Below are 124348 nucleotides of genomic sequence, written 5' to 3'. Positions count from 1 at the left end.
TTCCAACTCAATTCTCGCATATGTCGGTTTGACCAGTCCATTTCTCGATCAGACTGAATCTCCCATTCCATTTCCTGTCTAACCAGCTTCATCCTATCCATTTCCTTGTCAGTCAGGGTTGTCACAGGTCGTCCATGATTGTTTAAAGTCAGTCCATGCTTTATAAAGGCCACATCAAGGCCCATAGCCTTTTCTCGGCCCAGTACCTCATGGATCAAGCCTTTTTGCTTTCCATAAAGCTCATCAGGTCGTGTCATGATCCATTTCCTAGCTCCTTCTTTCCTTGACTTCATGTTCTTTAGTATGGAGCTGATCAGGGTCACACCATCCTCTCTCCCTTCAAAAGGATTTGTCCTCAAATCCGAGACTTGTAAGATGATAGAAACATGATCATCTCCTGGATTAAATACCCAGGACTGCAATCCTTTTCCACGCTTCAGAGAGCTCTTGGAACCTTGCTCAATCATCTCTAAGCCCCTCACGTGCCTTAGTATGTAGCAAACAAAACTTTCCTTTCCATTTAACTCATAACCAGCTGCTGCTGCAAAAGCTTCCCTCCATTTACTCCATAAGCACGCCTCAACCATGGCTGTCTCAGCATGTGTTCTATGCTCTCCTGGATAGAATGAGAGCATTAGATCTCTAAAAACAAGCAGAAACCTTGCTGATTGATCTGGTGGCCGAACTAGCTCCTTGTGGCTGTCTAGGAGAATATCTATGATTTCTCTCAGTACACCTTGCCCAATGCTCATTATAACTTGGTTCTCATGCTGCATAGGGTCTGGTGGTCGTGTGTAATGATCCCCATATTCATTCTCAAGCTTTGGCATCTTTTTAACCACAGCAAGTTTCTGTTTTGTTGATCTCAGCTGGTTCTGATCAGTTATGGGACTGATCAAGGGCGTGTTACCTCCTGTTTCTCCTCTATTTTTACTGCAGATACTCAAGATCACACCATCCTCTCTCCCTTCAAAAATATTTGACCTCAAATCTTGTTTTTCAGGAGTGAAGAAACCTTGCAGATCAAGCTTGTATGTAAATGTTTTCTGCACCAGATTGTTGTTACTTCTTATACTAACACTGAAGCTTCCTCCTGGTTCAAAAACAACTTGTTGCAGGCCCTTAACAACTCTCAGATGTTCCACTAAGCTGAGCTGAAGACATACCAAAGGTCTGGTTAGTAACTCACAAGCTAAAGACTTAAAGTTATCACCTTGCTCAACAGTAGGAAGCACCAATTCAAGAGCTTTAGATGACCCTCCAGGAACTTTTTCTTCTTGTTTTATTTGATCAGGCACGTGGCCACACTCAGCTTCTGCAACTTCTGCCTCCTCCTCGAGTTTTAAACAAAGAGTTGTTGGTTCTGGTTCAGTTTTATGACTCTCCTCAATCTGTATTATTGGAGAAGCTAATATAGAAGCTTGCAGCTTTTCCTCCTCTTGTTTCAATGATAGAACAGGAACCACATATCTTCTCTCAGCCGGTTTTAATGGCAATTCAGACCAATAGGCAGGCTGATCTAAAGTAGTAAGCTTTGTTGCTGCTTCTGATTTTAGTTTTGGAAGTTTCCACTGCGAGACAAACCTCTTCTTCATCAAGGTCTTCATCTCCACCCATGAAATAATTTGTGGTTTTTTTTCAAATCTCCTAGCCTGAGAAACTCTCTGCCACCATGAGAATGCACTTCCACAGAGTCCATTGACTGCTAGACATACCTTTTTCTTTTCAGTGTAGTATTGGAGTCCAAAGGGAAACTCCATCTTCTTTTCCCAATCAAGGTATGCCTCTGTATCAATCTTTCCACAGAAGAATGGAATAGTAAGCTCTTGTTCATATCCAGACATAGAATACAGCTTGTTAACTGATAGGTTTCGTGCTCCCTTGTTAAAACTTCAAACCCTAACCCTCAAGAGGCTCTGATACCACTTGGTGTAGCCCTGGATAGGCTGTCTAGTCCCTGAATCACTTGAAGGGGCGTGGGTGAAAGGATCAAGAGATTGTAGGTCTCTTGGATGGCGGATGGACTTCACCTTCGAGCTATGGATTGCTCAGAGGTTGTTTATACTACTCCTGAGACACAGGGGCGTCCTGCTTGATGTCTAGGATGGATCACAGAAGATTAACTCTCCCTTAGTGTGATATAAACGTTCACCACTTGTGAACAAAGGAGACAGTGTCGTCTCAAGACTGGTTTGCACCAAAAAGAAGTTTATTGATAAAAAGAATGATTCAAAGTTGACCAGAACACGTCCTTTATCAGGTTCATAACTGACCAGAACAAGCTGAAAAGAGATAAACAGGAACTGGTGGTGGTTAAAGAGAAGCCAGAACTACATCAAGGCCCATAGCCTTTTCTCGGCCCAGTACCTCATGGATCAAGCCTTTTTTCTTTCCATAAAGCTCATCAGGTCGTGTCATGATCCATTTCCTAGCTCCTTCTTTCCTTGACTTCATGTTTTTTAGTATGGAGCTGATCAGGGTCACACCATCCTCTCTCCCTTCAAAAGGATTTGTCCTCAAATCCGAGACTTGTAAGATGATAGAAACATGATCATCTCCTGGATCAAATACCCAGGACTGCAATCCTTTTCCACGCTTCAGAGAGCTCTTGGAACCTTGCTCAATCATCTCTAAGCCCCTCACGTGCCTTAGTATGTAGCAAACAAAACTTTCCTTTCCATTTAACTCATAACCAGCTGCTGCTGCAAAAGCTTCCCTCCATTTACTCCATAAGCACGCCTCAACCATGGCTGTCTCAGCATGTGTTCTATGCTCTCCTGGATAGAATGAGAGCATTAGATCTCTAAAAACAAGCAGAAACCTTGCTGATTGATCTGGTGGCCGAACTAGCTCCTTGTGGCTGCCTAGGAGAATATCTATGATTTCTCTCAGTACACCTTGCCCAATGCTCATTATAACTTGGTTCTCATGCTGCATAGGGTCTGGTGGTCGTGTGTAATGATCTCCATATTCATTCTCAAGCTTTGGCATCTTTTTAACCACATCAAGTTTCTGTTTTGTTGATCTCAGCTGGTTCTGATCAGTTATGGGACTGATCAAGGGCGTGTTACCTCCTGTTTCTCCTCTATTTTTACTGCAGATACTCAAGATCACACCATTCTCGATCACGTTGAGGAGTCCTGACTTGACCTCAAAGTTGTTGGCTGCCACAGCCGGTGCTCGGATTCCCAATCTATGACCATGAATGTTGGGCCGGTCATAAGTACCAATGGGTCAAGCTGCCCGCGGTTGGTGTTCTGCCCCTTGCGGTTGATCTTCCATATCAATATCGAATCTCTGCAAGTGGGCTTGTTGTTCTTCTTCTCTTCTAGCTCTAGCACACTCCCTCTCGAAAGCTCTGATGTCTGATACTATTGGAACTAGGTTTGATGGACCCCTGCTCCTCAAGTTCATACACTTGAAAGTGAAAGGTAGGTGAAGAAGAAGAATCAGTAACAAAACAAAATTAAAATGACTTAGTCTCAAGCAAGTGACTAAATCTCAATGTTTAAATCTACTCAGAATTTGGCAACGGCGCCAATTTGATGTTAGGAGTTTTGAAGGCTCCTAAGGCAAATGTTGTAGTATAGTGTCGAACCAGTTCTGAGGGATATCAAAGCACTGAGAATGCAAGTACTCACTTATTCTAAGTGCAACCAATGATTTAGATGGTTTTTAAACAAATGATTAATGATAAATGAAATGATTTTCTTTACTAAGAGAACAGAGAACTCATGGGCATAGGGATTAGACCTTGGGTGATCAAGTTTCGAACTAAGGATGACAAACGATCAATCAAACTATCAACCTTAAGCCTAGACATAATTCTAAGCAAGCTCTATGTCTAGATAAATGCTCATTTGCTAACATATCTCAAACATCAAATGTCTTTGGTTGAATAATATGAAAGCAATCATTACTAACAGGTCTATTGGCTATCTTAACACCTTTAACAACAAATGTCTTTGGCAAAGTATGTTAAAAGCTTATGAGAGTTGTCTCAGGCATTTCATCAAACACCTTGTGGGTGGGAAATGTCTAAAGATCAACTTTTGAGTGGCCAACTCATAAGATGCATTATGAATACTCTACTGGCAAGGAACAAGAATGATCTATACTAAAACATCATAGAACTAACCTAATCACCCTTGATCTCCCTAACGCATGAATTCAAAAGGTGATTACTCACTAATCTCCATGATTCCTCTTAAACCCATGGTGGATTTCAGATTAATCATGTAGAGAAATAGATAAGAAATCAACAAGAACACAAGATGAAAGCAATGAAATTTGAATCAAAAGAAGTTTTACTAGTTGTTCTCCGGAAAAAGAGATTCAGATCCGGTGGCTTACAAAAGTACTTAAAACATAGGTTTTCAGAAGTAAAAAATGTGCATAATAAAATGACCAAAAGGCCCTTGAGTAGAAATGAATTCGAGTAATCAGACGTCGCGCAGCGACCTCCAGTAGTCGCTCCGAGAGGTCGCTCCAGGCTTCGGGAGCGACCTGGAGGGTTCGCTGCGAGACGTTGCTCTGGGTCGCTCTTCGCAAGCGACCTCGCTGCGTCGCTCCGGTCACGTCGCTCCGGGTGATGGAGACGCGAGCGACCTCGCTGCGTCGCTCCGGTCAAGTCGCTCCGGGTGATGGAGACGCGAGCGACCTCGCTGCGTCGCTCCGGTCAAGTCGCTCCGGGTGATGGAGACGCGAGCGACCTCGCTGCGTCGCTCCGGTCAAGTCGCTCTGAAAGGGTGTCACAGCGACTTCACGGTGTCGCTCAGGTGAGGTCGCTCCCATGCACTGCTCGTCCAATGATCACCTTTTTCACCTCTTTTGAGCTCCAAATGCACCCAAATGTCTCCAAGAACTCCATGTGGTACTCCAATACCTGATAAGGACTCATGTATGCAAAATGCAACCTAAACATGGCTAAATCCTAGTCTATATGATCAAAATGCACATGAGTGAATGGATAAGACAATGAAAATATGCAAGATATCATCAACTATTACACATAAACAAATATTATTAAGTACGCATTTTTTAAAAGGGGTTTTATATTTTAATTAGGTTATTGTAGTACTTTTTCTTTTCGTGAATTTATTCATGATGAGATTTTGATATTTTAAACTAAGATAATTTATGTTCTATACATAATTATATTTTTTTACATAACTATAAAATCTCGGACTTGATTTTTCATATTTTATTAGTTAATTGTGTTACATATAATAGAAATACTTACTTCAAACTAAAAATATAAAAAAAATCAAATTTAAAAATTAGTTAAGTTAAGTTAAAAATGATAAATTTAACAAATTTAAATATATTATCCGCGCGTAGCGCGACGAAAGGATGTAGTATTAGTAATACTATTAAATCGTACACTAAACATGTAATTTTTTTTATTATTAATTTGATCCCACACACAATATATATACAAAGATCCAATCTTTTTTTTATAACCACATAACTGATCAAACATACACTCAATAAAATAAATATATAACATGATCCAGTAATGCAATACATGAATTGTATAGAAAAACTGAAGTAATGTAAATGCAATTTTTAAGTTGTGTTTCAAAATGTTTATATATATATATATAAAAATGTAAACATGTCTAAGATGACAGCTTTTACTGATGTAAAATGTACAATGTAATTTTTTTATCTAATCAACCTAATTTAAACACTTAAAACTGAATCAACACCCGCGCGGGTGCACGGGTCAAGCTCTAGTCTAAACTATTAAGGCATAAGTACAAATAGTAATTACTCATTATAGTTGCACAAAAATTACATCCCTATGCCACTGCCATCTAAACTACGTCGTTAAAATTACATCCCAAAAATTACATGTATTGGGGATTATAATCCTATAGGTGCTAAACAGTTGTTTGCATGATATTATAGAGCTCAACTTCTTGAATAACAAACTGATCATCGTTCGCTTTCTAAGCTTGTCTATTAACCGAATCGGGAAACATCGATCGATTATTCTAGAAGAATATCGACCGATGTACTCTTTTCGTCGTCGATCGATTATTCTATAGGAATATCGATCGACGCGATTCAAGCTAAGCTTTATGCACGAGTTGAATGATGCTCACTAGGCTTTCTAGATCAGCTGTTAGCCTTACTCTAGCAATCCTAGCTCAATAGGACGAGTTCGGGGTGAGATTCAAGTTATCACTTGTCTCTACAACTCCTAGATCATGGTTTCTAGATTGATAGTCTTAAAAAACAAGCATTAACGATAATCCTATTGATGAATATCACAACTAGCAATCATATAGTTGGAGATAATCCCTCTAACCTATTTGAACCACGATATGAGATTCACTGGTTACAAAGTATTTTTGCCAATAGAATTGGTGCAGCAAGAGGAGAAAAAGAAGAGATTTTGTCAATGAAATTGGTGAAGTGCTAGAATTTTGTTGCTGAAATTTATTTGTTTTAGGGTCAATATTCTTGTATATTCTAACTTTCCTTATTTCACAACTTTGATTCATGTGTGTTTTTTTTTTTTAAAATAGATCCTTCCTAAAAATTAGTTATCATTTATTCATTGTTAATAATATGCTTAATAATATGTCACACCTAAATTAACCATTCACTCCTACAAAACCGGGTTGCTTAACAAACCAATATTTGATTCATTATTAAATGTAAATTCAATTTATACATAGTGAGGATGTAAACCATTATTATATTAGTACCACATGATTTAAATATGTTATCACTGAAATTGTTTTTAAGAAAATTAAACTATTTCATGTGAACTATAAAATATTATTGTGTTTTAAAATGTTATATTAAATTAGTAATATGGTAAACATTACAATTAATTATGAAAAACAAAAAATTATGTGGATAAAAATAAAATAATCATCTGCACGGTTGTGCGGGTCAAAATCTAGTTATTTGATTAAAACAATATTATGCACAAGTGGGTAGTTTAGGAATTACGAAATTACTTAGATGATAAGTATGTTATCATGACTTATTCAAATAATTTTTGTAAAAAGATAGGTTATTGTAGGTAATTTTCTCTAAATTATATTATAAAATAATAAAGTATTTATTTTTAAAAAAAAAAAAATTCCTAGTTTTCAAACTTCAATAGTAAAATAAGGCGATAAGTTTATATATCCCGCCCAGCTCATGAGATAGGTCCATAAGTTTTGTGCCAAATAAAATAGATCAAAAATTGCGGGAAACCCTAAAAGGATCAAATTCTGAAAAGTCGGTAGAGATCTCTCTCTCTCTCGCTCAAATTTGCAGGAAAGGATCAAATTCGTTGCGATATGGCAGGAGGAGGTGGGTAGTGTTGGATTCGATTATTTCTGATTATTAAAGCGATAGTAACGGTTGTTTTGGTAGGTGGTGCGTGGCATCAACCGCCGTCGACGGGAGTGTGGTGGGACCTCAACACGTGTCCGGTTCCCGCTGATTTTGACCCACTTTGTGTCCATCGGTGTATAAAATCTGCGTTGCACAAGCAGATTCGTTTTCCGACTACAGTGTCCATTTATGCCATTGGCAACCTAGAATACATATCTAGTGACCTCTTGGAAAAGATCTCTTCCTCTGGAATCGTTCTTATTCACGCCCCTTGCGGTAAAATAAAATAAATCCATCCTCTTTCTCGATTTTTATTTTGTCTCTCATCCGTACGTAACGTAAATTTCTAGGTGGGAACAGCTTAATTCGTTTTCTGTACGAATGGTCTGATGCGGTGCAGGATGAACAACAACGTCCGGGTTCTGGTTACATAATGTTGATATCCGGTGATAGTACGATGGTTAATCGTTGTCGTCTTCAGAAATTTTCTAAATTCAGCAAGTTTTGTGCATATCCAGAAGATGTTGGGCTAGTAACAACCCTTGACAATCAGGGTGAGAAAGTGTTTGTCAAAGAGTTTGTCTGGGAAACTTTATTGACTGCCAACGCATCACCATGTGCCGCCATGGATGAACCTCCTGCATTTGCGAAATATGCGATGTTGTTTACAAAACATGTAACGATTTCATCACCCATCTCAAGAGTGAAAAACACAGAGAGACGGTTAGTTAGCATCCTCCCCAGCTTTTAGGTATCATTATTACATTTTTTGTAAAATTTTCATGTACCTCTGTGTGTGTGTGTATGCAGTTGTTTGGAATTGTGCCCTTGGACTACGGTAAGCCTAGATATTTTTGCCCAGTTTGCAATTACCCCGCCTACGACGAATTCAACATGTCCCTCCATAACGAAAGCAAAGATCATAATCACAAGGTAAGCAGCATTGCCTCTCTTAGCTCATACATTCTAACAACTCTGTCCCACTTAAAAAAATTTTTGATCCCATTTGGTTTGTTTTCAAGCTGGCTGATAAAGAGCAGGATTGCGAGAGCAGGAAGAGAAATCCACAAGTGGATCTCTTTAACGAGATAAGCAAGAAGCAATCTCTTTAACGAGCCTAAGGAATAAGACTTAGTTGCCTAAGAGTGCGTGTGCATCGGTCTTTGTGTTAAAGAGTTTACTAAATAATACTTGTATTTATTATTATGGTGAATGCTTTGTTCTTCTACCTCTATGATATTTATTTCTTTTCAACTAGTACTCTTATAGGTTAAAATGAAAATCTTAATCTCGTTGCTTTATATGCAAAACCACACTCCCTTTTGAAATGGGTGAAATTAAGTATAGCTTGAGAGAGTAGCCTTTACTTAGTAAACTGTAAGGGGCTATGCAAGGATTCACATTTGAGGAGAGGGTGAATGTCCACAACGTTGCTTACCTACAGGAGTTAGTGGACAACAAGATGTGTTTAAGCTACAGCCAAGGCTCTACAACGTATTCTCTGAGGGATGGCTCGAAGGGGCACACAGTCCTTAAACCTGGCTCTAATGCCAACAAGAACTAGAAAGCTGAATCAGATGCTGCTGCTGCTGCTTGGGGCTCTAATGCCAAGAAGAACCCTGGAGCTGACGCTGCTGCTTGGGGTTCCAAGGACGAAATGAACAAAGAAGAAACAGCTCTTGTTGCATTGGGTTCTTGGGGGGGGAGGGGGGGGGGGGGAAAGGAGCTTAGAAACTGAACCATGTAGTGCTGCATGGGGCAAAAAGAGCTTGGAAACTGAACCACGCGCTGGTGTTTGGGGTTCTCGAAACAAAAAGAGCTTGGAAACTGAGTCAGATCCTGTTGCTTGGGGCTCAATAGCCAAACAAAATTCTGAAACTGAAGCAGGTGCTTCTACTTGGGTTACTAGGGACAAAGGGAACTCAAAAACTGAATCAGATCCAGCTTCTTGGGGTACTCAGGCCAGTGGGGAATTCCAACCAAGAAGTATCCATCTGCTAGCAGCTCACAGGGAGGCTGGTCCAATGGTGGTGGTGGTGGTGCAGACGGGAAGAGGAACCGTCCTCCTAGGACCCCTGGATCCGAGAATAATTTTGCTCGCATTACAGGACATCGCGTGGACATGTTCACCTCTGAGGAACAAGAGCTTCTCTCAGATGTTGAGCCAGTCATGAGGAGACTCAGGAATATAATGCATCACTCCGGGTACGCCTTTCTTATCTAAGCTCAATCTATGCAGTTAAATATTCCATATATGTGTTAAGCTTCATCTTTGTAAGTGTGTTCTTTTTATGAAGGTACACTGATGGAGAACCAATCTCGGATGATGACAAGACATATGTCCTGGAGCAGATTTTTAACTTCCATCCAGAGAAAGAGTCCAAGCTTGGTTCCGGTCTTGATTTCATCACGGTATATAGCATTCTTCTTTTACTAGTTGAGCGTCTCTTCTAAAAGCTTACTTAGGTCTGATGTGAAAGAAAAAAACTCTTGGTGGAACAATGTATGTAGGTTGATAAGCACACAACGTTCAAGGTGCTTCTTCGTTGTGTCCACTGATGGGGTCAAACAAGACCTTTCATACAGGAAGTGCATCAACAACTATCTGGTGGAGAAATACCCCAACCTAGCTGAAGAGTTCATCGCCAAGTACTACAAGAAGAGGGATAATGCAAACAGAGTCAGGAACAGCAAGACAACAACAAACCACCTGGAAACTCCTCCACTGGTGAAAAAGAGCCGGTTAGTAATGGAGGTGAAGACTCTGAGACACAAGTTGTTGGTAATGGAGGTGGAGATTCTGAGACACAGGCTCAACCTATTGGTGACGGAGGTGAAGACACCGAGACACAGCCTTAGGCTTAGGCTTAATCTATTGGTAGGAAAGGTACAAAGACTCTCAGACTTAAAACATTATCCATGTCGGTTATTTTTCATTAAAAACTGATATGAACTGCAAGACAATGTCTAAATTGCACTTCTCTAGTTGCAGATCTTGTCTGAAAACGAGGTTTAGGTTTCAGAGACTGGTTTAATTTTGGAGTGTAGTGATGCCTTGACACACAAACTATTTATTAAATAAATGCATTCACCTTCTCTGATTATTCGACTTCAAAACCATATTAAACCAAACCAATCCAATCCTAAACCCGGAACACTCACTCCCTGGCCCAATAACAAATTAATGACGTGGCAAAGCCCATTAAGAAGATTTTACAAAAAAGACACAGATTCGTCTTTCTTAATTCTTACTGTTTGGTCTGAAACACAAAAGTTGTTTTCCTGTTCTTGGAGATGTCTGTCTTTGATGATTCGTTCGTTATACTCGGAGATGATGCATCTGAGTCTGCTCCAGTCTCAGCCTACGACGGCTCCGTCCACGTAGATGACTCCACCGATGACGTTTTCGCGGCGCCGTCTTCTGACTACGGCAACGAAGACGGCGTCTTCGGATCCAGCGGTGGTCACGACGGTCCCATCTTGCCACCGCCTTCGGAGATGGAGTCTGATGAGGGAACTGCCCTCAGAGAATGGAGAAGGTTAGATCTGCTCGTTGTTCTCCTCAAAGTTTATATCTTTTGGTTGCTTGTGATCATATGTATAGATCTAATCTCTATGTGTTGTGTGGTGAGTGATGTATCTTGCTATTGGCTATTGTTATGTGTAGACAGAATGCAATTCAACTTGAGGAGAAGGAGAAGAGAGAAAAGGAGTTGCGGAACCAAATAATTGAGGAAGCTAACCAGTTCAAAGAGGAGTTCCGTAAGAAGAGGGAGTTAGCTTGTGAAAACAACAAAGCAGCCAACAGGGAGAAAGAAAAGGTGTCTTCTTTACCCACTTAAGAAGAGTAGTTTGATCATATGTTTCTCAACCTGTGCTGTTATCATGTGGGTTTTGCTAGAATTGTCTCTAAAAAATATATTACTAGGCAACCGTTAGAGACTAACTCAAAAGCCTATTGCTCACATTATATAATCTCTTTTGAACACTTAAGCTGTATGTGGAGACCCAAGAGAAGTTGTACGCGGAAGCCAGCAAGAACTACTGGAAGGCAATAGCGGAGCTAGTTCCTAAAGAGGTTCCAACTATAGAGAAAAGAAGAGGGAAGAAGAAAGAGGACGATCCCAAGAAGCCTACAATCTCTGTGATTCAAGGTCCTAAGCCTGGCAAGCCAACGGATCTCTCGAGAATGAGACAGATATTACTGAAGCTCAAACAGAACCCGCCTACTCACCTGAAACTCGCTCCTCAACCTTCATCAGAGGCTGCTGCTCCTCCAAAGAATGTTCCTGAAACCAAGCCCACCGAGCCTGTTGCTGCTGCTTGATAAAACCCTCTTTCATTTATTGTGTGTTATATACAGCTGAGAGATATTGTAAGTGCACTTGTGTGTTATTATTAGCATAGTTATGTTATGTTGGATGATACTTGATTACATTCATGTTTGAACTCAAATCAGAAATCATTAAAAAGTGGTTAAATTATCTCAGATAACAATACCATAAGAGGCGACTTCAGGTTAGAAAGTACTGACGCTACATCACATATCGTGTGAAAGACAACTCACAATAATAATAATAATAAAGACAAAGAGGATCTCAAATGTCAACGGTTTAACAAATTTCTTCATTTCTTTCATCTATCTCCCTTGTAAGCTAGCAGGAGGAGACCTGCAACCTCTCTCGCTACCAGCGTCATCTTCCTTCTCGCTAGCTGCTTCTAAGCAAACGCCATTGTTGTTGTAGACACTGATCTCTGAGCTTGCGTTGCTGCTTGTCGCTAGTGGAGAGTCTGAAACATTCATCGGTCTGCCACGAGTATGTCCAGATCTCACACTGTACATTGATGATGCTGGAATGTTTGTCATTAAAGGTCTCAGATTCCCTGGTATGGTCCTCCGTATATCCTGTTGATTCATCAAATGTCTTATTAGTACTATCCTGGGAGAGAGAGAGAAAGAGATGATGAGATGACGCACCATGTGTCTTATGGCCATGTCAAGAGACTTCTTGGAGAGTGTTCTTCCAAATCCAGCACTATCCGGCGACGAGGACTTTGCAGACAAGTTACCATGAGGAGAGCCCTTTTCATCTGATCTAGGAGGAGCCAGCTTCCGCATGTTTATGACTCTCTCCACCATCTTTGCTCCCATCAGCACAGGACTAACATTATCATTAGCTTTTGAATATCCACGGTTAACCGCAGGAACCGAGCTGCCGCTAGCGTGCATCGGCGCTCTTCCTCTTGACGGTGAACATGACTGCCTCCTCGCTCTTCCTCCTCCCGCTGGCTCAACTGAATTAGAGCGAGGGCTTGGAGCTCCTGGCCTGCCTCTTGTCGCCGAGAGTGGCCTTTCCGGTAATGTTGTTCTTAGATTCGGAGGAGTCTCTAGTGAGAAGCCAGGCATGTCTGATGGCTTCCATGGCCTTGACCTCACTGTGGGAGAAGGAGCACGTGATGCAGCAGCGGGAGTGGTTTTAGATGGTGTTGGCTTTGCAGCTGGAGAAGAAGGTTTGATTTGAGATGGCTTTGATGTAGTAGTGGTTGCAGCACTCGGAGGACGGCGAGTTGGTGTGGATGATCTTGATATGGTTTTAGGAGGAGGGAGTGTGGGTCTTGAAGAAGTTGGTGTTGAAGATCTAGCGGTGGATCTTGAGAGAGGTGTGGTGGATCTTGAAGGACCTGCAGATCTTGTGGTGGCGGTGCTAGTGGTGGATCTAGTTGTTGAACCAGCAGGCCTAGTAGTTGGTTTAGATGCACTAGGTGTGAGCCTAGATGAACTTGTTGACCTACTCATAGGAGGCGTAGGCTTAGTGGATCTGGAGTTAGTCAGAGAAGGTCGAGTAGTTGAGGAGACGGTGGTGGTTCGTGAGGTTGGTGTGGAAGGCCTTGAGGAGGATTTTGAGTTAGTTGTTGTAAGTGTTGATGATCTTCCAGTGGGTGTGGCGGGTCTTGATCCAGGTCCTCCAGCTGATGCGGGTCTTGAACCAGGTCCTCCAGATGATGAAGGTCTCCGAGTTGTTCCATTAGAAGAGGAAGTTGGTGGTTGTCTAGATGTTAGATGGTTCCTTGCAGCAGGCTCTGATGATGAATTCGCCAGCTATTGACAAATTACAAATCACAGATTACCATCATGAAGTAATGTTTCCAAAACATATAACACTAACACAGTAAGCAATAACACTTTTACCCTAGAAGTCAATGCAGCAGGGCGACCCTTTGAATCACCATTCTGATTCATCATAGTCCTATGTGATTCCATCTCCAGCGAGGGAAATAGAGGAGTACCTGGAGGTGTCAGAAGCCTATGAAAGACAAAGAGAGAAGTTAGGGATAAATGTTTAGAAGAGATAAAAGAGACGCTACACTAACACTTCCACATCTTTTCTCAATGTCACTAACAAAAAAATAAAACATGAATAGAGCAAAGTTTTCAGATTGGTAAGCATTTAGTTACCAAGACAGACACACCTCACAGACAAACAGTTTCATACTCAACGCCAAAACTAAGTCCACTGGATTCAACATATGCCTTGTATAGAAAAAAACTTGAGGTTACAATGCATACAGCAACTAATAACAATACTACTGCAGCTATATCACTTACAAACCTCACATTTAAAATACTTATCATACCAATCACAAAGATTACTTAAACCCGCTTGCATTTTAAGATGGCTTAAAGACATTCAAATAACCACATGTGAATGCGTTAGCAGACTCAAATAAAGAACCAAAACGTCACAGATTTAAAGAGTGTTACCATTCATAGTCATTTTTGTCGCCTTCAGAGTTGAGAAAATCATCAGGAGGACCTGTCTTCCGTGCTGGAGCAGCACCGCTTGAGATGTTAAACACCGGTGAAGTCCCAGGCTTTGAACCTACACACAACACCAAAACCATCAATAACTAAATCAACCTAACCCAGAAGACATCATCAATCAGGGTTGTCTTGTCTTGTCGCCACAAATTAGAAAGCGTTATAATATTTACCTAATGGAGACTCAAACTCATCAGGGTTGTTGTTGAGAAGGAGACTATCCTGCTCCTTCTCACGCCGTCTCATCTCAAGAAACAAAGAGAGCTCTTCGTCTTTCTCAGCCATCATAGAAGCCCTAAGCTGTTGCCTCTGCCTCGCTGCTGAATCCAGCAACCGTGACGACTCTTGTGCCCTAAAACTTCGATTCATCTCTCTCTCTAATGAACCAAACTTACAAATCAAGAGATGACTAAAAAAAAACTTAACTTAACTTCCAATCTACTCCCTCCACAACAGGACAGACAAACAATGTCCTAACCTTAAGTTAAAACTATTGTAAAGCTACGAACTTTAAATTAGTAATAAAATTAGGAAAAATCGAAACTTTTCACGAGCTTTGAGACGCTAATTTGCAGCACATTTTCACTAATTGTTCCCGCTTGAAAGTAAAACAGAAGAAAGGTAGGGCAAAAAGCGAACTTTTTTAGAAAGAAGACACGACCGCCATTGTAGAGGAACGAAAGCTCGAGAGACCCTAGTGGAGAGAAACAAAACCCAGAAGCGGAAACAGCCTTAGCAAGAGAGAGAGAGTAATAAAAATGGAAGCTTTATGGGAGATCGATAGAGAAAGAGAGATTGTGAATTGGGAGAGAGAAGAGAGTGGCATGAAGTGTAAATATCGATCTGGAAAATGGGTTAAATGGTAAAATTACAGAAGTTTTTTAAAAATGTTTTTCTTTGGGGTTTGTGATTTTTTTATTTTGTTTTATTATTTGTGTTTTTGAGGGGACGTGACATCTCTCTCAATTGTATCTATCGCTTCAAGCCTAAGGATTCTTCTCATCTGCCCTCTCTGCATCATCTTCTCTTTTGTATTACTCAAATGATTTTATAAGATTAACTGAAAGGAATGTTATTATTCAGTCTCTGAAACATGTTTTCTATGTGGAATAATCACCTTATGATTGTACAACTAGTGGACATCGTTCTATCAAATCTCTTTGTGACTATTGTTGTTGTACTGATGGATCTCTTTGGTATTATTGTACTATAGTCAGTTTCGTTGAACCACATATAGAAATAGTGTTTTTGGAATACTTGACTCCACATATGATTATGATTAGGTCCTTAATCTATCACTAATTAGGTACTACATACTAAATTTTTAATAGTCATTTATTAGTTGGTTAGTGATAAACTGAAAACAAAACACTCCAAACGTATACTTCTAAAATCTTTTGAATGGGTTAATGTTTAATTGGTTCTCAACCAACTCGTGTACATACTTTGAGTTATCTTGTTGTTTAGAAAACAATATTTGAACTACCTAAAAGGCTGAAACTGATAATGGAGATACAAAAAATTTGATTAACAAGATAAACCAAAGAACGCCTATAGGAGTTTGATTAGTAGACTAAAAACTAACGTTCATTGACATAAAACTATTGGGTATGGGTTTGGATTGGGTTTAGATACATTATTAGTGGAGTATCTCGAGACTATTAGACCACAAACCTAACTTAAGAATCAAAGGTCGGTTTACAAAAAAAAAGATTACAAGGTTCATACGAGTTTCTTAATCTCTGATGAAAGAAACAAAATTCAATGGTTGGTCCGGTGAGTGTCTCAGTCCAAGATATGTAAAGCAAGTCCACTCTTTGTTCAAAGAAAAAGTCCACTCTATCTAAAGCCCATCAGATCCACATACTTTTTCTCTATTAAAGTTTAGTTTGTATATAGTTCATCTTTTTTGGAACATCAAACTTTTGTTATCTTTTAATCAGATTAATAAGTAAGATTGTAATACATCATTGTTCATTAATATTGGGTTCAGTTTCCCAAAACCATGCTCTTATAGTCTTCAAATCACTGCATCGCTAGTGTATCTGAAATGAGACTGAATGGTCTATTTGTTTCATGCAGTATTTGTTTGCTCATTATTGTCATCTGAATATCATCACAACGTGGATACTTCTACAACACACACCACTTTGAAAAGTCAGTTGTAAACAAATTGTTTTAAATGAACACTTTACATGTCGTATCAAAATTGCATCACCAATAGGTTACGAACTTATTTCAAGTTGCAACTATCTAACAACAACCTTCATTAATATCAAAGATCATAAGAAGAGGCTCAAAATATAACAAATAAACAAAAGAAAACGTTTTAGTCTAAATATTTATTGTTATTATCAGAGAAATTGCAGTAGAGTAGAGACACGTTGAAAAAGACTCAAAACCATAATTAAAATAACCCAAACAATGGGTTATTTTAATAACCCACGGATTATTCTAACGACAATCATTGCAATAACATAACTTATATAACAGGTTTAGATCATATGTTCCGTGACAAAAAAAAAAATTATATGTTAAACCGACTGATTCGAAAATTTCAAACCGGCCGGTCCAACTAAGAAAGATCAATTTGATCAGGGTTGGTTAATTAGCTCTGGTTCCGGTAGTTCCACCACCGTCGCGTCCGTTCTTTCCACCGTGAAACGCCGAGGAGAAATTGGTGTTGAGGTCAGAATACATCGAAGCAACCTTAGAGATGTTTCCATTGAGTTCTTGGATCAAAGCAACGTTCTTGGACATGTTATCTGCCATTCTTGACTGGTGATTGTCGTTGACTTGCTGGATAAGTGATCTGTTTCTGTCCAAAACAGATTGCACTTGTCTGAAATTCCGATCAAGATCCTCCCACATCGCCGGATCTCCTCCTCCCTGCTCCGCCTCTTCCGCCACGTTCCTCCGCCGCTTAGTTTCACCGTTCCTCTTCATTTAAATAGTTTTTATCAACCGAAGATTTTCTTCTTTTTATCTGTTGTGTGTGTTTTTGTATGATTGGTTGTATTTTCGTATTCGAGAGAAATTAGATATTTATAGTAACTAAATATCTTCCGGACAAGATGATAAATGGACACGGAGGCAGTACTTCTGTCCCGTAACCAGGCGAATAACCAGAGCGTGTCTCTCAAATGACGTATATTACTACTGAAGAACAGGCGCGTGGGGAATCTGGAAAAATGTAAGTTGAAGGTGTGCAGTGATTGGTTAGGAGGAATAAAGAACAGAGCTTTTTCTGCACTTTTCTGAATATTTTACAAATAAAATTGGGAGAGAGAGAGATAAGGATCTATGATTCTCGAAATATCTCAAGATATATATATATATATTTTTTTTGGTAAAATCTCAAGATATTTATTGAAAAGTGCATAGTTTTATATGAATAGAATAATGGAAAAGGTATGTGGTGTATGATTGCCACGGTCAAAGAACCAAATTCGCATACGCATCATCTCATTACAAAATTGCCTTCGAGCTGGTCAGAGCGTTTTGTAAAAAACACAATGCAATAAAAGACTACAATATCGTTTTGAAAGTGTCAATAAGAACTCAATAAGTTATAATCATCAAGTTATATCTTTCTTTTGCCATTGGTCAATGACCGCACGCTTCAACCATTAGTAAAACTATACGTTGAATCAATCACTATATAGTTTATTATGATAAAAGCTAGTATAATACTCATGGAACCTGTGTACAGTATAATAGAACATTGGTCCTGCGCACTGTAAATCAAATTTCAAAAGCACTACTTAGTAGTTAGTATATGCTGTCGGAATTTCCAAAAAGTGCAATAAAGTTAGTGTTCTTTTTGTAATGGAAGACCAACATTGGGAGGAGAATCGAGATTCTCTTATCGTGAAAAGGATTACTAAAATATGAATTTCATTTGAGAGCCATTCAAGAACACGAATGGCCACATGATTAGCTTTCAGTTTCAGGCCATGTTTGTCTATTCATTGCTACAATTACGACCAAGGCAAACACTATAACGGAGGCTGCTGAAATTAATGGACGCCGGTGATGGTGCTAGTCAAGATGTATACTCTTCGTAAACTTGGGATTGAAGCAACAATATATATATACACTTTTTGGTCTCTGAATTTAATGATTATCCGATAAATTGCAATTTGATTCATCAGTTCCACCAAAATGTAATTTGTTCTGTAACGCAATAAGCAAAAGAGAAGCTAATTTTCTTTGTTGTCACATCATGTTTTGAGATATTTTATCACTAAACACACTTGTATGATGAAGTTGATGAAATGATTCTAAATAATATTTTCTCCTTTTCATAATAGATAAAGTTTTGGTTCTTTGTACACATATTAAGAAATTATTTTTTTCTAAACAAAAAATCATTAAAATACTATAATTTATAACTAATTTATTTAATTCTAAACAAAAATAATAAAACTATAATTGGCTACACAGTTTTTGATAAAGTTAAAGTTACCTAAATATGTGAAAATATCATCTATTGTGAAATAAAAACAATCACCTAAAACATCATCTATATTGAAATGGAGGGAGTAAGACAACGGGAACAACACACAAACTGCTCGAATCATGAAAGGGCATAAAGCAATATAGAGGAGTTTTTTTGGGACCTCAATGTTAATAAGATTCCTTGCGTTTTCTACCGAGTATTGAAGCTCTCTGGAAACGAGGACCTCCAGTTCTCCATTTCGTGAAGGCTGTCATAGACAAGTGAGCTGCTTCGTACACTGCAAAATAGCACAAACAATGGAGGTTTCACTTGAAAAAATGGTAACTTAAGTATATAAAATACAAAGAGTTTAAACGGGTTCAAGTACAATTTGTTTCTTCTTTGGTTAAGAGTGGCAAGAACCTGGAAGCTGTTATATGAGCTGCAGTGTATACTTTTGTCAGCCTCTCCTTGTATCTGATTTTAAACGCAGCCGATAGCAAGATTCCTATCGTTCTATCTGCAACTATGTTCCCAGATCGAAGAGAAAAACAAACTTCGAAATCAAGTACATGTAGACTAAACCAGTCTTATTGCTGACAAAGATTTGAAAATCACTTTTGTTATTTTGGCCTCCTCTCTCAACGAAGCGTTCAACATCCCGACCGCACACTCCACCTCCTCTCTTGTTCGTACTTCTGGCCTACTCTGCGTCGGGATGTTGAACGCTTCGTTGAGAGATGTGTAGTGTGTCAACGTTCTAAGGGACATGCAACGAATGCAAGTTTGTATCTCCCACTGCCGGTGCCTACTCAACCATCGACGAACATCAGTATGGACTTTGTGATGAGACTTCCTCGTGCACAGAAGGGATTCGACTCCATATTTGTGGTTGTGGATCAATTCTCCAAAATGGTTCACTTTATCCTGTAAAAAAAACAACTGATGCCATTCAAGTAGCGTCCATGTTCTTTAGGGAGGTTTATCGTCTCCATGGCTTACCTACATCAATTGTTTCTGATCGTGATTCCGTTTCTTAAGACATTTTTGGCGTTCTCTTTGGAAGATGTTGGGTACTACTCTTTACATGAGCTCCGCCTATCATCCTCAAACGGACGGACAAACAGAAGTTACTAATCGTTTTTTGGGAAATTTGCTTTGTTGCCTTGTTGGAGACTCAATCAGATCGTGGGACTCCAAGTTACCTCAAACTGAGTTCGCCCATAGACAGTGAAATGAACTGTGGATTCATAGACAGTGGAATGAATCGTGCACAGTGAATCATTGACAGGGGAATGAATTGGACAGTAAATCGTGAAGCATAGAGAGTAAAATTAATCATGGACAGATATATTAATCAGGGACTGTGAATAGTGGACAGTTAAGCTACGGGCAGTGAATCGTGGGCAGTGAATCGTGGGCAATGAACTTAATCGTGAACAGCTAACCGTGGACAACAAACCGTGGACAACTAATCGTGGACAATGAATCATAATTCATTCATTACCCACAAACTTTAAGAAAGAAACAAAAAAAAATTATATTTTCTTGCAGTAAAGACAAGTTACGGATTTGCCACCAAATTTTTGTGTAGTGTTAGTGGAGTTTGTTTCATGAAAATGATCTTGTTAAGAACAAAGCTAATGAAAATTCAGATTAACAATACGTCTTTTTGGAAGGGATGTGACATTTCCAAGTAGAACATGGAGAATAGAGGTTTTATCCATTCTGAATTTGGTATGTCCTGCTTTTGAGTCTTCGCTGCTTTCATGACATCCTTGGTCACTCTACCTTGCTAGAACAAATATAACATGTGTCGAGTTAACTTAAGGGCAAGATGTAAGTGTACCGACTGACATATTAGAGAGAAGAGTCAAACTCACTTTTAAGGTTTGGCATCAAACCATTTGTATCTCGGTTCCTCGACACAGAGTCGGGCTTGACCCCATGCTTGTGAAACATTTTGAATGGGACCCCATTTTTTTAAAAAAATATTTTTTTGTATATACTAAATATATAAATGTTTAATGTAAAATAAAAAAATGATTAAAAAAACAGATTTTAAAAATTATAATTATATAAAAAAAAATTATAATAGACTAAAATGTTCTTTTAAAATTTTCAGTAAACAAAAAATACTTTATCTTAAAAAATAATTTTAAATTAATTTTTTTTCAAAAACATATCTTTAAAAAAATAAAAATTAAATAATTTTTTTTGTTTGGGATAGGGCTCAGGTCCGGCTCTGCCTCAACACCAATGATTCCAAGACATACACATGGTATATGATTATGAAAGTCACAGTAGTAACCAGACCAAACCGTGTCTCTTGTTATTTTTAGTCATACACGTCGCGTGAAGGATTTTTTTGTGGACGTTAAAGAACAGTTGATTGGGAGTAGTTGGCTTCCTCAGTCTTTTGTGGACATCAAAGATTCTCACATATGAATCTTGAGAAGAAATCACATTCGTTGATTCATCACTTCTCTTCAATGGACGTCAACAATTCTTTTCATGATATCAGTCGTATGAAGAGAAATACGTGGTTTGAATTCAATATTAAGTTAAAACACAAAAATAAGGAAGAAAAATCTTCTAAATCATCAATATTTTGAATGTCCTAGTATATCAAAACAAATTTCAAACATTGGCTTCAAGTATTTTTTTTCTTTCTCTTTGTTGTGATAGCAGTTGGGACACCATACCACACGACGGCAGCCCCTGTCAAGAATTGCTGAGCGCAGGCATAACGTGCATCAGCCATGAGCGACCCAATTCTCTCTGGTTTAACATCATCACTCCTCTCTCTCCAGAAACTTTCTAGCATTGCCTTCTCAAACTTGCTAATATCATCACCTGCTACAAACCACAAGGTTGCCACAATGACAGGGGAACCGGCTAGCAGGAAAGATATCGGAACACTTTTTGGTACATATCTGCCTCCTCTATATGGCAAACCGCTGCAGCATCCCATAAGAAAAGCTGCAGAACATTTGTTCATATTCTCTACTTCCCTCATGGGAATATATTGCTCTCCTGCACCACCACCCCCCAAAAACATTGCATGGCTCGAATCAGTAATTTGAACTTTTTTCTTATAGGTGTATTATGTAAGGGAAAGGACCACCATACCAGTACCATGCCCATGATATAGGAAAAGATCACGAGTTCCCAACGCATCCTTTAGCTCCTGAGCAGAAGGAGCACGTGGCTCTAATCCAGCTTCTACCTGTATAAAACAAATATGATCCGTAACAACCAAGACAGACGAATTATATCAGTTTATTTTTTTTATTTTTTTTTTTGAAAAAGGGCATTATATCAGTTTATTTTAATATATGTGTTACCTTGATTTCCTTAATCTCGGACAATCCTTCAAGCACGGTTTGCAATGTTTTGCAATTATTCGGATTTAATAGACAACAAGGATCTAATAGATAACAAGAATCTCGAGGATCAATCACAAGGAAGGGAGAAGGATCTTCTCGGTAACAGCTTTTCTTAAGCACTGCTGATATACTACCCACAGAAGGCATACGGTATACTTCTTGTCTTCTCAATGTTGGAATGTTCTCCCATGGAAGCATCTATTTATTATACAGAATAAGTGTGTTTCAGAGAATACAACATGTTACACATCAATTAATCACAAATAACATTGAAGACAATCAGACAGTACCATATGATATTCTAGAATTTTCTCCTTAATTTTAATACTCGTAAAAGCTAATAAGGGTTTAGAATCAATGAGCAAGATTATATCTTTCTTATGTTGTATTTAAGAAGAAAACTCTATTAATCTAACAATGCACATCCAGAAAATGTGAACAAAAAAAAAAAAGATGAGATTTACCATGCACCAACCTGAATCTCATGATCCAACACAAGTATTATCGGTTCTCTCTTCTCGTTATAATCCTCTAGCTTGATCCCTGAGTCCCGTATCAGTTGTAAGGCTAGCCGGTACCTACTTTGAAGGTCATCAGATATACTGCTTCCATTTTCTTCATCAATATGGTCACTTGGATGACCTCCTATGTAGCAACCATTCTTTGAACAAAGCTGAGATATCCATGCGTCGCCGCCGTCGGCTGTTTCATTTCCAAGGAAAACCTTTAGAAGTGTCTCATTTACTTCCATATTACATTTGGCCCTTAGCTCTTCAACCAGCTTCTTTTGCGTGGACTCATGCAATTTACTATTTGAAGACTCTCCCAAAAGCAGATGCCTCCAGGGACCCAACCAGGTGTCTTCAAGGTTTCTGTATATAATAACAATAATACAACACGCTTCTTTTAAAAATAGAAATATGCTGTAGTCCCGAATTGTGCAACTATAAGTGTGTTCACTATATGCATCACCTCCGCATGGAATGTGTACCTTAGCAATTTATTAAGACGAAGTTCAAGTTCGTCTACCTTCTTCCACCTCAATTTTTCATCCAATGGATAGTAGAAAATTTACCTTCTTCAAGTGAAGAATAAATTGGCAGAAGTACAGCTAAAGGCTGCTGACTCTTTGAGCTCAACCGTGACAAGAGCAGCCACCCACAAACTTGGGGGCTTTTCAATAACTCCTGCAACAATTTACTCAGTGTGCCTCCAAGCACGCTAATGCAGATGGCTGTCGTTTCTGGTAGACCATTGAAAAAGTTTTTTGCAAACTTAACAAGACCGTCGGTGCTTTTGGGAGCAAGCCTGCAGTGTCAGGTAAAAGACAATGGACTCAGTAAGAAAAAAAAAAACAAATAAATCCAACTTAATTTAATCCATGTTTTCTAGCTTTAAGACCTGAGAAAGTCGAATTCTTGAGAAGCCTGCAGATCAGAATGTTTTGGTCAGTGCAACTTAACTTATTAAGCAAAACTAACAAGGGATATACATATTAAGATACAACAAACATAACCAGTAAAACAGATCGTAGGAAATTAGTTTTGTTTACCAACCTCTTTATTTGAGTTGCTTCCTGATTTGATAAATTTTGACAAGAAGTGGTAGTTGATATTAGCACCAAGAGAGGCTTGATGATAATATGTAACCCAATGACTTAAAGAAAGCTCTCCGTCACAGGGGAATGAGAACTCAGACCCTATAGAAGAGACCAAGTATAACACAGCAAGCAACCTTGAAATCTGTTGTACATCAGCCAGTCTCTTTTTAATATATGCTAAATCACTATCAAAACATAAACATAAGAAGAAGAAAAAAGCTTTACCTTTCGACAGAGTATCGGATCCTCTCTGCTAAGTACAAATGCCAACGTTAACAATGAAACCAGCGTCTGATATGGAATATGTGATAAATCACATAAAACAGACCTATAAAAGATAGTGATCAGTGATGTCTGGTGAAATTCTCAAATTGGCATTTTATTAAATTTGTATATTAACCAATATGACGAACCTGGAGTGGTAAGTTTGAAGACTCAACTTGCACAAGTTGTATAATATTCTTGCACGATCAAGACCAAATACATCTCCTTTGATTTCCTTCCCAATAAAATCCAGCAATGGACTGCGAGAAGAAGGTGAGCTGAGGATGGATACGGTACTGTTATATAAAGCAGCGATGCTATGCAAAATTGCCCCATGTGCTTGATGAACCTTTCCAGATTTAGCCAAACATTTTCCTGAAATGAAAATCGCTTTAGCTCTTAGAACAACCCATATTCTAGTTCGAACATTACTCTGTGCATGTAATCCGTTCTTTGTTGGAAAAAATAAATAGCCGAGAAAAGAAAGTTATCAGAAGCAAAACAAAACATACATTTTAAAAGTGTATGAACCAAATTTTAGGCTGAAATTTTTAATTTCTAAGGACATGCATTTTAAAAAGTATAAAAATAGAATATTATAAGGGATAAGGGCATACCAAGGCTGACAAGAACCGTGCACGCAAGCCTCCTTTGGTAAAATTGCCATTTCAAACTTATAAAGTTATTCGGCAATCCAGATCTTGTAACTTCGTTAGAGAGGTGCTGCTGACTTATTCTATTGATGCAAACGCAGATTGTGTTTTTAGTGTCCCGCATCAACCCCTTTGCATCAGAGATATCAGATTCATCAATGAATCTACACTTCTCAGCAGGAAAGTTTTGAGGTCGTTCTTCAAGTGATCGACTCATTGAGCGAGTCAACCTTAAAATAGGCTGCTCCTTCATCTCGCAAGCATGCACAATTATAGCACCTCCTCCACGCCTCCTTTTCGAGTCTCTTGGTTTCTCTACCTCGGCTGTTTGATTAATGCATCCTTTCCAAGCTGGGCAGCATATTTTTTGTAAGGCTGCACTATACAGACTCTCAGATTGTCTTTGAGACAAGTCTCCAAATTGCTTATCCAACGTAACCTCTAACATCAGCTTGCAGTTCCGGCAAGGAAAATCTCTTTGACTATCTGTTAGCAGCTTTTTCGCATTCTGGAGCTCCTTTTCTGCTAGATCCCAACACTGCATTTTATTGTAGAGATTCCCTAGTGGACAGAAAAAACAAATAAGTGGCTTTCATGGCCTAAGGAAAAAAAGACAAATTGCAGAAAAAAATTAATGAAGCTTCATACCCAAAGCAAGAGAAAATGCAAGGACAAAAGGTTGTAGGCTCTGAATAGATGAAACGGTTTTTCCCCAAGATAGCAAGGTTCCAGCCCTATCTCTTTCCCCCATAAGCTCATAAATACCACCAAGCTGCATTTTTAAAATAGATTAACAATGCAGAAATAGTGACAGTCCAAGCACCTGCCAAGGAAGTTTTTTTTAAAAAAAAACAAGACCTGAAGAACACTTTCCAAACAACATTGGAGCAAAATCCAAGGGCTTAAGTAGCAGCGGCTAATATCCCAGAGAAAAGTTCCACATGGCCATGAATCGGTATCTCTAAGACTTGAAACTTGAAACTTCTTAAAGACGAAAGTCATTATTTCTACTGTCTTTGTACTTTCCCCTCCATATCTAAACCATTTTTGTAGAAGAAAATTTCGAATCCTGTGTGCTTCCTTAGCACAAGAGAGAGCCTATAAGAAAAAGGGAGATAATTAATATGATATTAAAAAAGCTTTCATAAAGTATCAAGAAAAAACTACAACCAGTTGCTATATTACCTCGTATAAATTACCACATGACAATTCTCTTTCACAGAGATCATAATATAGACATGCAGCAACAAAAGACGAGAAACAGGTAAAGGGATCCTGGGAGACAAAATCATCACATTTTAGCCAAACAGTATAAGAAAATGATAGATACATCTATTTCTTACACTTGAGACTGGTTTGGAAGTTGTGTCTAGTTTGGAAGCTGTGCATTTAATCTCATCTATTGTGATGTCTGATTCATGTATGCTCAGCTCGAACCCAATTGATTTTGCTTTTGAAAACTGCAAGCAACTTTTCCAGAAATCTGTTGACTCTGATATTTCATCAAAGTAGCATGATAATCCCGTGATGACAGCATCATCTACTGGAGAAGGACATAACGCATGACTTAGCCGTCTACAATCCCACAACATTGCCAAAGCATCCTTCAATCTGACATTTCTCCCTTTGAAGACTCTAAACATCAAGTCGTATATGCGTTGATGGAGCTCTAGCCAACCCTAAAATTGGAGGGAAATAGAAGTATTAAAGGCTAGAAAAATTGTAAAACAATCAGAATGAATGGTATATCCAGAGCATAAATTCTAATATGATAAAATTACAAAATTTACCTTTATTGAAACCAAATCAATTACATTGAACAGTAGAGGAATCACGTTTTCCAGGGGAATAGTCTCACTAGACTGAATCCATACCCATAGATTCAAAGATTTGTTAATGTCTTCGAAAATTTGCTGCACATAAAAGTAGGATAAGAAGTAAAGAAAATAGCACACAGATATAGACATTAGCGACCAAACATAAATAAATAAACAAAATTGACATAACTCAATGTCTCAATGATGTTACCTTGGACTCTGGTTCAGTTTCTTGGAAGTATAAGGCTCTTAAGAAATATACAATAATTAGTTGGAAACAAGTCTCATGGCTCTCATTAAAAATATGCGTTCCTGTGTCAATGACAAAGAAATCATTCACAAACAGAATTGAGCGGTAGCTAAGCGGTTAAACATCAAGCTAGTAAATAAATTACCAAGTTAGATATTGCTTCTGATAAATGACGAACACACTCTTTGTGTGCTTTTAAATGTTCAGCTCCAGCAGTTGTTATCATCCTTGCTTTCCATGTTAAAACTCTTGCTCTCTCCAATAATAGATCTTTTGTGATGAAAACATCTGTTAAAAGGATGTCAGCAATTTTTATCTGTTTTGCGCGACAAAATTCTGAGCACACAGGAACAAACTCCTCATAAGCAAGAATCTCCTACACGTGTGTTGTAAGAATATAAGTTCAGGTTATTTGTGAATGACAAAAACAGATGTATAACAAGTAAACTAGAATGCAAGGTAACATGTCACTTATTGCTTTGGAAATCTATTGCATCAATTAAGGAATTGATAGGATCCCAACCTGCTCCAAGATATTTCCAGTTACTATTTGCGAAATCTTCTGAGAAGATGACAGCAAGGAGTGAAAGAGTGTACATGAGTCAGCCAGATCAGAACTCTTATGACGCTTGTGTTGTATCTGATGATAAAATGCAATTAGGAGCGTGAATTAGAAAGCAAGCGGGTAACGCAGAAGCATAAAGTTACCTTAACCCACTGTTGTATTATTGGTGTAAGGTCTGGTAAACTTGTGGTGAGTTTTTTTAGCTTCAGACCAATTTTCTAGAATAAACAAAACAAGCTCCTCAATTTCTAGTTCCCCATGTTGCTCGAGAACATCCAGATAGTATGCAGATTTGCAACATGCCTCGCTCATAAAATCAGCAACTGCTTTTTCGGACGCAAAATCCTCAGATGAGTTAGACTCAACATTTACAAATTTCAGACAGAGGAGTCTAACACAATTCCACACGGTTCTGATACATAATTTGAACGCCATGGAAACCTGCAAAGTACAACCATCAATATTGAGAAAATAGACTAGGCTGCAAAAAACTTGTAATAAAATGAAAATTTAGAGCTCAGGGATGCAACCTTTTTAGAATGCTTTATATTGTCACCAGTTTCAGGAAATGAAGCACATAGATGTATGAGCTCTGGAGGTGAAATCCACAGACTAGCAATTACATCCTCAACTAGGCAGGAAGTGATCTAAACATGGAAAACCTTAAGATGGTTAGTTTGCCAAGAACTACGACCTCACAAAAAGAAGAGTCTAAATAAAATCCACAGGTAAGCATTTAACCTTCAGTGTTGAGATGCAGAAGTCATGCAGTGAATCCTCATCGAGAAAACGCTGCGGCTCTGCTGGTTCTCTAAGGATCGAGAATGCACACTCTCCCATAGCTGAGACGAGCATTGTGAGCATTTTATTGCTGTCAGCATTTCCAATAGGATCTCTTTCACTAAGACGATTATTATTGTTTTGTTCTTTGTTAAGTGGCGGCATCAGAGTGTCAAACCACTTTGAATCGCTTTCAGAAGCGATGAGAGACCAGTCAGGTACTTGAGCTTGAAACTCTGAACAAAGTAGACCACATGATTCATCCTTCCCAGCTTTCCTCTCGTTAAACTGACTACTGAGTCTCTCTCTTAGATTGTAACTAGGCCCAGCACTATCCCGATACAAAGATGGATGTATCTTCTGGATTTTCTGAAACAAACGCAAGCAAATGATCAAGACTTGGAATGGAACAACAATAGTTAGATCAGAGAGGACATAGTCACAATCACCATAGGAGATTAGACTCTGTTTCAATCACACACGATGGACAACCTCTGTGTAGTGGGACAGCATAGAGAATGTTCTTAGCAATAACATTTCCTAAGCTGCTACTAGCGACTACTTAAAATGCTTTAAGACACATGCAATTCGTGATTTCAAATAAATATACACACCCACCTGCCAAGTCTTTTCACAAGCCGAATCAGTAGTGTTTGTTCTTGAGGCCCTAAACAGAAGAAGCTGTTTCCATGGCTCTTCACTTCCATAAGAATCCCACTTTGATCTATCCGGCAAAGAACCATTAGATGTGTCACATGGATCCTTAGCAGCCTCGCTTAACCATTTCAAAGTCTCTACAGAACATTCCCGTTTCGTCTTCCCAGGCGAAGAGCGATCCTTGTCAACTTTCACAAGCAACCATTTGAACTCTCCTCCTACTTTCCTCAACTCATACTTGCTCTTGGCTTGAGATACAAAGTCTCTAAGCCTAGCAATCAGATCCTTCGAGGTTCCAGGCAACCCCGGGCTAGAATCACTGTTCAACCATCGAGCAAGTGCGGCAAGATACTTGACATAGATCAATTTCGCACCAAGCCCTAATCCAGACTCCTGACCAACTTTATCCCATGAGGCATTCTCAGAAACGGCTTTAAACCCGCCTCTATTACTAACAGTGATGATAAGTCTGAGCAAAGCCATGAAACTCCCGTGGCTAGTCATAGAGGACAAAGTGAACCTAACCTTAAAAGAATTCTGATACGCAGGCACCAGTATTGGAAACAATATATATTATTTTTATTACAAGGAGAAAATATAATTGAGTTAAAAAGGGATGCTATCTAAGGTTTCATCTCAGTCGGGTTTTAATGTCTTTTAAACCACGTTTTACATTTAAAAATAAATGTTAAACTCACTCTCCATTGAAACTTGAAACACAACAACAGGTTCGTCTTTCTTTCTTTCTTTCTTACGGTTCGGTCTGAAACACAAAAAGCTGCCTTCCTGTTCCCTGGAGATGTCTGTCTTTGATGCATCTGAGTCTGTTCCTCCGGTCTCAGGCTCTGCCCAAGTAGATGATTCGGTCGATGTGTTTTTGCGAGATTTTTCTCTGGATGCATGCTTTCGCTTTGTGTCGTGTCTATTTTAGCAGCTGCATGTTTTAACTTTTTTACAGCGGTGGTTGAACTGTTTGTTTGTCTCTCAACACTTAAAAGCAGTAACAATCTGAGGTGGCTGCTACTGCTGCTCCTCCAAAGAATGTTCCTGAAACCAAGCTCACCGAGGCTGTTGCATGCTGCTTAAAAAGCGATGTGTTTCACTCTTTGCTTTTGATATTTGTGTGTTATATACAGCTGAGATATTGTTAAGGGCACACGTGTGTTGTTATTAAAATAGTTATGTTATGTTGGATGATACTTGATTACTTTCATGTTTGAACTCAAATCAGAAATCATTAAAAAAAAGTGGTTAAATTATCTCAAACAGGTTAGAAAGTGGGGAGGGTTTTCATAACAGTTAAAGCAATAATAATAATTAAGAGAAGAGGATCTCAAAAGTCAACGGTTTACAGATTTCTTCATTCTTTCAACTATCTCCCTTGTAAGCTGGCAGGGGACCTGCAACCTCTCTCGCTGCCTGCGTCATCTTCCTTTTCGCTAGCTGCCTCTAAGCACATGCCATTGTTGTTGCTGTTTGTTGCTAGTGGAGCAGAACTGCTTGCCTCCATTAAAGGGTCCAGTGAGTGTTGCAACTATCTAACAACAACCTTCATTAATGTCAAAGATCATATAATAATAAGAGGCTCAATATAACCAGAAAAAAAACGTTCAAGTCTAAATATTTATTTATTATTAGAGAAATTGCAGTAGACACATTGAAAAAGATTCAAACCATAATTAAAATAACCCATATGGGTTTTCTCCCACGGATAATTCTAACGACAATCATTGCAATAACATAACTTATATAACAGGTTGGTTTAGACCATATGTTAAACCGACTGATTCGAAATGTTAAACCGGCCGGTCCAACTAAGAAAGATCAGGGTTTATTTAATTAGCTCTGGTTCCGGTAGCACCACCACCGTCGCGTCCGTTCTTCCCACCGTGAAACGCCGAGGAGAAATTGGTGTTGAGGTCAGAATACATTGAAACAACCTTAGATATGTTCCCGTTGAGTTCTTGGATCAAAGCAACGTTCTTGGACATGTTATCTGCCATTCTTGACTGGTGATTGTCGTTGACTTGCTGGATAAGTGATCTGTTTCTGTCCAAAACAGATTGCACTTGTCTGAAATTCCGATCAAGATCCTCCCACATAGCCGGATCTCCTCCTCCTTGCTCCGTCTCTTCCGCTACGTTTCTCCGCTGCTTGGTTTCACCATTCCTCTTCATTTAAATAGTTTTTATCAACCGGAGATTTTCTTCTTTTATATTTTCGCACTCAAGGGAAATTAGATATTTATAGTAAAGTAAATATCTTCCGGGCAAGATGATAAATGGACACGGAGGCAAGCAGTTCTGACTCATCACCAGGCGTATAACTAGAGCGTGTATCTCAAATACACGACGTATATTATCGAACCTTGAAGAACAGGGCGCGTGGGGAATCTGAAAAAATGTGAGTTGAAGGCGTGCAGTGATTGGTTAGGAGGAATAAAGAACAGAGCTTTTTCTGCACTTTTCTGAATATTTTACAAATAAAAATGGGAGAGAGAGATAAGGATCTGTGATTCTCGAAATATCTCAAGATATTTATTGAAAAGTGCATAGTTTTATATGAATAGAATAAGAAAAAGTGTATATGGTGTAAGAATTGCCACGGTCAAAGAACCAAATTCGCATACGCATCATCTCATTTCTCAATTCCTATAAAAATTGCCTTTGATCTGGTCCGAGTGTTCTTCAAACACTTTCATACTTTATTCGTTAGATATTTACTAGTTACTACTATGCAAGACGCTACAATATCGTTTTGACAGTTTCAATAAATAACATTCAAATGTTGTTACAACTAAAAATATTTGAATCAATAACATTCAAATGTTGTTACAACTAAAAATATTTGAATCTCCAAGTTATCTTTCTTTTGCCATTGGTCAATAATCTCACCCTCGAACCGATTAGCAACTACGACATTGAATCAAATCACTATGGAGTTTCTTTTTACAAAGAGATTATGACCAAAGCAATAATAATTCTGGAACCTGTGATGGTATAATAAAACATTGTTCCTGCGCACTGCAGATAAAATTCCAAAAATGCAATAAAGTTGTGTGTTCTGTAGGGAAATTCAAAAAGTGCAATAAAGTTATTATGTTCTTTTGTAATGGAAGAACAAGACTGGGAGGAGAATGGATATTCTCTTATCGTGAAGAGAAGAATCTAAAATATGAACATTTGAGAGAGCCATTCAAGAACATGAATGGGCCACATGACTATGTTTCAGGCCCTGTTCGTCTGTCTATTAAATTGCTGCGACTACGACCAAGGCAAACAATACAACGTAAACACAAAAGCTGACACTGAAAATGGACGCCTGTGATGGTGCTAATTAAGATGTTTGAGTATGTGCCTTTTAAGTTTTAACGTAGCTGCTGTGATTTGAATTGAGCAACACCTCCCTGCACACCCATGTACATAATCTTCATATAATTGGGATTGAAGCAATAGTATTTATACATTTTTGTGGTTGCTAAGTTCAAACATTATCCGATACATATCTAAATTTGATTCATCAGTTCTACCAAAACTAATGTGTTCTGTAACGCAATAAGCAAAAGAGAACCTATTTTATTTGTTGTCACATCATCTTTTGAGATATTTTATCACTAAAAACACTATTGTATGATGATATGATTCTAAATAATATGACAATGGGAACAACACACAAACAGCGCGAATCATCAAAGGGAATAAAGATAGCAATAGAGAAAGAGTTTTTGGGGACCTTAATTTAAATAAGATTCCTTGCGTTTTCTACCGAGTATTGAAGCTCTCGGGAAACGAGGACCTCCTCCTGTTCTCCATTTCTTGAAGGCTGTCATTGACAAGTGAGCTGCTTCGTACACTTAAAAAGAACACAAACAATGGAGGTTTCAGGTGAATAAGAAGATGGTAACTAAATTAAAAAGAAGAGTTTAAAAGGGTTCAAGTACAGTTTGTTTCTTCTTTGGTTAAAAGAGTGGCAAGAACTTGGAAGCTGTTATATGAGCTGCAGTGTATACTTTTATCAGCCTCTCCTTGTATCTGATTTTAAACGCAGTCGATAGCAAGATTCCAATCGTTCTATCTGCTGCTCTGTTCACAGATCAAAGAGAGACACATAAACTGCGAAATCAAGTAGGTGTAGTAGAGACCAAACCAGTCTTATTACTGACAAAGTTATTCCTAAACGCTTCACAATGAACTATCTGACAGTAAACAAACATTTAAGTCAAATGTGCCAGCTGGAGTAAACTGTGGAATAGCTTTGTCTTGACGTTATGATGCATTCCAGGCTGTAAAGAAAGGTATTTGGTATGATGCCTTCCAAGCTGTAAACTGTGTGTGATGAAGATATATTTTGATTATCTTGAAAAGAAACGTTCATGGTTAAGAGAGTGAATACGAGTAAGACGTGAAGCTTTTATCAAGATCTCTCTGTCTCCTTTTATTCTCATGGTATCAGAGCTCATTTAACCCTAACAGGTGCTGTCATGGCTGAGCAAGATCCATACCCTTTTCCCACAAGTGTTCACATTACAAGTTCTGTTACCATTAAACTAAGTGACAGCAACTATCTCCTATGGAAGACTCAAATGGAGTCTCTTCTCCGCAGTCAGAAGCTGTTGGGTTTCGCTACTGGCCAGATTCCACCTCCGCCGGAGCAAGTGACAACCGTGGTTGACAACGTCAATATTCAAGCCCCAAATCCTCGTTCTGAAGCTTGGACTTGTACGGATCAACTCGTCATTTCTTGGATTTTTGGCACACTTACTGAGGAAGTCCTAGGTACAGTACATGGTCTATCTACGTCTCGTGATGTCTGGTTCTCATTAGCTGACAACTACAACAAGAGTTCTATTGCTCGTGAGTTTGAGCTCAGACGGTCTCTCCAGTTGATGACTAAGAAAGGCAAAGACTTCACTACCTACTGTCGTGAGTTTCGAGCCATCTGTGACAAGTTGAGCTCCATTGGGAAGCCCATAGAGGAATCCATGAAGATCTTCTCATTTATCAATGGCCTTGGAAGAGAATATGATCCAATCATCACTGTTGTTCAGAGCTCCATGACTCGAATCCCTCCTCCGACTCTGAACGATGTGATTTCTGATGTTTCTGGTTTTGATGCTCGTCTTCAGTCGTATGAAGCAACATCAGATGTTACTCCCAACATGGCTTTCCAGACTCACCGAGGGTACTACAACAACTCGAACAGAGGACGAAGCAACAACTATTCTCGTGGTCGCGGTGGTTACTCTGGTCGTGGTGGCTTCTCAACTCGTGGAAGAGGTTTCACTCAACAAGTCAGCAACTCTGGTGGTGGCAATAACAACAACAACTCTCGCCCTGTGTGTCAGATATGTGGCCGCACCGGCCACTCCGCTCTTCGTTGCTGGAACCGCTTTGATAACTCTTATCAGAGTGACGACGTTCCTCATGCTTTGTCCGCTTTTCCAGTCTCTGATCCTAGTGGCAGGGAATGGATAGCTGACTCAGGTGCCACTGCTCACATGGTTCCTAATACATCACGGATGCAGAATACTACTCCATACAATGGTTCTGAGCATGTCATGGTGGCTGATGGCAATTTCCTTCCGATTACCCACGTTGGTTCCACAACGCTCACCACTGAGACAGGTAGCCTCCCTCTAAACGATGTTCTTGTCTGTCCTTCAATGCAAAAATCACTATTATCTGTATCCAAACTGTGTGATGATTACCCCTGTGGAGTATTCTTTGACTCTAATGCTGTCTATGTCATCGACCTCGATGCTGAGAAGGTGGTGACAATGGGAACTCGAAATAGAGGCTTGTATGTGCTGGAGAAGAAGGAGTTTGCGGCTTACTTCTCAAACCGTCAGTGTGCAACTAGCGATATGGTGTGGCATCAACGACTTGGACACGCGAACTTCCAGATTCTTCAGCTCCTCAAGCAAAGCAAGGCAATCATAGTCAATAAGAGCAGCATTTCTCCCATTTGTGGACCTTGCCAGATGGGAAAGAGTACTCAGCTTCCGTTTTTTATTTCAGAGTCTAGTGTCAAAGAACCCATAGATCGGATACATTGTGATATGTGGGGTCCTTCTCCGGTTGTATCAGTTCAAGGGTTCAAGTATTATGCAGTCTTTGTTGACAACTTTAGTCGCTACTCATGGATAATACCTCTTAAAGCCAAGTCTGATTTTTGTGATGTGTTCATTGTCTTTCAAAAACAAGTCGAAAATCAGTTTAACAAGAAGCTGAAAGTCTTTCAGAGCGACGGGGGTGGTGAGTTTATGAGCACCAGGTTTCGCAATCATCTCAGAGATCAAGGGATTGTTCATCTTGTGTCATGTCCTTCAACACCTCAGCAAAATGGTATTGCTGAGAGAAAACATAGACACCTTACTGAATTGGGTCTTTCTATGTTATTTCAAAGCCACACTCCTCTTAAATATTGGGTTGAGGCTTTCTACTCTGTCAACTTCATCAGCAACATGATCCCTTCTTCTGTTCTGAACAATAAAAGCCCTTCAGAGGTTCTCTTGGGTAAAGCACCAGACTACTCGTTTCTCAGAATTTTTGGCTCTGCGTGCTACCCGTGCTTGCGTCCCTATGCTCAACACAAGTTCGAGCCACGTTCCTTACAGTGTGTCTTCCTCGGTTATCATCCTCAGTACAAAGGATACAGGTGTTTGCATCCGCCAACAGGTCGAGTTTACATCTCTCGCCACGTTATCTTCGATGAGCAGACCTTCCCATTCACTGGACAGTATAAACATCTGCTTGTGAAATACAACTCTGGTTTGCTTAAGGCTTGGCAAGATGGTACTGCATTTGAAGCCCCTCCGGTTTATCTCCCTACAGTATCTTCTCAAGTTACAGAGTATCCTCAAGTTACAGAGTATCCTCAACAGGATGATCCTATCACAACGGGTCAAGATACGCCAATTGCAACTCCTACTCGTTCTGATCATGGAATGGAAGACTTCGAGCTGTCTGAAGGAGAAGTATCCACCACAACTCTTCCTGAGGTTGCTCAATCACCTCCTCGTGCCTCACCAGATGTAGCAGAGCCTAGTCATCCTATGACGACGAGATCACGAGCTGGTATTAGCAAACCTAATCCACGTTACGCTCTGGTCGCAAGCAAGACGATTCCCTCCTTACCAAAGACTATAGCTGAAGCCTTGGCGCACTCTGGATGGTATCAAGCAATGTTGGATGAACTAGACTCGATTTATCAGAACAACACTTGGGTTTTAACAGAAGCTACAGAAACTATGAATGTACTTGGTTGCAGATGGGTTTTTACAGTGAAGCTTAACGCAGATGGGACAGTCAATAAACTTAAAGCGCGGTTAGTTGCTAAGGGGTTTGATCAAGAAGAAGGAGTAGACTTTACAGAGACATACAGCCCCGTGGTTAGGACTTCTACCATTCGGATAGTTCTTGCTGTAGCCGCTTCAAAGAATTGGAAAATCACTCAGCTTGATGTTAAAAATGCTTTTCTTCATGGAGATCTTCAAGAAGCAGTCTATATGCTACAACCACCAGGCTTTGAAGATTGCACTAAACCTCATCATGTGTGCTCTCTCAAGAAGGCTATGTATGGTTTAAAACAAGCCCCACGGGCTTGGTTTGATAAATTTAGTAACTTCCTTCTTGAGTATGGCTTTGTCTGCAGTAAAGCTGATCCCTCTCTCTTTGTTTATCATCACAATGACGACACATTGGTTCTCCTCCTTTATGTAGATGATATACTTCTCACTGGCTCAAACCCATTCTTGTTCAAGTCTCTTATCACTGAGCTCAGTAGCCGATTCTCCATGAAAGATTTGGGTAATCTGCACTACTTCTTGGGAGTTCAGGCTCAGAGTACAGATTATGGTCTTTTCCTCTCTCAATCCAAGTACACTGAAGAAATTCTTCACCATGCCAATATGTCTGCTTGTAATCACGTTCATACACCTCTCCCTTTGCGACTCGATCAAGTTTATGAAGATACTCGGCCGTTTCCTGAGCCTAGCTACTTTCGGAGTCTTGCTGGGAAGTTACAGTATCTTACTATCACTCGGCCCGACATTCAGTTTGCTGTGAATCTCATTTGTCAGAGAATGCATTCTCCAACTGAAGCTGACTTTCATTTGTTGAAACGGGTTCTTCGCTACCTTCGTGGTACTTCATCCATGGGGATTTACTTCCGTAAGAACTCTGGTTTGGATGTTGTCGCGTATAGTGATAGTGATTGGGCAGGGTGTAGAGAGACAAGACGGTCGACTGGTGGCTTTTGTGTCATGATTGGTTCCAACATTGTCTCCTGGTCGGCAAAGCGCCAACCGACTGTCTCCCGGTCGTCCACTGAGGCTGAATATCGAGCTCTTGCAAGCACGGCCTCTGAGTTAACATGGATTTCGTTTGTGATGCGTGATATGAAGATCAAACAACCAAAGCCGGCCGTTCTTCACTGTGACAATCTCTCTGCAGTTTGTCTTACAGCAAACCCGGTTCTTCACGGTCGGTCCAAACATATTGAAACAGATTACCATTATGTTCGGGAGCGGGTGGCTCTTGGTGTCCTGGAGGTTCAGCACATTCCTTCTGCACTGCAACTTGCAGATATCTTCACTAAATCTCTCCCGCGCCATTCCTTTCAGAGTCTCAGAGCCAAACTGAGTGTTGGTGCTCCACCCACCATCAGTTTGCGAGGGGATGACAGTAAACAAACATTTAAGTCAAATGTGCCAGCTGGAGTAAACTGTGGAATAGCTTTGTCTTGACGTTATGATGCATTCCAGGCTGTAAAGAAAGGTATTTGGTATGATGCCTTCCAAGCTGTAAACTGTGTGTGATGAAGATATATTTTGATTATCTTGAAAAGAAACGTTCATGGTTAAGAGAGTGAATACGAGTAAGACGTGAAGCTTTTATCAAGATCTCTCTGTCTCCTTTTATTCTCACTATCATCATGTGCGCCTTATTAAACTTGGGATGTGGGTCTGAAACACAAATGAAATCTTGTATTAAGAAGATCTATATGCGATAACAACTTAAGCTTGCTTGAGAAACCAAGTGGAAGATCAACTACAGGGGAAGGACTCACAATGGCTGTAGCTTGCAACCGAACTCGTAGAAGTAAGGACATCGAGATCTAAGATCAACACACGCTGCATCAGCCTGTATTTCCAGCCTCGTCCTGCATCCAACAAATAAAAGCTACGAAATAGCTTCAGAGGGCTATCTCAAGTTTTCAACAGTTAATGGAGCTAGGAAAATAAGATGTTGAATACAAATCCAAACATTGTACAGTAAGCTCAACATACTTGTGGTCGAAACAGGCAGGAAGGTTGATGGAGACAGCTTGTCTCAAATGCAACTCATGAGCAAGCCAGAAGGGTAACTCCACTTTAGCTCCTTGTTCAACCTGCAAACAAGACACAGTCAATCAACTAAATCCTAGGGAAGCAGCGGCACAGTCAATAGACTGGATAGATAGAGAGCGCTTACCCGGTGAGCTTATCGGTTTTGAATTCCCAGAATCGTACGTGGAGTAATCGCTGAAGAGAAGAGAAGAGAACAAGGAAGAAGACGATGCTATATATATAATAAACAAGACCCAAACCAAATTCTAATTTACTCTATCGAGCCCATATACGGCCCATTAGTAGTTGTTCATTCCTTTGCCATAATGCCCCACTATGCTTCAAGAAGCCAATCACATTATAAACAGATCAAATTCTGATACGGCTGTTGACTAAAAAGATAAGGAATTCTGATATGTCCCCGAAAATGCCCGTTAATAAAACAAGTTGGGGAACAAAATCTTCCTTGTTAGTTACTCATTTCTTCGGTCGAGCGTTCTCCGGACGTCGAGAAATCTATCACTCAATCGTTGGCCGCTCTGTCAATACTGATGAGTTGTAAAAAATTCATGTCCATAAACAACTGGTTTCTTCATCTGTGACTTAAACCGGCCTTAAGGGCATCGAAAACTGCTCTTTTTTTTAAGCTTAAAGTATTTCTTATTAATCATCCCGATAAACGGGTATTAAGGTCCGATTACAAGCCCGACAAAAATTTCCCAAATCAAAACATAAACATAACCATCTTCGCCCACCCACTAAACCCAACACATTTCGGTAGCTCGTTTTAGAATCATTAGGAAATCTGGATGCCGTTCTCATCCTTCAACGATGACCGTGATTAGGTGAGGTTCTCCTCGTTGCCTCGGATGCCGGGAATATTCACGTCGTTTCCAGAGTAGCTAGCTCCCGGTAAGTTACGGACTTATAATCATCACTTCCAATTTGCACGCAAGCAGTAAAGGAGAAGGGGTTAGAACACAACCTTTTGAAAATCGCCCCACCCGCATGTACAAGCTCCTTTAGCGTCGAAAGAGACTCCCAATACTAAGCGGTCGATGAAGACCTCTCATCATGGACGGATGCAAGAAGACGGGAACGGAATGTCGGCTACAAGAAGAATCAGCTAACACTCCATGACCTGCAAAAACTATAGCACTGCCACACTACCGAGAGAACAGACCCGCGGCATTGGGATGAGTGACAACACCGACTGAGCCACCAAGGAGAGGAAGCTCCTCAGACCACAAGGACCATCCGAACTCCTCGCCAATCGCCCTCCTCGAGAACCGAAGAAAGGTCAAGTCTTTGATGACATAAAGCGAACCGGTGGCACGATTCAACAACACAGTGAAGCAATGAGTGGAGAACCCGATAGGAGCAAGTCGACATGACTCCCACAGATAACTGAAACTAATCGCCAGGAAGAGAACAAGCTAATTAGAGAGAAGAGACTAATCAGCCTCGAAGTAGCCATAGACGACTAACGACGACACTGCTGCACAGCCTCAATCGACGAGAAAGCATCACAAGCTCCAACACCACGTCGACCACAAGCGCTAGAGCCCACCTCTGAGGTAAAAGAATCCTCAAAATCTCCAACGAGAGTGAAAACGGCAAGCGTTAATCCAAGACGCCAAGAAAGAACGACAATACCGCTTCAACACTCCTCTCACCCACTGCCTAGCTAAGACCACATGGTGACTGAGACCAGAACAGAAGAGAGAGCAACCCAAACGCCTCCAGTTGCCAACATCCCTACAGAAGGTTTAAGACACCTCCTGCCAAACCCTAAGGACAACATTATCGCCGTCGTTATCTTTAGTCGTTAGGGAGTATATGATTTAATTTAAATCAAATTTGCAACATATACGCTGGGACGCGTCCGTTTTGTCGTTAGCTAACATATTTTTTTTTGTCCTTAGGTGATACGTGTCGGCAAGGGAATGGTGGAAGAGTTTTCGTTAGGGCAAAATCGTATTGGGATCGAGATCGACATTTCTCGTCTCTCTCCTTCTCTGTCGCGGCGATCGAAAGGGCGATTTTGCTCTCAACGGCACATCTCCTTCGTGACGGTTCTCCCGTCGACGAATCTCCTCCCAAGTCGTCTCCTCTCGACAGATCTCCTCCCGAGGCATCTCTCGGCGGTTCTCACCATCGATCTCTCGGCGCATCTCCTTCTCTCTCGATTCTCTCCGCGGTTCTCTTGGCGGATCTCTCAACCGTTCTCTTTGTGATTCGAAGGTGAAAGGGTATGTGTTCCCCCTCCTTATGATTTGCATGTAGTTCGTTTATGTTTTCGATCTACTTTAGCCGAGGTTTGCATGTATTTAGACTTTGATTGATTTGCTTGCTTTGCAATAGATTTAGGGATTTCGTATCATATATTTTCGTCTCTTTAGTCTTTGAGAGTGTGGTTATTAGATGATAGTGGTATTATGTGATGTTATCGTGTAGATTTAGGGATTTCGATCGAAGATTATAGTTGTGATATAGATTGTGTACGTGAGGTGAGATAAATTTATCGATTCAGTAGATGTGTAATGTGTTCTTCGCATTTGGTAAATGTGTTTGTTATCGATGAAACTGAGATGTGTGATTATTTGTTGTTTATCTCATGAAACTGAGATGTGTGTTTTTATGTTTCCGAGGTTATTAGGTGAGGTGAGGTTCGATCACCAGGATTGTATTAGCAAGGAGATCAAAGAGAAACAACCATTTCCTCCACAGTTGAAGGTAAACTTCTTTCTCTTCAGCTCGTTAGTAATGTAGTTTGTATAATAATTAAAACGTCTAGTTTTTTGTCTTACCAATAATCAACAAATTGACAAAAGTCCTTAAGCTTTTGTCCCTAACTAAAAAATAATACTAATTTATTCTAAGGACAAAATTTTGTAGAACCAATAATGTTGCCCTAAAAAGCCGACAACACCGCCAGAGACCCTCACCCAACACGCGACGACACTCCAAAACCTAGCTAAGACTCGTCAAGGCCGGATCTTTCCTGCAGAAAAGACGATCTATGGAGCCTTCCAGATCCTGAGCACACAATCAAAGCAGAGAGAGTGAAGGAGACCACGGCGAAGCAAAGAGGAAAAGAGCGGTTGAGAGAGAAGGAGTCGCCTCCGGACGCCGGTACGCGCCGTCACGCGTTGTCCGGGCCGGAGCTGGAGTGGATCTACTTTTCGTCGCTTGTAGAGAGAGTTTAGGAGGAGAGAGAGTTTAGGAGGAGACTATTTTCATTTACTTAAGTGGCATTATTTTTTACATGAAAATGATGCAAAATGTTTCTTTTAACCCATCATTTTTTTTTTCAGATCTAACCACTAAATCTCAAATCCGTATCCACCTAACTGAAAAACCAACCCAACTCTTCTAAATCTTTTTCTTAGTTAATATCAAAAACATTTTTAATAGAAACTAGTGTATAGTAAATGAGAACATTCAACTAATATATAGTAAATTCGAAACCGAGGCATGTCATTATTGTGCGCTCAAGTTCACAAAAGTTCAACAATAAAAATGTCATTATTCCGGTTCTGGATCTCCAAGATGAAGAAATCTAGTTGAATTATCACGCAAGATGAAGAAATCTAGTTGAATTATAATCTTTTCTGGATCTCCAAGACGAAGAAATCTAGTTGAAGTGGTTTAGGTGCTTGAACTTGAGGTTGAGGTTAAGCTTGAAGTTGATTCTCATGATGATTCACTTGTTCATTATTCTATTCTTCCTGATTCAAAAGAACTTGTTGAACATCATTATAATATATGCCGTTGTTGATCATGTTCTTGATTCTCATGAGGGTCCACTTGTTCATTATTTTCTTTCACCTGAGCATCATTATGATTATCTGCCAGTTGATCATGGTCTTTTGATTCGCATGAAGATCTACGTGTTCATCCTGAGTATCATTGTGATTATCTGCCGGTTGTTTTCTTCCCCTCTTTTCCATCAATCATTTTTTTAAAACTCATTTTTTTTCAAAACAAAATAGAATCTTCAATCAAATTTCTTCTTTAATCAGTTCTCTATCATCTTGAATCGAAATTCATCTTCAATGTTGCTAAAGATTCACAAAAACGAAAAAAAACAATTAAAACGAATACAACTAGAATGTGTATAACTAGTACAACTAAAACGAGTATAACTTCTTCTTTTTTGAGTCAACTAAAAATAATAATAAACGAAAAAAACAATTAAAACGAATACAACTAGAATGTGTATAACTAGTACAACTAAAACGAGTATAACTTCTTCTTTTTTGAGTCAACTAAAAATAATAATTTTACAATTTAGTTTTGCAAAATATCAATAATCTGCCCGGATTTACAATTTAAAATTTCAAGACATTTCTAGATATGAACTCTCTCTCATACTTGAAATCCTAATTTCTGATTTGATTCTCTCTAGGCAACAACTCTATGTAATGAATAATCTTACTACCATCTCCGCTACCGCCATGAACTTGCCACCACCAAACCTATAAAAAACAAATGATTGAAGACGTGAATTACGAAATTACTTTTAAAATTTATCGTAAATGAAGCTAGTAATCATGATTTTTTTGTGTGATTATGATATAGCATTAGAGGCTATGGCATATAGAGATTCAACATATATACATTCATATACTACATCGTCTCAACATATAGCAATCATGATTTGTTTCTTAGAGGTTTTAATATCGGAGAGTGAAACTACCATATATTAGTGTCGATTTCTCTAGAGATCACACATAGAAATTGAAATTATATCTCTAAAGAAAAACTGTTAATTCTCTAGTATATCTATAGTAAACATATAGCATTCATGATTTGACATAGGAAAGTGAAACGATGGTAAATTAAGATTGGTTGTGGCTGAAGAAGCAATACATCAACACTAGAGAATCTTGAAAGAACAAGAATAATATGTAACAAGTTTTTTTTTTCCTTCTTTAAAATTAATTTAATGGTCATGAAAAGCATTTTCACACCTTACAAACAATGTATATCTCATAGTTTACATTAAATTTATTGGTAACAACAATAGCCTGCGTATACAAAGAATGATAAAATGTCACTCCTGGATACACCAAGAGCAAAGAATACGTGTGTTTATAATTTGCTGTAACATATTCGTATTCATGATAATACTATTACTATATATATTATAGTGTTAATGCTTTTCTCACTTGTAACACCCAAAGTGCAAACTGCATCACCCATAGCCTTGCTTCCACAGACAATCCTTCAAGCCAAACATTCAACCACTTCATCAAAGACTTCTTCTCCGACCACTTTGCTTCCAAAACCGCTTCTGAAGACACTTTCCCAATGATCAAGAACGACTCAAGCGACGACCCTTGCAACAGCTCATTGTTAACAGACCGTAGACAGTCGTTTGTCTTCAGCATCAGAAGGATCACACGTGGCAACCTCCTGAGAAGCTCCGAGATTTGAGGGAAGTACTGTGATGCATACATCTGCAGCTCTGACCTATCTTCTTTAGTGCCTTGGATGACTAAATGATCCACTGACGTGTCAATGACTTGCTTCCACGGTCTCATTGTAAGAATCCCAGCGAATAGCACGTAGAGATCATCTCCAGCTCCGAGCTTTTCACTGTGTTTCTTGATGGCGTTGGCATCTGAGAAGACCAGGGCTTTCCATAGTGAAGCGTAGTTGAATCTTGTGTTGAAGTCAAGCTCCTTGTATAAGCCATGGTCGAGAAGCACTAACTGTGGTTTTTGCTTGCCGTATATGTTTCTTTTACCGGAAGGACGAACAATCAAGTTGGCAGCGTGTGGATCACAATGCACAAACCCATGTTTGAACATCATCTCTGCAAATGTTTGACTCACCTGCAAACAAGAGCTTAACGCCAGTTCCTATTATTCATGATATCAATGTTCTATAAATAGCTAGGCGGTAACTAGGCGTTTAGTAGAAGATTATTCGGAGCCTAGGTGGCACTTAGGGGTGTCAAAATAAGCTAGCTCGCTCAGCTTAGCTCAGTTCATAGTGAGCTCGGCTCTTTCATGAGCTAACTCAGCTCATTTATTATATGAGCTTCAATAGGTAAACTCGAACTCAGATCATCTAGATCGTGAGTTAAATGAGTTAACTCGTGATCTAAATAAAAATAATTATAATAAAATCAAATAGTGATAGAATAACTTCTACAATATTGTTCAAAATTTAAATATTAAAAAATCCAAAACATAAATATTAAATACTAAATAAAAACCAACACATGACAAAAATAAAAAAAAACAACACCTAATATAAATTAAATTAAAGCAAAACCAATGATCCAAATCTCTATACTTCGTGAGAGTCTTGAGTCAATTCATCTTCAGTGTCTTATATGTATGTTTTACATTTTAATTTTAGAAGATAAATATGATTAATATAGATATTATCTTTTAAGAATATTTAGTTTGACATTTTAATTTTAGAAGATAAATATGATAAATATAGAAATTATCTTTTTTTACATAAAAATAGAAATTATCCAAATATAATATATATAAAATATATTATATATTATTGTAAGTATAAAATGAACAAGCTCATGAGTCAGCTCATGTTCATCAAAGATCGTTCATATAACTCGTGATCTAATTTAAGCTCGATCATTAACCTCATTTATTAAATGAGCTTAAATTATAGAGATCGTGCTCATGAAAAAACGAGTTGAGCTGAGCCAGATCATGAGCTATAGCTCATTTTGACATCCCTAGTGGCACTTAGTCGATAGATATTTTGATTTTCAGATTTAATTATAAAATTATTTGGATAAATTATAAAAATTGGATATACAAAATGAAAAAAAAAGAAATGAGACAACTTTGTAAATTTTGAACTAACATTATTACTTGATTTAAGCGATTTAGACCAATTTATATTGATTAACCAAACTTAAATTGTTAAACCGATTTAGAATGGTTTAAACCGATTTGCATAAGTCCGTCTAGGCGCCCGACTAATATTTAGAAGATTGCATGATATGTTAAAGATCAAAGGTCAAACAGCTTACTAGCTTTGATACTTCGTAAGGCTGAATCCCAAGCTTTTTGATCTTAGCCACATCATTCACTTGAGCACCATCCATGAACTCCATAGTCAACAGCTTAGAGGAGCTCAAGTTCCAATAGATTGTTGGAGCATAAACATACTCTGCAATATGGGGAGAGATCTTCCTAAAGTTTTCCAGACACTTCTCATTGTTTTTCGCCTCAACCATAAAATCTAGTTCCTGCAATACAAGGCTCTTTTAAACATATATAATGCTATGAATCATCAACTAAAGACACTACTAACCTTTGGTAAGCTTTCACTCATTTCATCTAGCAACCACCTGCATACATGAGACAGTAGTATAAGCTATTGTAAGAGATGGTTTGTGACTCTCTAGGAAATGAGAAAGAGGCTGGACCTATAGTCAAATGATGGGAATATCCGGTGCAAGGTGTTCACTATAACTCCAACAGCTGCAGTATCCGCAGCTGCACTGTCTGTCAAATGGGAATGTTGAACCTGCAAACGATAGATTCAAGATAACAAATGGAGTGAGCACAAAAATAAACTCTTAACAAGTTTGTTCTGAATCATGTAAAGGTAAAAGTAGTTCGGTTGAGTACCTTGACAGCGACTTTTTCCCCGGCGTGGGTGCGAGCAACATGAACTTGAGCAAGGGAAGCACTTGCAATAGGAACAGGATCAAATTCAGCAAATACCTACAGATAACGAACCGTTTAAGTGTGTGTTTATCTAACGTTATATAAGTATAAAGGAGAAGAAGCGCATACTTTGTCTGGCGTCTCTCCAACCTCTTTCTTGAAAACCTCACATACTTGCTCATACGAAGAGACAGGGCATTTGTTCAACATAGACTCCCTCATCGTATGAACATACTCCTCAGGCACAAGATAATCCTTGAAACATTAAAAAGCAAAAGCACGTAAGATTTCCTCTTAATATCCAAGAAACTTACATAACAACAACATAAAGAGCAGCATAGCTTTTACATACTAGTTGTCCTATATGCTGGCCGAGTTTGATATAGATTCCTCCATTTTTGAAACAGAGCTCTTGAAGCTTTTGAGCTGACCTTAGGTGGACTTCATGTTTGACCTTAGCCATCTCATTGCTTCCCTCAGCCAAACCCGACAAGGAGTATTCATAATCTATTACACAACACAAAACCCAATATATACAAAGTTACTTCTTATGTAATGTACCAAACGGTTTCTACACAAGTCATATGACTCAAGAACCGTACAAAGTTCCAGTTTTCACGGATTGAAACAGATGAAACGTAGATATCAGACAAAAGCCATTAGATGTAAAACCAATCTCATTTACAAACTAATCAAATTGTAAATAAGGATAAAAGGGCATTGCAAGTAATACGAATCATATAAGAAAGTTTGTATTTCTTTCTTTTTTTAAAGAAAATTTGGATTTTGATAAATTTTCTGTACCGAAGGCGATGGAGGCAGCTGTTACGGTGTTTCGGAAGAGGCGGACAGGGATGTTGGTGCAGAGCTTGAGAGTTCGCGAGGGATCTTCGGAGGAAGCAATAAAGGCAGCGCCGGAACCACCGCATACGGCGGAACCAACAACGAGGAGCTTTGTACGGGTTCTCCACAAGGATCTTGCCGCCATTGAAGAAGCAAACGTACGTACGTACGCAAGCACGAACGCACGCACAAGGCAGATCGGAGGGAGAAGGATTGAGAGAGAGCGAAAACAATGAGAATCCGACAACGCCAACTAAATTTGCGTTAAATATGTTTTTGTTCTGTAATAACGACCCGAGTCTTTGCTTGTTTTGGGCTTTAAATTGTGGGCCACTTATGGGCCTGACGTTTGACCATACGCGTTGTCTCTTCAATTTTAGTTGACTAAAATTGGATTTTGTGGGTTCGCCTATTGACTAATACCGATTTCAACGGACTAAACCCACGGCTGTGAGATTTCGTGTTTTTTTTTTGTGTCAACGAGATTTAGTTTAAATATAGTAGATGTTTATGATTTTCACTCAATTTACTAAATAATAATATATACTATTTTTAATTTATTATATAAAATTATATATAAGAACTATTTCTTAAATCGTTTAAAGAATTAAACTTGTGTGTAAAGCACTTTTTTTGTTGGGTCCTTAATTAGACTTAATTTTTCAAATATAAATATACAAATATTTATATCTTATTCTATATTTTAAAATTATACAAACTGCATTTCAAATTAACTATCATAATTTTGAGATATTTCAAAATTTTATATATTGTTATGTTTAGAAAAATCTTGGAAGTACTTTTTCCTTAAAAATGTTGGTAGTGCAATAATTATGTGTTGGTGTATTTGCAATAGAGAAAATTTTATAAGCATATGTGTCATGTTTTTAAAGACTATTAAACCATCTAAAATAATAACTAACATTTGAAAAAGTTTTTAAATTTGACACATTCTGAGATCTATTATAATTTCTAATCAATATATTTCATTTGGATGAACGTTTGCTCCGGCTGCTACCGCTGCCCCTGTCCATTTTGTAATATATCTTAGCCAATGACTTGGGTTTTAAGTTTCCTCAAGTCTGGTCAGATTCATAAGTCTAAACTATTGATCTTAGCTTCAATCATATTTGTTATTTTTTTCCTTTTATGTACGTTTTATTATGATAATGCATTAGTTCATTGGTCCTAAAATAGTTTTCAAATTCACACTCAGGTTCACGCATAGTGCAGTATTATCATATATAATCTTTTGCAACCTAATTATTATCATATATAATTAAAACATAAATCTTGGTTGGATTTTGTTATTTACTGTTACACTTCTTATATATATCTTTTTTGGTAAAAAACTTCTTATATATATTTCTAATGTATAATGAAACAAATGAAAACAGAAAATAACGTTTTGAGATATGTTCGGCAGATAAATAATATGCGATCACATGTAGCAGTTGGTTCCTCTATTCTAGTTTGTGTTAACAAGTCTCTGTTCATTTTGTTCAGCAAGAAAATGAGACAAACTTTATTTCATTAATAACGATTAAGAAAACAAAAATTATTGTGACAATTCTAAAGTTTGCGAATCTATTTTAGTTTCTATGATCCACGCTTTTTTAGATATTACCACTTTTATACATAGATTAAAATATGAACATCAACATTATTTTCTTAATTTAATAGAAGTATCAGGAAATATCTCTCAACAATTTTTCTATAATGTTTTCGTTTCTATTTATGTAGACCGAGTTTTCTTGTTATCGGAATTTCAGCATGCTTATTAATGAGAAAATAAGCCCAGTACTCTATGCCAAACTAAAATTGTAGTAGAATCAATTTTGGTTTCTCTTATGAACGCAAATAAGACAGAAATAATCAATCTTGTTCCTTTAATCATGCATTTAATCGGGTCTGAATCCAGATTGTGGCACAACGACAATGTTTATTCAAATCATTAATCTATGGTCCAGAAATAATCGAACTATAACGTCAAATACAAATGCACCAAAACGTAGGACATAGCTTATCATATTATTGGATCGAGCGACACGATTTAAGGGGCTTAAACTTCAGAAGGTTCAATTAAATCTATGTAGGGTAGTCTCCGTTGTCATCGACTAATGGGCTTATTAATAAATGGGCTTCATAGAGAGAGCTTAGGGGACCAAAATCTTTATGTTTAGCAAAATCGACAAAAGAGATCATTAGAAACAAAGGAACACCTTAAATGAAAAGACACCAACCATTAGGACCAAAGAAGAAAAGTGCAACGTCACTGAAAATACAGACACCACAAAAGCATAAAGTTAAAGAGACCAATCACAGGAGATAACGCTGAGATAAGGTTTCTTCTATCTACCATCACATATTCACGTTATTATTTATTCTATTTAAAAACTATACGTTTGTAACATTTCATCAGTCGCCAAGCCGAAACAATTCAAAATGGCTACCACCACTGCCGCTGCAGCCTCTGGTATCTTTGGGATCCGGATCCAAGATCCAAGTTCGGGAGCCGGTAGAGTCCAAGCCAAGTTCAATTTCAGCTTCGGGAAAAAGAAACCAGCTCCAGCGCCGAAGAAAACAAAGCAGATCCAAAACGACGGAGACCGACTAGTTTGGTTCCCCGGCGCAAACCCGCCGGAATGGCTAGACGGTTCGATGATCGGAGACCGTGGATTCGACCCCTTCGGTTTAGGTAAACCGGCTGAGTATCTTCAGTACGATTTCGACGGGCTTGACCAAAACCTCGCCAAGAACGTGGCGGGTGGACTCCTTGGGGTCAGGCAGGAATCGAAAGAGATCAACCCAACGCCGTTTCAGCCCTACACTGAAGTGTTCGGGATCGAAAGGTTCAGAGAATGCGAGCTGATCCATGGGAGGTGGGCCATGCTTGGTACTCTTGGCGCTCTTGCCGTCGAAGGTCTCACCGGAATCGCCTGGCAAGACGCCGGAAAGGTGCGTTCATTTCTATCATCACTAATATAGTTGTCCACGTGTCAGTCGTTGGAACTAAGATACAAAGTGTTTAAACAAGAAAATGAGAACGTTCTGCATGATTGACAATAGTCGTTTAAATATTAAAAGCATAGCAAAGTGTCCGAACATTGCATATCTGGAACACTAGTTGTCTTCGTGAAGTAAAAAAAAATTAAAATAATTTTTAACAGATAAATATAAATTATATTTTAAAATAAAATTTTATTAATATTGTAAATTTTTTTTTCATATCAATATTTTAATATAAATTTGATTTAATTAAATATAAAAATTATATTTAAGAATATGCATGTATATATTTGAAATTATAATCTTACATAGATTTTTCTATCTATTTATTTTAATTAAATATATTAAATAAATTTGTAAAAGTTGCATAATTATCAAAAATTAAAATTAAACAATATTTATAAAAGTTGTAGATATATAAGAAAATAATGATTTTACGATTAAATTTTTATAATTTTCTTAAAAAATTTATACATTTTTGAAAATTTTAGTAATAAAATTTTATAATTTAAAAATATATAATTATATTATATTTCGAAATTTATAATGACATATTTGAATATATTTATTTTAATGATGATTTATGAGTTATTCTCGTATTCTAAAAAAATTTCCAAAAATATAATTTGACATTAAATGTAATATATGAGTTATTACCATATTTAAAAAGTTTACCAAAAATGTAAATTAACATTAAATGCAATTGTTCATGTCATATTAAATTATAAGATATGTCATCAATTTCAGTAGTCATGTCATATTTGTTTTGTGAAATTGATTGTAAAAAAGACATGTGGCAAAATCACTTCGCAAATATAATCTAGGAGATATATTATTTGGTTTGGTTTTATTTCATTTCGGTTCTGTTTAGTTGAAACAAAAATTCAGTAATAATATAATAACTATATATATAATGCTGGTTAATATCATTTTAAGAAAAAAATGTTTCATGATTTTAATGCATTTTATATGTTAAATTGTATGCATCATATTTTGTTCTTGATTATTATTTTTTTGGTTTATTAATTTTATTTGGTATTGTTCGGTTCGGGTTGTTCTTGTTGTCACACACCTACTAGGTGGAACTGGTGGAAGGTTCATCGTATTTGGGACAGCCATTGCCATTTTCCTTGACGACATTGATATGGATCGAGGTGTTAGTTGTTGGTTACATAGAGTTCCAGCGTAACGCTGAGCTGGATCCGGAGAAACGTATTTACCCGGGTGGGTATTTTGACCCGTTGGGACTCGGGTCTGACCCAGAGAAGTTGGATACCTTGAAGCTGGCTGAGATCAAACACTCTCGTCTCGCCATGATCGCATTCCTCATCTTTTCACTTCAGGCGGCCTTTACCGGCAAAGGCCCCATCAGCTTCCTCGCTACTTTTAGCAGTTAAAAATGAGCCTTTATATCTTTGTGTTTCTATGTATGTTTTCTAAAATAATCTAAAACTAAAAATGCATGTTTATCATAAAGAGGCTGTGATGTACTATCGACCGTATTAAATCCGAACGAGTTTGTTTATTGTTTTGGTGTTGTTGGAATTGGATTATCATATAATGCATCACCTATATATTGTCAGATGTCAACACAAATGATGGGCCGTAAAGAATTCCAATGCTCAAATTTCTAGGCCAGTTAAAGTTGATGCATCTTGTTTTTGTGGAAGAATAATCAAATATGGTTTTGTTCCAACAAACCCTTAAGCCAATGGTTGCTTAGTGCTTACTGACCAAACCCACAAATGGAGTCAACTGATCAATCTTTCTTGGTGTTGTTTCTGCTAACTACTACATTATTTTCCCAAATGTAGTTAGCTTTTTTTTTTTTTTTTTTTTTTTTTTGACATCATGTAGTTAGCTAAATTAACATATTGGAATCAAACCAAATGGAGTCGGACAAATTGACCATTTCCTCTACTTAAATACATCCTCTTCATACACACATGCTTATTTCATTTATTAAGCAAAGTAAACATATTAAGAAATTTAAGATATGGAGAGTTTCCTCATCTTACGTTGCTTCTTCTTATTCTTCTTCTTTGCCTTCTTCAACGGAGAATTCGTAGCTGCAGAAAAGTTTTGGAGCAGAATAGAGATGGCTGAGATGAATGGCTACGGGGAACACAAACTCTCCTCTGTGGTTATCACCGGTTCTCTTCTTTGCAACTCCCCTGTTTCAGGTATTCTCTATATACATGTGTCTTTGCGTCTAAGTCGTCTTCATGTTTACACATAATAATCAGACCATTGACATGTTAAAGGTGCCACTGTGGCCATCAAGTGCCACACTGGTCTCAAAAAGAGATCAAACTGGATAAAAGCTGTTACTGATGACTTTGGTGAATTTATTATCCATCTCCCTTCTCATCTTCATGCAATTCCACACCTCGAAAAGGCATGTTTCGTCAAACCAGTACATGTTCCTAAGCACTATCGAAGATGCTACAAGACTTTTTCCAAGTCGAATATACACAAAGGCATCAAACTTGTCTCGTCCAGTAACGGCTTCCGCGTCTACACCTCAGGAACGATCAGGTTACATGGACACAGTTCAAGATTATCCCAAGTTCGTAAAGCCGACATGTAAACACACAAGATATAATGAGAAACAACATATAACTTGTGAAAAAGCATGTGTTACTTTTTATGGTTCTCACTTGGTTAGCTGGCGCTTAAGTCACATAACTAAGTTTGAGTCTCTCTCTCTCTACATTGTTCATCATATTCACAGTGTACAAACGTAAACCTACCTTTCAATACCCTTTTTTTTGTTTCAACCTATCTTCTATACTTCTGGTACAACATCATACATCAATATGGTCACTTACACATTTGCATGCATCTTTTTTTTGAAAAAGGGTTAAAAATTTAGATCATTTCTCAACTTATGCGTGTCATCCTTCCGCATGGACAGGGGCAGACCCGTTTGAAAGGTTGTGGGATCAACTAACACCACAAAATAGTATAAATATCAGTTTGTAAGCTATTGTTTGTTAATCAATTGTGGCTCAGTGGTAGGAAAGTGCAGTATTGAACCCACATATATTGGGTTTGATCCTACCAATGACCCTTCAAAATATCTTTTTTCAAATTACACAATTTTATTTATATTGTGACTCCATATAAATTTACTGCTAAGTCCGCCACTGCGCAGGGGTCATGCTAATGTTATCTATATCGTTCCAGTTTCATCGGATGTCGCTTTCGGGGATATTTGCATGCATATAATCAGATGAAAATGTTTAGAGTGTGTATCTACTTGCCAAAAAAGTGACAATCAACATTATTTGTAAAATCAAATTTAAATCCCTAATCATAGGTGATGATGAGATGATTAATGAAAATAGAAAGCTATTCCAGTACACTGCAAAAAAAAAAAAAAAAACTAAAAACATATAGTTTCATATTAAGAAAGAAATAACCTTTACTAAATAAAAGATCCAATACTAAAATTAAGAATTTCTCTTATTAGTAATTTTAACAAAACTTTTTTTCCTAACAAATGAAGAAGAAGAAGAATCAGAAAGAAATTGACCTTTTTCTCAAAACAGTTTTAGAAAAAGAAAAGAGAAAAAAATTAGATAATAATTTTTCAAAAAGACTCGAAAGGAAAAAAAAGACAAACGATCCCGCTTCAAAGCCTCCTGTTTTGTAGGAACTCTCTCCCTTCTCCTCATTCTTCAACCTCCGAATCACCAAATCTCAGTTCTTTGATTCCCGAAGAACAAGTTTTCTTGATTCGCAAGAAAACCCTAAATAATAATAATAATTACATTTTGACAAATGGGGAAGGAGAAGAAAACAGAGTCTTACGACAATGGCAGTTACAACTACAAAATGTTCAAATGCTTCAACCGTAAATTCAAGATCAACGAAGTCCAACCCACCGACGACGTCCGCGACGCCTTCTGCCAATTCGCCGTCGGCTGCGGCGGCGGCGGAGGCGACGGAGATTCCAGCGACGGAGACGCATCATCAGGCGTCATGGGGGCAGAGCAGCTCTGTTCTTTCCTCGACGACCACCAAGGAGACTCAGGAACCACCGTCGCGGAGGCGCAACGGTTGATCAACGAGGTCATACGACGGAGACACCACGTCACGCGGTTCACACGCCACGGACTTGACCTGGACGATTTCTTCAACTTCCTCTTCTACGACGATCTCAATCCTCCCATCACGCCTCACGTAAAAACACACAAAAAAAAAACTCAAATCTTGATTTTCTTGAAGATTGAAACGCTGTTCTTACAAGAAATGTTTGTGTTGTGTTTGAGACAGGTACATCAAGACATGTCGGCTCCATTGTCGCATTACTTTATATACACGGGACACAACTCGTATCTCACGGGGAATCAACTAAGCAGCGATTGCAGCGAAGTCCCTGTGATCAAAGCTTTGCAAAGAGGAGTTCGTGTCATTGAGCTTGATCTTTGGCCTAACTCTACTGGAACAGATATCAATGTTCTTCATGGAAGGTAAAAAAACCTTTGTCTGCTTCTTCTTCTTGTTTCTTTCTTACAAAAACATTTTAGTATTGGTTTCTTGTTATCTTCAGAACGCTCACAACGCCTGTACCGCTGATTAGTTGCTTGAAAGCGATAAGAGATTACGCGTTTTCTAGCTCACCTTATCCGGTTATCATCACTTTAGAGGATCATCTTACTGCTGATCTTCAAGCCAAAGTGGCTGAGGTAACACAATATTATCTATCTTTGTGAATTTATCTAACGAAATTTCACATTCTATAGTTAAAGAAATAATTAACTAATATATAAAAGAGCATAGTCGATACACTAATTACTAATTGATTTTAAGTTTGGAAACTCGTGATAAATTTGAATTTAACATGATAGGAGGACTATTAGGCCATTTCGTAGATATTGTTTGCCTATGAGAAAACCCAATTTATAAGTTTTATTTCATATATTTTATGAGTTATTTTTTGTTTCTTTCTTTGTTTAGATGGCTACGCTGATATTTGGAGAAATGTTGTATTACCCTGAATCAGAAAGCTTAGCAGAGTTTCCTTCTCCTGCTTCACTGCTACATCGGATAATGATCTCAACTAAACCACCTAAAGAGTATCTTGAATCAAGCAACCCTATTGTTAAACAAAAGGACAATAATAATGCATCTCCATCGTCAGAGGAAGAAACACCTAGAAAAGAGGAGATTCAGACACTAGAAAGCATCTTGTTTTATGAAGATTGTTGTGAAAACAAGGTAACAAAAAAGGAACTTAATACATTGTTTGTTGTTTTTGTAACTTAGTTTTGAGTTTTGTATTAGAATGATAGTGATCAAGAGGAAGAAGAAGTCAGTGAAGAACAGAAACCCGCTTACAAAAGATTGATCACCATTCATGCTGGGAAACCAAAGGGGACGGTGAAAGAAGAGATGAAAGTTGTGGTTGATAAAGTGAGACGTTTGAGTTTAAGTGAGCAGGAACTGGACAGGACTTGTTCATCAAATAGTCAGGATGTTGTAAGGTAATACTAATACAATCCTAATCTTTTGAACAGACTTGAGAGGCACGCAACATAAACTCTAGTCTATATGTTGTCTTCTAGGTTTACACAGAGGAATATACTTCGCATATACCCAAAAGGGACAAGGTTTAACTCCTCAAACTATAAACCGCTTATTGGTTGGATTCATGGAGCACAAATGATTGCCTTCAATATGCAGGTAACAAACTTTGGGTTTAGAAGAACTAAGGATACCTTGACTCTTACGTTACCTTTTTGCCTTTAGTTCATGCCATGTGTTCAATTTCCATAAGACAAATCTTTTTGTTATTATAGGGATATGGGAAATCTCTGTGGTTGATGCACGGCATGTTTAGAGCCAATGGAGGTTGCGGATATGTAAAGAAACCTAACTTCTTGATGAAGAAAGGGTTTCACGATGAAGTATTTGACCCTAGAAAGAAAATTCCTGTGAAAGAAACGTTAAAGGCAAGCCAACAACAATCTACATACTTAAAGGATGGCTTTTAACGTTTTGAATGTCATATATATATGCCTTATTATTTTGATGTGGTTTCTCAATAGGTGAAAGTGTATATGGGAGATGGATGGCGTCTAGACTTCAGTCACACTCATTTCGATTCATATTCTCCTCCTGATTTCTACACTAAGGTAATATCAATTTCACCAGATAGGGTCTCTCTAATATTCTTCAACTACTCAAAAACCTTACTAGATTTGTGAGCTTATATATGTAGGTGTACATAGTGGGTGTACCAGCAGATAATGCAAAGAGGAAGACAAGAGTAATTGAAGACAATTGGTATCCAATTTGGGATGAGGAGTTCATTTTCCCATTGACAGTTCCAGAGCTTGCATTGTTGAGGATCGAAGTCAGCGAGTACGATATGTCTGATAAAGATGACTTTGGTGGACAAACATGCTTGCCTGTTTCAGAACTAAGACCAGGGATTCGATCTGTTCCTTTGTATGATAAGAAGGGTGAGAAAATGAAATCAGTAAAGCTACTTATGCGTTTCATCTTCGAATGATTTGGTTTAATAGCAATGGATGTACCATTTTCAAAAAAAGCTTTTGAGGTATTGTATAATGTAGCTTGAAGATCAAATGGATCTTTGCTCTGGTATCTCCAATAGTGTTTAATACCTATCATATTGAAGAAAAATGTAATTATAGAGTCTACATTATGTTCAATATGTAAAATTTAATATAAGATGATCCATACTTGGAATCTTCAAAGCTATTACTTATTGTATTTATTCATAACTCAGATGTATATAATTTTACATCAGGATGATGATACTCAGCTTATTAATCTGTCTGTTTTATTTTGAAAAATATTTTCCCAAAGGAAAAAGATCTCCAATAAAGCTTTCCCTTAAAGGTTGTTTCGATCCTCTGCATTATTTTTCAAGCCAAGGTTTAATACAAAACATATCTTCTTTCACATTAACAACTTCAAGGAGTTTAAAAATGGTTTTTGACGCTTACGTATTCTGTTCAAGGGGATACCGCCAGTGTTTCTAGTGACAGTATCGAGAGACAAATGGTTGTCAACAATGGTGAATATGGTCCGCATATACTTGAATCCATAGCCAACATTGTAAATCTTTGCTGTAAAATCCAAAAGATATTGCAAATTAAAGTCTTCAGATGTATAAAAAAAGATATTGAGGGTGTAAGAGATTAATCATCTTACATGCTCCCCATACTACTCCTTCCATCTGACGGGATCTTACAGTTTCTTCTGTCTTCTTTATGTCGGGCGTGTCACCAAACAGCTTTCGAAGCACTAACCCTGACTTACCTGCTGCTCGAACATATATATAATCCGAATAATAAAGACATTTATTATTTACCGTTGAGATGAAAATACCCACAATGAAACATCGTCTTTGCTCCCAAAATTTAAAATACGTAGATATGATTTCTTTTTTAAAAAAAAAGTAAGATTCATATTAAAATGTTTATGACTTCCTTCCTAAATTTTAGATAAAGAACCTGCTCTCTCTTCACCAAAAAGGTTAACATCATCATCATCATCAGCGGCATTATCCTACAATATTGAAGCAATAATATATAAGACTGAACAAACTATATTATATAAGCAATACATGTAATCCATGAAAACCCTTGCAGACCTACTCTGCGTCCAAGATGAACAAGGTGTCCAACAGCTGTGCACTCGATCCCCAACAACTTGATTCCATAGCCAACTGAGAGAAGCTTTGCTGTAGTAAATAATGAGAGACTTCAGAATAATATAAATAAAACCGCCTGATAATTCAGAAAAATATAGAAAGTGTTAAGAGATTCACTAACTTACATGCTCCCCAAAACAGCCCTGCCAATTGAATGGATCTTACAGTTTCCTCTAGCTTCTTCATGTCGGTCTCTTCATCATTTGGGTTGATAAGAACTAGAGCTGATGATTTTGCCATTAAATAAAAATGAGGAAGATCCAATGCATATTTATCTAGAGAGTACAACACAAATTAACTCACATTGACGCAAGCCCGCAGTCTCAACATTGAAACCTCCTAAAAAAGATATATAGTCACCGACGAGTACGTCGAAAACATCAATGTTCTCATTTCTAGGCATGGTGGCTATGATCCGCAACAACTCGACTCCATATCCAACATGGACAAGTTTTGCTAAAATATTTACATAATATTATTAGTATGCCTTTATTTAGAAACATGTTGAAGGTGTTAGTGCCAACTCTTACATGCTCCCCAAATCAGTCCTTCCATTTGAATAGTTCTTAGACGTTCCTCTAGCTTCTTCATGTTGGTCTGACAATCCTGCGGTATGATAACTATTAAAACCGACTCCCAACCTGTCCAAAGAATAAACGATGAGTAGATAAATTAACAAGATGTGTTCAAACCGAAACTTACATATTTTCTTCTTTGTGGAAGTTGCTTTCTCTTCAGCACTTTTCTTTTCCTTTTGGGTATCTTCGCCGATAAGGTCAACATCTTGATCATTATCATTATCAACAACCACAACACCATCCTACCATATGGTATATGAACCATATATATAAGAGCCAAACCTATGGTTTCATGAAACCCTTATGGACAAATAAACAATCAATAGAGTACATTAGAATCAGCAACCGCATGTTCTGAGGTAGAGACCAGTCCGTCAATACTGACACCACTCCCTTGAGAAGAGATACCTCTGCATGCAAATAAAAACACTAGTTAGACAGTTTTTTTTATGGACAAAGTAGTCATTTAAAGGAATGAGAAGCATTTTAATTTAATGGTAAGCCGATATCACCCATATGTGGAGGAACGTACGAGATACCCAATAGAGTCTCAATGTGGTTGTACCAACGAGATACGTTCACATATTGCGATGGTGGATGTTTTGAAAGGGCCGCATAGACGGTGATATCATCCTTTGAAGCCTTGTGACTGTACATATATAGCCGAAAAACAATCGTTATTAGACATCGTAAATATATCAAGTCTGCATGCAACTGATTGTTCCAAAAGCTAAAGGTGAGAGAATCTAATCTATTAATGTTGTGCACTACTATAAAAAAAGGGGGGAAAAAGAGTTGTGCAGTACTTCATTGAAAGAGAGGTAAAGTAAGACAACTTGATTAAAAGAAGACATCGTTGAGGCTCTGTGATAAAAATCAAAAAGGGACATGTCTAAGTGTCTAACCCTGTAATGTAATAACGTGTAAGAAGATGCTCGTCGAGCTTCTTCAGTCCAGCATTAGAATTGGGATTAGGAAAGGCCGCCATCGTTTCTGAAGCTCGAATTTTTTTCACTGATATTAAACATGTGAGATCCAATCAACAAAAAAAACGATCTAACAAAAAAGTATTGGATTGAAAAAAATGTTACAAGTACAAAGACGAAGAAGAAGGCTTTTGTAGATTCACTTAACACTCTACAATAATTCATATGAAAGTCAAGTGTAACATTCCCAACCTAAATGCAGGACCCAAAAAACTAATTCGAAGCAAAAGCTCTAAGAGACGTGCATTACAATTTAAAATGTGATCAATCTCTATTCCCTACTAAATCAACACAAAAAGACAATCTCTTCTAAAGAAAAGGAAGTTTTAGGTTTAGAAACAAAATATAACACTGAGGAAGCTCGGAGGAGGTCGCGTCAGTGAACAAGGATGAACATCGTTGCTGCTTTCTTTGTATATTCTTCATTTTGTGTGTGTTTTATCTATCTTTGTTTGATATTGAAAAAGTCAGACTGATACTAATTAAAACTGATGATAATGATGATCATTAACAGAAAAACTATGACTGATGATTAGTTCCCGTAAATATAGTGGGAAATCCGCAATTAGGGACACGTTTATCTTCTATATTGACTTTCTTATTTAACATGTTTATCTTTGTATGATTAAAAACGTTTAGAACTTCAAAAATTAAAACAACTTGTTTTGCCCAATGTTTAGTATTTGTTCACGAAGGCTTTAGCCATGGGTGAGACAAAAATCATTAGTGGGCCTGTGGGGCGAAATAAGCCCACTTTATAAGAGAAGGAAAAGAGAAGAAGCTTTGCTTTGGAAGAATTTGAGAGCAAGGAAAGCACGTCTTCAAACACTTTCTTATCATGCCAAATAATAACGGTTTAACGAGTGTAAATTTATTTCTTATTCTCTTGTCTTTTTTATTTATAAAAATGTTAAAAAGTTTGTACTAATTAAATCGTCATAAACAGCCGATTTCTTGGGCAATGGGGTGAACTAAACCGGCTGTTTTATACAAGGAAACATAATTAATTAACTAAATAGGAAAAATGCTGAAATGGAAAAGAAAATTTAGGTAAAATGCTGAAATGTGAAAACTAAATAGGTAAGATGCTGAAATGAAAAAAAAAACTAAAAAAGGTAACTAAACGAGAAATGTAATAGTTTAACTGAACTATAACTATTTACCTTTCTCGTTAAGCTAAACTAGATGAAACAAACTATTTATAAAAACATATTTTGCCAATTTGTTTGAAGGTTTTTTCCATCATGGTTTTTATTTAACAATTTTTATTTGTCATATTTTTACTATGAATTATTCATCAACCAGTCTAATAAATTAATCCATCAACTTAAAATAAATTGAGATAATTTACTAATTGATATCATCATCGAACATGATCAATATCTTCTAGCTAGATTCGATAATTGTTCACATCTTTTATGTATAATGAAAATAAGTGACTATATCTCAATGAAAAATAAAATAAAAGGAAGAAAGTCGCATAAAAGTAAGTTTATTTACGAATTAAAAAAAAAATATTTTATTTATATATTCTTCTTCGAAGGTGAATATGTAAGCATTCTCACAATAAAAATCAGAGAAAGAAAGAAAAGCCCTAGCAGTCTTGTTGCATTCTCAGCTAAAGAGAAACAGAGGAAACGCGAGAGCTCATCATGCCGACTTCAGCAGAGGAAACCACAGATGTTAGAATAACACGACAGGATAAACGAGCTGCTAAAATATTAGTAGCACTAAGCCGAAATAAACGATATCATCCGAGAGAAGGAGATGAAAAAAATTCGTCTAATAAAAAGGGTAAAGCTGAAAAGGAGGACAATTCCAAGGAAACCATGATGATTATTAAGGCATGGAACCTAGCTAAGCCCGACCTGGTGGAGAATATACCCAGTCGTGTTGCTAAATTGGTTGATCAATTCAGTCAACCGATAAAGAAGCAGCTTACGGTGAGTGACGTGAAGGAGGATCAACGTAGGCTCATGTTGGGGAAGGATGAAGTGAAAAAAAAGATGCATCCTCTTTTAACAGGTTCTGAGATTAAGCGATTGACAGAAGGGCTTGATGTTACGGTGTATGGACCAGGGAAGGTGTCTAGGACAATGAGGTTCAAGATGTGGAGCAGCACGCCTGTGTTGACTTCGGGATGGAAAGGGTTCGTGGATGCATGTGATCTCAAGGAGCATTGTGATTTTATACATATTTGGATGTTTAGGCGCAGAGAGACTCGTGAGCTTTGCTTCGTTATTGACAAGACTAAGTATTCTACAATAACGAAACCGCTGGCTAAGGAGATCTCGGACCAAATTAATTAGGGTGTTCATGAGTTGTTTGTGTTTTTTTCTTCTTTATTTTTTTGGTAGTGGAAAGATAGATACAAAAGTGGTTTTTAGGGTTATCAACTTATAATTAGTGTCCTTTCACGAGGATTTGATTGTGGCTACCTTTCAAGATTCTAGTTATAGTTTTTGTGTATGCTACTAATTATGGTGTGTTTTTGTTATCTACGAAGAGAAAATTTACAAAAAATGTGTTAGTATGGGAGTTTTAGATTCTTTTTGTTCAGACCATGAGCTGTGAGGTCATGGAGACCAAATATTATAAAGCATAAAAAAATACATGGTTGACAACTGACAAGTCCAGTAGGTCGATCATCTGTAGAGCGGGTCAAATTTTGGCATTGATTTTTCATTCAGGAAAGTGAGATTATTTGCACACGAACAAATGCAATTAATTTTTTCTTTTGTTCAAATGCAATTTAATAAAGTGACTTAAAGACCGACAAACATTTGTTATGTAAGAAAAAACCTTGGTTGATGATATGCACTCTAGCTCGTACCTATCCAGCTTCAGTAATTTGTTACGTAAATTAGCAGGTAGACTAGACGTCTCATACGCATTTACTAATGTCCAGATCTCAGACTACTTAATTAAGAAACACTACCAATAGCTACTTTCTTAATTGAGTTTCCTCGTATATGCTTCCTATAGAAAGACCATGTGCAACATATTGGCAACACTCAGATAAGAGTGCATCTCATCAACCAAGGTTTTTTCTTACATAACAAATGTTTGTCGGTCTTTAAGTCACTTAATTTAATTGCATTTTATTTCTAAGTAAATAAGAAATCACGTTAACTGTTAATATTCAGGACATGCAATAATATATCTAGCTGACCAGATAGTTAAGAAAACATATCGTATTAATTTAACATATTCAAAATAAAATTTCATGCCATGCTACAACGTCAAACTTTTTAGTCAAAAGAGATAAAATAAAAAATAATGTCAAACTTTTCTAATCATATATTTTCTAAGTCATATATTTATCTTTTTAAACAAAATTTAATTTCTGTCAGCATATTTGTTTTTATTATTTGATTTTAAATCTATACACAGTAGCACTACTAGCATATCTAAATTATTATTACGACATAAATAAAAAAATTCATCAATATTCTTTTTTTCTTTTGCAGCACATCACTTTCGTATTATACCTTTGACATTTTGCAATGCATATAGTCCATAAAATGATATGCAAAAAGAAACTACTAATAATTGCTTTGTTAGTATGTGTTTTTTTGTTAGTATCTATTTCTTATGATATTTATCAAAAAATATATTTCTTATGATATGTATTACAGTATATGCTACATTGGAAGTTTGTTCTAACTACCACAACCCATTATTGCTATTTGGTACAGAGAGTAGACTGAGTGAATGATGTATCATATTTTGTCATTATAGTATTAAATCATGGTCGTTGGTCCAATATTTACTTTTTCTTTTTAAGTTTGGATCTATAGACCAACCAAACATATATTTTATTTACAATCTGAACAGTTCTATACACAATTACAAAACAAAAACACAATCAAAATCAAAATCAAGAAAAGAAAAACAGAACAGAAACAAAGAATCAGACAGAACAAGGCAACACAAGAAGCCAATAAAAACTCAAAATTCAATTGTAAGAAGAAGAAGAAAGCCAAGGGTGGTTAAGTGCCTCAAGAGCTGTTGGACGTCTCAATGGATTGATCTCAAGTAGACTTCTTACAAAATCCAAGAACAGTTCATCACTAACATGTAACTGATCTTCCAAGCAAGACTCTTCTGTGATTATATATTCAACCTCATTGCTCTCCTATAACACCAACACAACAACCATAATGAATCAGATTCTAGCAACAACGCCTTACTTCTTACAGTTAAATCAAGATAAAAAAAAAATACCTCGTTTAAGTGGTAAATATCAAACTCTTTGGTGAAGTACTTATCCGTCTCTTGACCTTTCTCTAGCATCTCCGTTTCTATAGGACCTAAAACCGCAACAATCCGAGCCAATATCATCGCTACTGCTTCATTTGGAAACAGAACCTGAAAAACAAATGAATTCTTGTTATTACTAGTGTCTGTATATAGACAAAGCTTATAATGGTAACTAGATTGTACCTCACCAGAGCAAAGCTCTGCTAAAATACACCCAAGAGACCATAAATCAATCTTCTCATCATATGGAAGTCCAAGAATCACTTCAGGAGCTCTATAGGAACGTGATTGTACATACAAGGACAAGTTGTCAGAGCGGAAACAACTGCTTCCAAGATCAATGATTTTCACTTCGCATTTCTTGTAACTCTTTATTAGTATATTCTCTGGCTTGAGATCACAATGTATGATTCCTAGTCCATGAAGGAACACAAGAGCATCCAGACACTGTCTCGTTATAACCTGAAGTCTGCTTAAATTAAAGTATGGTTCTCCTCCGGATTCTTGGTTGAATTTCTGGAACTCATATAAGTTTGCTCTGAGAAGTTCACAGACGATAAACAGATGTTCCTGTTTACAGATTCTCAAGCATTAGAGACTTCTTATGAACAAGAATGTATTTTAAGATCTCTTACTTGGTGGTAGAAGTAATCATACAGGCGCAAGATGTGATGTTCATCAGCAGGGTCATGCTTATTAACATGTTTTAGGAGTTTGATCTCGTCTAAACTCTGATCAAAGAAATCTTTGTCGTTCTTGATAATCTTGAGGCAGACATCGACACCGTTGTGTAGATCTTGAGCCTGAACCACCTTGCTAAATGCAGCTGAGCCAATGTATTCAGTAATGTAGTACCTTCCTCCAATCACTGAGTTCAGCACAATCGGTAGATCCTTGTTCTCTTCGAACCCCGTCCTGTAAACAACACCACAACATACCATTACACATTTCGTTTCAGGACCGGTCTTGAGATTTTGAGTCTATAAAAATTTCGTACAGGTTTATATAAATTTTTTCTTTTTTATAAATTTGGAAGCCTATATATATGTAAATTTTTCAGGCTATAGGCCAATGACCTGTCCTGATTCCATCACATTACACCACTTCAAAGAAAGTATCATCATACCTATTTTTCCAGTGAATGATTCTAAGATCAAACACTTCATACTCCTCTTCTTCAAGATCATGAACAACATTAACCTCTTCATCTATTACATCCACTTGATCACCGGCCTTCAAATCATCATTGTCTTTTGCATCTTCTTCTTCTTCGAGTTGAGCGGTTTTATCATCCAAACCAATGTACTCATCCTCAAGATTCTTAATAAGAAAAGACTTATCTAAGTAATCAAGACTTGTTTCAGTCTGAGATCCTTCTGATGTATCGTAGACGCCAAGCTTGTTCTCGAATTGGTTATCAGTGATGAACTTATCCTGTGTAGTTGCAGGACAGATGAAGAAATCAGATTCTCTAAACGCAGGAGACATGAACTCTTCTTCTTCATCATCTTCTGTCTCTAATTCCTTGTTGTTGGTCTGGGAGTAAAACTCACTCCACTCAGGGTAAGTACGAGCCGTACCAAACTGAGACTGTGATTCAGATGATGATGATGAACCATCTCCATACGGATTCACAAAACCTGCATTTGAGCTTCCACGTGTTGCAATCAGATCAAGAATCAAGAATCAAGAAACGGAGCAGGTTTCGAATCAAGATTTGGTCAAACTTACCGGAAGAAGAGCAGAAGCCGGAAGTGGAAGAGTCCAAGCTGACAAACTCGTCGTCGGAAGAAGAAGACTTCGACCCGTTATCGCCGGAATCTTCTACGGTGGTTCTGATCGGCGGGGGAATCGGAAAGAGAAACTTCTCGAAGTCGAAAGACGCGAGCTGGTTCTTCTCGTTGATATCGTCTCTCAGAGCAGACTCAGCCTCCGTTAAGCCGTTACGTCGGAGAAACTGAAGCACGGATTCAACATCCACCGCCATGGACTACCGTCACGAGAGTTCTTAACGCGAGACACGGCGGAGAGAGAGAGAGAGAAGAGAAGAAAGTTGCAAAGTCACGTGATTGAGAACAGAGTAGAACACATTGATGTTAAGCTTCGAGTCTCTCGCATGTTCTCTTATGATTAATCTAGAGTTAGGATTAAGTCTCTGATCTTCTTCTTCTTCTTTCTACTAGTGCTTCTTCTCTCTGTTTGGCTGTGTAGGACCGCAGCTAACAATAACAACAGACATGGTGGTGGTGTTATGTCTTTTTTACCGGTTTGGTTTCAACGTCGATGTTTTTTTCTTTCACTTTCACCTTACTGACGTGTACTAATAGTTATTCGCCACGTGTAAATATATGTATTTTTTACTTTATTTTTAATGAATGAACCGACGGAATTATTAACATTTTATTTTGTCTTGTATTAGAACAAAATCGAATTCAAAAGTTTAATAAAATAATGAATAAAGGAGAATCTTGCAGATGATCGTTATTATTTTACGAAAAAAAATCTAAAACGTCCACTATGCTTATTTTTTAATTTTTTATTTGTTAGATCGAATCTATTAATCGTACAGTATTCTCACCTTTCCTAACCTCATTTTTTTCTGTGGAGTTTTCAATGTTACAACTAGTTGTTGATGAGGCGTGACAAATTAATGTTTACACGGAGATGAGTTCTTATAAAGATATGGTCAACTTGGGGAGATGAAGAAATCTTATCATATAGGTTTTATAATAAAATCAACCAAGCGTTTTGTGGCAAGTGATTTTGTCCATGTTTTATTCCTCATCTTAGACTTTGATTAGAGAACACATTTTGTTTGAATGTGGAATTAGAGAACACATTTTGTTTGAATGTGGAATCGTATTCGGTGTTCCGTTTGACCACTAAAAGTTTTTAAGCATGTATTAATAATACATATCCGAAATGGACCTATGACTATTCTTTATAAAAATAAAATACATCTTTATATATAGTATTTCAAACCATGCAATAAGAGATTTTTTTTTTTTGGCTTTAAATTTTTACCCATGCCTTTTTAGTACTATACAGAAATCGAACTTTGTGGTAGTAGAGGACCTAGAGGCCAATAGGTAAAGCATGATATAGAGAAAAAGTTGACAGCTAAAAGGCAAGCTGCAAATCCGTGGAACGAGATACTCATTATTTACTTATACTAATCTTATTTTTAGGTTATGAATAATTAGTTGTTCCGGCAAACATAGACAATAGGTTATAGATGAAACCCATAACAAACATTTGAGTGTTCATGAATACTCATAATAGCAGTATAAATACAAAATATTTAAAGCTGAGGATCCTTGAGGACGACGACAACAACAAAACTATAGCTGGGCCAGACTGTAGTATTTTAGAATCCGTTTTAACTATTTATTCAAATTAGGAAACTAAAGAGTAACGGTTTAGTACAGTTTTAAACTACATACACTGTATATCCTCAAAACCAAATGATTTCGGTTAAATAGGGTTGGAAACTTGGAGTAGACAGTAATCCTTAAATATTAAAACTAAATAAGAGGCATGTTAGATAAAAGTATAAAACTAATAACCAAGTCAAACCAATAAAGTATTTGAAAATCTAAGTTGTTTGCATAGGCCCTAGGACAAAAAAAAAACATACGAAAGAAATGCTCGTCCAACCCTAATATACGCTTTTAACGATAGCCATTTGATTTTGGAGTAATCTATAGCTTAGGTTTACTTATTATTTTATCAGTACCCGCACCATATAGTAAATTAGTAAGTAATCACAATGGATCGTGTTTGTCATAATCTATTTGCGTTAAATCGAAGATAATTAATGCCAAACGATATAAGTTCATTTTATAAATTATTGTGTGTGAAGCCAAGAGTATCAGTTTCTCTATTTATAAACGCTATTTGTCTCGAACTATACATTTTTTTTAAAGGATAAAAGTTACTATTATTTTCTCCGATGTGAAACTGGCTCAAAGGATCCAAACTATGCTCAGAAGACTAGAGGCAACATCTGAAATTTTAAGTAATAAAACTAAAGAGAAAACTATAAGAACAAAGGATTTGGTACAACGTCCATGTGGTGGGTGGACTAATCATGGTTTTACTAGCAGCTCTATAGTAAATAATCATAATTATTAAATATATTTGCTATCATGAATATGAACCCCACCGACTCCAATTATTTTGTTTTCTCAGCAAAGCCACTAGTGTGACCTAAAATCAGCTTTTCCACGTGACCACATTTTAAGGATATTCTTTTCCGGCTGAGAATTTAGGATCATCGCTATTTGGAAATTAATTATTCATCATAGATTTTCAAGTACGGTAATGAGATTTTTTTGTAGTACCTAGACAATGTTGAGTTTCAATTCAGTAGTACTAGTTCTAAGTCTTGAGAGTATTTGTGAATAAAAAATTGTTACAAAAATGGTATGAACAACCAAGTTGCTCTGGTCTAGTGGTACAGGAACTCCAGCTGGAGTGCCCCACCCCTGGATTCGAGCTTTGGCCACTGCGGAATTTACATGTGGGCTGCAGTACCCGAGACCGAAAACCGTTACACGGTGAGCCACATGGTGACGCTCTGGCAGCGTCCATGCTCACTTCGATCTCTAGTCTGGACCACTTCGGTGAGGCCAGGATACTCGGTTAGCAAAAAAAAAAAATGGTATGAACCAACTGTAGATGTAGTGAGCATTACTGATGGTAAAAGTAATCTGTACATTTGAACATAGTTGTCGAGTAAAATTAACGGGTGATTTATAACAATTGCCTTTAACACAAAGATTATAAACATTTACCCACCACCAAAATGTGAGTTATGACTTATGAAGATAAGGAGTGGAGACTTTCATCGGAATTTAATTTAACACATGGTCCCAATCTTTACTGATTTAAACGTATTTGAAGTTGGTGCTATATTTTGACCCGTGCATGGAAATGGAAAGTGCACATTTATTTTTGAAATTAAATAATTTCTTTTTATATAATTTCTATATAATAATATATAAATTTGGGTACATTCATCGGGATGCACTAAACCGTACCAAACTGAAAACAAAAATTCAAAATTAAGCTGAATTTCATAAATACCCAAACATTTCATATATTTTTGGAACCGAAAATAGAAACCGAACTGAGAACCAAATGAATACTTAAATTTATAAAATACAAATTATATACCTACAAATATTAATTATATATAATTTTTAAATAACCAAATATCCTAAAAATACTATTTATAAACCAAATTATGCAAAAAATTAATGACTCGAATATTTTTATTCAAACAATTAATATTTAATTATTCATCCTTTATATTTTTTCAAACAACCTAAACTACACGATTTAAAGCGCAAGATATTTTACATTTGTGAAAATTCAATAAAACGTATCATATGCATTGTTAGAATTTGTAAAGTAACTAAACATGTTATTTAAACCAGTTATTTTTTTTACTAATTCCATTTAATCTCCAACCCGTATAGACCCATTTGATATTTTTTATGATAAGATTAATCATTTAGTTCATATATAAAAATGTAAGATCAAATCTTAATAATTGATTGCATGTACTTAATTAAATTAATGTTTCATAGTTGAATAGTTGACATTAAGGTTTTTAGTTTCCAATTCTTAATCATTGAAAATTTTATACTATTAATGGAACTATATGTGGTAATGATCACGTCATGTGTAAACATGTTTGAATAATCTGTCCTATATTCATGAGAATTTATTGTCAGAGTTATTATATAATAGATTATGAGAGAATAATAAATGAGTTCAATTAAATTATGTAAAGTATTTATATAGTTAGAGAAATATATGGTAAGACCAAAAAAATAGTTAAGTCTAATGAAATAATCTAACAACATTGTTTAAATAGATTTTTTTTTTTAAATCCTTTCTTTTTAATAGTATAGATGGTTGTTGAAAAATGCATAAGTATGTCGAACAGAATTATCGTCAATTTAAAGGTTCCAGGGAATTAAACATATAACAATTCTTTCAAAAAAAAATCCATAGTAATTTAATTAAGAATCCTAAATCAATAAATATGTCCACAGATCACAACTAAGCAAGAATTCAAACATTTTTCATACAGGTATTTTAAATTTTAATTTCCAGATTTTTGGAGGATGTAAATATTATTATGTCTGTTCTACACAAAACATTGCTTTCAATTTTTTATTATTTTTTCAGAAATGATATCGTCTTATAGTTTTAACACAAAACTTTGTTTAAACTAATTTTTAAAATGTATCCCTAATAATATTAGATAAAATTTTAGTACTATAGAGATTAACATGTTTTATTAATACGTTTGGAAAATTCAAGAATGACGGGAGTGATTGGTTGGACGGTAGAAAGTGATTTTATCTTTAATTTTCATTTACAACTTTAGAAACAATCAATCATGCTTTATATTAGTTTTTAAAGCTACAACCAAAAAAATAAAGTTACAGTAAAAAAAAACTGTAAAAATATTATTTTCTAAAACTCCATCTTTTTAGTTGTATGAAATTTCAAAAATACATCCCTTGAAACTAAATAAACAAATCATATGGACTAAATTTTAAAATAAATTTTCTACAGTTTCAGTCCAATCAATCACCCCAAATATTTTATGTAAAGAAAGGAGTAAAAAGAATTAACAGAAAAAGTTATTTATGTTTTTAAAGGGTTAATTAAGGAGATTTTAAAAGTTTTACTGATAAAAAAAAGGTACAATAATGTTGACAAATAATATTTTAATTTTAATTTTCTTTTGTTAAGTAATGGATGATCTAAAACGACTTTATATATATATTAAAAATATGATGTCAGATAGAATTTGAGAATATGGAAACTTAAAATATTCTAGTTTGAAATTGATTCTCTGTATTGCCGACATTTGATCAAACTCTACAAGGATATTTTATTGACCAGCTTTTCTGAAGACACATGTCTCACGTTACTTGAATAGGACGAGTCAACGGACATGAAAATTCCACTATGACTTTTTCCTCTCGAAGAAAAAACAGTTTGCTGTTGATTTAGATGTAGAGTTGTCAGACGGGTTGACCCGCTTCCAGCTGGACAGTCCCGCGGCGGGTTCATCAACATATCAGACCACGCGGGTTGGCCCGTGGCGGGTTGCGGCCTGAGAATGTTTGTCCAAGCCCACCCCGCTTCATTCACGTTTTTGGCGGGTTGACCAGCGGGTCTGCTACACTTAACATGTTTACGGAATGCAAAGATAACATAAGTTTATGTAAGAAGTCATTTTCCAGATTCAAAGGGAATGCAGTAAAAGAAAACATGCTTACTGTTGATGTTCTTTGCAATGAAGGCTTTGCTACATTTCTTTTGTAAAATCGAGATACAACGAAAACACAGGGCACAAAGTAATTCCAAGAACTCGTATATCTTTTATTAGAAATCATTTACACAATCTCTTACAGACTTGTTTGATCCGAATTACACAACTCGACACAGATCGATTTCTAACACACCCAACTTGCTTGACTCAACACCTGTTGATCAAGTCTACCAATTCACTCAGTTATGAAACCCCAAAACCCTTTGTGTTTCTCTCTGAGAATTATAACGTAAAAGCTCTAACCCTAATCTTAGGTAAAGCCACAATATATATTAAATAATCTTTTCCTATTATCTAATATAATATTTCCTATATTTTAGCATCACCAAATCTTCCAATTTGTGATCTAATAACATTTCTTTAATGCTTATTTCGTCAACCAAACATATAGAAATATCACACATCATCGCATCTTGACGTTTCCTTTTTATTCTCCGAAACATGTGTCACACATTACTCTCCATGTGTAACACATGTACACGAACCAAATCTCCACCACTGCAGCAACCTATCAAGCTCCAAGTTTCTTGAGCTTACATTCTCCCCCTTTTTCATTGAGTTTTACAACTCAAGCTCAATAACCTCTAAGCATAATATGCATCATACATCCACTCAAAGTATTAACTTAAACTCCCCCTGAATCAAGTACCATCTCCCCCTGTTTGAGTGAAAAACTCTGTGAAAAACTTTATGATACTTGTTTGACCATCAAAACTCTCAATACCTCCTAGGCCGTCAAACTGGTTCTTCAAGTTCAGTATATATATTGATCAACCATTCGAGTGTATGACACATTGGTATGCTTGTGTGACACACCATTCGTAAACTTGAGATACAACTCATTCTTAGCTATCCATACTTGTCCATACCTTCTAGGTTCCACATAACAAAGGTCCATCCTCCAAGCTCGCTCAATCTGGTTTCTCCGAGAATAACAGAAAGCAACACTATGTCCAATCTTACCACAAAAGTGACAGCCATTCATTCGCTTAGCAACAACTTTTATATCTTGTATATTTGGAATCACAATCTTTGCTTGAGTTTCATCCTTTCGTACAGCGAAACAGCTGGGACTGAGCGTTTTACAAACTTGATTTCTTCATTCTTGTCAACCGTGTGAGAACTAGTTCCATGATGAGCTCGCTTTCTACATAACAAGCCTCCATTCCCACAAGATGTGTTTTGGTTCTCTTTAGTCTTTGTCACTGATTCTGATTTTTCTTCAGCTTTTGGTTTGTCATCTGATTTTACTTCAGCTTTTATAAATCTTATTCCTCCAGCCTCGTCATAATCTTGTGAAGTCGATCCTTGATAACCCAAACCCCAATTAATTTTTGGAGACTGTCCCATTGACAAGATATGATCCAGACTTGTTGATCCAGTGTTCAACATTCTTACTTTCTTGTAGTTCTCAGTAAGTTGTATTTCCAGAAGTTGACTCTTCTCAAGTTCTTAATTCAACGGCTGTTTCATCTGATGAAACTTTATTTCAGACTCTTATTGAACTTGTTTCTGCTCTACGATAACTCTCTTAAGAGATTGAAGCTCATCTTCCTCATCATTCTCTGTCATCCTATACTTTGATTCACCCTTCGTGTCAATCTGTTCCATCTCTAGGATGTTGACTTGAGCTTTTAACATAGCTTTATCCTTGATGAGCTGCAAGTTTTCGTGACTGAGTTCTGCAAACTTACCAAAGAGAACCAGGTATTCAGCTACAAGATCCGCATGTAGATCACTTTCTGTATCACTGTGTGACGCATCAGAATTGGTGTGTGACACACATGACGCACGAAATTCTCCTTTAGTGATGTCTTTTTCAGACCCCTTAACTCCATGAAGAGCCACAAAATTGAGAGCATCTTCTTTTCTCTCTGGCTTTTTATCACTGCAACTTCTTTTCATCTTCATCTTCTTTGTGTTCACACACTCTGATTTTATGTGCCCATAACCATTACATCCATTACACTTGAGTTCTTTTCTCTTGAATGATGGATAATCTGTTTTGACATGTCCAATACCATGACAATTAAAACACACCCCTACCTGCATTTTATGTCTTTCTTCTTCTCTAGGCAGTCAGTCGTTGCACTTCTTATACAAGAGATTCATGGTTTCTTCAAGTTTCTGAATCATCAAGTGAATAGATTCTTCAAGTTTTTGAGCTCTTTGAATGTCTTCATCAACTGTAACTCTAGAGTCTTGAGCAGGCTTTGAAAACTTAGATTCCAATTCCATCTCCCCAGCCTTTAATATCCCTACTACCTCAGCAAACTTGAGTTCATCAGTGTTCATCGTCAAGTTTATTGCCGCTTTATGTGCTGCAAACTTAGTAGGTAAACATCGCAAAAGTTTCTTCACCAATTTTGCATCTTCGTATTTTTTACCTAAAACTTGTGCTTCATTGGCTATGGAGCTAAGCTTTGCACTGAATTTTCCTATCTTCTCATCGTCACTCATCCTTATGTCTTCAAACTGTGATGCAAGCATGTCCAATCTTATCCTCCTAACATTCGCAGTACCCTTAAAAGCATTTTGTAGTATATCCCATGCATCCTTAACTGATTCACAGCCCTGTATAAGCTCAAATTGCTTTTCGTCTACAGAACTGAAGATTGTATTCAGTGCTTTCGCATTAAACTTTGAAAGCTTTTTCTCTGTTGTAGTCCACTTTGTCTTCAATTTAAGTGTCTTCAAGCCATCTCCTTGCATCATCCATGGTTCTTCCCATCCAGATTGAACAACTATCCATATATATTCATCAGCTCCACGTAAGTTTGCTCTCATTCTCACTTTCCAATATCCATAATTCACATCATTCAGCAGCAAAATATTGTGTGCTAAAATCGCCGTATTCTCTTCTCAGGATCTCACTTTGGTTCGAAGAACCCTCCTTCGTTTAGGTGTCCTGCTCTGATACCGATTATAAAATCGAGATACAACGAAAACACAGGGCACAAAGTAATTCCAAGAACTCGTATATCTTTTATTAGAAATCCTTTACACAATCTCTTACAGACTTGTTTGATCCGAATTACGCAACTCGACACAGATCGATTTCTAACACACCCAACTTGCTTGACTCAACACCTGTTGATCAAGTCTACCAATTCACTCAGTTATGAAACCCCAAAACCCTTTGTGTTTCTCTCTGAGAATTACAACGTAAAAGCTCTAACCCTAATCTTAGGTAAAGCCACAATATATATTAAATAATTTTTTTCTTGTAAACTTAAGGATTTAGAACTGTAAGTTTCTATATATTATTAATGAATAAGTGTTCCCTTTATATAGGGGTTACAAGAGAGATAAATAGAAATACAATAGTAGGAAAAATTACAAATCATAAACATAAACGAATTAGGAAATAGGCAAGTTGTAGCCGCCCCTCTCTCCTCTCCAAGACTCGCGGCCGCCTCTCTCTCTCTCTAAGGTTGGGCCGTCTCTCTCTCTAAGTGTATGGGCCGGTTATGGACCGGACCGGTTATACATCTACCAATTGATTTATAACACTCCCCTTTGGATGCCATAACCATACATAGATTGTAATACGCTTAATGTTGCCTCATTAAAACCTTATCAGGAAAACCCAGTGGGACAAAACCATGATGAAGGAAAAAGAGTACAACACGTACTACTCCCCCTGATGTGAACCTCGGTGGAGGTCCTTCAGCCTACGCATCCCAATCTGATGCGTGAGCTTCCTGAACGTGCAGGTAGGAAGTGCCTTGGTGAATAGGTCAGCTGAATTGTCACTGGATCGTACTTGGACGACATGGACCTCACCGGCTTTCTGAAGCTCGTGAGTAAAGAAGAACTTAGGCAATATGTGCTTCGTCCTATCACCTTTTATGTAACCGTCCTTGAGCTGAGCAATGCACGCAGCATTGTCATCATACATCACGGTTGGCTTTTTGCACTCGGCCATCCCGCAATCAGCTCGGACGTGTTGGGTCATCGACCTCAACCAAACACACAAGATTTCCGAGTGATTAGATGAAGTGGCCGCGATGGTTTGTTTCATGGAACACCATGATATGGCCGTACCTCCATGTGTAAAGACATATCCAATATGTGATCGAGCTTGATGTGGATCTGATAAATAACCAGCATCAGCAAAGCCAACTAAACCATCTTTGTTATTGTTAGTATAATATAGACCCAAGTCTTTCGTTCCTTGCAGGTAACGAAGAACATGTTTGATCCCATTCCAATGCCTCTGGGTCGGACAGGAGCTAAACCTAGATAGTAGGTTCACAGCAAAGCTTATATTAGGCCGTGTGTGAGTTGCCAAGTACATTAAAGCTCCTATGGCACTGAGATATGGCATTTCGGGACCTAGGTCATCTTCATCGTCCATCTTGGGACGGAATGGGTCAGTGTCCAGGCCGAGAGACCTCACAACCATGGGACTGGTCAGAGAATGGAAATCGGCCATATTGAATCTCTTGAGTACCTTTTCAGTGTATGCCATCTGATGCACAAGGATCCCATCATTTATGTACTCAAGTTATAATCCCAAACAGAATTTGTTTTCCCGAGATCTTTCATCTCGAATTCTTTCTTAAGGTATTCAACCGCTTGGGAAATTGTATCCAGAGGTTCCTAGGATATTCAGATCATATATTTCGATGATTATCAATATTGTTCTCGAGAACTTGATGTACATTCAACTCAATACCCTCTAGTACTTTCAATATCAAGTGGACCATATAAATATGCAGTCACTACATCAGTTTGCTGCAAGTCTAATTTTCTCTCTTATATAGCCAGACTTATGAGAAATCTTAAAAGTAGTTGCAACCACCACATGGGAGTATATCTCCTCATAATCTATTACTGGTCTTTGTGAGAATCCTTGTGCAACATTAGCTTTATATCTCACGATTTCTATTCCTCACAAGATCCATTTATATCCACTGGTTTTAACATCATATGGCGTCTTAATCATATGGCCAAATACGCCTTTCTTCTTTAAACTATTTAACCCCACGTTTTCATTCAATCTGTTGTACGAGTGCGCACTCTTATATTGACAAGGGTACATGATCCTCGCTTATATTCATAAATTCAAGTGCTACCATGTATCATCTTATGTCGACATTCCTTATTGTGTTCCATTATGTTCCAGACATGATATAATCGATTGAGATTCATTATTATCAGGACCTTTAATACTTTGCTTGGCGTCCCAAGCTACATTATTTGGTACCTGTACCTTAGAGCCGGCCGGCCTTATCTCTATGTCTGGGATGGTTTCCTTGACCTCGGATTTGTTTTATCATTCTATGCACCTCTTTTTTGTTTCTGAGGATCCTTATCTTTTGGAACTTATTGGTCTATCTTGTATAGACTCTGTAGCAACTTGATTGTGTCTCTCTTGGACATCAATTTAGTTGGTGCTTTACAAGCTGGTTTATATATGACTTAGTCATTCCTTTTCTGGTCAGCAAATGTGTCTGGCATTTGATTAGCTAGCTTTGTAAATGTATAATCTTTGGACGTCTATTTCACATTCTTTAGTCCGAGGATCTTGCCAAGACAATGATGGTCGATGTCATTCTGTTTCTCTTACCAGCTTATTATTTTCTCCCCCTAATGTTGGATAGTCGGATTCATTAAACTTGCAATCCGTGTTCTTGGCCACTAAATAGATCACCCATATTTGGCTCAAGGTACTTCATTATTTGTGGGTGATTCATATCCAACATATATCCCCATCCTCATCCTCTTCTAAGGATCCATCTTAGACGACACATATATTTGTGGTGGCTTATCCAAATATCTCAAGATGGTATATGTCTGGCTCATGACCCGTAATAAATTTGAGATGAGAATATCTATGCTCACTTAAATGGTCTGATGCTTATTAGTTAAGGTGCATGTAAATTCGTGTGTCCCCAAGCCTTGAACTGAGAGTTTGGACCTATGGGTAATGGCCAATACAGATTTATAAAAGGATTCAGCCAAGCTATATATAGTATGGACATACTATAATCTTTAAATGCTTTGGGACATTATGGCCTAATGAGTTTCCCTTGTGTTCATGCTACACTCGTGAGATTCTATGGGATAACTCTTTGTGCCTTTTCCAATATCAATTTCGCATCATGTTTTGGATTACAAATGTCGAAATCAATCTTCAGTCTTTTAGACAATCTGAAGTTTCATAATCCATAAGATCGTCCTTCTCATGATTGAAGTCATTTTCATCATCTTGGTAAGTCATATGGGCTTCAGGATTCTTCCCTTTCAAACTCTCTTGATAGAGGTCAACAAGATGCTTGGGAGTCCTACAAGTCTTAGCCCAATGATTGCTCATACCACAGCTATGGCACACGGATTCGTCTAGTTTGGTCGAGTGTTGGGGTTTAAATGAAGATCCATGGCCGCGACCATGACCTCGTCCAAATGAGCCATGGTCTCGACCATTTCCTCGCCCGCGGCCAAAAGATCTTCGACCGTGTCCACGTCCGTTCGACTTGTCTCGACTACGGCCATACTGGCCGTTTCCTTGGACGTGGTTCGACTCTTTATTGTCCTCTGTCGTGTGTGTTTCAGGTAGTGGAGCTGATCCAAGAGGTCTCATCTGAGTGTTTCTCATCAATAATTCATTGTTCTGCTCAGCGAGCAAGAGACAAGATATAAGATTAGCATAGGTCTTTAAACCTTTCTCACGGTACTGTTGTTGTAACAGCACATTGCTTGCATGGAAAGTGGAAAAGGTTTTCTCAAGCATATCCTGTTCCGTAATACTTTCACCACGTAGTTTCATTTTAGAAACAATCTTAAACAGTGCAGAGTTATACTCGTCCACAAACTTATAGTCTTGGATTCTGAGATTCGTCCAATCAAACCGAGCTTTTGGTAAGATCACCATTCTCTGGTGATCATATCTCGATTTCAATTCGTTCCAAAGATTTAGTGGATTCTCAATGGTTTGATACTGATCCTTGAGACTCTCAGCTAGATGATGACGAATGATCAAGATGGCTCTGTAACGATCCTTTTCATTGGCATTATCGTTCTCGGTGATACACTCACCGAATCCCTTGGATTTCAGGATGATCTTAGCATCGAGCGCCCACTGAAGGTAATTGTCTCCAGATAGATTTAGGACAGCAAAATCAAGGTTGTTGATTTTCGACATCTTAAGTTATAGATTAATATTTTTAGATCTTTTAGGAATAGTTTTTAATGTTTAAACGATCAGGGTTTTATGTTCAAACAATCAAACAAGCCTTCACAGCCAAGATCTATGCCCCACGGCCTATGAGCAAGCCGCACGACCATGGATTCAAACTAGTTCGTTTTTATGCATTTAGTTTGTCGTATAATTGCAATCCTAACATGGTTTGTTTCTATCAGTTCATGATGCAATCAAAACAAGCAAACCTATCGGGCAAGCAAAGATCAAGCGACACGGCTATTTGATTCAATTCAACACCATTCCTAGAATAAGTTCTAAGTGTAATTACAATCAATCAATGTGATTAAGTTATGGTATGAATGCAACAAGGCCACACGGCCACGAGTATGATCAAGTCTAGAACAGTTTAACCTAATATGTAGTTTCAGATTTCGATTTTAAAATAATCTAAACTAGGTCATTAGGGTTTTAGTTTAAACAAGCCAAACAATCAGATTCGAGTTTGAACAATCCTAGCAATAGTTCTAGGTGATCAAATCAACCAATCAATGTTCAATTTCAAACAATCAAAATCGATTTTCAAAATCAGGGTTTTAGTGATTCGATTTTATTAACAAGCAATTTCAATTTCAGAATGATCAAATTCAATCTCAATCAATCAATCAATTAGTTTTAATTAATCAATAGCTTTCGACTTAGGGTTTAGAGATTTCAATAATTTGATCTTAGATCAAAGGGATTTGATTTGAGATTCAAAACCTTTAAGGTTCTGATTTTAATTGATCAATGGATCAATCTTGATTTTTAGGGTTTGGGGATCGAACTTATAGAGCTTCGATTTACTCACTTAGGGATTGATCTATTATCCTATGGCTTTCATCTTAGAGACTATATTTTAGGGTTTCATTCTTTACAATCAACCAAATTCGATTCATTATGTTCTTAGAATTTGAAATACCTTTAGTTTAGTTGTTTGTAGAAACCGGACCACCAAGAATGAACCTCGAGCTTAGACACGATCAGGACGCGAGCTGGCTGGGACGCGAGCTGCTTCTATCGGATCGCGAGCGGCTCTGATGCGAACGGGAGCTGTTGCTGTCGGATCGCGAGCTGTCCTTGATGTAGGATGGAGCTGAATTCGTCTAGGATCAGGAACGCCTTGGGGCTGGAGCTGATCAGGTGGATACGAGCTAGAACGGAGTCACGAACGGATTGGGGTTCGTCGGTATCGTCGGGTTCGGATTAGGGTTCCAAAGCAAATTGGCGTGCACTGTATCTGTGCGTGAGGGCGCATCGGTGGTCAGATCGACAAGCGGTTTGCACTGACTGATTCGTCTCGGTAGGGCTTCGATTTGATATCTTGATCGTTTTCTTGGTCCTCACGGTTTGGGAGAACGGCCTCTTCCAATCTCCGAGGAAGATTCCTTTTCATTTAGGGTTTTAGGGTTTTAGCAATTTGGTTTTAGGCTCAGGGTGTTAGAGGCTATCGTGCTGATAACGTGTTGTAAACTTAAGGATTTAGAACTGTAAGTTTCTATATATTATTAATGAATAAGTGTTCCCTTTATATAGGGGTTACAAGAGAGATAAATGGAAATACAATAATAGGAAAGATTACAAACCATAAACATAAACGAATTAGAAAATAGGCAAGTTGTAGCCGCCTCTCTCTCCTCTCCAAGTCTCGCGGCCGCATCTCTCTCTCTAGGGTTGGGCCGTCTCTCTCTCTAAGTGTATGGGCCGGTTATGGACCGGGCCGGTTATGGACCGGGCCGGTTATGGATATCTACCAATTGATTTATAACACTTTTCCTATTATCTAATATAATATTTCATATATTTTAGCATCACCAAATCTTCTAATTTGTGATCTAATAACATTCCTTTAATGCTTATTTCGTCAACCAAACATATAGAAATATCACACATCATCGCATCTTGGTGTTTCCTTTTTATTCTCCGAAACATGTGTCACACATTATTCTCCATGTGTAACACATGTACACGAACCAAAACTCCACCACTGCAGCAACATATCAAGCTCCAAGTTGTTGAGCTTACACTCTTGTTAAAATTTGATTCAACCCATCAAAAAAAAGCTGACAAATTGCAACAAACATGAACAAAGAACAGTAAGTAATGTGTTTATAAACTTGTTGACAAATTGCAACAAACATGAACAAAGAACAAAGCACCACCGTGAACTATATTTCTCTCAGCAAATGAAGTTTTTGGTTTCTTGCTTGTGTTCTTTTTAAGACTGAAAGCCTCCTTGAAACTTGGAAGATTATAGTCCTCCTATTTCTCGATATATTCCTCTCTAACCTTTTGGAATGAATAAACACAATTAATCAAAACAGAGTATTTGCAACAAAGGTCAAAAAGTGAAACAGAAGAAAAATGATTTAGAAGAAAAAATAAACTTTGTTTAGAAACATAAGGCAAAAACAGCACAGGTGGAGAAACAGAACCTTCACGACTTTCTCTTGCTGTAATGCCTCCACAAGATTCCATGTGTCTTCTTTCCATGAATGCTCAAATCGGCTACATATATCCTTGGGAAACATATATTATTTCTCAAACTTCCATTGAAACAGCTTAAGATAATCCCACTCTCTTTCGTACTTTCTGGAAAACACAACTCTCCTTCTCTCCATCTCACAAGAGTCAAGACAAGAAATCTCCCAGCTGTCTCTATTGCCTCGATCACGTCAAGGAAGTAACAGAACAGGTAGTGTGTTTGAAACTTAACACAGTCTTCCAAGAACCTCCCAATTTATCGTCTTGAAATACCATAAGCGCATTTAAGCTTCCAAGAACCTAGCCATTTTCCTGAATTGCTCCATCATAGGCTTATATATAAGACTCTGTCGTGATGTTGCAGGACACGTCACATAGTTTTCATAATGGTTTTAACGGTTTTACGTTTATCATTATCAAGTTAGTTTTATGATTTCTATTCATATTAAGATAAGGATTTGTTAGCCTTATCTCTTAGAGAGTTTTCATATATATGTAAGCCTCACGGCTGATTACTTTACACACATTCAATAAACTATTTTCCCTCATCTTACTTTACTCTCAAGCTATCTTGCAAAGCTCCTATACGAAGCTACGCTTACGAACGTAAAACGTCTAAGAAAATCTCTTTACTACTCGATCATCTTTTAGGTTTACGTATCCCCATTCTTCGAATCCGCAAGTAGGGTTTCTAGTTCGGGAATCTATCCACCTATTACCGTCTCAGTGGTATCAGAGCAAACAATCCTCAGGACTACGCTATGGATACTCGGCAATCAACGTCTTTAAACGACATGAACAAACAAATTGAAGAACTCAGGGCTTCACAAGCTCAACAAAGTGAAGAGATTCGTAAGGATCTCGGTGGTGAAATCTCAGCACTTAGAGATATTATAGAAAAGTACTTTGCTAACTCTCCACCCTTTAACCAGCGTGAAGGAAAGCAAGGAGAAACAACTTCTGATCTTACAGCTGCAGATATTGACCGGCGACCCGTCCCACCCGATCGCTTTTCTCCAGACCAGAGTACATCAAAAACAGATCACCATACCCACGACCATACGCAGAACCAAAACTAGAGACGTCCTAATACCTTATCGTCACGATTGACGAAGATAGGATTCCCAATGTTTGATGATTCAAAACTCCGAGAATGGATTTATTTGCGAGCAATTCTTCTCAATTGTTAGTACTGCACCAGAAGTAAAGGTCCGTCTCGCCTCTCTTCATATGACCGGCAAGGCTTTACAATGGCATCATGCCTATATTGCCAACCGCTACAACATGTTCCCTCTATGGCCAGAATATGTTACGGCAATATCTGAACGATTCAGTGAGCTTTTCGACGACCCCTTATCAGAACTAGTAAGTTTGAAACAAGGGAATGACGCCATTGACGTCTATCTAGAGAAGTTCGATGGTGCTATGACAAGAATCACACTTGCTCTGGATCATGCCTTGAGTATTTTCTTGACAAATATGAACCAGCACTTAGCTCTTCACGTCCGCCAGTTCAATGTCACGACTGTACCAGCAGTAGCAAGAATAGAAAAACTTCATGAGTTATCCTTGGCGCATACACCAGCGAAAACATCTCGACCAGCTTTCAGCTCATCTCAACGATCAAACTTCACACAAAACAAGAATCAACCTCAGCCGCACCTAACTCCATCGGCAATCAAAATAACAAACCACTACTCTCTACCGCACCTCAGAAACAATTTAGTTTCGACGAGATACAGGAACGGAAACGTAAGGGTTTGTGTATGTATTGTGAGGAACCATTCCCACCTGGTCATCAGCTTAAGCACATGCGTTTTGAGTTCTTGTTGTTGGAAACAGACCCAACAGAGTTTGATGACGAAATCGCGCTAGAAGAACAGATACGCGAAACAACTATCGAGGATCAAGACGATAAGATCTTCACTATTTCTGTCCACGCCCTCAATGGTTCCTCTACATATAATTGTATGCGACTTTTTGGACAGTACGGGAAGAAGAAGCTACATATACTGATTGTTTAGGTTGTTCTTTGACTCCGATAAAACTGATGTCAGTAGCTGCAGCAAGTGGCGACCTGATCACAAAATATAAGTGCAGTACCTTCACTTGGAAAATGCAGGGATATAATTTCGTGCTGAGTTCAGAACACTTCTGTTAGGTTGTAGCGACGTGGTACTTGGTGTGCAATGGCTCTCTACACTTGGTCCTATTCTTTGGGATTTTCTCAACCTTAGAATGAAGTTCACGTTCCGTGGTTTGAAACATATCCTTCGAGGACTCACTCCAAACGTTTCTAAAGTTATATCAGGAAGCAGCTTGAATAAACTTATGCTACACAACCCCGATATCGCCTTGCTTCACTTACGTGACCTCAACGATTCGGTTCTTCCTCAACAGCCGCTTACCCTTGATACAATACTCTATCATATAGAAGCTAGTAAACCAGGAGCAGATGACGATGGAGCACTTCAACGTTTGTTAGACTCTTACTCAGATATTTTCTCTGAGCCTTCTTCCCTGGCTTCAATCATAAGATACCCCTCGAAGCAGGCTCCAGGAGATGCTGACGCAAGGAATTATTCAATATAGTTCGAGCCCTTACGCATCACCAGTGGTCCTTGTGAAGAAAAAAGATGGCTCATGGCGACTCTGCGCTGATTATCGAGGTCTAAACAAGCAAACAATTAAAGATAAATATCCTATTCCACTCCTAGAAGACCTTCTCGACGAACTTGGTGGCGCAAAATTTTTCTCCAAAGTCGACTTAAGAGCAGGATTTCATCAGCTTCGAATGTCTCCCGATGATGTGCATAATATAATACAGCTTTCCGCACTCATTCTGGTCACTATGAATACCTCGTCATGCCATTCGGCTTAACGAATGCGCCATGCACGTTCCAAGGCCTTATGAACCACGTTTTTGAGCCCATCCTTCGGAAATTTCTACTGGTTTTCTTTGACGACATTTTAATATACAGTAAAAGCTGGGACGAGCATCTACTACACTTGGAAACGGTTTTCTCCATCCTGCAACACCAACAGCTTTATCTCAAACAGTCAAAGTGCACCTTTGGAGCAACCAAGATTGAATACCTTGGTCACTTCATATCCAACGAAGGCGTTAGTACCGACCCTGCAAAAATCAAAGCAGTTGAACTATGGCCAACTCCAGCTAATCAGAAACAACTCCGCAGTTTCTTGGGTCTTGCAAATTATTACCGACCCTTCATTCAAGGGTATAGCATCATCGCTCGTCCTCTTACACTCCTCCTACGCAAAGACGGTTTTATATGGGGATCTGAAGCCGCTGTCTCTTTTGACACATTGAAAGAGTCTCTTATATCAGCACCTGTCTTGGCTCTTCCAGACTTTTCAAAAACGTTCGTCGTCGAAACCGACGCATCTCAAACAGGTATCGGCGCCGTCCTCATGCAAGAGAACCATCCTATCTGTTATATGAGCCGAGCACTTGGACCTCGCCACCATGGTCTCTCAGTGTATGAAAATAATTTCTCGCAGTTGTTCATGCAGTACAAACATGGAATGCGTACTTGGCTCACAACCTATTCATCATCAAGACGGATCAACGAAGTCTCAAATACTTACTTAAGCAGAAGATCACCACGCCCTTTCAGCACATGTGGCTCTCCAAACTAATGGGCTACACCTTTGAGATTCAATACAAGCAAGGAAAAGAGAACGTCGCGGCCGATGCACTTTCGCGAGTCTCAGGGTCTCAGTTACTTCACCTAACTTTGTCACAGGCTAATTACATGTTCTTTGAGGATTTAAAACAACTATGGGATACAGATCCAAACCTCAAGAAGATTGTCATAGGCTAATTACACGTTCTACTGCCTACCATCCACAGTCAGATGGGCAGACTGAAGTCACCAACAAATCGCTTGAAACATACATGCGGTGTATGGCTTCCGACACTCCTCACACATGGAGCTCATGGCTTCCTTTAGCCGAGTGGTGGTACAATACGACGTATCACTCAGCCATACGCAGTACTCCGTATGAGATCATTTACGGCCAGCCACCTCCTCTTCATATGCCATATCTTCTTGGTGAAAGCTCTTCCCCGGTTGTTGATAGAACGCTACAGAAAAGAGAAGAGGTTATTGACATGATGAAGTTCCACCTATTACGTGCTCAGAACAAAATGAAACAGTACGCGGACTCTCGCAGGTCAGATCGTGTCTTTCAGATAGGTGATCACGTTTATTTGAAGCTGCAACCTTATCGCCAACACTCCCTCAAAGGTCGTCATGTTCCACATAAGCTATCCCCTCGGTTCTATGGTCCTTTCCGGGTTCAGGATCGTGTTGGTTCACTCGCATACAAGCTTGATCTTCCTTCGAGCGCTGCTATACACAACGTTTTTCACGTCAGTCAACTCAAGCTCTGTCCTAATCCATCCTCTGTTTCATCGGCACTTCCACAATATCTCTCCGATGTGGGCAAAACAAAGGAGCCTGAAATTATCCTTGAGAAGAAGATGGTCAACAGACATAATAAGGCGGTAACTAAAGTTCTAGTCCAATGGAAAGGGTACCCTCCTCAGCAAGCAACTTGGGAATTTTATCAAGACTTCATTGCCAAGTTTCCTCATTTCCAGATTTCTATCCTTGAGGCCAAGGATGTTCTGAAGGAGGGAGTATTGTGACAGGACACGTCACATAGTTTTCATAACGGTTTTACGTTTATCATTATCAAGTTAGTTTTATGATTTCTATTCATATTAAGATAAGGATTTGTTAGCCTTATCTCTTAGAGAGTTTTCATATATATGTAAGCCTCACGGCTGATTACTTTACACACATTCAATAAACTATTTTACCTCATCTTACTTTACTCTCAACCTATCTTGCAAAGCTCCTATACGAAGCTACGCTTACGAACGTAAAACGTCTAAGAAAATCTCTTTACTACTCGATCATCTTTTAGGTTTACGTATCCCCATTCTTCGAATCCGCAAGTAGGGTTTCTAGTTCGGGAATCTATCCACCTATTACTGTCTCACGTGAATCCAACAAAACGAAAGGAAAATCAATCATAAGCAGAGGAACATCAAATCAAGTCAATTTTCAAAGATGAAAATTCAGGGAAAGATATCGTCAATTGCAATCAGCTTGATGCACCGAGTGCGAGAAGATGAAGAACTGCTATTTTCATTTGCGGTCAACCCGCTAACCCGTGACGGGTTATACCCAACCCACCTGCAAACCGCTTGGGTTCAACCCGCGAAACCCGCTAATACATGGACAACTATTTATTTGTCCAGACCTGCCCCGTGATGGGTTTAAATGGGTCAACCCCGCGGGCCACGGGTTGGGCTGACATCTCTAATGTATTCTTGATTTCTTGTTTACACCTTTTGACTTTGGTGATTAACTATTGGATTAAATGGGACACCCATGCCCATATAATACTAATGGGCTAAGCTAGTTGAGCAAAGGATATGACTGGCCCATGCGATAGGGTCTTATTTCCCTTGTTAGTATCCTATATATTATTTGTGAAACATTACAACTTATTTTTGTAGCCACGTGTCATCACTAGGATGATTCTTAGAATTATTAGAGAAATATGTTGATCCATCTAATTATATAATAAACTTTTTATTAAACTAATTTAAATTCATTATTAATATCATTTATTATTTCCTTAAATAAAGATTACGGAATTGACTAATGTGGCTAAAGCATATATGAAAATTAATGATTTTGAATAATAAAAATCTGATAAAAAAATAATGTATCTTCTATCAAATTTGTTTAATTTTAAACTATTAAAATAATTTAAAAAAATCACAATAACCATATTATAAAAATTTAGATTTTTCTTTATATGTTATATTTTGAATTTTAAAAAACGACTATAAATTACTAAAACTGTTAAAAGTCTCACATTCAAATTTTACGATCCATGGTTTTAAATTTTTGTTATGACAAAATATAAATGATTACAAAATCATATAAATAAAAGTTTAATTTAATTAATCATTAAGATTTAAAATATATATGTATATATATCATTCTAAATTAAACTATAAACCATATTGAATAAATAAATATTTTAATTTCAAAATTTACTTTGAATAATTTTTTTTGATAAAAGTTTTGAACTAACATTGATAAATGTTTTTTAATTATAAATTACTAAAATTATTAATCGCACAATAAAAATTTTGTTATCAGTAATTTAAAGTTTTTGCTATTAAAGATACACATGATCAAAAAAACATATGAGTAGAAAGCATCATTTAATAGACATTAATATTAAAAATATACTATGTATGTTAATATCATTTAAATTTAATTACATATCCTATCAAATTTCTTAAGAAATTGTTTGGATTAATAAAATTGATTTATACGTTCGCACCAATTTAATTATATATGTAATAGTTACTGACTTTTAATTATTCAATATATATTTATTATTTCATAATATGTAAAAACATATAATACATAAAATAATTTATATATATAATGTTTATTCCGCGCAAGACGCGGATCTTAATCTAGTTTTTTATTATTTAAGCAACAAGATTGATAGATGCGAAGGATAGCAAAAATAAGGTTGTAGGTAAAATATAATACAGGTTTTCTTACCCATCAATTAAAACCACTAACCACTAGACGACAAATTAGCACACCTAAAGAAACGGGAATAAAACCATTATAAACAGTTATTTGCCCCCATTTCTTGTTTTGCCTTTTTTTATTTTGTCACCACGATACAAATATTTGAGCAAAGTAGTCTTTGTAAAAGTCACTCATTGAACAATTTTTACAGAAAATAAACTCTTCCACCAAATGATGTTATTATAGTCGAAGGTTTTGCTTTCCTAACAGTGAGATGGAAAGCCGCTTGAAACTGATCCTAGTTAACTCTAATTTTCAAAATCAGCAGAGCGGATTTAATTTTATTCATTAGATAATTTGTCTTTCTAGATTTGCATGGCTAATCAATACTACAAGACAAGTTAACAAAAAGGGGTCACAAAGTTGGGAAAATTTTCAAATATGACTCACAACTTGATTTCAAACACAAAGGTTAACCCAAACTTGAAGCAAATGCAAAAGTAACCTAAAAGACTATTGAAATTACAACCAACCCCTTGTGAACAAACAAAAAAACCGAAATTTTTTTACGTTTCTAACCCCCGTAAGTCGTCTGGACGACTTTCCAGGAAGTCGTCCAGACGACTTACCAGAAAGTCGTCCAGACGACTTATCTGGACTAGTTTTACTTAGAAATAATTTAAAAATTTTGTAAAAAATATTTTGATAAGCGAAAAATTGAAATCATGTAATTAACATATGTTTTAAGAGATATAAATTAAGATATAACAAAAGTTAATTGTTTTCAACATAGATGAGTGAAAGTAGTGAGTCATGATATTCTTTGGTTTAGGTTTTAACAACATATGTTGTAGTATTGTATGTGTTCTTAGGGTTAGATTTTGGAATGCATAAATGTTTTTTTGAAAACTTTAAAATTTACCTAAGTGTTTTAATTCTGTGTATAGTAAACACTATTTAAGTATAACTACGGGTTTATAACGTGGTTAGTTAGTTAATTTAGTCAATTTAGTTTAGGGGTTAAATTTAGGGTCTGGGACGACTTACTAGTAAGTCGTCTGATGTACAGTATTCAACAGACGACTTACTAGTAAGTCGTCCAAACCGGACCAAACCTTTAATTTTACAATGTACTTTTAAACCTAACCGGATTATTTACCGGCCATATATAAGGTGTTTTTTTTTTCACTGTTTATCGAAAATCAGAAGCCGTTTCTCTCAAAGGCGATTTCGAAGGCGATTTCCGTCGATTCTCTCTAATCCATCGTTCTCATCGTTCTCACCCGGTTATCTCTCCGCCGTTATCACCGTCGTTCTCACCACCGTTCTCACAGCCGCTTCGTCTATTTAAGATCCGAAAGGAAACCCTAGCGCGCATTCTCTCAGAGGCGTTTCGTTGAACTTCGCCGCCGGTAAGTTATATCTCTTACTGTCGAGTGATTGATTGAGGAAAAGATGAACATAAAACTGAAAGTCTTGGAAGACTTATAATTAAGTCGTCTGGAAAGTCTTCCAGCTGGAAGACTTTCCAGACGACTTAATTATAAGTCTTTCAGCTGGAAAACTTGCCAGACGACTTAATTATAAGTCTTTGATTGTTTGAGATGGTTGTCTTTGATTGTTTTGCAGGCAGACAAAAAAATGGAGATGCCAGAACTCCCCCGTAGGATATATACATTAGGGGAAGAGCCCCCCGCAGTGCATAGCATTTCGTATCATACTTGTTGGACGTTGCATGCTGCTTTAAAGAAAGCTCTTCATGATGACGAATATGAAGAGCTGAAGGAGTCGAAGTTGGGAGTTTTCATCAAGTTCCAAGAGCTGGGATTTGATTGGGCTTCAAGGCTGGTTCACTACATGCTCGGTTTCCAGCTGGACATAAAGAAGAAGTATGAGCTGTGGAGTCTCGTTGGTCCAGAACCTGTGAGGTTTTCACTGTTAGAGTTTGAACACCTCACTGGTCTAAACTGCGAGTACATCGAGGACCTTGAGAGACCTCACTCTGTTGTTACAAAGGAATTGACTTCTTTTTGGGAGATGCTGGGAGTTCATGTCGAAGCTCGGCCATCTACTCAGGAGATAATAGCAGCACTTGAGAGATGCGAAGGGTGGTCTCGGGATGATCGCAAGCGGCTCGCGTACCTTGCCATCTTCACTGGATACATTGAAGGGAGAAAGTATTCAACCCCTACACGGGTTAGTCTGGCAAGGCTAGTGATGGAGCTAGAACGGTTTGAGAATTATCCATGGGGGAGAGTCGCGTTTAAGGTGCTGATGGACTCTGTGAAGGGCAGAGATATTTCGGGTTGTTACACTATTAATGGGTTTGCGCAAGCTCTCCAGGTCTGGGTGTACACAGCTCTTCCGGAATTGGGTGCTACTTTTGGTAATCCTCTCCCAAACAATCCGTCTCCCCCGATACTGGCTTACAAGGGTCGCAAAGGACGCAGACAGTTTAAAGAGGCTATCCTCAGTCAGGTATTTACTTCAATCTGGACGACTTCGCAGAAAACTTATAATTAAGTCGTCTGATAAGTCTTCCAATTAGACGACTTAGTAGAAGACTTATAATTAAGTCGTCTGGAAAGTCTTCCAGCTGGATGACTTAGTAGAAGCCTTATAATTAAGTCGTCTGGGAAGACTATCCAGACTACTTAATTATAAGTCTTCTACTAAGTCTTCCAGCTGGAAGACTTTACAGACGACTTAATTATAAGTCGTCTACTAAGTCGTCCAACTGGAAGACTTTCCAGATGACTTAATTATAAGTCGTCTGTGAAGTCTTTTCTTTCCATCTTTCTTAATCCGTCAAATATCTAAGTTCATATCTTCTATTTACTGCAGACTAGGGTGATCAACTTTATTCAAAAGGACACTGGTGAAATGTTTCCAAAATGGGAGTTTGATGTTGAGGACCCGCTCGCGGAGAACATAATTAAACTCATGTTTGTGAAGAAACCGTGGAAGTGGACCATGGATTGATGGGAAGTCACCGGTACTTGGGTCAATACAAAGTCAGCGGTTGTGAGTCCAGCGAAGAAAAAGGTAGTGAAGGAAGACAGTCCAAGACCTCGGAAGAAAGCTCGTAAAGAGACACCTGCTGAAGCTAGTGAAAAGGCAGCTGCAGAGGCTAGTGAAGAGGCAGCTGCAGAGGCTAGTGAAGAGGTGACTACGACTGTTGGTGGTTTGACCAAAGAGGATATTAAAACTATGTTCAAGGACATAGCTGATGCCATGAGGGAAGGGTTTGGGACGTGCCTAAAGGAGATCAAGTATCTGTCGGAAAGGGTGGAAGTTGTGGAGAAGAAGGTTGGTATCACCACAAAACGGAAAGGGACATCATCTCAAAACACTACCTCTCCACCTAAACCGACGCTCGAACCCGGGGTTAGTAACAAATCCTTGAATTTTATATATGTATTTTGTTTCATGTTTGAAGACACTCATTGGTTATTATTGTATAAACCCATCTTGTATATTGCAAAGTGAAAGTGTCAATGGGACGAACGCGGGAAGGAAGAGCTTGGCGGAGGATAAAGCTCCAGAACCGAGCCTTGTTCTATTGGAAAAAAAATCAATCCACTGTTTCAGATTTGCAGAAGGAGGATGCTAGATATCTAGAAAAGAAGGATGCTGCTTTGGCACTTTGCCGTGCAAAGAGTGATCGAACAAGGAAACTTGCTGCCTCACAGAAATCTCCTTATACGGCAAACAAGACGGCCAGAGTGATCATTTCAAACAGAAAGCTTTATCCAGGCTATAATCCTTTTGCACCAATTGACAAGAATAAGTTGAGGGAGCTCACTGAGTGGTTGAAATCTTGTCCGTAAGTGTTTACTTTTCACATAATAGCTTGCTTTTTACATAATAGCTTGCTTTTCTAATAAAACCTGATTGCTTTTCAACATTTTGTGTTTGCAGTTATTATAGAACAGCTCTCGATAAAAAACCACGTAAAAGTAGAACTTGGTGGTATCAAATCCTCCGAACCTCCCTAGAGTGGCTGGAGGACTGTGTAAGTCTTCTGCTATGACGTAGACAACTTACTTGTAAGTCGTCTGGTAAGTCATCTACATAGAAGACTTACCACTAAGTCGTCTGATATCTTCTGACTTGTACTTTATTTTATATGCAGCATATTGATGCTTGGATTAATGTGCTGAGGAAGAGGTACAACGCTAACCCACAACATTTCAGGAGCGAGAGAATGTGCTTCCTTGATCATCTCTTTGCTCAGCAATGGAGATTCCACTTCAAGGATTTTAAGGACTCGAAGCCCGATCAAAACGGTTTAGGAAGAAGACTCCCTGGTGGGGCGTGGAATTATTATGCAGGCACTATACCATCATTTTGCAAATCGAACAAGGTTTGGCAGTAAACTTCGCCGACAGTCATTGGATTGCTATTTGGATATCGATCCCTAAGAGGCACATAGTCGTCTTTGACAGCATTTGTTCCAGTATCTCCCCAGAAGAACTCGATGTGGTAATGGAGCCTTTTCTCTACATGGTCCCTTATCTGCTTGTTGAGTGCGCTTCCTCAGACGAACTACGTGCCCAATACAGCCTGGAGCCATTCACATATGAGAGACCGACCAATATACCTCCGGCCCGAGCTGGTGATTGTGGCGTGTACACTCTAAAGTACATTGAATGTCATGCTCTTGGGATAGAGTTTAGTAAAACAGACTTTGCTAAGGCCAACGGGAAGAGTGTGAGGGATAAGATGGCGGTGGATATATTTCAAGAGCTTCCTGACGCGCATGAGTTCGTAAACAAGGACATGGATGACATCCTGGGTACGTATGACGGGTGATAAACAGGCCAGTTTAGATGATTTTGTATGATAGATTAGGCTGATGTGTGTATTTGAACTTGATCCCTATTTTGTATTTGAACTTGATCCCTATTTTGTAACTATATTCTGCGCAGAAGACTTACAGTTAAGTCGGCTGGACGACTTAACTATAAGTAGTCTGGAAAGTCTTCTGAGCAGTGACCTTTTGTAACTATATTTCGGATAATATAAAGGGCAAGACCATCTCAAATTTGTTTGGTAGTGCAATTTGACAAAGAAGTTGACACAGATAAGTTCATAACACAAATTTTTAGTACATAGACTGAACACTAGACGACTAACTTGAAGGTCTTCTCGAAGAAAAAACTCTGGACGACTAACTGGACGACCTTCTGGACGACTTAATTGAAGGTCTTCTGGAAGACTAAACACTGGACGACTAACTGGACGACCTTCTGGACGACTTAATTGAAGGTCTTCTGGAAGACTAAACACTGGACGACTAACTTGAAGGTCTTCTGGAAGAAAAAACCCTGGACGACTAACTGGACGACCTTCTGGACGACTTAACTGAAGGTCTTCTGGAAGACTAAACACTGGATGACTTACATTATGGTTTCGTATGGCCAGTTTCCTTGCATTTTGAGCATCTATAAGCCATGTGTTGCTTCCGGGGTTTGCGTCCTCTCATCCTGGATAGCTCCAACCAAGATTGCCATCTTGATTTCTTCTGTCTTCCCGGACCACGTTTTACTTCCGGAGGAAAGCATGTGTGTTCCTCAACTTGTTGTCCAACACAAGGACATATATTCTCTGAGTATCCTGCAAACAGAAAATCCTTTGAGTACACTAGACATACAAGTGTGGAGATATGCAAACCAACAGATGTTCCAGCAGCTATAGCATGAGGGCAAGGTATTTTCTCCACTGCATAGACACCACAATCACACTTTCCATGTTCCAAATCAACCACACAGTCCATTTTCCCACCTTTCACAAAGAATCGCCATCCATCAATTGGTTGTACCGTCATCGTATCCGCTATCTCCGATCGAACAGCAAGCAAGTATTCAACACCTCGACTATGTTGAGTTGGGAGACTCAAAGCATCTTCTCTCCTTTTCCAAAACCACTTTCCTAGCTTCTCCCTTATGAACTCCAACAGGAACTGAACCGGAAATCCTCTAGCTCGCTTCAGAGCGGAATTAATAGATTCAGCGATGTTGCTTGTCTTTATGTTGTACCTGTCCCCCTGACAATAAACCCTTGACCATAGGCTGACGTCGGCATTCTCCAAATACATTGCAAGGTCCAGGTTTGCACTCCGTATCTCAGCCATGTACCGGTCAAAATCTGAAACCGTATGAGCATAAGAAGCACCTTTCACCAAGTACAAGAGATGTTTCCCTTTATAGTTTTTGACAATGTTATCTTGAAGGTGATAATAACATATTCCTCGGGTTGCCCAAGGAAACACCTTATCACACGCACTTTTAATGGCCGCGTGACGGTCAGAGACTATCACCAGAGGCTGCTCATCAGATACACAACTAGCCAATTTTGTGAAAATCCATTCCCAAGAAGGTTCATCTTCAGCATCTACGATCCCAATATCTGAAAATTCCCATCTTGTGCGGCTGCAACTAACATAACACCTCCATATTTCCCACTTAGGTGAGTCCCATCCACCACAATGACCCTTCTCTGATACTTAAAACCTTTGATAGAAGCTCCAAAAGAGAGAAATAGATACTTAAATCTATTGATAGAATCAAGTTCTATAACCGTGATAGAATCGGGATTTGCTAAGGAGATTTGCTCGAGATATGATGGCAGACGCGAATACCCATCTTCTGTTGATCCTCTCACCAATGTTTGTGCATATAAAAGTGCTCTGTATGAAGTGGTGTAATCAAGCGTCATGCCAAACATGTTCTTCATTGCATCAGTGATATGCTGCGGATTCAACCCATCAATGATTCCAACACGATCAATGAAAAGCCTACCAACATACTTCGGAGTACAGTGTCTCCGCTGAGCGAGTCGGTCTCCCGCTGAGCATGTATGTTTTTCCACATACTTTGTTACCCAAAACGTGTTTGTCCCATGTTTCACACTCGCTCTGACCTTCCATTGACAACCACTAACCGGACATGTTGTCACAAGGAGAGTTTTCGTTGACTTGTATATTCTGAAGGAGAACTTAAACCTCACTGCTGTCAACCGCAGCTCTGAAAGCAGTGCATCCTTGCTAACAAAACTCTGGTTGACATAGATACTGTTACCATTCGATCTTCCTCCTTCAATCTTTTCGATATCTTCAAAACACATATCATCATCTTCCTCATCCTCATCTTCAACCTTTCCATAAACACTGTAATCCTCACCATTCTCGTCCGCTTCAGCAACAATAGAGATACCAGCATCCTCCTCCCCATCGTCCTCATCCCCATCGTCCTCCTCCCCGTCATGATTTTCATCTTCAACCAAATCATCATCATCATCATCTTCAAAACATTCATCAGCTTCATCATCTTCCCTGAACTCTGAAACCGTTTCCACCTTGCTACGGCTTGATACACAAAGCCGTACTCCATGCGTTTTGGTTATCTCGAGCAAGTTTCGAACTTGTCTATCACTTGTAACATGAATAGGAGGGGTGTCTGGAGCCTGCATCATTTCTGCTGGTAATGAGTAGGTTATCTCCACAGATTCTGTGCTCATGTCCAGGTTATAATCTTCTTGAGCCATTGCAAGAAGTTCAGCATGTGTCGAACCTTCCCCCAAAAAAATGATTCTCGCTCCTTTGACATTATCAACCACAAAATCCCAACGACAATCATTCAACAACCATTCTCCATACACTGCATGTAACTGACGCATCATCTACAAAAATTCAAAATAAAACACATTAGTAAACATAGAGAAAATGAAAGTTTACTAAACATTGACGCAGACGACATACCAGTAAGTCGTCTGGAAGACTTACCAGTAAGTCGTCCAAACAGGTCATTTTTGCAATTGAATTTTAAATAGGACGACTTACTTGTAAGTCGTCCAGCTTTGTTTGTTAAAAAAAAAAAACCTAGACGACTTACCATGTAGTCGTCTAGGATAAATGGGTTAGTTTTGCATTTGACCGAATTGTATCAGATATTTGACTTTTCCTGGACGACTTACCAGTAAGTCATCTCAGGGAAAACAAAAATTTCAATATTTTATTAAAGCTAGACAACTTATTTGTAAGTCTTCTCAGGTTAGTTTGCAATTCGAAAAAGAAACTTATATATTTAACTTTACCCAGACGACTTACTTGAAAGTCGTCCAGCCAGACGACAAACAAGAAAGTCGTCCGAGATAAGCAAGGTTTGACCATAATCTAGGAATTAAATCTGGACGACTTTGCTTATCCTGGACGACTTTCAAGTAAGTCGTCTTACTGGACGACTTCCGCGTAAGTCGTCTGGGAAAAGTTAAATTTAAGTTTTATTTTCCAATTGCAAAAGTAACCTGAGACGACTTACAGATAAGTCGTCCAGATTTAATAAAATATTGAAATTTTTGTTTTCCCGGAGAAGATTTACTGGTAAGTCGTCCAGGAATAGTCAAATATCTGACACAATTCGGTCAAATGCAAAACTAACCCATTTATCCTAGATGACTTATCAGTAAGTCGTCTAGGGTATTCTCTAGTTCTTTTTTTAACAAACAAAGATGACGACTTAAAAGTAAGTCGTCCGTTTGACCAGAAGACTTACCCGTAAGTCTTCTACAGCCAGACTACTTTCGGGTAAGTCTTCTACACAAACAGATCTGGAAAAAAATTCAGTTTCATACCTTAAACTAGTGAGATGACTTCCTTAGCACACAGAGTCTTCTCCAACCACCCATAATCTCAAACGAAAGTAACCCACCAAGAATAGTATGCTTGAATGGCTCTATAAACCATAAAAAATTTTGAATCAAAAGCTTGAGTTTTTTGGATGAATATGGAGGCAAAGTGAAAGAGATGTTGTTTTTAGTTCATAACAAGTGGGAAAGAGAGAGTGTAAATCGATTTTAGGTGCATTAAGAGCTTCAAATTGGTTGTTCATGGTGGTTGGGGTATTGATCACAATGGCAATCTTGTAATTACTTGAAGATGATGAGGGTGAGAGAGTAAAAATATCATTTTCGGAAAAAAAAAATAAAAAAAATGTGATGGTATTTTCGTGAATATCATGAACTTGTGGGGGTAAATAGGGCAAAAAATAAATCCAAAAAAAGCATGGATTAGTTTTAGGTTTGACTTTGAGTTTTAAGTCAATATTGCAAAAAGCACCACAAAGTTTACCAAATACCAAAAGGCGCATTAGAAAAGGAGAGAGAACATAAGTGTACTATAAATGGGGAAAGTAAAAGATGCCATGTGGATGTGGTGGAGCATGAGAGAAAGAGATATGGAGTATAATCTGTTCTTTAGGCTCGTGATTATAGGGTCCCCGTGATTGTATATTAAACAGTCTTTGATTCTGCGTAGTGGGTTTGGCCTTTGTTATTGGTGTCAACTCTCTCTTTCTCTCTCGTTATGTATTTAAATATCTTTGTGCTTTTTTTAACATCACCAATAGCATTTGATAGTTTTCTTATTGTGGTTTCAAATCAATTATGGCCAGGCTGAAAATTTTTGGACTGAAAGGAAAAAAGTAATATGAATTTATTAATTAATGTTCCTAAAAAAAATTATTAACTGAAATAAATAATATTTTTAAAAAGATCAAAAGAATTTGGAACATAAGTTTTTCCCCTCCACCAAATCAATTCAAAAATTAACTAAGCTATTGAAGATTTTTAAAAGTCAAAATACATATATATTTTTTAAATTGAATGTTAAATTTAATTCAAAAAATATATATTGTTTGTACAACAAATGCAGCATATTTAGAAATTCATAAAAAGTGTAGATACTTCAATTCTAATCAACTCTGCTTTGTATCAAACCATGTAGCCATTCCTCCGTCCAAATCTTTGTCTCCCTTCTTCCTAATAATAGTGAACTCGTTCCAAAATACATATTTTACTTATGGTTGAAAGCATATGTTTCCAAGACTTTTACACAATATCGGTATTGATATTGGTTGATCATTATGTACATCTTAAATAGTTATCAGAGTTGTTTTGTTTTTACAAGTTTCTAATAGTATTACTTTAAGAGTTTGGAGTCGAGATTCTTTGGTTATATATAGGTCTTCATGATCAGTATGCAAAACTTTAGAGATGACTCACCAGTATGCAAAACTTTAGAGATAAATTATCCAAATCTTTCTTTATGTAAATTTGAGAGGAATTATACATTTTTAAGTTTCGTGATCTCGCTATCTTTGTTTTCTCGAAGTTTATATATTTTTAATTATAAATGACAACTAATACAAACAAAATATTATTATGCATGTACGCAACGTTTTAGTGCTTTTATGATTATCATGCGTAAAATTTGTCATGTGTAAAGTTTATCCATGTCTATTTATGTTTTATTATTTTCAATCTACTGTTCCTTTTTTTTTACCATTCATACATCACCTAAACTTAAAATTTTCTTCGTGTTTTTTTTTTTCCATCAGGTTTATATTATTAAAAGCAAATGGGCCACGCCCAAATACAACAGAAACACCAAAGGCCCATACATAAACGGGCTACAACATACGGCCGAAGCCCCAAACAACTTAGACGGCCCCTCGGCCCAACCTTACAAAACCGGACGATCAAGGCCCATGAGAGAAACAAGGAAGCAGAGGAAGAGACACGTGGGATGATCTACACCATTCAGACCGGCATGCGTTTCTCCGCCTCAACTTGCCCTTCATCGACTCTAGAAGAAACCGGAAGAGATCGCCGGACCGCTCGTTTCGCCGGAGCTCAGATACCCGCAGAGCCTCCGCCGAAATCACCTATTTTCCTTGCTTTTACATCATGTCGGAGGTCTTTCTCAAACCATCGAGATCTCCCCCGACACAACCAAACTTCCAACCACTAGAGAAATCATCGTTCTACCCGCACTGTCAACACGCGGAAGAGATCAATCGAAACACGAGATCACCTCCGCCTTTGAACCGCTTAAAACCCTAGACGCACGCATCGAGAACCACCTAATTGTTGACTTAACCGACTTCACCTCGGCGGAGAGCTTCATCATCAAAACGAGAACTCCTCCGCCCTGATCCAGAACCACCTAGACAGTAACCACTTCTAGCTTCGCACTAAACGAACAATAGTAACCTTGACCCAAAAGCTTCGGGTTTCTCATCGGCAGCGCGGATCTATGAAAGCATCCGCACTCAAATTTTCTTCGTGTTTAGAATACAATATTTCGACCTAAACATAAAACTATTACTCTAAAAGAATTAAAAAAAAACGATTACTCTAATGTTTTGCCTCAACTTTTTCTAAAAAATGTTTTTTCCCTCAACTTTCCATTTGTTAACGATGAAATCTATGTCTAGACGTGTTATACTTGTAATTTATGTTTGCAAACAAATAACTTTGACACCACGCTGAAAAAGTGCTTTTTCTCTCCCAGGCACCACTATCAAGGAAAGTTGTTAACCGCTAGTCCTAAAACTTCCCTTTCCATTACTGAATTTTCAAAATCCTGTCCCGTTTGGGATTATCCTCCGGTCCTTTCGAAGCCTTGCCGGAATATCCACCGGGTTCTTCCCCAACGATGGTCTGAGGGACCGCCACACACCGCAACCTTCTCCGCTGATGGCCGTGTATTGAAGTTCTAAGGTTTCCAATGGATCTCACATCTTCTGCATTCGGAAACCAGATGAAGAAGGAGACACTGAACAGTAACTTTTTTCTCAAAGGTTAACCTCAACCTGGAATTTTACTGGGGATTCCTGGTCTGTTCTGCTCTGTTTCGTTTGTTTAGTCACCTCCTCTCACGCAACTTCAGCCATCACAAAAACAACACCCTACAACTTTCGAATCTCCCTTTTTGTTCTACTATAAGCTTCTAGCTGAACCAAGGGGAATCCCTTAAGTGATAGTATAAGCATGGCCCACAGAAGAATTTCTTCATCAGAAAAAGGGAAAGGAATCGACCTAGGGCCTCACCAACCTCTCCGAGCAGCTCGCGTAAAGGCTCCAAAACCTGATAACTCTGATCTGCTCTGTAAACACTCCCTGGCTCTTATATGACGAGTGACAAACATATCAGTCCAAAAGGTGTGGTCACTGATTCCGTTCTTTACAGAACTTTGGAAAACAGAATTTAAACCGGTAGGGTCTGACCTCGGAAATGGCATATTCTAATTCCAATTTGAGCTTGAGTCAGACCTCTTGGCGTACTTGAACAACGCCCCTACCACTATGCCAGATGGATAATTATCTTGCAACGCTGGGAACCGACAGTCTCCCCCTCCTTTCCGTCCCTCATTCCATTTTGGATCAAAGTCCAAGGGCTTCTTGTGCACCTCTGGACAGAGGAGACTATCAAATGCATCGGCCAGGACATAGGCACATATGAAAAATCTGAGATAACAACTCTGAATGCGCGAATGCGTGTACACATCGATGGGCTCCTCCCCCTGATAAAAGAATCAGTTGTAGAGTTACCTAATGGAGTTGAAGTTTATACCACTCTGGTGTATGAACGACTACACAAACATTGTACGAAATGCCTCCGACTGGACCACGAGATCAAGGAGTGCTTGGTAGCCAGAGCTGAAGCAGAAGCGCTAAAAGCGGAACAAGAAGAGGCTAACGACAGAACCAACATCACCTCATCTCAGGGAGCGGGGTCCATAAAAGGAAAACAAGCCAGCTCAGTCTCAGTCTCTGAAATGAGGGCTCCGCGAGACGGACAAAGCAGAAGCCATGAGGCCTTCCAATTCTCAGCGTCAAACAATGAACGGCTCAGAGAAAAAAGACCTCCAAAAGAAGCTAGAGAAAGCTCTCAGCACAGAGCTTATAAATCTCAATCTATGAGCTGGCAGGAGAGAAGCCTCCACCGCAGGTCCTACCAAGCCAGAGAACGTACAAGACAAGACTATGAAAGACCCTCCCGTCCAATGCGAGAACAAGTCAGCCACCGATACCCCCTGGACCCCCAGGCAGAAGCTATTATCGGGAAGTGCCAAAGAGAATCACTGAGACAAGGCTTTCATATTCCAGTGCGTCAAAAACCAACCATATTAACCCTTCAGAAGGGACTCCTCATGATGATGTTCACCCACCGATACCACAAGCGGCTTTTAATGAAGCCATGGGAGAGCTGAGAAATGTCATGCTACAATACACAAAAATAGCTGACCCGACTGAAAGTGAGGCCCGCAAAGAAAGAATGCGACAGGCAGAGGAACAAGGGGATATGGAAGAAACAGCAATCCAAATGGTGAGAGCTTCCCTAACTCCCCAACTTGAGACTCAAAACACGCTTCAGAACACAGCCACACCGGAAAGAATCTCGGTTTCTCATAGACTAAGCGGTATTGGACTGATACAAACATCCACCGTTGGGAAAGACAGAGTCACCTCAGCCTCAAGTAATCATGAGAGGGTGCCTGCAACCCACAGACTGGTACCCCCACCTAATCCCCTACTGGTCCTGCAAGATGATCTAGGATCAACACAGAACATGAGCAGCGAGGAACGTCTCCCAGCAACCTTACGACTAGGACCGCTACCACCATCGGCTGTGGCAGAAACAGAGGCCCCAAATAATGAAAGGAGAAAACCAGGGCATCCTCCGGGGAAAAATAAGAAAACAGAGAACCAACCACGAGGTGTGGAGGCGACCCCAAAAAGGAGGAGAGTTCCTCAACTAAAACCTTCACCAGTCAGACGCAAAGCATCTACTACGACAGCCGCTACCGCAAAAAAGAAAACTAAGGCGGGACCTTCACGTGGTGGGGAGCGGGCCTCATCCACAAAGAGCTCAGAAAACTGACCTATCTGCAACATTATTCCGGCTACAGCTAGGAAGAGGATGGATTTTCGGATCCACTCCACTCCCGGTCCTTAAAAATAACAAGCTGGAACTGTCAGGGGTTGGGGAATCCTCGGACAGTTCGTCGCCTAAAGGAGATGAAGAAAGAGTTCTCTCATGGCATTATCTTTCTTATGGAAACCAAAAATCCCGATGAGTTTGTTATCAAGAAGACGGAGCAATTGCAGTATGAGAATAAATTCTTAGTTTCACCAGTTGGCCATGGAGCAGGAGGGTTAATCCTTCTCTGGAAACAGGAAATAAATCTTCAAATCCTAAATGCTTCTGCAAATTGTATTGATACCTGCATCATTTATGAAGGAAAAACGTTTTATGCCTCTTTTGTGTACGGAAATACGGATAAAACAGAAAGAAGGAAACTTTGGGAGCACTTAATCTCTGTCAATGACTCCCGTGAATCTCCTTGGTTCTTAACCGGAGATTTCAACGATTTGCTCAACAACGCGGGGAAGTCAGGTGGCCCGGAACGCACAGAAGGGTCTTTCACAGACTTTAGAACCTTCTTTTCAGAAGGAGACTTATATGACCTGCCTTACACTGGAGATTTCCTATCATGGCGCGGAAAGAGAGAAGATTACCTTGTGAGATGTAGATTGGACAGGGCAATGGCCAACTGTGAGTGGGTGGAACTGTTTCCAACTTCATGCTCCCAATACTTATCATATGAGGGTTCCGATCATCGCCCGGTGATCTCTGTGTTTGAACATAACAGGAAGAAGAGACGTGGCCTATTCCGCTACGATAGACGACTGAAAGACAGTCCTGAGGCAAAAGAAGTTGTCAAGCAAGCGTGGAAGAATACCACTGATAAAACGATACATGGGAAGATTGCTATTGTTAGATCAGCCTTGATCGAATGGAGTAAACAGCGCTTCCTCAATAGCAGAAAACATATTGAGGAAAAGAAGGCAGAGCTCGAAGTGGCGCTTACAGACCCGGTAAATGACACAAAACTGATTTCTAAAGTGTCGAATGAACTCAATGCAGCATATGCTTCCGAAGAAGAGTATTGGAGACAAAGAAGCCGAGTTCTATGGCTAAGCCTAGGAGATAGGAATTCTGGATATTTCCATGCAGTATCCAAGAACCGAAAGCGAAGAAACGCCATCTCAATCATCGAAGACCCGTAAGGAACACCAATGTACCAAGAAGAACAGATCGGAAAGGTCATAGTGAACTACTTACAAAACCTTTTCTCTTCGATGGAGGGTGATAGAGAAGAAACAGTCAACTATGCATTATCACCGATGATATCTGCAGAAACAAACGAGCAGCTGACACTCATCCCCACTGCCATCGAAGTCAAAGAAGCGTTGTTCTCTATCCATGCGGATAAAGCCCCCGGACCTGATGGCTTCTCAGCTGGTTTCTACCACACAAACTGGGAAAATATAGGCGGGGACATTGTAAAAGAGATCCAAGATTTCTTTATCTCGGACAGATTGCCCGACCGGATAATTGAAACACATGTCTGCCTTATTCCCAAGGTTACTAGCCCAAAGATGGTTGCTGACTACCGGCCCATAGCATTGTGTAACGTTTATTATAAGATCATCTCGAAGATCTTGACGAAAAGACTGCAACCTCTCTTGTCGGACATCATCTCAGAAACGCAATTTGCGTTCGTTCCGGGGCGAGCAATATCGGATAATGTTCTTATCACCCACGAGGTTCTTCATTACCTCAAAATATCTGACGCACATAAAAGATGCTCTATGGCGGTGAAAACCGATATGAGCAAAGCCTATGACATATTGGAGTGGGATTTCATCCAACTAGTGCTGCGACGGCTGGGTTTTCACCAAAAGGTGATCAACTGGATTATGCAGTGTGTCTCCACCGTTACATACTCCTTCCTCATTAACGGCTCGCCTAGAGGAAGAGTCACACCGAGTAGAGGTATCCGTCAAGGAGATCCCCTCTCACCATACATATTTATATTGTGTAGTGAGGTTCTCTCGGGTCTTTGTAACAAAGCACAAGAAGAATGATCTTTTAAAGGAGTCCGGGTAGCTCGGGGGTGTCCTCGACTAAACCACCTTCTCTTCGCGGATGATACAATGTTTTTCCTTTGAGCAAGCAAGGACAGTAGTGAAACTCTCAGCCGAATCCTTAAGCGCTATGAATCAGCATCTGGTCAGTCCATTAATGTCTCAAAATCATCCATAACCTTCTCTCGCAGAACTCCGACGACCCTAAAGAATGCTGCAAAGACGATTCTCATGATTGAAAATGAAGGAGAAGTTGGCAAAATATCTTGGACTCCCGGAATTGTTTGGTAGAAAGAAGCGAGACCTCTTCTCATCTATAATGAATAGGATCACTCAAAAAGCAAAAGGATGGTCAAATCGCTTCCTATACACAGCCGGGAAAATGACTATGCTAAAGAGTGTACTCTCCCTGATCCCATCCCACGCGATGTCATGCTTCCTGCTTCCGGTATCTCTATGCCAAAGAATTCAAACAGCCTTGACGCGGTTCTGGTGGGACAATGACAGCGGCAGTAAGAAGATGGCTTGGATAGCCTGGTCAACGCTTACACGCCCAAAAGATCAAGGAGGACTCGAGTTTAGAGACATTCAAAGCTTCAATGAAGCCTATCTAGCTAAGCTCAGCTGGCGGATCATCAACAACTCGGACAGCCTACTAGGAAGAACCCTCATTAGCAAATACTGCCTAACCGAAGACTTTCTTACTATCTCCGCAAAAAGTGCCATCTCCCACGGCTGGAGAGGAATATTGGTAGGGCGAGACATCATTCTCAACAACTCCGGCTGGGAAGTGGGTAATGGACTAAGCATAAACATTTGGGAGAAGGCGTGGCTTGACTGTATCGAGCAGGTCAGACCTATGGGACCTGCACCGGAAGAACTCCTCAGAACAACGGTATCAGACCTATTCCTACCAAATGGGTATGACTGGGACCTGGAAAAGATTAGACAGATACTACCGTTTGAGGAGGACAAGATCCTAGCAATAAAACCAAGCATAACCGGAGCCCCAGACAAGGTAATATGGCTGAACACAGAATCCGAAGACTTCACTACAAAGTCAGGGTATGCTGTTGCTCTGTACAAGCGTGCGGCTGAAGTCGGCCAACCACAGACCGAACAAAGATTTGACTGGAAAAAGAATGTCTGGAAACTCCAAACGCTGCCGAAGAATAAACTTTTCGTCTGGAAGATGTTTTGTGAAGCTATCCCAGTGGGAGAAGCTCTGCTGTCAAGACATATTCAAGTAGATAGATTGTGTAAAAGATGCAATTTACCTGAATCTATAGATCATCTGTCCCTTCATTGTGGGTTTGTTAAACAGGTATGGAACTCTGTTCATGTGCTCCCTGCAATTGACATCAGTGGATCTCTAGATTTAGAGCTAAAAATCATTTGGAGTGATCTATGCTCGAGAAAAGCCTTACCTCCTACTGGAGTAGCATTAGGCTCCTTAGCTCCTTGGATTCTATGGCATTTGTGGACAGCGAGGAACAACCTAATCTTCAACAACAGACACCTCACGTCGGCGGAAGTAGTCTCTAAAGCAATAGCTTCAGCTCGGGAATGGGTCACTAGCCAAGGAGTAGCCAGTCGCAATCTAACACCGCTGATACGCCCTCCTCCTATCACTACTCAGGGAGTGTGCCTGATAAGAACTGATGTTGCGTGGAATGAGACCACAAAAATTGCAGGGTTAGGATGGACAATTGAAGAATCCCGGGAAGCAGCTTCATACTCTAGGGCTTCCCGACATGTTTCGTCACCCTTAGCGGCAGAAGGCCTTGCACTGCGTGAAGCAATACTGAAGGGTAGGGACCGTGGTATTTTGAAGATCAGATGCGAATCGGACTCAGCGATACTGGTGAAAGCAATCAACAATGAAAAATCTCTTGCTGACCTTTATGGCATTCTCTCTGATATTAGTTCTCTTGCTTTTTCTTTTGATTCTATCACTTTCAACTGGATCTCCCGTGAGAGAAATACAGTTGCAGACTGTTTAGCAAAACAGGTTTTGGATGTTGAACTCGCCATTATGACCTCACCTAACTTCGGTTAAGGTTTTTTAATGCAAGTGTGTTCAAAAAAAAAAAACAAATAACTTTGAATAAAAATATTAGCACAGCCAATGAAAGAGTGAACTCCTTTCGTTACTTTAGAGTTTTAAACGAGACAAACATATCCGGCCCCTTCATATTTGATTCATAATTTTTCCTACCTCTTTGAGTGATTAGTATTGTAAATTGGACACTAAAGACCCACAATGCTAATAGTTTCTTGAATTTCTGTTATAATTACAACAAAAATACAACTTAACATATAATGGCAACTTCATCATTTTCGTAATCTAATATTATCTCGCATTGCCCCCCACCCTCCCTAATGGATTGACCGACCCTTCAAATCTCAACTTTTCAAAATGTCAAGTCGCTCTTTCCTCTATTTTTCATCTTTCGATCTTTTTGTTTTGTCTTTTTATACGTGTTACAATTATTTCGTCGGCTTATTACAAATAGTATTCTCGGTTCTCAATCAGGGGTTTGATTATCGACCAATTTTAAAATGACTAACAATTAATTGGCATGGGTTTAACTCATCTGAAATTCAAGAAAAAAGACACTCATTACTAGTTCGCTGGAATTTGGACAAGAACTCAAAATACTTGTGTATTCAGGTAGACCGGACGAGATACATATTGATAGGTCATACTTATGGATGGTTTAACAAAGTTTCATCATGTTGGTTTACTTTTTCATATTGATTTTGATGCGGTTTCTATATATATATACCAGGTCTGTTGTGATGCACATTTACAAGAAAATTGTGTCAATTAAAGTTTGATGTACCAACTAAAGATAGATAAAACATTAGCGGTCACATATTCAACACCCATTAAAAAGCGACAAATACGAAGATGGAACACTTACCGAAAGGAATCGTTGAATCAAACTTTATTGGTAGAATGAGTCCATTCTTTATTTATTTGATCTTTTCCACACTTTCATACTAATTAAATTTTCAACATTCATCTGCGATCGTTAGTCATGCTAGCCTTTAATTTTACTGTCGGTTTAACGATGGTCTCAGAGAAACGTTCCGGCTTGAACATGGGAGTCGACAATATTATAAGCTGAATCATAGTCAACTCTAACTTAATGTTATATAGTCTAGAACCAGAGGAATGATGATAGTTATGTGTTCTTTATGGATTAATGAGCGTAACCATGTTGCTCATAAATAACATTGAATTGATTGGATGATAATATAAAAGCCAGCTTCATTTTTTCACCAATACCATTTTTATTTAATTTATTCAAATAAGTTTTTGGGTTTTGTTTTATCAATGTTATACATTCTTCTAGCGTAGGCGTGGAAAACGTCAACGAGGAGGATATTGGTTCCCTAAAGAAGTAACCTTCACTTTTATTGAAAAAAATATCTCAGGTGACACATTCATTGATATGTAAAAAGCTGTCCTATGTTAACTTATAAGATTGTGGAAAATAATAATTGTTTTACTTTCGAAAGCAATGTTAAATATATGACTGTAGTGCATCAAATATATATGAATGGATTCACCAAGTGCATGATTCTAGCTCAAATTCATAGTTTTTTACACATATATTTCAAACCATTTTGTGCCCAATCACGAAGAGACATGTGGCAACCTTGGGCCATAATTTTTTTTTTTCTAACTGTTAGAAACTTTGCAACGTATGTTTAAGCCACATTAATTAACACAATTTATCAATATCGTTTTACACGGATTTCAATTGTTGAAAACCAGTTTCAAGTTTCAACACCCTCACTGTAAAACTGATGTAATAGAAGAAAACAGCTGTAGAAATCAGTTTTTTCCAATTGCTCTAACGTTTCTTTATAACGAAACATACCTCACAATTTCTTATTTTTTTCTTACTTTATCTTATTCTATTAATATTTTTTGAAGTATTCTTCTTAGGAAACTACCACTAATCATGCTCTAAGAATCCATTTTGATAAAACCAACAGTATAATGTCTTAATAATCATGGCAAACTTACGACTAAAGTCGTCTGTAATTTTCAAGTGGATTCCATGCATGGTTTCAAATCTTACTCTTTTTTTGGGGTAAAATTTCAAATCTTACTTGAGATCATTTTTCATATCTATACATATATTTAATCATAAAAAAAAAATTAATTACTGATATATATATGTATATATATATATATAGAACATATGTACATTATCAAATACTATGAGGGAGACAGATTATGCTAATTCATATAAGAAAGTTTGAAAATAATTACTCTATAAATGTGTATAATGTGGATGACTTGTCTATTCAAAGAGCGCAAACGAAAAAAGGAGAAAATATTCCAATCAGTGGTAGATCTACAAAGGAAAGGTTCTCTTTTTTTTTTCACTACAAAGGAAAGGTTTCATTCGCGCCAATATTTGATGGGAAAAAGAAAGTAAAAGTTAGTTAATAAATATTCTATAAAATATTTTGTTGATGTTCCGTTGGAAAATATCAGTATTCAGTACAAAAATGTCTGGCACATATAATCTTGTAGAAGATAAGTAGTTGTCGAAATCTCATAGGGCACTCACTGACTTAAGCCAGTGAGAAGATGACACCTAGCACATCTATATCTATCATTCTATCATCTATGTGGGTTCACAAGGGTCATGTTTTTCTATGTGAATCATGTAAAAAATGCTATAAAGTATTGTTAATATGCGAGCGACTTTTATCTACTACAACTCACACAACCTAGAGAATGAATCAAGTTGTAATAATGATACTATAATACAAACTGTTATAATGCATCCCAAAATACAAAAGTAGCTTGGCAATTCATCTACATTTAATTATAGCCAAAACTATACTTTTTTTTTATGAACTTGGTATCCGGAGCTTTAAAAGGATCCGACTATTGCCAATGACCGTCCACTAGAGCTTAATTGGAAAGCCCGCCAAGATATCTAAGAGGGCTAGTGATTACTCCGTATAAATCTTACCATTGGCCAAACTATACTTGCACTTAAGTTCTTTGGGAAATATGCTCACGTAAAGATTAATAAGATCATATAATAAAAATAATAGTTCTAAATTTCTAATTACTTTTTCTTAAAAGAAAGGGATAGAGAAAGTGATGAAAGGTGAAGTATGTGGTAAAAAAGGGGTGCCTTTTTCTCATTTGTCTCTTTCAAACTTTACGATGCAAAGCGACCCTTCTTTTCTTTTCTCCTTTTATTGCAATCGTCTGTGTCACTTTCTTTTCTTCTTTTTTCATAAAGTCGTATGATCGTATCCCTTGTTTTTATTTTGCTCCGACAAGACCGACACCAATCTTTCCAATAACTTTCGGTAATAAATGTCATTGGATTCCTTTTTCATATTACATCATTGTATTTTATAAGTATTTTATTTGTAACATAATGCAATATTAAAAGCAGCATGACTTCATGAAGAATATAGCGAAAGATATGGTCGAGCTTGACATTCCCATCCTCTAGCTAGGTCAATAGAACTTCTAGCGTACACTCTTTTATATTACGAACTCGGAATTAAAATCGTGACAAAGTGTTCGAAATACTCAGGTGAACAGAATTATAATTTCCCTTTTAGGTTATAAGGTTATTAGGGTATGATTAACTCCGGTCTCTTAGCCGAAGTTCTTAATTCATGATTTAATTTTTTTTAACACTTTTCGACTAATAGACGGCTCTCATATCTCTTATTTAAGAGACGGTTCTTAGATTTCTTTAGTTAAAATCTAAAAAAAACTAACAACCATCTATTAGCTGAAACTAAGAATCTCAGTTAAGAGACTAGGGTTAATCATGGTCTTAGATATACAAACAAATCTTAAGATACACATGAAGAACGAACGTATTTTAAACTGTATGTAACTAAATTTACGTAGATGGCTAGATGCCACAACCACAAGTGATCTTACAAGAACACCTAAACTTGCAAAACGCCAAAACAATTTGACCTAAAGAATCATATGTTACAAGGTGATCCGCGCGCATGCGCGGAGTGAATTTTTATAATAATGTTTATTTATTAAATAGTTTTAACATTTTGAAATACTATAATTTTTATCGATTATATAATGACGAATACAAATGTTGGTCTCTTAAATATATCATCGTTGTTAAATAGTTAACGTATTACATCTCATTTTAATTATTTTTAAGACTTCAATGCACAAATTTTTTTTTAAGTTTTATGGCTGAAACAAATCATCAAAACCAAATAGGCAACATCGATTATATAATGACGAAAGGGGATTAGGTTTTCTGCTCTCGATTTGTTTACTATTGACTCTCCATGAGTTATTTCATTTTCTACCTCTATAAAATTGTGTTTTCGTTCCCGTCTTTGTTTCATTGATATGAGTTAAGTTTTTTTAACTTCTTCTATGAATTCGGTGAATTACATAAGTGCAATCTAAAAAAATAGACATCTGTAAAAATTAGTTTAACTCCAGATACATATCTAAGAATCAAAATTTTGAAAAAAAATCACCAGAAAACTATATTAACAGATTAATGTTCAAATATAATATATCAAATTGTTATAGAATATAAGTGCATACTCGAAATATAAATGTTTGTCAAGTATATATTCATCAGCTCGGTCTAAAAATTATCTAATTCAAGAACAACAAAACAAATTACTTATTTGACCAGTTCAGCTAATATCTGAATCCGAACGGATAATATCCGAACCCGAATGGATATCCGAACATAACCAAACATAAGTATACTTAACCTTATATTTCTAGTTTACTTCTCTCATTTTATTCAAAATATTTATATTAATAATGATTATTGCTCAAAATTAGATAATATACATATAATTATGGACAAAATCATTTGCTACTCACTTAAAATACATATCAAGCTCTTGTTTCTTACATTAACAAAAGTTGCATCTAAATTTTCAAAACAACAACTAAATTTGTGTCTTTCTAATCTATCAATAGTTTAGTCTTTTAAAAATTAGAAAACCAGTTAAGTTAAAATATAGTTTAAATACAAAAAACTTAAACAATGAATAATTTATTTATTTTTCCTTCAAAATGTAAATATCCGAACCCAACCCAAAATATCTGAACCTGAACATAAAATACCCGAACTCGATTCGAAATATAAAAATATCCGAATGGGTTCTATAACTTTATACTGAAATACCGGATACGAACCCGAACATGTATCTGAACGCCTATCCATACGATATATGATCATTTGTATTTTGCTTGAACAAAAAAAGTTAAACCATTAATCACAAAATTTTCAATGTGGGACTCTTACCAGTTTTAGTAATTTATACTCGTTTTAAAAAATTCAAAATATAACATAAAAGAAAAAATCTAAATTTTTTTATTATATGATTAATGTGATTGTTTAATTTTTTTAATAGTATAAAATTAAATAGAAAAGAGAGATGTTAGAAAAATTGTTATCAAATATGTATTATTCATAATCATTAATTGTCATATATATGTTAACCATATTAGGTAATTCCGTAACTTTTATTTAAGGAAATAAAAAATATTCTTTTGTACACTACTAATTAATTTGATAGTTAGTTAAATAAAAAGCATAGTATATGTTTATATGAACCAACTTATTTTTCTAATAATTCTAAGAATCATTTTCGTGATGACACGTGGCTACGAAAATATGCTGTAATACTCGAGGATTAATATTATGGGGATTGATGAGCGGCAAAAACATTATGGTAGTTCAAATATTTGTTTATATATATGGAAACAAATCTTTGTCAGTTTTTGAAAGCTAAAATCATAATTTTTTCTTACAAATAGTGTTTAAATACAATTTTCAAAATAGTCACATCGTATGAGTTACGAGTATCTGTATCAAGGAGATATTAATCGTGTGGTATTTCATAGATATTTGATAATATGTGGTTTAAATTTATTTTACAAAATAACTAATGACAAAAATAAGAGAAAAATAGATTGTTGATATTAGAAAATAATTTGACTTGGAGCACGAGAATAAATAAATAAAAAAGAATGATCAAAAGACAAGCAACAAGAATCTGAGAATCTATTACCAGTCACCCACCTGTTCTCTTGTTTCTGTTGGATTCCAAACTCCCACTTTCACTGCCCCTCGTGCCTAGGCCCACCTTTGTGTTCCACTCAACCCAACAGTAGTGTATCCTCCCTTCTCCTTCCATAAATTAATTTATTTCTAATCACATTTTTCTTATTACAAAACCACAAAAAAAAAACAGAGTATCCTCTCTTCGAAATTTTGAATTTTATTCGTGTATTTATATATGTTCACCGGCGATGCCAACGGCGGTGAACGTGGCGCAGCAATGCTTAACGGCGGAATCATCCTACGCGCTAGAAGAAGCAGTCAAAGTGGCGCGTCGACGAGGACACTCCCAAACGACGTCGCTTCACGCCGTCTCCGCTTTACTCTCGCTCCCAACCTCCGTCTTACGCGACGCGTGCGCACGTGTCCGAAACTCAGCTTACTCTCCTCGTCTCCAGTTCAAAGCTCTTGATCTCTGCCTCAGCGTTTCACTAGACCGGATCCAATCGGGTCAACAACAACAGCCCGGATCCGATGATCCGCCCGTCTCGAACTCGCTCATGGCTGCTATCAAACGCTCTCAGGCTCACCAGCGCCGTCTCCCGGAGAACTTCACGATGTACCAAGAGATGATGTCGTCTCAGAACCAGAGCTCGAACTCGCTCTCTTGCGTGAGAGTGGAGCTTCGTCAGCTGATTCTCTCGATCCTGGATGATCCGGTTGTGAGTCGGGTGTTCGGTGAAGCGGGTTTTCGGAGCTCCGAGTTAAAGCTCTCGATTATCCGGCCCTTCCCTCACCTCCTCCGTTACTCATCAAGACAACAACAGCCTATGTTCCTCTGTAACGTAACCGGAAATTATACCGAATCGGAATTGAATCCGGTTCGATGGGGTTTCAGCGTACCGAACCGGAATCTCGCAGAAGATTCTGATCACGGGAGGATCAGCGCGGTTTTCACAAGGGACAAAGGGAGGAATCCTCTGCTTGTGGGTGAATCTTCTCAAGCTGTACTAACCGGTTTTTTAAATTCGCTGGAGAACCGAACCGAAGGTTTAACATCGGTTAACCTCAGTACCGAAATTTCGGACCAAGTCAACGTCAAGCTCGATAAAACCTACACGGACGCGAGGTTTCGCGATCTGGAAAAGGTGGCTGAGAAAGGTTCAGGACCTGGCTTAGTCTTGAGCTACGGAGACCTGAGGGTTTTCACAGACGGCGAGGGGAACGGGTCGGCGGCGAGTTACATCGTGAGTCGTGTTGCGGAGCTGTTACGGAGATCAGGGAGGAGAGTGTGGTTGATCGGAGCGGCGGCGAGCAACGAGGTTTATGAGAAGATGATGAAGAAGTTTCCGAACGTGGAGAAAGATTGGGATCTGCAGTTACTCACCATCACTACAACTCTTAGGTCTTGTCTGCCTCATCACAAGTCCAGGTTATAACAATATCTCTTTCCCGCGCGTTTAACTACACCAACCGCATCTTCAATAGTGGTTTTCTAACGATTTAGGATTCGCGCGGTAGTATTTAATTACGTAGATGTTTCTTTTAGACTTGGTTATTTCAGCTAACCATAGAGTTAAATTTAGAAAAAAAAAATTTATATAACTTTTATATTGTATCTTGATTATATGAAAATAAATGTGTAGTCGAAGTTGAATAGATGCGGTTGATGATCAATCGACTATTTCTTCTACTAAAACAACAAAATCGTGTTCCAAAACATGACAATAGTCATATTTAAGACAGTTTAATCTGGCTTGTGACCTTCTGTAATAGCTTATTGTTATTATTCTAGACTAATTACTAAGAATAACTTCAGATTTCTTGATCTTTGTTGTTCGGTCAAACAATCTAATTGTTAGACAAAAGTTTAATTTAGTGGTTAGTTTACATAATATTTGTTAAGAAACAAGAATCTTATTTTCAATAAGAATAGCAATCAAGTTAGCTTTTTCTTAACTCTCTTGTCGTAACTTTTGCTCTTACAATTTCTAAATGATGTTTGATAGAAGCACTACATATTTTTAATGGCAAACACAATGGTTTTAACATGTTAAAAAAAAAACAATGGCATAACTTAAAAAATAGTCATTGGAATGTAGAAGCACGTCACTGATGTACGTTTGACCTCACATTCCACTCTTGCACTAACTTTATGAGTGTATTTGCCTTTTCCTTTTTTTTTTCTGTACATTTGTCTTCGATGACGTTGACGTGTTATAATTGAAAACAGTTTGATGGGATCGTTTGTTCCATTTGGTGGATTCTTCTCAACTCCTTCTGACCTAAAACTACCCTTCTCCGGTTTGAACAAAGAAACCACTGAACCGGTTTCTTCAATATCCGATCAGACGCAATCTACCTTGCCACCTTGGTTGCAGATGACCACAAGAACCGATTTAATCCAAACATCTGGTTCCAAGGTTCGTCTAATTTTCTCTTCTCCTACTTTTGTTAACCTCACAGTTTTCGTGGGCCACAAGTTTCCATAGTTAAATGCGTTAGTTCACTGTTTTTTTTTTTTTTTTTTCACTGTTTTATGTTTATTTCAACGTGTATATAGATTCCCTCAGTGCAGACCACAGAAGGGTTGGAATCAGCTTGTGGAAGTAAGTCAACGATCAGTGCTTCTGCATCGACCTGTTCAGCTAAATCGGTCACGACTGATCTAAATGCGAAGACGTGTCTGGTCACCACAGGATTTGGTCTCAAGAATCATTTGGATGACAAAGAATTCGCTCATCCACGATCTTCATCAAGGGATCTCAACGTAGAGAGCTTCAAGATTATATACCGAAGATTAACCGATAGGGTTTCAGGGCAAGATGAAGCTGCTAGAGTTATCAGCTGCGCATTGTCACAACCGCCTAGGATCAGCACCAGAAGAGACGTTTGGCTCCATTTGGTTGGGCATGATACCGTAGGCAAGAGGAGAATGTCGCTTGTGCTTGCTGAGATTATGTATCAAAGTGAGCACAGATTCATGCCCGTTGATCTCGGTGTTACGTGTGATGATGTGATGCGGCAGAGAGGAAAGACAATGGTGGATCATATCTTTGAGGTGTTGTGTAGGAACCCTTTCTGTGTAGTGTTCCTTGAGAACATTGACAAAGCCGATGAGAAGCTGCAGATGAGCTTGTTAAAGGCTATTGAAACTGGAAAGTTTATGGATTCGCATGGGAGAGAAGTCGGAATCGGAAACACCACGTTTGTTATGACGTCATCTTCAGTAGAAAATTCTGGAAAAATAGCTACTTATTCTGAAGAGAAACTCTTGAGAGCAAAGGGAATGAAAGTGGAGATATGGATTGAAACTATGTCCAGGTTACCAAATAGGAGAACGATTTCAAGACTGAGATCGGTGAAAAGGAGGAAGATGATAGGCTTGAGGGATACTCAGGACAAGAATGAGATTCTAGAAACGGGAAAGCAGGTGAACAGAACAAGTAATGGAGTTCTTGATCTAAACCTTCCGGCCCAAGAAACCGAAACCGAAACCGAAGATAGTGAAGAGCACTCAAAGCTTTGGTTAGTGAACTTGAAGAAACATGACCGTCTCACTGAGGTTCCTTTTAAGCCTTTCGACTTTGAAGGGTTAGCAGAAAGAATAAAAAAGAGCGTAAAAGAAATTTTTGAAAAGTGCGTGGGATCATCAGATTGTTCGCTGGAAATTGATCCTAAGATCATGGAAAGATTACTAGCGGCTGTTTATTTCTATGAAAATAGAAAAGATATCATCAAAGAGTTGATGGAGAAAGTAATGGCTCGAGTGTTCTTGCATGTTAAAGAAAGGTATGAAATCACTTCTTGTTCGGTAGTAAAACTACTTGGTCGAGATCTTGACGTTCTGGGTGAGGATGAAATGGATTTGTTCCTTGTAAAATCTCAGTAGGATAAAAGGTAGTTGTGAACTTTATTTTGGAAAGTGTATAAAATAAGGTAGAGTTGGTTATAGGTATTATTGTCATTATGTCTTGCTATACTATTAAAATTTGTGTTATGATGTATCATATAGTTGTGAGTGGGTCGACTCGTGTCCTTGTTTGTATGTACAAGTTTCTGTAAATTAATAGTTGCTTTCATATATGTTTCAAACCAATAGAGCTTTTAAAAATCTCATGGGTTTTTCGTATGTATATTTTTATTGGTTGGATAAACAAGTATTCAATTCGATGGCATGAAAGTAGAATCAAAACACTTCAAATCAATCTATCAGCTCTAAAAAAATCATTTTAGTGACTCCTTTCTGATTCACATTGGCAATATTAGCTTCTCTGAAAATTCAACGTTAATTATTGATTAAAAAAAAGAATAAAAGAGATATTACATGGACCCGATGGATCAGTCTTCCAAATACCAAATTCAATCTCATAAAAAAGGCTCGGTGATTCGGTCCACAATCTGATCTAATTTGCTGAGGAGTTTTGGGAAATACTTTAAAAGGCATATAACATAAAATCATTACCGCTTTAATAGTTTACTATTAAGTTGACCAGATAAATAAAGAACCAAGTTTGACCAGAAGGAAACATAGCAAGTCTTCGTCCAAGTTTCTCTTCAACTTTCTTTACTTTATCTTTTTTTTTTGAACACTGTGTTTCTTATTGAGCCACATGGACAAAAAATTCAGAGTATTACAAAAAATCAAAGCATAAAACCATACCAATAGGTATATCAAAGAAACATAAACGCACTTCACACATACGAAGACAATAGTCTCATGATGGTGTGCGTTCGAATAGAAGGTTGCAGGAGAGGCTAGTGCTTCTGCAAAAATTAAGGATTGAAATTATTCACCGTCTCTACAATGGAAACTCATCAAGAGAGCATTGGACAATTTCCAAAATTGATGTCTTCTTGTTTGTTTCTAAACCATCAACTTGAATCCTTTAAACTGTTTGGCTCTTCTTTTATCCACATTAGCGGCTTGAAAAGAGCTTAGCTTATAAAGATTCATCTCAAAGAGGTTAATCCAACCAATTCGTTAACAAAAGAGAATGAAATTCCATAAACGCCAAAGACCACGAAAAACAATCTGATAGTAGACACACTGCTCCAGTAATACTGAAAAACCCAACACTTCCAACTTCAGGACCACCATGAATGGACTCAGACAGGTTGGAAACACATCCTTTGCATCACGTGAGATGCACCATGGCTTAGGATCGAAACATCACCATCTGCTCGAGTAGAGGCCAGAGAAGAACACAGTCTTTAAACTCCATAAACATCCTCTGTTCCAAGCCCCAAGATCTGATTGATACCCGACAAAGAAACAACAAAAACACTGAGAGAAACAACACAAGCGAGCTCCGATGCAAATACGACACACCGAACACGGCCTAGAAACCAAGATATTGAAACTAGATCTATGATATCAAGTGGACAAGCGGGCTAGCTACTCCGTCGATCAAAAGATCCAGAACCTCCATCATCATAGCAGAGAAGTTTATGACCAAGGTAAGAACATTCAACCAAATCGCTCTAATCGTGCTACTCCACAACAACCTTCATCAGACCAGAATAGATGAGACTGACGAGAGCCTCTCCTGGCGATGTCGAGGAGCGCCGACCGCCGGAAAAGCTAGGATCTCGCCAAAAAGTTTGACGACGGCTTAACTTTCTTTACTTATCAGCATTTAGATTACCCAACTTGCTCAGACGCATGATCATATTTTCTCCTGGAAAGAAAAATATGCAGATTATTCAAAGATTATGGGACTGTCGATATGCTTTGAATTCATATGTCAGTCTAATTTGGAAACATATATTTACTGAATACTGAATTACTGATCATGATATTATCAACTCAATATTTAAAACTTGGAAGCTCCTTGAAGGTAATCATTAGTTATGATTCTTCTTTTAAGTTAAAAATTCTTGAGACCCTAAATTTAAGTTTTACAACATATATAAATTTAGTTTTTGTTTCTTTTAATTAAGAGCAATGTATAAATACAATACAGCTGCATTTTCTTATAATTTGATGATCATCTACGAGAGTTAACTTATGTGAACTTTTGTGAGTGCACTATGTTAATCTCGAAATCACATAGAAAGACAGTTTTGATTTAGATCTTGTAATCCATTGGTTTTAAACTATGTGGAATATCTAATTTGTGATAATTGGTCTAGGCAAAAACTCGTTAGACACAGAATATCAAATGATGAAATCAGACTAATCCAAATGATCAAATTTGTGATAATTGGTCTAGGCAAAAACTCGTTAGACACAGAAGATCAAATGATGAAATCAGACTAATCCAAATGATCAAAGAACAATGAGGAGTAAGTCAAATAATAATATCGAAAGGACAAATCCATTATGTTTTTTTTCTTTTTTTTTGAACAAATCCATTATGTTTTGTGTGACTAATATTAAACTAAATAAATAAAGAGGAGAAAAGCTATGTGAGTATTTTCCCTATTTTCAAAGAGAAAGTTAGTGTTACAAAAAAAAAGAAGTTTAAGTGGAAAAAGTGGAATCGGGCGGCAAGTGAAGACATTCTCTGTCGCCCACCCAAACACCACAAAGAAAAAAAAAAAGGCGTGCCTCACTTTATCTCTTTCGTTTTACCTCCACACGCGTCTCCTTGCGTTTGTCTCACTCGCTTTACCCTAATCACTCCACTACAATTTTACTAGAAGACGAAGTCTACTAGAAGACCAAGTTTGATCTCCATATATCAGTAACAAATACAATGTAAATTAACTGAACACCAATAAGACAAGGTTATCTATAAGAGCTTAAGTGAAAATTCAATTATATTTATTGATTGTTTAGCTATCTTGAATATGTGTCATTTTAGAAATATGGATGTGTACTCTGGGAGAAGATCTTAAAACAAAACAAAAATTGTTATACATTATAGTGAATTCAATATATTAATAAAAATTTATTTTCCTTTTGATCCTACAATACTTCATGATCTAAGGACTATATGTTTATCCGATTTTAAACATTTAAAATTTAGTTTACTTCTACCTTTCTTAATTCTAACTTCCGTTCATAGTATTCAATTTTAAAGTACCTAATATCAATTACTCTCTAGTCTCTAGCATTAGAAAATAAAATTTGATTTTGGTTTTCTTGAAGCAGATGAGAGTTGATGTATGTCTTCACTCTTCAAAATGAGAGTAGACTTGTATAAGCCCCACGTACGAATCAAAGCGCGTGCTATAGTGCAAAGACAGTCCACACGGGTGTGGAGGGATTACCTGCTAAATCGGTCGATTAGATGAAACTGTGGGTCACTTACATCCGCAACTCCATTATCATGTTGTCTTGTTATGCTATTTTACTTATTTTAATACATAATTTTTTTTTGGAGCAAAATTTTAATACATAATTTTTAATATCTTTCTTATATCATGAAAGACAAAAAAAATTCCCAGGACCAATTTTGGAAATAATTACTTATTGTATCTTAGGATGTCCTGCCCAAGTGCCCATGCATTTTTCTGAGCACACACACGCACACCCATACAGATGAAAATTATAACAGTAGATCTGGTCAGACATAATAACATTTAATGTCTTCTTTTCCAGAAAAATCCTTAACTATTTTGTAACCGTAAGCCTTTCTTTCCACCTTAACTAAATTCAAAATTTTGTAACCAACATACACCTATTGGGAAATGAAATTTAACAGGATCTTCTGAATTTAGTGGATATGTTAGGTTATTTCCCTTTTAGATTCTTATTATTTTCTGTAATCAAAACAAATTGATTGATTAGCTTAGAAATTTAGTAGGTATAGCATACAAAATCAGCAACTTGTGTCAGTCACAAAAGAAGACAAATAGTTACATGCATGAACTGTAATCCAGAAACTTATCCCCCAGAAGAAGCTGTAATCTAGAAACAATAAATACATCTTAATGAGACTATTTCTTTAAAAACTTGTGGAATTTCATTCCCCTCAAGGAACTTGCTCTTTTGATCATTATAAAAAGACATTTTGAAAAAATGAATGAGATAGGGGAGAATCAATCTATTATAATATTTTTTCCCAAAAGCAAAAAAAAAAGAGAGACTAAAACAAATTGCGTATAAACAGTCAGCAAAACAGCGACGTCATTACCTTTTGAAAGTTCCCAGTTTCGACTTTTGACCTAAACCATTCCTATAAAAAACAGAACAAAAGGAAAGTACATAAAAACTTATATATATATAAATTAAAGAAAAGTAGACCAAGAGAAAGGTAGACGAAAGAAAGAGCGCACCTTCCTCCTCTCCTTCGCAACGAAGCTCTCTTTTAAAAGGAGCCTAGAGATTTCCTCTACGGTTCCTTCTTCAGAAACCCAGATCACTTCTCCTACTTCATCTCAAAACCTCAAAGTCTAAAACCTTTTCTTCTCTTGTTCCTCCAAAGCTCTATCTTCTTCTCCAGGTATGTGACTTCCCTCTTTCCTCCATCATGAGTTGATTCTTTTCTCTGTTTTTGCTAATTCTATAACGTTTACCTAATCTCTGAGGCTTCTTCAGTTTAAATCTTTGGTTTTTGATGGCTTTCTTCTTTTCTTTTCTTCTTCCCGAGGTTATTAAAGAAGAAGAAAATCTGTAAATAAAAAGTAGAAACGGTCGTTGGCCTTATTGAGTTTTTCTTTGATTTTGGGATATAAAAAATCTCGAAAATATAAATAATTTCGAAAACATCAAAACTGAAAAATTTGGAATCAAAACTTTATTGTTTGCGTTGGCTCTTCCTCCTCCTTTTGATAGCTATCTTCTTGTTTCTTGCTCCTCACGGTTCTTGTTTTCACTTTTGAATCTCACAGAAAAGATGTGTGGCTCAGAGAGCAACCTCTGCTCTTCAAGAACCTTAACAGAAGCCGAGTCCATGAGACAGAAATCACAAGAAGGAGTCCCCGCCGCCACGTGTCTTCTTGAACTCGCCGCATGCGACTATCTTCCCTCCTTCAGGAGAGAGATCGAAGAGAACTCGTCGGATATCAACGAATCGGGTTTTTGGTACTGCAGACGGGTCGGGTCAAAGAAGATGGGTTTTCAAGAAAGAACACCTCTCATGGTTGCTGCTATGTACGGAAGCATCGATGTTCTAACTTACATAATCTCCACTGGAAGATCCGACGTGAACAGTCTCTCCAGCGACGAGAAAGTCACTGCTCTTCACTGTGCGGTTTCCGCCTGTTCTGTCTCAATCGTCCAAGTCATCAAGATCTTGCTTGATGCCTCCGCTTCACCTAACAGCCTTGACGCTAATGGAAACAAACCGGTTGATCTTTTGGTCAGAGCTTCCCGGTTTATACCTAACCAGACTAGAAAAGCTGTTGAGATTCTCTTAACCGGAAGCTCGGTTAGTTTGATGGAAGAACAGGAAGAGGAGGAGGTGAAGAGTGTTGTGTCCAAGTATCCAGCAGATGCGTCCCTTCCCGACATCAACGAAGGTGTTTACGGAACAGACGAGTTTAGAATGTTTAGCTTCAAGGTCAAGCCATGTTCTAGGGCTTACTCGCACGATTGGACCGAGTGTCCTTTCGTTCATCCTGGCGAGAACGCGAGGAGGAGAGATCCGAGGAAGTATCCTTACACTTGCGTCCCTTGTCCCGAGTTTCGTAAAGGGTCTTGTCCTAAAGGAGATTCTTGCGAGTACGCGCACGGTGTTTTCGAGTCTTGGCTTCACCCTGGTCAGTACAGGACACGGCTTTGTAAAGACGAGACCGGTTGTGCGAGGAGAGTTTGTTTCTTCGCTCATAGGAGGGATGAGTTGAGACCGGTTAATGCTTCCACTGGCTCAGCAATGGTTTCACCTCAGTCGCCGATGAGCTCTCCTATGGGTGATAATGGTGTTCCTTTGTCTCCAAGAAACGTTGGTTTATGGCAGAACACACCACCACCGTTGCAGCTTAACGGTAGTAGATTGAAGTCCAGTTTGAGTGCTAGAGATATGGATATGGTGATGCAACTTCAGTCTCCAAGCAGGCACTCTCAGATGAACCATTACCCTTCTTCTCCTGTGAGGCAACCGCCTCCTCAGAGGTTTGAGTCTTCAGCAGCTATGGCAGCTGCGGTGATGAACGCGAGATCATCAGCGTTTGCTAAACGCAGTTTGAGTTTCAAACCAGCTCCTGTAGCAGCTTCTAATGTCTCGGATTGGGGATCCCCTAATGGGAAGGTTGAGTGGGGGATGCAAAGAGAGGAGATGAACAAGATGAGGAGAAGTGTCTCCTTTGGGATTAATGGGAATAATAATAACAATAACAATGTGTCACGTCCTGTGAGGGACTACAGCGATGAGCCAGATGTGTCGTGGGTGAACTCGCTGGTGAAAGATAGTGCACAGGAGGGAGCCTTCGGGTTGAATGATGCAGCGGTTAGGGACGAGTTTAAGCTGCCGTTGTGGGCAGAGCAAATGTACATAGACCATGAGAAGCAGCAGAGTGTGGCATAAGAAGAAGAAAGGATCTAACAAATCTTGGCAATAATTTTTTGATTTGTGTTTGACAGCCATATAGTTTTCTACTAGTATATGTTTCTTTATAATCTCTTGGTTTTTTTTTTAATGTCATTCTCTTGTCTTTGTGACACTATGTAATGATTGAAAGCAAATAATTGATGAATGAGTTCAAAAACGGATCTTAGTAGCTTTGTATATGTTGCAATGAGATGAGTGATATAAGTAATGCGTCAGGTGTTTTAATGGTGCTTCTCATGGTTTCTTCTTGTTGTATATATATTCATTCTCTTGGACATGATCACCCTTTAAGAGAATCTTCTTATGTCCACAAAATTAAAGCTGAAACAAACCGATGGTTCAAAGAGGAATGCTTTCCTTCCTGTGCTAATACTTTTCACTCATTGTTCTTCCTTCGTTCCTTCTCGGATGCTATCTGTACAATGAGAGGCAGCGGATTGGCCAGTTCCAAGACGCAACCTACAAAAACACATCAGTTCACAATAACAAAGCAAGGAAACTGTCCTTCAGTAATTTATGATAATTTATTTTGTTTGAGGACCCCATCCCAACTTGTCGTGAAACGGTGAAAAACATGAGTGAAAGTCAAAACACACTCGGTACTAGATAGCAAACGAAACACAAGCGTACATAGAAGAAGACGAAAACATATAATGGTGATCATCATCTTATGAACTCAACAAGGGCTTATGACAGGAAACCAAACACACAACTATATGGAAAGATTTAAAACGATATTATTACACATCTATCGACATCTTAATTGAGACTAGGTCCTAATACTGGACTCATCCTCGGCGTCTTCCTCATCGGTCTTGTCACGGGTGCTATGACCTCCTTGGCGTCCCATCTGCTGATATCCTTCACTTCCTAACTGCTCCTTCCTCGTATTCCCTCCTCGGCTCCTCCCTTTTAACATAAATTTACATAATATCCAACAAATATCAATATCCCATTACTATATAGTCCATATCCCTAATTTGAAACATACGCAGCCATGGGATGAAAAAAAGATAGATAAGACCTTCAGCGAGATGCTGTTGAGCTTCAAAGCTTTTGCCTCCAGTCCCACCTGGCACAACGGTCTCACCCTTCTTGGCCCTCTCGTCTAGCTGTTTCTTCTCCTGTTGAGACGCCATAGCTCGTTACTTATAACACAAGTAATAAACAGACTTGGCTTTAAGAAAACAGATAAAAACCACAACAACTTGATGATGATGATAATACGAATACTCGAAGAGACCGGTCTATATATATAGATGGGCACTGTTTCGGATGTGGTTTTGCTAGTGTCTCAACGTGGTGATTCAGGAACAATAGCACGTCATACGTGTGCTCTTCTTTGCTGGTGACATGCCACGTGTAGGATTGAAATAGCTGACGTATGCTTGGAACTTGGAAGTGCCGTGCTGCTCCGTGCTGCTTCACCGCGTGTCCTTTGACTATACCACCGAAGAGGTTGTGTGTTGCACTGAATGGTTATATATTTCAATCTATTTAAAAATGAATATGAAGAAGAACCTTACAATTTTCACAATGTATATACGGTTAATTTAGATGTTTTGTAACTCCTCCACTCAATTCGTGCCTTATAGTTAGGTGTATAATTTGCTGGTCAAGAGTCATTGACATTAGGTGGTCCATGCATAGTGTTTGTTATTCTTTGATTTGAGACTAGATTGAACCACCGAAAAAGTCTTCCACTCCTTGATGGCAACAACTATATATGAATATTAAAAACCTCCACTACAGATAAGCATCGGAACAACTTACTAAAACATAAGCATCAAATTAGATCTTCTTTGACTGCAATCTATGTATTGCAACATAAATACATTCTAAAATTCAAAATAATGATGAACAATGGAAGAAAAATTAATAGTACATGAGAAACGCAAAACCTTGGACGCTTTCTACTAGGTAATATGTAGGACAACTAGAAATGAACTCAAAAGCCAAAACCATTAAAGAAGTTAAGTATGCTATATTATAACTCACAAAATAAGTTAACCACTAGGCTATAAATATGATTTTTGTAAAAGTTATCTATAGTAACAAAATAATTTACATTTGAATCTCGAATTGACAGTTTGTATACAATATGACAATAACATAACAGATTTTAAAGAAAAACCTTGTAAAGACGACCAAATGACTCGTATGTCTTTAGAAAAGCACACTCAAATTCAGTTTTGTGATAATGATATTGTTTCATTATTCCACAAGTTTGTTCTTAAAAAGAAGCAATCACAGAAATAAATTAGAATTTCTGGTACAAGTTTTATGGCTATGAATGTTTATATTCAGAGAAAATGTGAGGAAACAAAGTTTTTTTTTTGGGTCAAATGAAAAAACAATGTATATGTAACCAATTGTAATCGGTTAAACGATTGAATAACCAGTGGTATATTTTCTCTTTGATCCTTCTCAGCTTCTCTCCGAGGTCTTCACATGAAAGCTCACTTTCCGATTCAGCATAAATTTGGACTACATTGAAGGATAACTGTGCCCCTCAGTTTTGACCATCACATTGATTTTTTTTGGCATTCTCTATTGAATTATGTGTGTACATGTCTTACCAACTATCCAATCGTCAACCTCTGGTTTACATGTGGCATATATATTTAATTAACTGATTGTTTTATGAATGTGAATTTATTTTGTTTCAAACAGTTATCTTTGTCATTATTAGTCAATTTCAAAGGTGAACATGTTTTTCTTGTATGTTCTAGTATATTTTAAGTTGTATTGGCTAACCAAAAAGTAAACTCTGAATGTTAAATTGGTTTGCCAAGTCAAAAAAGGCCATCCCGAGACTGAACCTTAGGAGAAGTTATTTATATTCATATATGAGGAGGTAAAGTCAACTGCTCCCCAATTATATACACACAATACATTAATACACACTCATTTACGTATGGTATGATGTCTCAACTCAAATCGAGATGGTGTTACTCTTTCTTAAAGAAAATTGATACAATACATTTTTCTAGGTATACAAAAAAAAAATCATTCTTCTTATTTCGTTATGCGTTTTAAAACCATACGGAGTGAGGTTTCATGTGAAGACCTCGGAGAGTGAGGTTTCATGTGAAGACCTCGGAGAGAAGCTGAGACTTATATCTGAGATCCGTTAACCGATCCGGGATTTACTCCGATCCGATCCGGAAAAATGGAGGATCCGGATCCGAATCTTGATTTTACGGATTCGGCGGATCCGGATAATGAAATTTTAGGTCCGGATATCCGGATACGGATCCGGACTTACTATTTATTTAAAATATTTAAAATTTAATTATATTTATATATGTATACTATATATAATTTTTATATAAAATAATGAATTTTTAAAATTTTATTCAATTTCAATAATATTTCATTTAAAAAAATTAATAGGCTAAATAAATTAGATAAATCATTTTAATTAGCTAGTTTTTAATTTAATTATTAATTTTTAAATTTTTTTTAAAAAAAAGGATCCGGATCCAGA

At 37.9% G+C, this 124348-nt stretch overlaps 15 protein-coding genes and 1 long non-coding RNA gene across 20 annotated transcripts; 7 read left to right on the top strand and 9 right to left on the bottom strand.

Moving 5' to 3' along the window:
• Positions 1-10580: 10580 nt before the first annotated feature.
• Positions 10581-11828, top strand: LOC106401383 (clathrin light chain 2-like). The gene is made up of 3 exons (XM_013841891.3): positions 10581-10883; positions 11012-11165; positions 11339-11828. The coding sequence occupies exons 1-3, from the start codon at positions 10639-10641 to the stop codon at positions 11669-11671; spliced, it is 732 nt and encodes a 243-aa protein (XP_013697345.2). The 5' UTR covers positions 10581-10638; the 3' UTR covers positions 11672-11828.
• LOC106401382 (endochitinase A-like) lies at positions 11807-14991 on the bottom strand. The gene is made up of 6 exons (XM_013841889.3): positions 14804-14991; positions 14338-14541; positions 14108-14225; positions 13535-13649; positions 12323-13444; positions 11807-12250 (listed from the first exon to the last, which is right to left on the bottom strand). The coding sequence occupies exons 2-6, from the start codon at positions 14531-14533 to the stop codon at positions 11984-11986; spliced, it is 1818 nt and encodes a 605-aa protein (XP_013697343.1). The 5' UTR covers positions 14534-14541; positions 14804-14991; the 3' UTR covers positions 11807-11983.
• A 1500-nt stretch (positions 14992-16491) lies between these two features.
• Positions 16492-17526, bottom strand: LOC106399222 (protein EARLY FLOWERING 4). The gene has a single exon (XM_013839699.3). It carries the CDS (start codon positions 17108-17110, stop codon positions 16769-16771), a length of 342 nt encoding a protein of 113 aa, XP_013695153.1. The 5' UTR covers positions 17111-17526; the 3' UTR covers positions 16492-16768.
• Positions 17527-21082: 3556 nt separating this feature from the next.
• On the bottom strand, positions 21083-29084 carry LOC106398538 (separase-like). Its single transcript, XM_048755394.1, has 19 exons — positions 28542-29084; positions 27885-28292; positions 27674-27790; positions 27378-27584; positions 26302-26424; positions 25855-26190; positions 25697-25786; positions 25370-25609; positions 25160-25283; positions 24476-25072; positions 24008-24233; positions 23820-23922; positions 23551-23736; positions 23396-23421; positions 23038-23302; positions 22470-22985; positions 21953-22192; positions 21738-21840; positions 21083-21641 (listed from the first exon to the last, which is right to left on the bottom strand). The coding sequence occupies exons 1-19, from the start codon at positions 29082-29084 to the stop codon at positions 21259-21261; spliced, it is 4833 nt and encodes a 1610-aa protein (XP_048611351.1). The 3' UTR covers positions 21083-21258.
• A 1088-nt stretch (positions 29085-30172) lies between these two features.
• LOC106399325 (protein EARLY FLOWERING 4-like) lies at positions 30173-31154 on the bottom strand. Its single transcript, XM_013839798.3, has one exon. It carries the CDS (start codon positions 30755-30757, stop codon positions 30416-30418), a length of 342 nt encoding a protein of 113 aa, XP_013695252.1. The 5' UTR covers positions 30758-31154; the 3' UTR covers positions 30173-30415.
• Positions 31155-37505: 6351 nt separating this feature from the next.
• Positions 37506-38265, bottom strand: LOC125585062. Its single transcript, XR_007321916.1, has 4 exons — positions 38054-38265; positions 37870-37970; positions 37650-37742; positions 37506-37545 (listed from the first exon to the last, which is right to left on the bottom strand). It is a non-coding gene; the product is annotated as an uncharacterized LOC125585062 (long non-coding RNA).
• A 4550-nt stretch (positions 38266-42815) lies between these two features.
• Positions 42816-46705, bottom strand: LOC106397879 (putative ABC1 protein At2g40090). The gene is made up of 8 exons (XM_013838507.3): positions 46377-46705; positions 45925-46079; positions 45702-45827; positions 45534-45629; positions 45329-45429; positions 45214-45250; positions 44930-45148; positions 42816-43751 (listed from the first exon to the last, which is right to left on the bottom strand). The coding sequence occupies exons 1-8, from the start codon at positions 46558-46560 to the stop codon at positions 43059-43061; spliced, it is 1611 nt and encodes a 536-aa protein (XP_013693961.1). The 5' UTR covers positions 46561-46705; the 3' UTR covers positions 42816-43058.
• Positions 46706-48678: 1973 nt separating this feature from the next.
• Positions 48679-50949, top strand: LOC106401014 (chlorophyll a-b binding protein CP29.3, chloroplastic-like). Its single transcript, XM_048753414.1, has 2 exons — positions 48679-49373; positions 50504-50949. The coding sequence occupies exons 1-2, from the start codon at positions 48861-48863 to the stop codon at positions 50819-50821; spliced, it is 831 nt and encodes a 276-aa protein (XP_048609371.1). The 5' UTR covers positions 48679-48860; the 3' UTR covers positions 50822-50949.
• A 372-nt stretch (positions 50950-51321) lies between these two features.
• BNAC04G05250D lies at positions 51322-52705 on the top strand. Its single transcript, XM_013840403.3, has 2 exons — positions 51322-51607; positions 51689-52705. The coding sequence occupies exons 1-2, from the start codon at positions 51421-51423 to the stop codon at positions 52012-52014; spliced, it is 513 nt and encodes a 170-aa protein (XP_013695857.1). The 5' UTR covers positions 51322-51420; the 3' UTR covers positions 52015-52705.
• A 120-nt stretch (positions 52706-52825) lies between these two features.
• Positions 52826-56076, top strand: LOC106400157 (phosphoinositide phospholipase C 6-like). The gene is made up of 9 exons (XM_013840553.3): positions 52826-53612; positions 53706-53902; positions 53983-54118; positions 54390-54650; positions 54717-54916; positions 54998-55115; positions 55232-55384; positions 55481-55567; positions 55654-56076. The coding sequence occupies exons 1-9, from the start codon at positions 53211-53213 to the stop codon at positions 55945-55947; spliced, it is 1848 nt and encodes a 615-aa protein (XP_013696007.1). The 5' UTR covers positions 52826-53210; the 3' UTR covers positions 55948-56076.
• Positions 56077-56179: 103 nt separating this feature from the next.
• LOC106398542 (elongation factor 1-delta 1-like) lies at positions 56180-60111 on the bottom strand. 3 transcript variants are annotated; one of them, XM_022708035.2, is made up of 13 exons: positions 59032-60111; positions 58601-58709; positions 58228-58344; positions 58027-58105; positions 57820-57937; positions 57648-57758; positions 57421-57573; positions 57243-57341; positions 57062-57147; positions 56918-56972; positions 56616-56726; positions 56408-56530; positions 56180-56314 (listed from the first exon to the last, which is right to left on the bottom strand). In XM_022708035.2, the coding sequence occupies exons 1-13, from the start codon at positions 59105-59107 to the stop codon at positions 56295-56297; spliced, it is 1257 nt and encodes a 418-aa protein (XP_022563756.1). In that variant the 5' UTR covers positions 59108-60111; the 3' UTR covers positions 56180-56294. The 3 variants fall into 3 exon arrangements, 2 of the variants coding, with proteins under 2 accessions (XP_022563756.1, XP_022563757.1); XM_022708036.2 differs by lacking the exon at positions 59032-60111 and having other exon boundaries at positions 58601-59020; XR_002660619.2 differs by lacking the exons at positions 56180-56314; positions 56408-56530 and having other exon boundaries at positions 56668-56726; positions 57058-57147.
• A 399-nt stretch (positions 60112-60510) lies between these two features.
• LOC111208583 (putative B3 domain-containing protein At4g03170) lies at positions 60511-60990 on the top strand. The gene has a single exon (XM_022707752.2). The coding sequence runs from the start codon at positions 60511-60513 to the stop codon at positions 60988-60990; it is 480 nt and encodes a 159-aa protein (XP_022563473.2).
• Positions 60991-62478: 1488 nt separating this feature from the next.
• Positions 62479-65169, bottom strand: LOC106397611 (serine/threonine-protein kinase ppk15). 3 transcript variants are annotated; one of them, XR_007321915.1, is made up of 6 exons: positions 64676-65169; positions 64071-64584; positions 63580-63859; positions 63133-63514; positions 62909-63052; positions 62479-62819 (listed from the first exon to the last, which is right to left on the bottom strand). XR_007321915.1 is itself a non-coding variant. In XM_013838228.3 (6 exons), the coding sequence occupies exons 1-6, from the start codon at positions 64929-64931 to the stop codon at positions 62640-62642; spliced, it is 1761 nt and encodes a 586-aa protein (XP_013693682.1). In that variant the 5' UTR covers positions 64932-65169; the 3' UTR covers positions 62479-62639. The 3 variants fall into 3 exon arrangements, 2 of the variants coding, with proteins under 2 accessions (XP_013693682.1, XP_022563278.1); XM_013838228.3 differs by having other exon boundaries at positions 63128-63514; XM_022707557.2 differs by lacking the exons at positions 63580-63859; positions 64071-64584; positions 64676-65169 and having other exon boundaries at positions 63133-63501.
• Positions 65170-110414: 45245 nt separating this feature from the next.
• Positions 110415-114505, top strand: LOC106401169 (protein SMAX1-LIKE 8-like). The gene is made up of 3 exons (XM_013841625.3): positions 110415-111851; positions 112653-112842; positions 112983-114505. Exons 1-3 carry the CDS (start codon positions 110671-110673, stop codon positions 114309-114311), a joined length of 2700 nt encoding a protein of 899 aa, XP_013697079.2. The 5' UTR covers positions 110415-110670; the 3' UTR covers positions 114312-114505.
• A 4068-nt stretch (positions 114506-118573) lies between these two features.
• LOC106401732 (zinc finger CCCH domain-containing protein 29) lies at positions 118574-121037 on the top strand. Its single transcript, XM_013842304.3, has 2 exons — positions 118574-118812; positions 119201-121037. The coding sequence occupies exon 2, from the start codon at positions 119206-119208 to the stop codon at positions 120832-120834; it is 1629 nt and encodes a 542-aa protein (XP_013697758.1). The 5' UTR covers positions 118574-118812; positions 119201-119205; the 3' UTR covers positions 120835-121037.
• A 400-nt stretch (positions 121038-121437) lies between these two features.
• Positions 121438-122091, bottom strand: LOC106397804 (late seed maturation protein P8B6). Its single transcript, XM_013838431.2, has 2 exons — positions 121883-122091; positions 121438-121767 (listed from the first exon to the last, which is right to left on the bottom strand). The coding sequence occupies exons 1-2, from the start codon at positions 121995-121997 to the stop codon at positions 121628-121630; spliced, it is 255 nt and encodes an 84-aa protein (XP_013693885.1). The 5' UTR covers positions 121998-122091; the 3' UTR covers positions 121438-121627.
• Between the last annotated feature and the right edge of the window lie 2257 nt (positions 122092-124348).

The sequence above is a fragment of the Brassica napus genome, chromosome C4 (assembly GCF_020379485.1).
Source record: "Brassica napus cultivar Da-Ae chromosome C4, Da-Ae, whole genome shotgun sequence".
NCBI classification, from domain to species: Eukaryota; Viridiplantae; Streptophyta; class Magnoliopsida; order Brassicales; family Brassicaceae; genus Brassica; species Brassica napus.
Note: the sequence above shows the minus strand (reverse complement) of the source record. Positions and strands in the feature narration are given on the sequence as shown.

Bases quoted from the DNA above. Each gene is read 5' to 3' on its own strand.
- LOC106397879 (XM_013838507.3), bottom strand. From the start codon at position 46,560: ATGGCGGCAAGATCCTTGTGGAGAACCCGTACAAAGCTCCTCGTTGTT. The intron at 45,630-45,701 runs GTATGCGCTTCT...CGTTATCTGTAG, and splicing joins TTGGAGAGACGCCAGACAAA to GTATTTGCTGAATTTGATCC. The intron at 45,430-45,533 runs GTACTCAACCGA...TATCGTTTGCAG, and splicing joins GGGAAAAAGTCGCTGTCAAG to GTTCAACATTCCCATTTGAC.
- LOC106398542 (XM_022708035.2), bottom strand. From the start codon at position 59,107: ATGAAGAATATACAAAGAAAGCAGCAACGATGTTCATCCTTGTTCACT. The intron at 58,345-58,600 runs GTTAGACACTTA...ATATATGTACAG, and splicing joins ACACGTTATTACATTACAGG to TCACAAGGCTTCAAAGGATG. The intron at 56,727-56,917 runs GTTCTTTATCTA...ATGTTCGAGCAG, and splicing joins TTTTGGTGAAGAGAGAGCAG to CAGGTAAGTCAGGGTTAGTG.
- LOC106399222 (XM_013839699.3), bottom strand. From the start codon at position 17,110: ATGAAGAGGAACGGTGAAACTAAGCGGCGGAGGAACGTGGCGGAAGAG.
- LOC106399325 (XM_013839798.3), bottom strand. From the start codon at position 30,757: ATGAAGAGGAATGGTGAAACCAAGCAGCGGAGAAACGTAGCGGAAGAG.
- LOC106401382 (XM_013841889.3), bottom strand. From the start codon at position 14,533: ATGAATCGAAGTTTTAGGGCACAAGAGTCGTCACGGTTGCTGGATTCA. The intron at 13,445-13,534 runs GTAAAAGTGTTA...ATTTGTCAATAG, and splicing joins CTGCTGCATTGACTTCTAGG to CTGGCGAATTCATCATCAGA. The intron at 12,251-12,322 runs GTGCGTCATCTC...ATGAATCAACAG, and splicing joins ACATGGCCATAAGACACATG to GATATACGGAGGACCATACC.
- LOC106400157 (XM_013840553.3), top strand. From the start codon at position 53,211: ATGGGGAAGGAGAAGAAAACAGAGTCTTACGACAATGGCAGTTACAAC. The intron at 54,917-54,997 runs GTAATACTAATA...GTTGTCTTCTAG, and splicing joins AATAGTCAGGATGTTGTAAG to GTTTACACAGAGGAATATAC. The intron at 55,568-55,653 runs GTAATATCAATT...TTATATATGTAG, and splicing joins CTCCTGATTTCTACACTAAG to GTGTACATAGTGGGTGTACC.
- LOC106397804 (XM_013838431.2), bottom strand. From the start codon at position 121,997: ATGGCGTCTCAACAGGAGAAGAAACAGCTAGACGAGAGGGCCAAGAAG. The intron at 121,768-121,882 runs GTCTTATCTATC...TTATGTTAAAAG, and splicing joins TCAACAGCATCTCGCTGAAG to GGAGGAGCCGAGGAGGGAAT.
- LOC106397611 (XM_013838228.3), bottom strand. From the start codon at position 64,931: ATGGCGGTGGATGTTGAATCCGTGCTTCAGTTTCTCCGACGTAACGGC. The intron at 64,585-64,675 runs GTAAGTTTGACC...GCTCAAATGCAG, and splicing joins CGGCTTCTGCTCTTCTTCCG to GTTTTGTGAATCCGTATGGA. The intron at 62,820-62,908 runs GTATTTTTTTTT...TTGGTGTTATAG, and splicing joins ATATTTACCACTTAAACGAG to GAGAGCAATGAGGTTGAATA.
- LOC106398538 (XM_048755394.1), bottom strand. From the start codon at position 29,084: ATGACTAGCCACGGGAGTTTCATGGCTTTGCTCAGACTTATCATCACT. The intron at 23,422-23,550 runs GTTGGTAAACAA...TCTGATCTGCAG, and splicing joins GAAGCAACTCAAATAAAGAG to GCTTCTCAAGAATTCGACTT. The intron at 22,986-23,037 runs TGAGGTGGAAGA...TAAATTGCTAAG, and splicing joins CTATCCATTGGATGAAAAAT to GTACACATTCCATGCGGAGG.
- BNAC04G05250D (XM_013840403.3), top strand. From the start codon at position 51,421: ATGGAGAGTTTCCTCATCTTACGTTGCTTCTTCTTATTCTTCTTCTTT. The intron at 51,608-51,688 runs GTATTCTCTATA...GACATGTTAAAG, and splicing joins TTGCAACTCCCCTGTTTCAG to GTGCCACTGTGGCCATCAAG.
- LOC106401732 (XM_013842304.3), top strand. From the start codon at position 119,206: ATGTGTGGCTCAGAGAGCAACCTCTGCTCTTCAAGAACCTTAACAGAA.
- LOC106401169 (XM_013841625.3), top strand. From the start codon at position 110,671: ATGCCAACGGCGGTGAACGTGGCGCAGCAATGCTTAACGGCGGAATCA. The intron at 111,852-112,652 runs GTTATAACAATA...AATTGAAAACAG, and splicing joins CTGCCTCATCACAAGTCCAG to TTTGATGGGATCGTTTGTTC. The intron at 112,843-112,982 runs GTTCGTCTAATT...ACGTGTATATAG, and splicing joins TCCAAACATCTGGTTCCAAG to ATTCCCTCAGTGCAGACCAC.
- LOC111208583 (XM_022707752.2), top strand. From the start codon at position 60,511: ATGATGATTATTAAGGCATGGAACCTAGCTAAGCCCGACCTGGTGGAG.
- LOC106401014 (XM_048753414.1), top strand. From the start codon at position 48,861: ATGGCTACCACCACTGCCGCTGCAGCCTCTGGTATCTTTGGGATCCGG. The intron at 49,374-50,503 runs GTGCGTTCATTT...CACACCTACTAG, and splicing joins CCTGGCAAGACGCCGGAAAG to GTGGAACTGGTGGAAGGTTC.
- LOC106401383 (XM_013841891.3), top strand. From the start codon at position 10,639: ATGTCTGTCTTTGATGATTCGTTCGTTATACTCGGAGATGATGCATCT. The intron at 10,884-11,011 runs GTTAGATCTGCT...TGTTATGTGTAG, and splicing joins GCCCTCAGAGAATGGAGAAG to ACAGAATGCAATTCAACTTG. The intron at 11,166-11,338 runs GTGTCTTCTTTA...TGAACACTTAAG, and splicing joins CCAACAGGGAGAAAGAAAAG to CTGTATGTGGAGACCCAAGA.